The 144,179-nt window shown below is 43.3% G+C and overlaps 3 protein-coding genes across 10 annotated transcripts; 1 reads left to right on the top strand and 2 right to left on the bottom strand.

The window, feature by feature from the left end:
- Window positions 1-30,972: 30,972 nt before the first annotated feature.
- On the bottom strand, window positions 30,973-62,997 carry slc52a3-2a (solute carrier family 52 member 3-2a). 6 transcript variants are annotated; one of them, XM_072576443.1, is made up of 5 exons: window positions 49,674-49,691; window positions 46,205-46,281; window positions 43,557-44,658; window positions 38,501-38,624; window positions 30,973-31,958 (listed from the first exon to the last, which is right to left on the bottom strand). In XM_072576443.1, exons 3-5 carry the CDS (start codon window positions 44,606-44,608, stop codon window positions 31,746-31,748), a joined length of 1,389 nt encoding a protein of 462 aa, XP_072432544.1. In that variant the 5' UTR covers window positions 44,609-44,658; window positions 46,205-46,281; window positions 49,674-49,691; the 3' UTR covers window positions 30,973-31,745. The 6 variants fall into 6 exon arrangements, with proteins under 6 accessions (XP_072432544.1, XP_072432543.1, XP_072432545.1 ...); XM_072576442.1 differs by lacking the exon at window positions 49,674-49,691 and adding an exon at window positions 48,949-49,034; XM_072576444.1 differs by lacking the exons at window positions 46,205-46,281; window positions 49,674-49,691 and adding an exon at window positions 62,909-62,997.
- A 6,652-nt stretch (window positions 62,998-69,649) lies between these two features.
- slc52a2 (solute carrier family 52 member 2) lies at window positions 69,650-82,463 on the bottom strand. Of its 2 annotated transcripts, none has more exons than XM_072576435.1 (5): window positions 82,440-82,463; window positions 80,325-80,477; window positions 73,653-74,463; window positions 71,865-71,988; window positions 69,650-70,747 (listed from the first exon to the last, which is right to left on the bottom strand). In XM_072576435.1, the coding sequence occupies exons 2-5, from the start codon at window positions 80,452-80,454 to the stop codon at window positions 70,535-70,537; spliced, it is 1,278 nt and encodes a 425-aa protein (XP_072432536.1). In that variant the 5' UTR covers window positions 80,455-80,477; window positions 82,440-82,463; the 3' UTR covers window positions 69,650-70,534. The 2 variants fall into 2 exon arrangements, with proteins under 2 accessions (XP_072432536.1, XP_072432535.1); XM_072576434.1 differs by lacking the exon at window positions 82,440-82,463 and adding an exon at window positions 82,079-82,267.
- Window positions 82,464-93,777: 11,314 nt separating this feature from the next.
- On the top strand, window positions 93,778-138,076 carry fbxl6 (F-box and leucine-rich repeat protein 6). 2 transcript variants are annotated; one of them, XM_072576437.1, is made up of 10 exons: window positions 93,778-93,820; window positions 94,790-95,360; window positions 95,664-95,822; window positions 99,688-99,751; window positions 108,897-109,028; window positions 115,857-115,964; window positions 118,450-118,563; window positions 122,235-122,466; window positions 128,557-128,797; window positions 136,553-138,076. In XM_072576437.1, the coding sequence occupies exons 2-10, from the start codon at window positions 94,876-94,878 to the stop codon at window positions 136,734-136,736; spliced, it is 1,719 nt and encodes a 572-aa protein (XP_072432538.1). In that variant the 5' UTR covers window positions 93,778-93,820; window positions 94,790-94,875; the 3' UTR covers window positions 136,737-138,076. The 2 variants fall into 2 exon arrangements, with proteins under 2 accessions (XP_072432538.1, XP_072432539.1); XM_072576438.1 differs by lacking the exon at window positions 93,778-93,820 and adding an exon at window positions 94,047-94,677.
- The last annotated feature ends 6,103 nt before the right edge of the window (window positions 138,077-144,179 follow it).

Raw genomic sequence — 144,179 nt, 5'->3', positions numbered from 1 at the left:
CATTTCGTATTTCTTTAAAATAGCAATTGGAATAAATGTAGACAATTTATTCAATGCAAGGCCATCATCACGGGTCTTAGTATATAAAAACCCATCTGTGATGGATTGTGGGAGATGTAATATTTCTTTTACTGCACTTTTAATTATATTATCAAGTTTATTAAGATAGTTTAATGATACTTCCGATAAAATTAAATAGTAATAAAGTCTAGGGATAAAATACACTTTTAAGAGTTCCAATTTCTGTACAGGTTTTAAAAGAGATCCTTTAAGATTATCTATCCAAATACCTAATTGGTCTTCCCAGTTCAATTGGCTTACCCCAATCCATGGATCAATTTTTGCACCGAGGTATTTATCGGTGCTTCCAGGATCTATAAACCGTATATTTCCCTCATTAAATTTCCAATTTGCCCTATCGTTATAAATAAAGGTTTTATTTTTATAAGCAAAGTAGAATCCTTTAGTTTTTCTTACATTAACTTCCATCCCAGTATTACTACAAAACTTTTCTATCAGTTTTAAATTGTATGCCCTTCCTTCATAGGATTGGCTGATCAAAGCTATATCATTGGCAAACGCTAAGGTTGCACAATAATAACTCTCTTTATCTTAACCCAAAAATATTCCTTTTTTTTCTTTCTTCAATAGTACTTATAAGGGGTCCATAACTATATTAAAAAGAATTGGTGAAAAAGAATCACCTTGTTTAACCCCTCTTAAAATTTTAATCTTATTCGTTTTACAATTAAAACTTTCGATCCTAGTAAAGTTATTATTATATAAGCTCATAATTAATTTAATAAAAACTAGAGGGAGTTGAATTCTCTTAAGGGCATTTATTATCAATTTGTGCCCAACGGTATCAAAGGCGTTAGCCAAGTTCATGAATACCGCAGCTAAGTCGATTTTCTTTTTCTTAGCTCCACTCAACAAAATTTTAATGTTCTCTTCACAACCTGTTGCTCCTGCCATAAAACTTTTTTGCCGTTTATTTAGATTTATAACTTCACTTAACCTATTAGCTATAATTTTCGTAAAAAGCCTAAGCAAAATTGGACCTATTGTGATGGGTCTCCAATTATTAATATCCTTTAACCCAACCTCATCATTAATTTTGGGGATTGATACTGCTCTACTTATTTTTATTATATCGGGGATACTGCCTGTTTTCAACCGAATGGTATAAATTCTGGAGATTATCGTATTATCTTTATTAAATATTCTAATCACTTCTTTAAGCATCATCTGATCCAACGGCCTGCTTGACATCCTCTACCGTTATAGGGCTGGTCAGCATGTCACACATTGATCCCTCAATTTGACCTTTGTATTTGACAAAACCTCTCAAATTACTTTTATCATTAAGATTAGATAATCTATTTTTAAAATAATCCTCCAATTCCTCCTTGCTAAGCAGACATTCGCATTTAGCCGGAGCTAAATTTAGTTCTAGCTAAATATTGTCATTTATTCTTATATAAAACCTGTGTTTCTTTAAACTTTCCTTTTTTTCCTACTATATCTTCTTTTAGCATTATTTACCCTCGTCTTACATTCTTGTCTACTATCCTTCTGCTTAGTAATTAATTCCTTTTTATATTTCGATTTCTTTGACCTATTGCTCTCATCATTCGACCCTAATTTACCAATTATCATATCCATAATGCTGTCAAAATCATTTATTATACGTTTGCTTTTACTTATTTTGTCCTCCATCATCTCTACTAATTCAATTAATGATCCATCTTTAGATTCTACATTCCCATTAATATTATTATTTGCTCGATGGTTATATTCATTAGATTAGATTAGATTACTTACAGTGTGGAAACAGGCCCTTCGGCCCAACAAGTCCACACCGACCCGCCGAAGCGCAACCCACCCATACCCCTACATTTACCCCTTACCTAACACTACGGGCAATTTAGTATGGCCAATTCACCTGACCTGCACATCTTTGGACTGTGGGAGGAAACCGGAGCACCCGGAGGAAACCCACGCAGACACAGGGAGAACGTGCAAACTCCACACAGTCAGTCGCCTGAGGCGGGAATTGAACCCAGGTCGCTGGCGCTGTGAGGCAGCAGTGCTAACCACTGTGCCAATTCATCTATTACTATCTCCTCTATTGGAGTATCTAAATCTAGGTCACTATTCTCTTCACTTCTATTGTCATTAATGGGGACTACTTCCTGACTTGTGCCCGCAACTTTCCCTCTAAAATCTTATTATGTTTAACTAACAATCTTCTTTTATCGGAAATTTGTTTTGACGTCTTAGTTTTCAATTTTTCAGTGATAAGTTTATTAATATTTTTACAACCTATAAATTCCTGTTCTAATTGTTGTAACATTTTTATTTCGGAATTGGACCACTCTCCTCTTTTACCTTTCTCTACTTTTTCCAATTTACCTTTTTTCTCTTTATTTCTTTTAGCATTTCTCAAATTAGGGTGCACGTGCCTCTCGTGCTGTCCTAAACCTATAGCTGTTGTAAATCTAAGCAGGCAAATTTCGCATTGGAATGATTTACCTTCTTCCTTCTCTTTTATGTTACTATTACATTTAGGGTAGTGATGTGCAACTGAGTGGTAACTACCCTCCCAGCCACATTTACTACATTTAACTCTCACAGCTTTAATCCCTTTACACAATTTAAATGTTTTCTAAACATTCCCGTTGTATTAAAAATTTACATATAAAATTATCTAATGGATATTCTATTATTATTTCTATTTTATCTTTCTCATTAACAACCGGATGAATAATCCTACTCTCACTTTTCTCTTTATTGCTCTCTGGTTCTCCAATTTGACTAAAATCAAAGGGCCCTTTAAAGTTTGAATTAAAAATTGTCCGGCTATTAAAAGAACAAGATTCTAGAGGGGCCTTCTCTATGAATCCTTCAATTCGAACTTGATCCTGAGTCCTCTGGACTTTATTACCGGCTTCCTCGTGCCTGCCAGAGGGCAGCCGTGCCGGAGTAACTATTATGGTCTCTTCCGTTTGCATGGAAACAGATAGTCTAGTCCTTGTTTGGCCAACACATTTAGCACACGGTGTTGCCAATAACAACCGTGCAGGGCGGTTATTTTCCTGGCCTCCCACTCAACCGGAAATTTTGGAATTTGACATAATTGCCGCTGCCAAAATAGGTTTCTAGCATTGACCGAGAGGTTTCTAACATTGACGCCAACGGTCTTTTCGCATCAGAGAGCAGCGGGAGCTGGGCGTAAGTGAAGGCAGAACGCAAAGCTGGTCGGGAAGCTAAGTGATTGTTATTTGAGTGGGTGTGTTCTAGACCCCAGGTCCTACAAAGTAGGGCCTCCCTCCCTCCTCCTCTAACCTAAATTAAAAGTCCACAGACTTTCCCGAAAACGAGGGTCCAAGGAAGATTGAAGAGTGAGGCTTTAGCTCAGGAGTCATTGACAAGGAGGTTGAGTGAAGTGATTACGCCACAGTTGAAGAGGGTGAAGACATGACTGCCAAGCTGGTTCAGTGTGCTACGTGCTTGATGTGGGAGGTCAACGACTCTGGTGTGTCTGGCTCGTATAAGTGTGGAAAGTGTGTGCACGTTCAGCTACTGACAGAGCATATTGCAGCACTGATGAAAGAACTCGAGGACCTTAGGCTCATCCAAGAGAACGAGATCTTTCTGGACAAGACCTTCAGCGAGGTTATTACACCAATCGTACTAGAAGAGAGCAGAAGAGAGCAGACGATGAGGAAGGTAGAGAGGAGACAGGTGCAAGAGACCCTGGGGGAAGTACCTGTCAGGAACAAGTTGAATCCTTTGGAAACAGTAGAGACAAATGACACTCCCAGACCGCGAGGCGGCCAGGTCAGTCAATCAAAGGTTGGCGTGGAGACAGAGCGGAAGAGTCGGACATCACACAGAGCTGTGGTAATAGGGGACTCCATAGTGAGAGGAACTGACCGGGGTTTTTGTGGCAGCAGACGGGACTTAAGAATGATGTGTTGCCTTCCTGGTGCCAGGGTCAAAGACATCACAGACAGAGTGCAGGAAATCCTCAAGGATGAAGGTGAAGAGCCAGAGGTGGTGGTACATGTCGGCACAAATGATGTCGGGAAGAAGAGGAGGAACATACTACAGCGGGACTTCGGAGAGCTAGGAAGAAGGCTGAAAAGCAGGACGTCCAAGGTGGTTATCTCCGGTTTGCTTCCAGTTCCTCGGGCTGGTGAGGCCAGAAACAGGGAGATAATGGACTTGAACGTGTGGCTGGGGAACTGGTGCAGGAAGCACGGATTTAAATTTTTGGATCACTGGGGTATGTTTTGTGGTAAGCATAAATTCAACACAAGAGATGGTTTGCACCTTAATAGGTTAGGAACCAGCATTCTGGCAGGCAGGTTTGCTACTACAACACAGCTGCATTTAAACTAAGTTGCGGGGGAGAGGGGACAAACTGGATGTTTAAAAAGGAAATTGGAGGGAAAGTTAGAACAAGAGAAGTCAAGAAAGACAACTGTATCAATGAGGCAGAAAACTCAGAAAGGGATCATGCTGTAAGGTTGAGTGAAATAGGAGTTGATGGGAAGGGTGAGGGCAGTAACAAATTAAAAATACTATACATGGATGCACGAAGCATTAGACATAAGATGGATGAGTTTGAGGTTCTTTTGGAAATTGGCAAATACGATATTGTGGGGATAACTGAGACATGGCTTCAAGTGGACAGGGCCTGTGAAATGAATATTCAAGGCTACACATGCTATCATAAGGACAGACTTACGGGCAGAGGGGGTGGGGTGGCCATGTTGGTAAGGGATGATATTCAGTCCCTTGCACGGGGGGACCTAGAATCAGGGGATGTAGAGTCAGTGTGGATAGAGCTGAGAAATACTAAGGGTAAAAAGACCCTCTTGGGAGTTATCTACAGGTCCCCAAACAGTAGTCTGAATGTCGGATGTAAGTTAAATCAGGAGCTGAAATTGGCCTGTCGCAAAGATGTTACTACAGTTGTTATGGGGGATTTCAACATGCAGGTAGACTCGGAGAATAAGGATGGTATTGGACCTCAAGAAAATGACTTTGTGGAGTGCCTCAGAGATGGATTCTTAGAACAGCTGGTGCTAGAGCCGACCAGGGGGAAGGCAATTTTGGATCTGGTATTGTGCAACGAACCAGAATTGGTCAGGGACCTCGAAGTGAAGGAGCCATTGGGAAGTAGTGACCATAATACAATAAGCTTCAATCTGCAATTTGAGAGGGAGAGGGTACAATCGGAAGTGACAATATTTCTGTTGAATGTAGGGAACTATGGAGCTATGAGGGAGGAGCTGGTCAAAGTTCAATGGTGCAATACCTTAGCAGGGATGACAGTGGAGGAACAATGACAGATATTTCTGTGTATAATGCAGAAGTTGCAGGATCAGTTCATTCCAAAAAGGAAAAAAGATCCTAGGAGGAGGCATGGGTAGCTGTAGCTGACAAGAGAAGTTAAGAAACATATAAAGGTAAAAGAGAAAAAGTATAACATAGCAAAGATAAGTGGGAAAACAGAGGACTGGGAAGCTTTTAAAGAACAACAGAGGACTACTAAGAAGGAAATATGCAGAAAAAAAAATGAGGTACGAAGGTAAACTGGCCAATAATATAAAGGAGGATAATAAAAGTTTTTTTAGGTATGTGAAAGGCAAAAAATGGTTAAGACTAAAATTGGGCCCTTGAAGACAGAAACAGGGGAATATATTACAGGGAACAAAGAAATGGCAGAAGAATTGAATTGGTACTTCAGATCTGTATTCACTGGGGAAGACACAAGCAATCTCCCTGCGGTAACAGTGGCTGAAGGACCTGAACTTAAGGGAATTTATGTTTGCCAGGAATTGGTGTTGGAGAGACTGTTAGGTCTGAAGGTTGATAAGTCCCTGGGGCCTGATGGTCTACATCCCAGGGTACTGAAGGAGGTGGCTCGAGAAATCGTGGATGCGTTGGTGATTATTTTCCAGAGTTCGATATATTCGACATCAGTTCCTGGCTAATGTTGTACCACTTTTTAAGAAAGGTGGGAGAGAGAAAGCAGGAAATTATAGACCAGTTAGTGGGACCTCAGTGGTGGGAAAGATGCTGGAGTCTATTATAAAGGGTGAAATTAGAACACATCTGGATAGTAGTAACAGGATAGGTCAGAGTCAGAATGGATTTATGAAGGGGAAATCATGCTTGACTAATCTTCTGGAATTTTTTGAGGATGTAACTGAAGATGGATGAGGGAGATCCAGTAGATGTAGTGTACCTGGACTTTCAGAAAGTCCTACATAGGAGGTTAGTGAGCAAAACTAGGACACATGGTATTGGGGGCAAAGTACTAACTTGGATTGAAAGTTGGTTGGCTGATAGGAAACAAAGAGTAGTGATAAACGGCTCTATTTCGGAATGGCAGGCGGTGATCAGTGGGGTACCGCAGGGATCAGTACTGGGACCGCAGCTTTTCACAATATATGTTAATGATATAGAAGATGGTATTAGTAATAACATTAGCAAATTTGCTGATGATACTAAGCTGGGTGGCACCCTGAAATGTGATGAGGATGTTAGGAGATTACAAGGTGACCTGGACAAGTTAGGTGAGTGGTCAGATGCGTGGCAGATGCAGTTTAATGTGGATAAATGTATGGTTATCCACTTTGGTGGCAAGAACAGGAAGGCAGATTACTACCTAAATGGAATCAATTTAGGTAAAGGGGCAGTACAGAGAGATCTGGGTGTTCTTGTACACCAGTCAATGAAGGTAAGCATGCAGATACAGCAGGTAGTGAAGAAGGCTAATAGCATGCTGGCCTTTATAACAAGAGGGATTGAGTATGGAAGCAAAGAGGTTCTTCTGCAGCTGTACAGGGCCCTGGTGAGACCACACCTGGAGTACTGTGTGTAGTTCTGGTCTCCAAATTTGAGGAAAGACATTCTGGCTATTGAGGGAGTGCAGCATAGGTTCACAAGGTCAATTCCTGGAATGGCGGGATTACCTTACACTGAAAGACTGGAGCGACTGGGCTTGTATACCCTTGAGTTTAGAAGACTGAGAGGGGATCTGATTGAGACATATAAGATTATTAAAAGATTGGACACTGTGGAGGCAGGAAACATGTTTCCGCTGATGGGTGAGTGCTGAACCAGCGGACGCAGCTTAAAAATACGGGGTAGACCATTTAGGACAGAGTTGAGGAGAAACTTCTTCACCCAGAGAGTGGTGGCTGTGTGGAATGCTCTGCCCCAGAGGGCAGTGGAGGCCCAGTCTCTGGATTCATTTCAGAAAGAGTTGGATAGAGCTCTCAAGGATAGTGGAATCAAGGGTTATGGAGATAAGGCAGGAACAGGATACTGATGAAGGATGATCAGCCATGATCATATTGAATGGTGGTGCAGGCTCGAAGGGCAGAATGGCCTACTCCTGCACCTATTGTCTATTGTCTATTGTCACCAGCCATCTCGTATCTTTTCTCTGGTTGTATTAGCCGACCTGAACAGAGTAATGCTCATGCAACAGAAAGAGAACGATAAAATTGTCAGTAGCTACACAGCACTGGATAAAGCCAAAGGTAAAATCAATGATAAGTCCACGCCAATATAACCTCTTAAACAAGTTAAAACCACTCCTCTGTTACTGAGCTTCCTCTCACAGATCGTTTCCAGGGGGAACCACGTGGAGGTTCGACCAACTTTGCAACCGATAAGATATGTAGAAACAATTGCAAAGGTGACTACACAGGCACCGTTGGAAGACCAACCAACCAACCAAATGAACTGTATTCACATCCCCCCCAAGGATCTCACAAGTAGTATCCTTCTCACCAGCAGCCAAGCTACATCTTGGTGCTTGTGGAAAAGTTCTAGCACAAATGACTTTCACAATCTGTTCAGGAAACACACCCGACAGGATCCACCCTCTCCGTTCCCCACAGCGTCTCAAGAATGTAATGTGCTGATCACTTCCTGATGGACTTGTGGTCAAAGGTGTTCTCCTTTACAAATTTTTCCATGAGGGAACAGATGATATGGAATGGCCCAATTACTTGGAGCATTCCGCAGTAAGGAGGCCAGGTGGATCCTTTGTAACACTGGGGACAGGTAGAACCTCAGTATGTTTGGTGTTTGCGTACTGAAGGTCTATGCAAAGCTTGAGGCGGTAACACACAAAGGTGGCCATCAGGATGAGGGCAGCATTGGGTACCTCTTCCCCTCCTGATCCAGGGCTTTGTACACAGTGTCCCTGCAGATACAATCTATCTTTGACCTTCAGATGAAGTGGAATATAACTTGGGTGACTGCAGTGGCACAAGCTCAGGGAAAAGGCCAGATCTGTGCCACATACAGCTAACACCAAGAGTACCTCATACCTGATGATCAGGTTTTTACCCACAAGGGAGAGGGAGCGATTTGGTAATTTTCTGCCTAATCTTCACAACATGCTTCTGCCAAGTTTATTGTAAATAATTGTGGCCTTAGGAGAAGAATAAAGTGTAGGGAGAATATTGCTTGATTCATCTATATGCTAATCTTTTGTATTTCATGCACAAAAATAGCCAGATACCTTTGCGCTGCTCATCCTGGAGTCTCTCCCTTTGAATATCAGTCTGCCTTTTGTTGTTTCCAATCAAAGTTCATAACCTCACACTTTCCTCCATTAAACAATGATAACTCTCAGACTCCAGCAGCGGCTTCCTGCAGCAGCCTCCTGTAGCAGCCTATGGGCGGGGCAGAGTAACCTCTCAGCCTGGCGCAGCAGCTTCCCTGTGTAGTGTGGCAACCTCCCAGCCTGACTCAATGGCGTCCTGGCCTCCCACAGTGGCCTCCTGGTGTTGGTAAGGAAACCTCCTGTTCTGGCGCAGTGGCTTCCTCCCAAAGGGGCCTCCCAATGTGACGGGGCAACCTCATGGCCTGGTGGAGTGACTTCCCGATGTGGTGTGTTGCCAGCATGGTGTGGAGTCAGGCCTGGTGCAGATTAGAAGCTATGGGTCAGCATGGTCTGCTGTACTGAACTCTTTTCTGTATTGCTGGTCATTAATATAGATAATGAATAATTGAGATCCTAAGATTGATCCTAGTGGCACTCCACTAGTTAGTCCTTTCCAATTTGAACAATATCCAAAATCCCAACATTCTGGTTTCTGCGTATTAATCAATCCTCAATCCGTCTACATCATCTACTGGTATCCTTTTGGCAACACTGCTTTTTACAGTTGCAAAACAAGACTACTTGTATGGGAAACAGCATAAGCTGCAAGTGATAGACAGACCTAAATAATCCCAAAACCAACAGATCAGATCTAAGCTCTGTAGTCCTGCACATCCAGTCATAAATGGTGTTGGACAGTGAGATAACTCACTGGAAAAGAAGTGGTTTATGGTACAGTATAAGCAAAGATTATAGGCTTGCAACATTCCAGCAATAGTATTGAAGTCTCATGTTCCAGAACTTGCTGCACTCCTAACCAAGCTTTTCCATTGCAACAAGAACACTGACACCTACCCAGCAAAGTGGAAAATTGCCCATTATTTCCTGTTAATAAAACAAATCAACAGGACAAATCGAACCTAGCCAGTTACCACCCATTGATTTACTCTCAATTATCAGTAAAATGATGGAGGGAATCAGTACATTGCTACTTAGCAATACCCACTCAGCAATAACCTCCTCAGTGACACTCAGTTTGAATTCTTTTCCTTATTCGTTCATGGGATGTGAGCGCTGATGGCTGGGCCAAGATGTATTGCCCATCCCTAGTTGTGCTTGGTGGTGAGCTGCCTCTTGAACCACTGCAGTTCACTTGCTGGAGGGATTTCCAGGATTTTGACCCAGCAACAGTGAATAAAAGGCAACATATTTCCAAGTTAGGATGGCAAATGGCTTGGAGGGGAACTTGAAGGTAGTGGTATTCTCTGTCATTCAGCTCCTGTCTACATTACAGCCTTGGTTCTAACATGGACAAAAGAGCTTAATTCAGGAGTAAGATAAGAGGGACAGCCCTTGACATCAAGGTTATATTCGATCAAATGTGGCATCGAGGAGCCCCAATAGAAATGGAATCAATGGGTATCGGGAGCAAACTTTCCGATGGTTGGAGTTATTTCCAACACAAAATAAGATGGTTGTGGTTGTTGGATTTTAGTCATCACAGATCCAGGACATCTCTGCAGAATTGCCTCTGGATAGTGTCCTGGGCCTAACCATCTTCAGCTGCTACATCAATCATCTTCCCTCCATGTCAGAAGTGAGAATATTTGCCAATGATTGCACAGTGCTCATTCACAACTCCTCAGATACTGAAGCAGTCCATGTTAAAAATGCAGCAAGACATTGATAATATCCAGGTTTGGATACATTTCCAACAATAGACAATTTAACCATTACTCCTTTACATTCATTTGATTTGATTAATTAGCTAGGTACAGTGAAGAGTTTTGTTTTGCTTACAGTACAGACAAATCATACCATACAAAGCGCATTAGGGTAATAGAATAGAGCTAGGAATACAGCTGGAGAGAAGGTGCACAAATGACGAGGTCAGCATTGAATTTGAAATTGAAAGGTGCATTCAGAAGTCTGATAACATGGGGAAGAAGCTGTTCTTGAATCTAATGGTCCGTGTGTTTAAGTGTTTATATTTATACCTGAGGGAAAAGGTTGGAGGAGATTATATCTGGGGTGGGAAAGCTCTTTGATTATGTTGGCTGCCTTTCTGAGGCAGCGAGAATGGCATTAGTATCACTGAATGGTCCAGGACTACGTGCCGAGGGAAGCACTAAAGCTTTGGAGCAGCTACCATCAAGGAACACTGGGCAAGATCACCATCTAGGGTTTTTCTGCCAAAGTATAATAAGGGCCCATTCAGTTATAGGATCTTTTATTTGCCTCAACATATGTAAATAGTGTCTTGCATGAGTAGGGATATTATTACCAATTATGAACATTCTGCAGGGTACAGCATGGATCAGCAACTGAACTGGATTGGACTGTTCATATGAATTCTGTGGCTACAAGATCAGTTTGAGGCTAGGAGTCCTGTGATGGGTAACTCAGCTCCTGACTCCCCAAAACCTGACCACTCATGCAAGACAAGGCACAACTCAGGAATGTGAAACAATATTCTCCACTTGCCTGAATGAGTGCAGATCCAACAACACTCAACAAGGTTGACATCATTCAAGACAAAGGAGCCCACTTCATTGTCACCAAATTCACAAACACTCACCATCTTCTTAGAAATATATCACCAGTCTTCAGTATGGCTGAGGCAAATTCCTGGAGCTCCCCTCCTGATTGCATTGTAGGTTTACCTACATCAAATGGGCTGCATCAATTCAAGAAGGCAGCTCTCCACACCTTCTCAAGAGGAATTAGAGTTGGATAGTAAATGCTGGTCAATGCTGTGATACCCACATTCCATGAATTTTTTTAAAAAAACACAGGATTTTCACTAAGGACTGATCAATAAATTATCTTCACCAGAGTACCAGCTAATTAAGTAATTGTTGACACTCAGAAATTTTTATGTTTTCTTCAGCATTCCAGTCATGTATTAAGTAATTTAGTGGATGGATTTTTTAAAAAATAGAGATGCTGAAAATGTTTGAACCTGGGGCAGTACCTGAGGAACTTCTGCAGTGATGTCCTGGAGCTGAGATAGCTGACCCCCAACAATCACAATAATCTTTCTATTTGCTAGGTATGATCTAATCAATGGAGAGCATTCTTCTGATTCCCAAAAGAACTCTAACTTTGCCAGGGTTCCTGATCAAATACAGCCTTGATGTCTTGGACATTCACTCATGCCATAGTTAGAATATTCCCCTGTGACAGCTTAGGAACACAGCACCAAAGTGGTAATGTGACAGGATTAGCAAGACAGAAGCCTAGGATAAAATTTTAGGAGAACAGGCAGTGTCAGGCACTAACATCCAGCAGCTTTTGGAATTAACTTCAAAATCTGGTATTGAAAGTTAGTTTTAGTAATTTTGATTGGAGTAGCCAATATTAATTGTTGCGAAAGCCTTGATGGTTTTCTAGTGTCCTTAAGCAATGGAAATCTGCCATCCTTACCTGACGCCATGATCCACTTGGGAAAATGTGCTGATACTTGAGCCTCACTCCTGCCAGGGTCATCATAAAAACTAAATATTTAATCAAATTCATCAAAATCCCCAGTTTACCTGTTTGTTGGACTCAGGTTACGGAAAACACTGACTGGGTTTCTGTACTTAATATGGACTGCAATTTATTACAGTTAAATTAATTCTGTCTACAGGCAAACAAAAATATAAATTATTACCATATAACTCTGTTAGATGAAAGTCTAAATCCCTGCCCTCACATGCAGACAGCGACAGTCCAACAAACAAACGTTGATGCTCTGGAGTGAGGAATACAAAATCAACATTAATTAACAGCTTTAATGTAAAACATTCCAAGGAGCTTCATAGGAAGAATAGCATTCAAAATTGGTCCGAAAGCACCAAAGGGAATTATTACTAGGTGGCACGGTGGCTCAGTGGTTAGCACTGCTACCTCACTGCACCAGGGACCCAGGTACGATTCCAGCCTTGGACGACTGTCCGTGTGGAGTTTGCACATTCTCCCCATGTCTGCGTGGGTTTCCTCCGGGCGCTCCGGTTCCTCCCACAATCCAAAGATGTGCGTCTCAGGTGAATTGGCCATTCTAAATTGCCCATTCTGTTAGGTGCATTAGTCAGAGAGAAATGGGTCTGGGTGGGTTACTCTTCAGAAGGTTGGTGTGGGCTTGTTGGGCCGAAGGGCCTGTGTCCACACTCTAGGGAATCTAATTAGGTCTGATAATCAAAAACTTGGTTAAAATGGTTTTCGGGGTATCTTTAGAGAAGAAGTAGACAGGTTGAAAAGATTATATGAGGAATTCCAGAGCTTAGGATCCAGGAACTGAAGGCACAACAGCCAATGGTGGTACAACGAAAATCGGGAAAGACCCAAAATTAGAGGAATGCTGAGATCTTAAAGGATTATTGGGATGGAGGAGGTTCCAGAGTTAGGATGAGATTTGAAAGAGAAAAATGGTGGAGAACTTTGTGAGATACTGGTCCAAAGACATCTGATCCTATCATTTGAGTTTCTAGATGTTATGTCTCAAATTACTTGTTTATTACAACCCAAATTGTTATTTCTGGAATAGATCCATCCATTTCATTCTACCATTACCCTGTTCCATAGATTGAACATTGCTTCTATGAAGCATCATTTCAGCCAATTGGTTTTGAATTTAATCCTACCGCACAACTCACCTTCAAACACAACTGAGTCCTCTGGTTCTATTGTTGCATTAAAATGGTTTAGAAAAGCTTTCTCTTTCTTCTACATTATATTCCCCTTTACAAATGAAGCTAAACACTTTCCCTTATGACCCTCCTTTCAGTATTCTTTATCATCTTTTGACGGATTATATTACTTAAGTACATTTATGGATTTATTTAGATTGAATTATTCTGTGGATACTAATGGCTGCAAATCTAACACCTTATTGCAAACGTACACCGTCAGTGTGAAAACATCTTACAGAATTTCCTGCTCATTATTTGCATTAAGAACAAACAACTTGCTTGCTTGTCCCCTGTTGACTATGTGGTAGAGTGATTCCTCTGACAGAAGAGATAAGCAATGAGAGAATGGATAAAAGTAGAAAGGATGGAGCAGGAAAACAAAGAATATGGAGAGGGAGAGAGAGAGACAAAGCAATGAGTGAAGGGAGACAAAGTTCAAAAGGAGGATGGTATTGATTGCAAGAGATTGTATTTCCTTCTTACTGGATATTCCCTTAGCTCTTCCGTTTCAGGGCCAAACAGTCCAAAGTTTGAATAGATTGATCTTTTGGCAGACTAGTTAATTTTAAAATTGTCTGTCTCTCACCTTAACTGGTGTTACAGGATATAAAAGACTGTGGGACATTTACACCCTGTGCTGTCCTCTGTCACAATTAAACTGTGTTTTAATGGTCGTCTTATAACTTTTTCAGTTACAAAGGCATACTTATTTTTAATTATCTCTTTGTGATTACGTTCAGTGATCCAATGTGTTAATCTGCACCCTGTGTTACTTGTTGCACCCAAAAGGTTTCCTAACCTCACCTAAAGTTCTGAATACAAGCCAACACCCTTCGGCTTGTGACTGAGATATGATAGTCTTTCCCACATCTGGTAGAACAATGACAGACTTTGGTCATTGCCAATACGGTTTTCTATATATATCGGTTTCCAAAACTCTGCCAGAAGATGGGTGAAGCTACAGAACACAGAGTGAGTTCAAATCCAACTGAGATTAGTTAAAAGGGTATTTTCTCCCTCAGAGGATATTATAAGAGGATGAAGATACCTAGCACAAACTAGCAAATACAACAATGCAACTATGTGTAAATTATTTGGAAAGACATACAAAACCTAAGAGGAAAGCTTCTGAGTTTGGGGTTAACACGCACAATCAATACAATGTAGGAGAATAATTCTTACATAAGCAATTTATTGATTCATACACTCTTTCAACACAAGGGGTTAATTATATCTATAATGATTATGTAAAAGTTCCTTCCAATCAGTTTCAGTTGTAGATTAGATTAGATTACGTACAGTGTGGAAACAGGCCTTTCGGCCCAACAAGTCCACACCAACCCACCGAACCGCAACCCACCCAGACCCATTCCCCTACATTTTATCCCTTCACCTAACACTACGGGCAATTTAGCATGGCCAATTCACCTGACCTGCACATCTCTGGACTGTGGGAGGAAACCAGAGCACCCGAAGGAAACCCACGCAGAACACGGGGAGAATATGCAAACTCCACACAGAGGGTTGCCTGTGTATAAAGGGTGCTGAGGTGGAGGTGCTGAGAGCTTCAAGTTCCTAGGAATAAATATTACCAACAATCTATCCTGAGAGAAAGTGAGGACTGCAGATGCTGGAGAGTCAGAGTCGAAAAGTGTGGCTCTGGAACAGCACAGCAGGTCAGGCAGCATCCAAGTGGCAGGAGAGTCAACATTGCGGGCCTAACCCTTCATCAGGAATGTACCTGAAGATGGGCTTATGCCCGAAATGTCGATTCTCCTGCTCCTCGGATGCTGCCTGACTTGCTGTGCTTTTCCAGTGCCACACATTTCAACTCTCACAACCCATCTTGGCCCACTCACAATGTGCTACAGTCAAGAAAGTACACCAATGTCTCTACTTCCTCAGAAGATTAAGGAAATGCAGCATGTCTACAATGACTCTTACCAATTTTTACAGATGTACCATAGAAGGCATCCTATCTGGATGCATCACAGTTTGATATGGCAACTGCTCTGCCCAAAACTGCAAGAAATGCCAGAGTTGTGAATATAGCCCAAAACAGCCTTTTTTTCCATTGATTCCATCTATACTATCCACTGCATTAGGAAGGCAGACGATATATTCAAATACCTCTCACTCCCCGGTTATACTCTCTTCCATCCTCTTCCAATGGGCAGAAGATACAAAAGTTTGGAAATATATACTAACAGATCCAAAAACAGCTTCTTGCCCTCTGTTAACAGACCTTTAAATGGACTTGTCATATATTAGAGTTAATCTTTCTTTGCATCTCCTTTGTAGCTGTGATACTATATTCTGTGTTCTGTTCTATTACTCTGATGTACTTATGTAAGATATGATTTGTCTGCATAGCATGCACAACAATACTTTTCACTGTATATTGGTACATGTGACAATAATAAATCAAATCAAATCATCCTCTATCACCTCAGTGCATGTCCACCATGTACAAGGCAGAGGTCATGATGCTATACTTTGTACTTGCCTGGATGTGTGCAGCTCCAAATGAACTCAACGTAGCTTGCACTATCCATGCTAAAACAGATTGCTTGGTTTCCAACTCATTTATTACCTTCAATATTCACTCCTTCACTGCTGACACAGTGGCAATGTTTAAATATCTTGGATCGATGCAAGGCCCATTTCCAACTACAAGAAGTTTATTAATGAACTTTTACAATATCCTTTAAAATATCTCGACCATGTCTTGTAGTTTCTGTCACAGAATCACTGAATTATTATAATATGGAGGGAGGCCATTCTGTCCATGGTGTCTGCACCTTTGTGTCTGCTTACTTTCCTCTGAGTCAACATTCATACTTAGCCAATCACAATTTGAGCAAAGATCATTTAGTAGGCTCAAATAATCAAATAGAGATGTTGGTGACCAGAGACCTTGGAGTGCAAGTTAATAGTTCCTTAAAGTGGCGGCTCGGATAGATAGGATAGTGAAGAAAGCTTTTGGTACACTTGCCTTTATTGGTCAGTGCATTGACTATTGGAGTTGGGAAGTCATGCTGTGGCTGTACAGGACATTCTTTATGCCAGTTTTGGAATAGTGCATGCAGTTCTGGTCTCCTTACCAAAGGAAGGGTGTTGTGATACTTGAAAGGATTCAGAAAAGATTTACAAGGATGTTACCAGGACTGGAGGGTTTGAGCTACAGGGAGAGGCTGAAAAGGCTGGGGCTATTTTCCCTGAAGCTCGGAGGCTGAGGGGTGACCTTATAGAAGTTTATAAAATCATGAGGGGCACAAATAGGGTAAATAGACAAGGTCATTTCCCCAGAGAAGGGGAATCTAAAACTAGAGTGCATAGATTTAAGGACAGAGAGGAAGGATTTAAAAATGACCTAAGGGGCAACTTTTTCACGCAGAAAGTGGCCCATGTATGGAATGAGCTGCCAGAGGAAATGGTGGAGACTGGTACAATTACAACATTTAAAAGATACCTGGATGGGTATGTGAATAGGAAGAGTTTCAAGGTATATGGGCCAAGCGCTGGCAAATGGGATTAGATTTTTATAGGTTATCTGGTTGCATTGGATGAATTGGACTGAAGGATCTGTTTCCATGCTATACAGCTTTATGACTCTAAGTCTTCTGAACAAAAGCTTATGTTTCTTGGCACTTTAAAATAGTATGTCCTAAGCTGTTTCATTGCGGTGCTTTAAGACTTAATTAGTCACCAAGCCACAGAGGGTGATGTTCAGACAGATGTCCAAAACTTTGGTCAAGGAAGTAGGGTTTTAAGTAGCATTTCAAAGGAAGAAAAGAAGACAGAGAGTCAAAGAGGTTTGCAGACAACCTAAGAGGTCGAGATGAGATCGTGGGGAAGGTTGTCAAAGGATACAGTAGGATATAAATCAGTTAGAAAGTTGGGTGGAGAGATGGCAGATGAAGTTTCATCTTGACAAGTGTGAGGTGATGCATTTTTGGAGGTCATTGCAAGAGGAAAGTATGCAGTAAATGGCAGGACCCTTTGGGAGCATTGATATATAGTAGAATCTTGAGGTACAAAGCCAAACCTCCTGGAGAGTAACTATACAAGTGGATAAGATGGTAAAGAAGGTATATGGCATGCTTTCCTTCATTGATCAGGGCATTGAGTACAAAAGTTGGCAAGTCATTTTGCAGCTGTATAAAACTTTAGTTTAGTGACATTTGGAATATTGTGTGCAGTTCTGGTGATCACACTATAGGAAGGATATGGATGCTTTGGAGAGGGCGCAAAGGAGGTTCATCAGGATTTGGCCTGGATTTGAGTGTCTTCGCTCTAAGGAGAGGTTGGATAAACTTGAATTGCTTTTGCTAGAGCTTCAGAGGCTGAGGAGTGACCTGACAGAAGTATATAAAATTATGAGAGGCGCAAATAGTGTGGATCGCCCAAGTCTTTTTCCCAGGGTGGAAATGTCAAATATCAGGGGGTATAGGTTTAAGGTGTGACAGGGAAAGTTTAAAGATATGCGAGACAATTTATTTTGGAATGTGCTGACGGTGGAGGCAGAAACAGATATGATACTAATGTTTGAGACACATTTAGACAGATACACAAAGGGGCTGGGAATAGAAGGGTATGGACCATGTGCAGGCAGATGGGATTAGTTTAGAATGGCATTATGGTTGGCAGGTTCTGTTCCTGTACCGTACTGTTCTATATTCCTGCTGCTGAAGGCATGGCTACCCATAGTAGAGCATTTAAAATCCTGGATGAACAACAGATCAGAATGAGATAACACAGATAGCTGTGTGATTGCGGAGCTGGAGCAGATTGCAGCAATAGAAAAGAACTGTGCCATAGAGTGGTTTGAAACCAAAGTTGAGAATTATAAAATTAAGATGCTGCATGACTGTCAGCCAATGTAAATCAGTAAATATAAGGGAGATGAATGAAAATAACTTTGTACTGTGTTACCAGGGTTCTAAGTGATCTTGAGTCTAGCAGGGTAGATTGTGGATGGCCTGGAGTGAATTTCAATAGTTAGGTCTTGGGGTATCAAAGGCATGAATGAGGGTTTCAGTAGCAACTGAACTGAAGCACAGGTCAAGCCAAGTGTTATTCTAAAAGTGGAAATGGACAATCTTAGAGAATGCTCAGTAATTGGTCACCTAAACTTGAGATCAAATATAACACCAATATTGTGAACACTGTGATTTAGTTTCAGACAGTTGTCAAAGAGAGGGCTGGTGTCAGTAGCTAGGGAATCGAGTTTGGATCAGAGACCAAAGACAATGGCTTCAGTCTTCTAATTTTTAATTAATGTGATAAAATATCCCAAGGCACTTCAGAGGAGTGTTAGAAAGCAACATTTGACACTGCACTATATAAGATGATATTAGGGCAGTTGGCCAAATGATTGGTCAAAGGTATGGGTTTAAGAAAAAGTAGGAAAAAGAGGTAAAGTGGCTTAGGCGGGAAATTCTGGAGCTCGCACCTCAGTAATTAGTGTCATAGCCACTAGTAGTGGCAGGGCTGAAATCCTGGATGCTCAAGAGGTCAGAATTAGATGAGCAATACTGCTGAGGAATTTGGAAATGAAAATGATAATTTTAATATTGAAGTGTTGCTTTATTGTGTGTCAGTAAGCACAGAGATTATAAGTGAACAAGATTTGATATGAGTAAAGAAAAGCGCAGCGTTTAACTCACCTCAAGTTTATAGAAGGTAACGTGGGAGGCCAGCCAAGAATGATTGGAATTATCAAGTCCAGAGGCAAAATAGCATGAATGAGGGTTTTAGCAGTCAGTAATGTCTTATGGGCCATGGGCTGCTGAGTCATTGGAGTGAGACATCTGATAGTGGTTTAACCTGAGGGTGATCATAGCTCAGGCAGTGAGAAAGGTTGAGAAGGTAGGACCTCCATGGCAATCTCAGTCAGTGCAGGAATTAACCTACGCTATTGGCATCACTCTGCATCACAAATCAACAATCCAGTCAACTGAGCCTTCACTGGATCTGAAATGTTAATTCTGCTTTCTGTCCACAGATGCTCCTCCAGGGGTTCCCAGCATCACAGATTCCATCTCCAGCCAATTCCATTCATTCCACATAATATCAAGAAATGGCTGGAGGTCCTGGACACTGCAAAGGCAATGGGCCCTGATAACATTCCAGCAACAGTACTGAAGATGTGTTCTCTGGAACTTGCCGCTCCCCTAGCCAAGCTCTTCCACCACAGTCACAATACTGGTATCTACCCGACAATGTGGAAAATTGCTCAGGAATGCCCTGCACACAGAATTGAATTGAATTGAATTTATTGTCACATGTGTCGTTTGCAAAGGGACTTAGATATGATGCAGAGCTGGGCTGAGGAGTGGCAGATGGAGTTCAACCCTGCCAAGTGTGAGGTTGTCCATTTTGGAAGAACAAATAAGAATGCGGAATACAGGTTAACGGTAAGGTTCTTAGTAAGGTGGAGGAACAGAGAGATCTTGGGATCTATGTACATAGATCTTTGAAAGTTGCCACTCAGGTGGATAGAGTTTGTAAGAAGGCCTATGGAGTATTATTGTTCATTAGCAGAGGGATTGAATTCAAGAGTCGTGAAGTGATGTTGCAGCTGTACAGGACTTTGGTTAGGCCACAGTTGGAGTACTGTGTGCAGTTCTGGTCGCCTCACTTTAGGAAAGATGTGGAAGCTTTGGAGAGAGTGCAGTGAAGATTTACCAGGATGTTGCCTGGAATGGAGAATAGGTCGTACGAGGATAGGTTGAGAGTTCTCGGCCTTTTCTCGTTGGAACGGCGAAGGATGAGGGGTGACTTGATAGAGGTTTATAAGATGATCAGAGGAATAGATAGAGTAGACAGTCAGAAACTTTTTCCCCGGGTACAACAGAGTGTTACAAGGGGACATAAATTTAAGGTGAAGGGTGGAAGGTATAGGAGAGATGTCAGGGGTGGGTTCTTTACCCAGAGAGTGGTGGGGGCATGGAATGCGCTGCCCGTGGGAGTGGTAGAGTCAGAATCATTGGCGACCTTTAAGCGGCATTTGGATAGGTACATGGATGGGTGCTTAATCTAGGTTAGAAGTTCGGCACAACATTGTGGGCCGAAGGGCCTGTTCTGTGCTGTATTGTTCTATGTTCTATTCAATGTTCTATGTACTGAGGCACAGTGAAAAGCTTTGTCTTGCGAGCAATACAGGCAGATCACATACTTAAATAGCATAGAGAAGTAAATAATAGGTAAATAGCGGTAAAAATCAAAACACAGGCACTGGTGAATACTAAGAGTTTGTGAGTCCATTCAGTATTCTAACAACAGTAGGGTAGAAACTAGCTGGTGCATGTGTTCAGGCTTCTGTATCTTCTCCCCAATGGTAGAGGTTGTAGAAAAACATTGCCAGGGTGGAATGGATCTTCGAGAATACTGGCGGCCTTCCCTTGACAGCGGGTCTTGTGGATGGATTCTATAGATGGGAGGTTGGCCTTTGTGATTTTCCGGGCCAAGTTTACCACTCTCTGGAACTGTCTCCGATCTTAAATGGCAGTTGCCACACATACAGAGAACCTATAAAAGTTGGCAAGGGTATTCACCATCATGCCAAATTTTCTAAGCTGCCTGAGGAAGAAGAGACATTGTTGGGCCTTTGTAACCAGTGCATCTACATGAAGAGTCCAAGAAAGCTTGTAGTTAATGACCACTCCCAGGAGCTCTATCACTCCACTTGTTCCACCTCTGTGCCGTTAATGTGTGTGTGTGTGTGTGTGTGTGTGTGTGGGGGGGGGGGGGGGGGGGGGGGCATGAGTAACATCCCACTAAAAGTCAATAATGAGTTCCTTGCTTTTGCCAGCATTGAGAGCTAGGTTGTTCTCAGTGCACCATTTTTCCAGGTCTTCCACATCCCATCTGTCGTCTGTTCCGTCATCATCTGAGATTCAAACGACATGATGGCGTCATCAGCAAACTTGTAAATGCCATTAATCTGGTATTTGGTGACACAATCATGGGTATACAGTGAGTACAGTAGGGGGCTGAGTATGCACCCTTGGGGGGCTCCAGCGATGAGTGTTAGTGAGGATGAAAGCAGAACAAATCCAACCAGCCAATTACCGCCCAATCAGTGTACGCTCCATCATCAGTAAAGAAATGGAAGGGGTCATAAACAGCACCTGCTCAGCAATAACCTGCTCAGTGATGCCCAGTTGGGATTTTGCCAGGGTCACTTAGCTCCTGATCTCATTACAGCCTTGGTTCAAATATGGACAAAAGAGCAGAATGCCAGAGGTGAGGTGAGAATGACAGCCCTTGACATCAAGGCCACATTTGACTGAGTATGGCATCAAGGAGCTCTGGCAAAACTGGGATCAATGGGTATCAGGGGGCAAAGACTCCGCTGGTTAGAGTCATACCTGGCACAAAGGAAGATGGTTGTGGTTGTGGAAGGTCAGTCATCTCAGCTGCAGGACATCTCTGCAGGAGTCCCTCAGGGTGGTGCCCTAAGCCCAACAATCTTAGCTGCTTCATCAATGACCTTCCCTCTGTCACAAGGTCAGAAGGGGGAATGTTCACCAATGATTGCACGGTGTTCAGCACCATTCCCGACTGCTCAGATACTGAAGCAATTCATGCTCAAGTGCAACAAGATCTGGACAATATCCAGGCTTGGGCCGACATGGCAAGTAATATTTGTGCCACATAAATGCCAGACAATAACCACTGCAATAAGAGACACTCAAACCACCACCCTTGACATTCAACGATATTACCATCATTGAATCTTCCACTGTCAACATCTTTGGGGTGACTATTAACCAGAAACTCAACTGGACTCACCACATAAACACAGTGACTATAAGAGCAGGTCAGAAACTAGGGATATTGCGGCAAGTAACTCACCTCATGACACCCCAACGTCTATCCACCATCTGCAAGCACAAGTCAGGAGTGTGATGGAATACTCCCTACTTGCCTGAATGGGTGCAGCTCCACCAACACTTAAGAAGCTTGACATCATCCAGGTCAAACAACCCGCTTGATTGGCACCACATCTACAAACATTTAATCCCTCCACCACCAGCACTCAGTAGCAGCAGTGTGTACTATCAACAAGATGCACTGCAGAAATTCACCAAAGATCCTTAGACAGCACTTTCCAAACTCACAACCACATCCATCTAGAAGGACAAGGACAGCAGATACTTGGGAACACCACCACCTGCAAGTTCCCCTCCAAGCCACTCACAAAGAACATAGGCTATACAGCGGAGAACAGGCCCCTCGGCCCTCAATGTTGCCCCGACTTGTGAACTAATCTAAGCCCATAAACCTACACTATCCCATCATCATCCATATGCTTATCCAAGGACCATTTAAATGCCCCTAATGTGCTGAGTTAACTACAGTGGCAGGCAGGGCATTCCACACCCTTGCCACTCTCTGAGTAAAGAATCTGCCTCTGACATCTGTCATAAACCTATCACCCCTTAATTTGCAGCTATGTCCCCTCATACAAGCAGATGTCACCATCCTAGGAAAAAGACTTTCACTGTCCACCCTATCTAATCCTCTGATCATCTTGTATGTCTCCATTAAATCCCCTCTTAGCCTTCTTCTCTCCAATGATAACAGACCCAAGTCCCTCAGCCTTTCCTCATAAGACCTTCACTCCAGACCAGGCAACAACCTGGTAAATCTCCTCTGCACCTTTTCCAGTGCTTCCACAGCCATCCTGTAATGGGGGTGACCACAACTGCACACAATACTCCAAGTGAGGCCGCACTCGCATTTTATACAGTTGCAGCACGACATCATGGCTCCGAAACTCAATCCCTCTACCAATAAAACCTAACACACTATATGCCTTTTTTAACAGCACTATCAACCTGGGTGGCAACTTTCAGGGATCTATGTACATGGACACCAAGATCCCTCTGCACATCCACACCACCAAGAATCTTTCCATTGACCCAGTATTCTGCCTTCCTGTTATTCTTCCCAAAGTGAATCACCTCACATTTAGCTGCATTGAACTCCATTTGCCACCTTTCAGTCCAATTCTGCAGTTTTTCCAAGTCTCCCTGTAACATCTGTCTTTACGAAAGAAACAAACTTTGCAGTGAATGAAACCTTTGAAGAGCAGGTGTGCATACTGGAATGGATAGAGATAGAGGAAGCTGATGTGCTGAAATTTTGGCAAACATTAAGATTGACAAGTCACCAGGCCCAGACCAGATTTGTCCTCGGCTGCTTTGGGAAACGAGAAATGCAATAGCTTCGCCACTTGTGAAATCTTTGCATCCTCGCTCTCCATTGGAATCGTACCTGAGGACTGGAGAGAGGCAAATGTAATTCCTCTCTTCAAGAAAGGAAATAGGGAAATCCCTGGCAATTACAGACCAGTAAGTCTCACGTCTGTCGTCTGCAAGGTGTTAGAAAGGATTCTGAGGGATAGGATTTATGACTATCTGGAAGAGCATGGCTTGATTAAATGCAGTCAACACGGCTTTGTGAGGGATAGGTCATGCCTCACAAACCTTATCGAGTTGTTTGAGGATGTGACTAGAAAAGTTGATGAGGGTCGAGCTGTGGATGTGGTGTATATGGACCTCAGCAAGGCATTTGATAAGGCTCCCCATGGTAGGCTCATTCAGAAGGTCAGGAGGAATGGGATACAGGGGAACTTAGCTGTCTGGATACAGAATTGGCTGGTCGATAGAAGACAGCGAATGGTAGTAGAAGGAAAATATTCTGCCTGGAAGTCAGTGGTGAGTGGTGTTCCACAGGGCTCTGTCCTTGGGCCTCTACTGTTTGTAATTTTTATTAATGACTTGGATGAGGGAATTGAAGGATGGGTCAGCAAGTTTGCAGACGAAACAAAGGTTGGAGGTGTCATTGACAGTACAGAGGGCTGTTGTAGGCTGCAGCAGGACATTGACAGGATGCAGAGATGGGCTGAGAGGTGGCAGATGGAGTTCAACCTGGATAAATGCGAGGTGATGCATTTTGGAAGGTCAAATTTGAAAGCTGAGTATAGGATTAAGGATATGATTCTTGGCAGTGTGGAGGAACAGTGGGATCTTGGTGTGCAGGTACATAGATCCCTTAAAATGGCCACCCAAGTGGACAGGGTTGTTAAGAAAGCATATGGTGTTTTGGCTTTCATTAACAGGGGGATTGAGTTTAAGAGTCATGAAATCTTGTTGCAGCTCTATAAAACTTTGGTTAGACTGCACTTGGAATACTGCGTCCAGTTCTAGTCGCCCTATTATAGGAAAGATGTGGATGCTTTGGAGAGGGTTCAGAGGAGGTTTACCAGGATGCTGCATGGACTGGAAGGCTTATCTTGTGAAGAGAGGTTGACTGAGCTCAGACTTTTTTCATTGGAGAAAAGGAGGAGGAGAGGGTACCTAATTGAGGTATACAAGATAATGAGAGGCATAGATAGAGTCGATAGCCAGAGACTATTTCCCAGGGCAGAAATGACTAACATGAGGGGTCATAGTTTGAAGCTGATTGGAGGAGAGTATAGAGGCGATGTCAGAGGTGGGTTCTTTACACAGAGAGTTGTGAGAGCATGGAATGCGTTGCCAGCAGCAGTTGTGGAAGCAAGGTCATTGGGAACATTCAAGAGACTACTGGACATGTATATGGTCACACAAATTTGAGGGTGCATACATGAGGACCAGTGGTCGGCACAACATCGTGGGCTGAAGGGCCTGTTCTGTGCTGTACTGTTCTATGTTCTATGTAACATTCTTCCAAACTGTCCGCCACTCCACCAACTTTAGTGTCATCTGCAAACTTACTAACCCATTCACCTATGCCTGCGTCCAAATTGTTTATAGAAATGACAAAACAACAATAGTCCCAAAACAGACCCTTGTGGCACCACACTAGTAACCGGACTCCAGGCTCAATATTTTCCATCAAGCACCACTTGTTGCCTTCTGACAGAAAGCCAGTTTCTAATCCAAACTGCTAAATCACCTCCAATCCCGTGCCTCCGCATTTTCTACAATAGCCTACCATGTGGAATCTTATCAAAGGCTTTGCTGAAGTCCATGTACACCACGTCAACTGCCATACCCTCATCCACATGCTTGGTCACCTTCTCAAAAAACTCAATGAGGTTTGTGAGATAATGACCTGCTCTTGACGAAACTATATGACTATTTCCAATCAAATTGTTGCTTGCTAGATGATTGTAAATCCTATCTCTTATAATCCTTTCCAAAACTTTTCCTACAACAGACATAAGGGTCACTGGCCTATAATTACCTGGGTCATCTCTACTGCCCTTCTTGAACATGGGCACAATATTTGCAATCCTCCAGTGCTCGGATACTAAACCTGTAGACAATGGCGACTCAAAGATCATGGCCAAAGTCTCCGCCATCTCCTCCCTAGCTTCCCAGAAAATTCTCAGAAGACTCCCATCCAGCCCAGGGAACTTACCTACCTTCACACATTCTAGAATTGATAACTACTCTTCCTTACTAACCTTACTAACTTCCTTTCAAGTCTGATAGCCCTTATCTCAGTCTTCTCCTCTACAATATTCTCCTTTTCCTGAGTGAAAACAGATGAGAAATATTCGTTTAGCACCTTTCCAATCTCCACAGGCTCCATACACAACTTCCCACTTCTGTCTTTCACAGGCTCTATTCCTACCCTTGAGGAAGTTAAAATGTCAAGGGGGGAGGGTCAGTTCCATGCTTTGCTTCTCTTCCAGGGCACTTTGGGAACTTTAGAGTTAAAAATCTCACTACCAAAAAAAAACTTACTGCAACAGCAACTGAAAGCCTGTACTCTTTCAAGCCACACATGTGGAATCCCCCATTCCAAGTAAGCCGAGACAAAACCTTTGTCCTTTCCAGCAAGGACTACTAGCCTTGACCCCAACCCAGCTAGCTGCCTCCCTCTCCCATTGTCTCACTTCCCCTCCATATTAGCATAGGTGTGTAAATTCCCCCCAGCTACCTCATCTCCATATTAGCATAGGTATGTGAGTTCCTCATTTGTGGTAGGCAAAACCTTTCGGCTTTACTTCCTTTCCATTAACACATAATCATGGAAGATATGATAATCGGTTTCTATTGTCCATTCACACATTATTACAGGACATCGACATTCATCAGGTTTTGTAAAATTATAATTGCCTGCTTTAACTTATGTGATGTCAATCATCCGTGTGACTAATAAATGTTTGTTCAATTCCTATAAAATATACCGTCTCTGGGTGTAAGTAAGAGATTCGTGAAGAAAAGCTGCTACAAGTAGGCACTCGGCCACTTTAGTGATGCTTTCAATCTCTTGCTGGCTATCCGATAATAAAGCTACTGTTGTTGAACAGAAAACTTGTGTCGTCCAGATTTGTCGAAAAAAGCAGACCTCAACCTTGTCATCCTTCTATTCCTCACATACCTATAGAAAGCTTTAGGGTTCTCCTTTATTCTACTTCCTAAAGACTGCTCATGTCCCCTCCTTGCTCTTCTCAACTCTCTCTTTAAATCCTTCCTAGCTAATTTGTAACTCTCCATCGCCTCATCTGAACTATCTTGTCTCAACATTACCTAAGCCTCCCTCTTCTGCTTAACAAGAGATATAATTTCTTTAGTAAACCACAGTTCCCTTATCTTATCACTTCCTTCCTGCCTGACAGGGACCTACCTATCAAAGACACGCAGTATCTGTTCCTTAAACCAGCTCCACATTTCGATTGTCCTCATTCCCTGCATTTTGCTGCCCTATTCTATGCCTCCGAAGTCTTGCCTAATCGCATTATAATTGCCCTTCCCCCATCTATAACACATGATCTGGTACATTACCAAATACCAGATCTAGTGTGGCTTCCCCTCTTGTCGGCCCTTTGACATACTGTACCAGGAAACCCTCCTGCACACATTGGACAAAAACTGACCCATCCAACATAATAGTTGTAGCATTTTCAATCAATGTTGGGGAGGTTAAAGTCCCCCATAATGACCACCCTGTTATTTTCACTCCTGCCCAGAAACAATATACCAATCCTCTACTCCACATCTATGGACCTTTGCGGAGGCCTATAAAAAAACTCCCAGCAGTGTGACCTCTCCTCTCCTGTTTCTAACCTCAACCCATACCACCTCAGTGGATAAGTCCTTGTCAAAATTTCTTTCAGCCACCATTATACTGTCTTTGACTAACAAAGCCACATTCCCCCTCTTTTACCACCTTCCCTGATCTTAATGAAAGATCTAAACCCTGAAACCTGCAACATCCATTCCTGACCTTGCTCTATCCATGTCTTAGAAATGGCCACAACATCAAAGTCCCAGGTAACTATCCATACTGCAAGCTCACCTACCTTATTCCAGATACTCCTGGCTTGGAAATATATTGCCGTTCTTTCGCAGTCATTGGGTCAAAACTGAACTGCAGCGATTCAAGAAGGCAGCTCAGCACCACCTTCTTAAGGGCAAATAGGGACGGGTATCAATGCTGGCTAGACAGCGATGCCCAAGTCCCACAAATTAGTTTTTAAGAACTGCCAAATTTGCTACATTTTTCCAGCACTCTGCGTTTTTGTTTCTGATCTCCAGTATCCACTTTTTAAAAAAAAATTCTAGACTAATTCCTAGAATGGGAGAAAGTGAGGACTGCAGATGCTGGAAATCAGAGTCAAAAAATGTGGTGCTGGAAAAGCACAGGTCAGGCAGCATCCGAGGAGCAGGAGAGTCGATGTCTCGGGTATAAGTCCTTCATCAGGAATGGGTTTGATGAAGGGCTTTTGCTCAAAATGTCAACTCTCTTACTCCTTGGATGCTGCCTGACCTGCTTTGCTTTTCCAGCGCCATACTTCTCAACTAATTCCTAGAATGAGTCATTTGCCTTATGGGGAAAGGCTAGACAATATAGGCTTTGCATCCTCTGGAGTTTAGAATGGTCAAAGTTGACTTAATTGAAACATACAAGATCCTGAGAGGAATTGATCAGGCCGATGTGAAAAAAAAGGTCATCCAGGTAGAATCAAAATAAGAATTCTTTTTCTGTCAGAGGGTTGAGAGGCTTTGGAATTCCCTTCCTCAAAAGGCAGTGAATGTAGCACTTTTTAAGGTAGAGGTAGATACCAACGTGATGGAAGATTATCATGAATGTGCGCGGATATAGAGTTGATGCTAAAAACATTTTATTCAATAGCAGTGCAGGCTTGAAGGGTCATGCTCATTCCTTGTTTGTATGAATAGCTTCAACATCTCTTCCATTTACACAATGTTTAAGGTCAGTCCTACCAAGCGATTATCCTAGGATAGGAATGGAACCAGGAAAGAGCAGGTCCTCTTGTCCCATGTTGGAAGATAATGGAGATTTATTGGAGGAGGATGGTTTTGTTAACAATGTTAAAGGCTGCAGAGAGGCTGGGAATGACTAGAAAATGCAGTTTATCACAGTAACATCACTAAAGATTTCACACACATCTTAAAACAGCAACTTTTTTCCCAAACTATGTGGACATATGGACATGCACAGAGGAAATATAGCACGTAAAGATGCAGGGGATAAAATGTTCAAGGACTTGAGAGAGGAAAGGGAAAGTGGAGAGGAATTTCTAAGAAGGTTGGTGACCCCTTCCTTGAGGAAGAGGGGGACAATATCTTAAGAGGACGAATTGCTAAAAATACTAGACAACATTGGAATCAAGTGTGAAGATTAAGTGATCAGTACTTAATAGAAAGAAGGTAGAAAGCAGAAGGTGAGTTTAAAATGACAAAATGAGCCCAAAAATAACAAAGGTGAATGAAATAGAAACGCGAGAAAAGTTCTATTAATTTTAAGTAGTTATGGAGAAGGACAAAACTGGTCCAAGGTTTAAGTTTTAAATTGGGGCAAGGTGAAATTTGATGGAATTAGTCAGGAGTTTGCAGGGATTGATTGGAGTAGTTTGTAAGCAAAGGGACCTCCGTCAAGTGGGAGACCTTTAAAAGTGTGATAGCTAAAGTTCAAGGTCTATATGTTCCTGTGAGAGTGAAGGGCAAGGCTGGCAGGACTATGGATGACAAGAGATATTGAGGCTTTGACCAGAAAGGAGGAGGCTTGGCTCAGGTACAGGCAGCTGGGATCAAGGGAATCCCAGGAGGTATAAAAGGGATACAGGAATTTATTGAAGAAGGAACAGAGGGACCTTGGCATTCAGGTGCACGGTTCTCTGAAAATGGAGTCACAGGCAGACAGAACAGTAGAGAAGGCTTTTGGTACAATGACCTTCATCAGTCAAGGTATTGAGTAAAGAATATTTAAACTGGGAAGAGTGCATAAGAAATTACAAAGAGGTTGCCAGGACTCAAGGGATTGAGTTATAGGGAGTAGTTGGACAAGCTAGTACTTTTTCGTTTAGAGTGTAAGAGACTGAGGGGGTCTTATAAAAGTGTATGAGATCATGAGAAGCATGAAGAGGATGAATTCACTCAGTCTTTTTCCCAGGGTTGGAGAATTTTGGATTGGAGGGCATCAGTTAGAGGGGAAACAATAAAAGGGAACCTGAGGGGAAACTTTTTAACACAGAAGGTGCTACGAGCTGCCAGCAGAAGTGTTTGAGATGAGTACAGTAACAATATTTAAAAGGTGTTGGGACAAATACATGGATAGGAAAAGTTTAGAAGAATATGGGCCAAGTGCAGGGAAATGGGTTTAGTGGGGGTGGACATTTTGGTCGGTGTGGACCAGTTTGGGCCAAAGGACCTGCCTCTGTGCTGTCAGACTCGAAAAGTACTATTTTAAGACTAGGACAGGGTCTAATGGAAGGAAGAGTTGTGACAGAAACAGCTGATCAGATTATATTAACCTTAGTTGCAAAGAACTTTTCACACTTATCGTTGAAAATGAAGCTGGAGGTTTGGAGAGGAGTTTAAGATGGTTTGCAGTATGAAACCAAGCTATGGAATTTCTCCATTCCAGGATGAATCTGGAATAGAAAAGAGTTTTAGCAAATGAAGGATCTGACTGCTTTGTCATCCGAGGGTAAAACAGAATAATCTAGGGAGCCTGATCTTCATTTTCCAGTATCAAAATTAAACATTTAGGTGTCAGCTCTCCTCTGAATTATGAGATTGTGGATTCAGGTTCCAGCCCAGAGGCCTGTACCTGTGCACTAAGGCATGAAGTGCAATGTCAATGTGCTTTTTTTCTCAACTGAGATTAAACCAAGGCAGATTCTAACCTCTTAGAGGGATGTAAAAAAAATCCATGGCACTATAAATAGAGTTCAGGTGATTTCTCTCTGATGTGATGACCAATAAAGTCATAGAGTCACACAGCACAGTAACAGACCCTTTGGCCCACTGATAAAGTGTTTTAAGACATCTGATCCTCAAAAGGTGCTTGAGAATTGCAATTCCTTCTTGTTTGCCAAAGATGCTCAGAGAGAAATAATAAATTGGTAGCAATTCTCTCCCTTTGAGTTAATTTCCCATTACAGATTGAGAGGTTAAATGGTAGATGGTTGGTGCATGTGATTGCACTGTATTGGAATTCAGTGCTCTTGATCACCATTGACTGTTGCTTTTCTCCATTTGTATACTTTCATGGGTGGTCTTTCAAATGTTCTGGAATCTACAGCGTTGAATGGAAAGGAGCAAAATACTTTGTACTACCAAAGAAGGGGGAAGTTTTTTCATGAATCAAACACAAAACATCAATTCAAATTGAACCACAGTAAACATTCCAAATGCAAAGAGTGTTATTTACTCTTGACAGATACTTTATTGTGTAATATTTTGTATGCCAAGCCAGTTTGAAATAAAATCTGTCAAGTCTTTAATTAAAATAACTAAAAACTAGAACCAGAGGATGAGTCATTAAATATTTCTTAATACACTAATGGCAAGAGTTGGGATAAAGGCAACAGAAGGGAATAAATCAGAGACCAAGGTAGAGAAAAATACAGTTTATCTCATTTAAAATTATGCAGCATCATACTCTGAGCAGAATACCTTCCGTTTTTGCTCAAAGAGAATGGTCCCTCAAAGGTCCTTCCACTGATTCCATCCCTGCTTAGGCATACAATCATCCATTTAATTTTACTTCCCTTCCATAGAAACAGAAGAACTAGCATTCTACGAATTGAACAAAGCAACCAATTCAAACCTTTTTTTGATAAATTAAAATTCCCAAGAACAATGCATCACTTTGGTTGCCATCCTTTTCTGAATATATGGACATGATGGGAAGATATGATTGCATCTCTGGGGCTCTTGCTGACCTCCATTCTCACCTCTGAAATTATGACATAATACTGGGAGAAATCGCTCCAACCTCAGTAAATTCTAATGTTACCTAGGGATGGCAAATACTTGAGACAGAAGCTTTGACTGACATCTGCACCGTAATCTCCCCATGGTACGAGTAAACAGGTTGTAGGTCCTCCTTAATCTCCAGTCTGTTGCTACCTTTTTATTTTATTTTGCCCTCCAACTGTCTGTAGGTGTCAATTACAGAAAGCACTTGGTGTTGCATGGGTCACCAGATTGAAACAGGTTGTAGATGCTGACCAGGGGGAACATGGTGAGCGCCCCCAACATAGAGCCCAGTTGCACCACTGCTCCACACCAGACGAGGGCACTGTGACCTTCATCACGCAGAATGATACCAATCATCACCTTCACGTATGACAGCGTTCCAACAAATAGGATCCATGACATGACCTGATGGGGAGAGAAAAAGTGATACCAGTTGGACTTTCAGCTCAATATGATGTCAGCTGTGGCTCAGTGCAATCCCAAAGCAGAAGACTCCACATTCAAGCCCCACGCTACAGGCTCAAGCATATAATCCAGGCCAAAACTCCCAGTGTATTGATGGGGTTTTACACTTGCAAAATTGCCATTGCTCAGACCAGGGGTTAAACTGCCCTCCTAAGTGCTCTCATGATGACAAAACCTTGCAGTTCTACAGCACCTTTAACATGGTGAAACATCTCAAAGCACTGCAAAAAGAAGGTAACCTCAGAATCAGATAGAATGGTTACAGCACAGGAGGAAGCCATTCAGCCCATTGTCTCTGTGCTGGCTTTCTGAAGAAAACAAAAAAAATCAGAGCCATACCCCCACCTTCTTTACATAGCATTGCATTTTTATTTCCAGGTACCAATCTAATTCATTGAGAGCCTCAAATACCCCATTTTCAGGCAGTACCTTCAATCCAAACACTTGCTGCATATAAAAGTTTCTCCACATGTCACCGTTGTTTTTTCACACCTTAGACCTTACCCCGCCAATTCTCAAATTCTTCCATCAATTGGAAGGATCTCCCTATCTATACTGTCTAGGTTCCTCCTGATTTTGAAAACCTCTATTAAATCTGCTCCAAATCTTCTCTTCTCCTTGGAAAACAATCCCAACTTCCTCAATCTTTCTATGCAAGGTCCTCATTCCTGGAATCATTATGTGAGTCTTTCTACACTCTCTCCAATACCTTCACATCTTTACTGAAGTGTGGCATTGCAGAACTGAACATTACACTCCAGCAAAAACTTCTCTTTCATACAAACTTAACATCACTTCCTTGCTCATGCACTCCTTGCCCCTTTTTTAAAAAGCCTAGGATACTGTATGCTTAATTAACTTCTCTCTCACCTTCAGTGATTTATACTGATATACACTCAAGGCCCTCTGCTCCTGCACCCCCTGTAGAATCCCACTGGGTATTTTGTGTCATCTCTCTGCCCTTATCCCACCAAATTAATCACTTCACAAGCCTAAAGCAAAACTAACTTTGACACCAAATCATGCAAGATGATATTAGGACATGTGATTAAAGAGGTAGGTTTTAAGGAGCATGATCCAAATGAAGGCACTATGTGAAGAAGAGCAGATAAATTCTTGACATCTAAGACAATATTCATCTTCCAACACATTGATCAGTCAAATAACCTGGCTATTGTAGAAAAAAAGTTCATTGTAACTTCTAGCTGTCTGCAAATTGGTTGTGTTTCTTGTGTTTTAACCACAAAGTTAATTTTTGTATCATCCTCAAAACAGCTTAATGATGTTTATAATCAGATCTAAACCATCAATGTTTACTTAGTGAACCTAGTACTGAACCCAGCAGAAGACAATGACTCAGTCACAAAACTCATTGAACATTATCCTTTGCTCTCTGCCAATGAGCCAATTTTGGATCCACCAGCCATTTTCCCATTAATGTCACGGACCTCCACATTTCTTATCAGTCTGCCATGTGAGACCTTGTCAAAAGCCTTTCTAAAATCTATGTCGATTACAGCAAGCATCACAAAAATTGTTACCTCCTCAAAATTTTGAATCAAGACACGACCTTTGCTTAAAAAAACCTATGGCGACCTGAGTCAAATTAATCTATGGATTTCGAAATTGTACATTTCTATCTGGACTGGGTTCAACTCAAACCACCCACTTGGAAATACAAGTAACATAGAATAGCAGGGACTGGGGCTGACAGGAGTGTTGCTGGATTCTGGGTTTCAAGTACAATCTGAAGATCAAGGATACATCAAGTACTTGTGCAACTCCTCTGAATCTGATCCAAGTTGAGCTGTATAGATTGGAAATTCAGAAGAGAGATGCAAGGTGAGGAAAGTAGGAAGTTTCCTGGTGTGGCTCATATCTAGTTCCACTGCTTCTAGTTTCCTCTATTATTTTTAACACTATTGCTCACCTCTCTCCTCGGCCCCTCTCTATCATTATGCCTCCTTTCAATTTTGTCTAACCTAGGTATGCTATGCTCCACAATTCCTACCCCAATGGTATAGTATTCGATGACATTCCTACACTCTTGCTGCTGTCCCAGATACAGCCAATTTCTGGATACTGTTCCTTCTGAGACTTTTTTGGGAACTCCCAAAAGGCTTATTGAGGCACTCGCAATAGTGGCCAGACTGGATGCAACTGCAATTCCGACCCTTCTGCTGAACCTCACACCCAGCTGGTCTACTAACAGTCAATCTCACCAATGTCACCAAGTTAATCTTCCCAAACTGCTAACCTTTTGAACTCTGCTACAAACCAGTTATCACTGCCACTGTCTACATCGCAATCCAAGATCTCCATTAATTTGTGCACATGGTCTTTACATCAACATCATAGCCAGAGCAGAAACCTGTTTGAGGGATGACGATACCTTCCCACTAACTGAAGCTTTCCACCTGGCTACGAGTTCCAGCAACCAGACTAATCACAATAATAGTGGGTGTATCATCATCAAAACGTCTCTTAGATCAAGTAGTCAGGAAGGAGAGATCAAGTTAGGAGTGAGACACAGCCTGAGTGACTACAGAGAAACTCGATTATGCAAAGGACACTGGCAGGGTGTATTTCATTCAGTTAATCGAATTCAGGATAATCAAATGCCGGATAACATAGTTTAGCCAAGCATCGGGACATTGTGATCTTGCTGGATAATCTGATAATCGAATGCCGGATAATCAAAGTTCCTCTATATATACTTTGGGGATTTTGGTGACAGCGTGGGAATTTGGTGCAGAGGGATAAAGGTGGTTTCTGCTGGCTTTTACAGTTTAAGTTTAAACAGGATCAGTTAAAGCTCAGGATTGGGGGACTCAGCACAAAAGAAGGAGTGACATCACAGGAGAACAGCCATTTCATTGGTTGGTGATAGCTGCTAATCTGACTAGTATAGGTAATTTCATGTTCAGAGGTAAATAGGACAAATATTAACAGAGTAAAAGATAAAATAAAAAGACCAGTAGGAAATTTTTTTAAAATGAATTATATAAAATAGAGTTGCAGGGTAAGGCTATGTGTTGTACCTGCATGATGTGGAAGTTGGTCAACCCCATTGTGGTTCCTAGTGACCACATTTGGAGTAAGTGTAGGCCTCTTGAGGAACTCCAGCTCACAGTTGATGAGCTGGAGTTAGAGCTTCGAACATTGCAACACATCAGGGTCTGGGAGAGTTACCTGGGTGCTGTGTTTCAGGAGGCAGGCACACCCCCTAGATTGAAAATGTGTTGCTGGAAAAGCGCAGCAGGTCAGGCAGCATCCAAGGAACAGGAGAATCGACGTTTCGGGCATGAGCCCTTCTTCAGGAATGAGGAAAGTGTGTCCAGCAGGCTAAGATAAAAGGTAGGGAGGAGGGACTTGGGGGACGGGGTGTTGGAAATGCGATAGGTGGAAGGAGGTTAAGGTGAGGGTGATAGGCTGGAGTGGGGGTGGGGGCGGAGAGGTCAGGAAGAAGATTGCAGGTTAGGAAGGTGGTGCTGAGTTCGAGGGTTGGGACTGAGAAAAGGTGGGGGGGAGGGGAAATGAGGAAACTGGAGAAATCTGAGTTCATCCCTTGTAGTTAGAGGGTTCCTAGGCGGAAGATGAGGCGCTGTTCCTCCAGCCGTCGTGTTGCTATGGTCTGGCGATGGAGGAGTCCAAGGACCTGCATGTCCTTGGTGGAGTGGGAGGGGGAGTTGAAGTATTGAGCCACGGGGTGGTTGGGTTGGTTGGTTGGTTGGTCCAGGTGTCCCAGAGGTGTTCTCTGAAACGTTCTGCAAGTAGGCGGCCTGTCTCCCCAATATAGCGGAGGCTTCATCGGGTGCAGCGAATGCAGTAAATGATGTGTGTGGAGGTGCAGGTGAATTTGTGGCGGATATGGAAGGATCCCTTGGGGCCTTGGAGGGAAGTAAGGGGGGAGGTGTGGGCGCAAGTTTTGCATTTCTTGCGGTTGCAGGGGAAGGTGCCGGGAGTGGAGGTTGGGTTGGTGGGGGGTGTGGACCTGACGAGGGAGTCACGGAGGGAGTGGTCTTTTTGGAACACTGATAGGGGAGGGGAGGGAAATATATCCCTGGTGGTGTGGTCCGTTTGGAGGTGGCGGAAATGACGACGGATGATACAATGTATATGGAGGTTGGTGGGGTGTTAGGTGAGGACCAGTGGGGTTCTGTCCTGGTGGCGTTTGGAGGGGTGGGGCTCAAGGGCGGAGGAGCGGGAAGTGGAGGAGATGCGGTGGAGAGCATAATCAATCACATCTGGGGGGAAATTGCAGTCTTTGAAGAAGGAGGCCATCTTGGTTGTACGGTATTGGAACTGGTCCTCCTCGGAGCAGATGCAGCAGAGACGAAGGAATTGAGAATATGAGATGCCGTTTTTACAGGGGACAGGGTGGGAGGAGGTGTAGTCTGGGTAGCTGTGGGAGTCGGTTGGTTTATAGTAAGTGTCCGTATTGATTAGGTCGCCCGAGATAGAAATGGAAAGGTCTAGGAAGGGGAGGGAGGAGTCTGAGACGGTCCAGGTAAATTTGAGGTCGGGGTGGAAGGTGTTGGTAAAGTGGATGAACTGTTCAACCTCCTCGTGGGAGCATGAGGCAGCGCCGATACAGTCATCGATGTAGCGAAGGAAAAAGGTGGGGGTGGTGCCAGTGTAGCTATGGAAGATGGACTGTTTTACACCCCCTAGATTAACCACCTCGAATTCAGTGCTCAGGGTCAGGAGGGTGTGAGCACAAGCGAGGCAGGTAGAGGGATACCGACAGAGCGTCAGTCCTTGAATATGTCTGACAGGTTTTAGATTCTTGCTCCCTGTATGGATGACAGCAGGAGCTGTAGAGAGGATGAGGAAACTAATCATACTGTGGACCATTCAAGAGGAGAGAGAATAACGAAATGTAGCTGTAATCGGGAATGAACCATGAGCTAACTGGCAGAGGTTCAACAGATAAAAGAGTTAGTGCTTGGCTCAAAGATTGGTGTGAGAGAAATGGGTTCGGATTTATGGGACATTGGCATCAGTATTGGGAAAGGAGCGAGCTGTTCCAATGGGACAGACTCCACCTGGTGGACCAGTACCCTGGTGAATATGGGGAGAAGGCAGGAGAATGAGGTTGAGAAACATATCAGCCGTGATCAAATGGTAGAGCAGACTCAATGGGCTGAATAGCCTCATTCTGCTCCTGTATCTTATGGTCTTAAAGATCTGTCCCCAATTTCTTCTAGCACTTTTGACTCCTCTACTTCCTCTCATTAACAATAAAATATTTCTCTCCAAGACACTGTCATTCTTTTCTTCCCTCAGTTTCCACCCTGAATGACCTCCTGTGCTCGATGATTTCTTGCACAGCTGCATTCCTTTCGGTATCTAATCACGGTCAGAGTTATTCCTGCAACGGCTGCTGTTCTGACCCTTGAGCAGAAGGTGCAGGAAGAAACATGGTATGGTCATTGTCATTATTGTACCCCATTGGTGGGAACTTTGCTCAGCCAGTGTCAGAGGGTCTTGAGAGTAGGGAGAGTGGCCATATCAAAACACAAGCTTTTATCATCAAGCAGCAAACATCAAGATGAACTTAACAATAAACATCAGGAAGAGTTGAAAAGCGTGGCACTGGAAAAGCACAGCAGATCAGGCAGCATCCAAGGAGCAGAAGGATCGACGTTTCGGGCAGAAGCCCTTCATCAGAATGCCTATACCCAAAACCTCAATCCTCCTGCTCCTTGGGTGCTGCCTGACCTGCTGCGCTTTTCCAGTGCCACACTTTTCAACTCTGATCTCCAGCATCTGCAATCCTCGCTTTCTCCAAACTCAGGAAGAGGTACCAAGAAGTAGTTCAGTGACCCTTAGGTCTTGCCTACTTTAGGTCACTGAACTCAAAATGTTAATTCTATTTCTCTCTCCACAGATGCTGCCTGACCTGCTGAGCTTCTGCAACAATCCCTGTTATTATTTCAGATTTCCAGCATCTGCAATTCTTTGTTTTATTAAGGAGTCACATCACTGGATTGAGGCAATATGGAATGTTCAGAAATTATTAATTGGCATGAATGGCAACTGTAGTATTAATGGAGTTTAAATGGAGCAAAACATTCAATCAAGATGCAAAACTTCAGAGGCCCTAGAGCTGAGGAATACTATGTAGAAACTTAAAGCCAAGCACAAAATGGAGCTGAAAGGTTTTCAAATTAAGCAAGACTGGTGAAGTCTGAACAAATACAAAGACTGCCAGAGTAAATATTATGAGTCACATGGCACCATCACACCTCAGAGACTGCAAATAAGCTTTCTTGAGGAAAGCAAATGTTGGTAGTGATGTGATAAGGTAAATGTCTAGATTCCAAAGTGACTGCCCTTCTACAAAAGGAATGCCATTTGTTGTTCAGTGCTTTGGAACACCCTGTGGTGGGGGAAGGGTGCTATAGAAATGCTAAATGTGTTTTGAGGCTGATTTCAGGAGTTGCAGAACTTCAAACTTAATGTAAAACATAACTCACTATGAGGATACTGCCAGCCCGAGTCTGAACCAGCCAGGGGCATGGGCTGAGGACTGCCATAACCATGATATAGGATCCCATTGCAGTGCCTGTTAGTGTCAGAAATCCCATCAATCGCAGCGATCTGGAATGGAAAATGCAAAACAATAACATCACCCAGTGAGACAGAGATGGCATTCCAAGAGAGGCGTTGGCCTAGTGGTATTTTTAATAGGCTATTCATCCAGAAAACCTGCCATAGAGTCGTAGAAATGTACAGCACGGAAACAGACCCTTCGGTCCAACTCATCCATGCTGACCAGATATTCCAACCTAATCCCATTTGCCAGCACTTGGCCCATATCCCTCTAAACCTTTCCTATTCATTTACCCATCCAAATACCTTTTAAATGTTGCAATTATACCAGCCTCCACCACTTCCTTTGGCAGCTCATTCCATACATGGACAACTCTGTGTGAAAATATTGCCCCCAAGGTCCCTTTTATATCTTTCCCCTCTCAACCCCTCTCCCCATCTATGCCCTCTAGTTCTGGACTCCCCCACCGCAGGGAAAAGACTTTGTCTATTTATTCTATCCATGCCCCTCACGACTTTATAAACCTCTATCTATAAGGCCACCTCTCAGTCTCTGACGCTCCAGGGAAAACAGTCCCAGCCTATTCAGCCTTTCCCTATAGCTCAAATCCTCCAACCCCAGCAACATGGGGAATGTGAGGACTGCAGATGCTGGAGATCAGAGTTGAAAAGTGTGGTGCTGGAAAAGTACATCCAGTCAGGCAGTATCCAAGGAGCAGAAGAGTTAATGTTTTGAGCATAAGCTGTTCTTCAGGATTCATTTGAGTGCATGTGACAATAAAGGCTATTCTATTCATTGGTCATACCCCAGCTGGACTAAGTGCATTCAGCCCAGGCACTACGACTCAGATAGCATCTAAGATTCAACGTTTCGAACGTGAGCTCTTCAACAACATTAGTTCATGCTCAAAACATTGACTCTCCTACTCCTCAGATGCTGCCTGACCAGCTGTGCTTTTCCAGCACCACACTTTTCAACTCAAATCCTGTCAAGGCAAATGGTGAAATTTAAATCAATTTCTTTAAAATCTGGAATTAAGAATCTAATGAAACTGCTGTGGATTGTTTGAAAAACCTATATGGTTCACTAATGTCTTTTAGGGAAGGAAGCTGCTGAACTTATCTGGTCTGGCCTACATGTGACTCCAGACCCAAGGCAATATGGCTGACTCTTAAAACATCCTCTGGGCAATTACAGATGGACAATAAATGCTGGCCTAGCCAGCATCACCCACATCCTGGGAAAACTGGATGGCAGCCTATTGAATGCCAATCTGTACTGGGCCAGTTAGCTCCAAGATCCTACTCTGCCGAGGATATGCAGGTCCTGGGCCTCCTCCACCGCCGTTCCCTCACACCCGACACCTGGAGGAAGAACGCCTCATCTTCCACCTCAGAACACTTCAACCCCAGGGCATCAATGTGGACTTCACCAGTTTCCTCATTTCTCCTCCCCCCACCTTACCTCAGTTCCAACCTTCCAGCTCAGCACTGTCCTCATGACCTGTCCTACCTGCCAATCTCCCTTCCCACCTATCTGCTCTACCCTCCCCTCTGACCTATCATCTCCATCCCCACCCCCATTCACTCTTTGCTACTTTCTCCCCAGCCCCACCCCACCCCCATTTACCTCTCCACCCTGGAGGCTCCCTGCCTCTATTCCTGATGAAGGGCTTTTGCTTGAAACATTGATTTTCCTGCTCCTCAGATGCTGCCTGACTTGCTGTGCTTTTCCAGCACCACCCTGATCTAAACTCTAAGATTTATCTGTCCTTTCTGTCAGGAGCAATCTTGACATCCCACTTCCTACATTTTGGGGCTTCCAAATGTTTTGCAGAGAACAGTTTTGTCTAGAAACAACCTATTTTCACTGAATGAGTCCAAGGACTCTGGAGTCAGCTGAACTATTCTCCAGCCCACCCAATCTTTTGGCTGGAGAGAGGAAACGAAGCAGAAGGAAGTGGGGGTGTTCAGTGATACAGAGATATACAGTTATATGGTGGAATAGAGTGAGTACGCAAGCCAGCCAATTCCTGGAGTGAGTCCTGGATGGAGGCCAGCATGTGGAGGTAGTGTGGCCTCATACTCTAGGGCCAGCAAGCACAGACGAAGACTTAAGTATTTACCGTCACTTTTATTAACATTTGGGACAACTGTTCCATGCTAATCGACTTTTAAAAAAATGCTGTAATTATACTTATAAGTATCTGTACCTAAGTACCCAGTAGCTAAGATGGCACTGAAAGTTGACATTACGGACCTTTCATTCACGTGACAATAAGGGCTATTCTATTCCTTGGTAAGACCCCAGCTGGACGAACTGCATTCAGCTCAGGCACTACAACACTGGTAGTTTTGGAATGGATGCAGGGCAAATTCTTTTTAAAAAAGATATATTTGGTCATGCCTGGGTATCACTGGCTGTGTTGCACATTAGAGAGTGATAATAAGGGTTCAAGGACTAAATCAGGAGAACAGGCTGAGTGGTGATATGATGAAAGTGGTTAAAATGTTTAGGATTCAACAAAGTCAACATTGAGGAATTATTTCTTCTGATCAGGAAATCTCAAAGAAGTCAAGAACACGGAGAAGATGCCACAATCAGATCAACTCATGAGTAGAATCAAGAAGCCAAATTATTTAGCCCTGCTCTTCATCATACATTCACTTGTTCATATTGAAACGTAACAAAACAAAAAGGCACTCTGATTTGGTTCCAGATCATTTTACAGGGCCCTGGTGAGACCACACCTGGAGTACTGTGTACAGTTCTGGTCTCCAAATTTGAGGAAAGACATTCTGGCTATTGAGGGAGTGCAGCGTAGGTTCACGAGGTCAATTCCTGGAATGGCAGGATTGCCTTACACGGAAAGACTGAAGCGACTGGGCTTGTATACCCTTGAGTTTAGAAGACTGAGAGGGGATCTGATTGAAACGTATAGGATTATGAAAGGATTGGACACTCTGGCAGGAGGGAACATATTTCCGTTGATGGGGGAGTGCCGAACCAGAGGACACAACTTAAAAATACGGGGTAGACCATTTAGGACAGAGATGAGGAGAAACTACTTCACCCAGAGAGTGGTGGCTGTGTGGAATGCTCTGCCCCAGAGGGCAGTGGAGGCCCAGTTTCTGGATTCATTTAAGAAAGAATCGGATAGAGCTCTTAAAGATAGTGGAGTCAAGGGGTATGGAGATAAGGCTGGAACAGGATACTGATTGGGAATGATCAGCCATGATCATATTGAATGGCGGTGCAGGCTCGAAGGGCAGAATGGCCTACTCCTGCATCTATTGTCTATTGTCTATTTCTATACCCGACCATTGGCTAGTTTGATGTTGAACCTCTGCCCTTTTCTGAAGAGTGGTGACCCCCAGGTTAAACTACCATCAGTCATTTCCCTCTGTAATGAGAGAGCACTTCCATTTCTATGGTCTGGCAGGACTATGGTGACTTTACCTTACCTGACTAAAGCCTACTATCATATGTCTGCACATACCAGCTCCATGGATATAGGCAAACAAAGTCATATGTGATGTCAAAATGACCTGCAGTGCCAGTTTACTACCACAAGATGGAGACCATGAGCTTTGATTCTTTAGAGCATGGTTACTGCCCCCACATGGAGGAAGAATAGTATTGTCATATGGACAAAGTCAGAAGTCACGCGACACCAGGTTATAGCCCAATAGGTTTATTTGAAATCACAAGCTTTTGGAGTATAGTCCCTTTGTCAGGTGACCCACCTTAACCCTACACACCAAAAGCTATGTGAAAGAATGGTTCAGGTAAGTCCCTAAGATGAGGCAGGGGAAGGGATGGGAGGGAGGTATGATTAAGAATTTTAAAATCGGTGAAAATATTGCTTTTTTATATCAGTGGGTTTCAGGACCAGTGAATGTTCCTCAGGATTTTTCATTAACATTTTAAAAAACAGGCACTTGCAGTGCAATTAGGAGCCTGACTTAAATACAACAGTTGCCAATTATGTTGGCTAAGCTTGAGATCTTGCAGTGAAAGGCAATTCCAACAGCTGGCTCTACAAGTGAAATGCCTTTTACTGTACTCCTTGTGGGTCAGCAGGAGTGACTGGATGTGAACAGCCCATGGGTTTAAAACAAAATATTCCTCTCCTCAATTCTTGTTCTTCACCATAGAAGATGGTTCTTATAGCATACTGAATTAATAATTAATGTCTAAATGGTCAATATGATCTTTTGCTTTGACAACATGAGAAGGGTCAGTGATGGGTTTTCCAGATCATTTCTTTCTTTTGGGTCTGAAATTTCTTTTCTGGAATTTTTATGCCTGCCCCAAATGACTTCATGGGTTCATACAGGGTGGCAGCGGGGATGGGAGGTGAAGGAAGTGTTAGGGAAAGAGTGTCAGTCATCAGGTAGAAAATGCCCAGTCATAGAATGAGAGCATGGAAACAGATCCTTTGGTCCAACTCACCAATGCTGACCAGATCTCCTATAAAAATCTAGTCTCATCTGTCAGCATTTGGCCGACATCCCTGTAAGTTCTTCCAATTCATGTTATATCTACACTCCAGTGGAAAAAGTCCCAAACTATCCAAGCTTTCTTTATAACTTAAACCTTCCATGTCTGACAACATCCTAGTAAATCTCTTCTGAGTCCTCTCTAGTTTAATAATATCCTTCCTATAGCAAGCTACTCCCAGTGTCGTGGTGGTGAAACTGTATCAATGGACCACACGGGGCTTTCCTGCCCATCAGCTTTGAACATTTGCAGCCTAGATATCATGCACTAAAATGGGATTTTGGGAAATTGATCAATAAATCTGGTCCTTTGTGAGCTGACAACAGGAACAGCCACAAAATAATGCTATAAGACTCAGCGGTTGGAGTCTGCCTGATCAAGGTGTGACTCTGTACCTACAAACAGTGTTGGACTCTCAACCAGGAATTGGTGTAGCTTGTATTTCAATACAGGTGTTAACAGGAACAACAGCTTACCGGTTTGTGTAGAACATGGCAATGAAACAGGCCAGAGGATTGGCCATGGCACCAAGGGCAGCAGACAAGTGATAGGCCAAATTCCCATATGGTAGGCATGAGTAAGACTGGACTGAAGGAAGGACAGCATTGGTCAGTGCATTTACCCATCCTAGGATTAGGAAGATCAGGACCATCTCTGAGCGGGAGTACTTCCCAGTCCCAAAAATGGCTTTCACCCTGGCTTCATGTTGACTGTCTGAAGGACTGATCATGGGTCTCTGTTCTGTCACCTCTATTTTGTTCAATTCTGCCTCTCCGTTGGCAGCCTCTGTCTGTTCATATTTACCGGTTGTTCGCTGTTGACGGGACTGTGGGAGGTAGTTGAGGAGAATAAATGCCACCAAGCATAGCGCCATCACACCGCTGAGGAAAAAGAAGAAAATCTCTGGCGGGAAGTTGGCTGGCTGGTATTGAGCTACAATACTGTAATCGTTGCTGCCATCACCAGTCAAGTTTGATGACACGTTGCCAGTTGTGCTTTGGGTGGTGTTGACACAACTAACAACTCCGACACCTTGGCCTAATGCGACAAGGCCCGGGACCAGCCCACTGAGGCCCTCTCCGATGAAATAACTGGTCAGGTACTTGGGCTGCAGGCGGGTCATGAAGGGCAGGAAGGTCACTGAAGATGTACAGTCCACCACTGAGAGGAAAAACGCCAAGACCAGGAGTGCCGTGCTGTGCACCGCACCAGCCAACATGCTTGTCACTTTCCAGAAGAAAGGCAATAGAAAGGAAGCTGCAATGCCTAAGCAGACAATGGCATAGATCACAGCGGACTCATTCAGCTTTCTGGGTGAAAACCTGTGCATCAATGTGACAAACAAAGGCCCCACATTAGCAAACTGGATGATGATGGTGAGGTACGATGGGAGGTACCAGCCCTCGGGTATTTCTGGCACAATGAGAGGTAGTTCTACCCAGAGGCCGTTGATCGCTATCCAGGACCCCATTCCAAAAACAGCAGCCAATACGTGGACAATCGATGCCATGGTAATGGCTGGATTCATCAATTACTCAAAAGATCTCCAACAGTGTCCACTCAGTTGCCAAAGCTCTCCTTCAAAAACAAAAAAGAGAAACAAACAAAGTCAGTAAAACATCGAGTTGCTGAGGGGTTCCAACAGTAAACAAATTAAAATTGGACTATTTACGATTGCAAGCTCTAAGAATTTTCTGTTCTGGGTGTCCAGTAACAACAAGCATTCCCTGGGTCAGGCAGAACACAAGCAAACAGGGAGACAGGCTCCTTCCACTCTGTTATGAAAAAATGTTTTAACTCATTTTTCCCCCAATTCCACCCACCCCAGAACAACTGCCCCTGTTTTCTGAGTTTAACAATAGCTTAAAAATTGCAGGACGCTTTGTGAGGAGTTCACAGTATTACTACTCTAAAAGAAATAATTATTTGTTAAGTGAAAGAGATGTGCTGTGAGTGCTGAACCTCTACAAATTGCTGAACCATTCATACTGTTAGCTTTGACAAAAAGAAAAATATTACCATTATAGGGCTGGTAGATCACACCAAAGTTCCCAATGATAATGAGGTTTATAGTCCCTAGCACAAAACTCAACCTTCGAGATACAGAGAGGGAAAATAAACACTCCAGCTCCAGCTCTTTTCCAATTGAGTGCACACAGATTAAACCAGAAAATATGATCCATCACAGAGCCCCTACCTACCTCCCTCCCTCCAGTAGGGGGTCACTTGATAACAATCAAACCAGGATTCTTCTATTCTGTCCAAGATGCGGAGGTTGACAACAATATCATGCCTGAAATCACACCACCTCTGCAGAGGCCAGGCGTTGAAGTCATGAACTTATAACAACTGAGACAGATAGATAAGAATTGCAAAATAGGAGCCACAGTAGGATGTTGAGGTCCTCTACTCTACATTAACATGCATCACAACTGATGTTTGACTTCAACTCCACACTTTCCCATCCGATTCCCATATCCTAAGATTTCTTTGATTCTAAGGAAATCCATTTATCTCAACCTTGAGTACACTCAATGACCACGCATCCACAAGCCTCTGGAGAATCTGCAAAGATTCACAATTCTTTGAGAACATAGATTTCCCTTCATCTTCGTTTTAAATGACTAACTCCTTACTTGGAGACTGTGACCCCTAGTCTTTGACTCTCCAATCAGGGGATACAGACCCTGATGAACAATCTATGAATGTTATGGAGCTCAATGAGACCAACTCTCAGTTACAAATCTCCAGAGAATAGAAGCTTATTTAAATTCATGCTCTCATTACGGAACACCTTTCTTCCCAAGAATCAATGCAGTGAGCCCTGGCCGCACTCCTTCCTTAATGAGAAGACCTGCCATTCCCTTCCCAAGATGCATTATCTGAACAAAATGCTACATCACAGAAACATGCAAAATCTCTACTGAGATGACAAACTAGGACATGATGAAATGTGTACATTACAAGAGTTTATAATGCACATACATAGGCATGCAATAATGCACGCTCATGGGCAAATCAGTGGCACTGACACAGGCAAAGTTGCAATTAATTAATAGAATTTATAGGGATTTGGCCGACTTTTCATTCCCTCCACATTCACTTCCCCCCACAGAACACTAACCTTTGATCATTGGTCAGGTTGAAAAAAAAGTCTCTTCTTCCCTACATGAACAGTGTTGGCTGATTTTAGCTCTGTCACTTAAACAAAACAAAATTACTACAGTTTCACCAAAAACACAATTTCTACATCTCGAATAAATATATAACAATCTTTAGTTTTATTTCTTTATCACTACTTATTGTGCCAGTGCTTTCCTTTTCATTCCTATCTATTTAAATTTTAAATGCTAAAAGATTTTTCAATCTTCTCAAATACTCTATTAGTCCCTGTCAATTTTTGAAGCTTTATATTTCCATTAATCTGCCTCTCCTTTACATTTCTAATGATCAAATCATAGAATTTTATAGAAGAGATGTTTGGTTCATCAAGCTGTCTCTGAAACAGTAATTGATGAAACGCGTTGCCTCTTTCTCCCTACAGCCCTTCAAATACTCCTTTATAAATTCCCCTTTCAATTTTCTTTTACTGTCCATTCAGGCAGTGTCATCCAGACTATGACAACGCAATGTTTCAATAAAACATTCTCCTCACCTTGCTCCAGGTTCTTTAGCAAATTATTGTAAAAAAGGAGCAGGTTGTGTTACTTCTCAAACACACCAACCTCCCACCCCGTCAAGTTCAACAGCTCCCAGAGAGAAAGAATCACCCTTACCTCACCTAACTCCTTGTCGATTACAACCTTTCTCCAAGCCACAGACTCGAGTCAGATATTAAGTAGACAGAAGATGCAGCGAGAGAGAGGCATCACCACTGCACAACAGCTTATTCCCTGAACCAAGTGCCAGGGAAAGCTAGCCTCCCCTCTGCCCTCCAACTACCAAGGCCAAACCAAATGTACTTAATGTACCAGCAACAAGGGTAATCAGTTGTTTCAAGGATACGTATCTTTAGTAACACTCATAACACGCTGATACAAATATAACAAACTTTGTGATATGTTGATCAAAAAAATCCTTGAAAACTGCAGCATGTGCAGGTTCAGGAGACTGGGTGAAAGGAATATGTTCTCCACTGTCCCTGCGTCTTGTATAATCATTTATCTACGTTACCCAGGAAAGCAAAAAAGGTCATTGTTTCATACCTCGTCTGGCAGAAACACAGTGGGTGAATGAATATCTGATTTATCCTTTTCATCTGTATCAATAAACCTCATTTAGTTCTGCTGTCCTTCATGTTATGTACCTTTGTGGATTATCATTGAGTGAGGGCCCAGATCATTATTCAACTCCTCTGCTTTTCCTGCCAAAGGGCATAACCTCTCATTTTCCCATATTATATTCTAGTAAGTTTTTTCGCCCACTCACTTAACCAGTTTATAGCCTTCCACATTTGTGTCATGTTCACTACTTTCCTACCCACCTGCTTTTGTGACATCCACAAACTTGGCTATGGTACATTCACTTCCCTCATTCAAGTCAGCAACATATATTGTAAACTATTGTGGCACCAGCATTGATCCCTGGAGCAATCCACTGACAGGTTTACCATCCTGAACACAACCCTTTATTTCAACTCTGTCTTCTATTGATTACTAATCCTCTACGGTAACACATTGCCAGGACCATGACTGCATTAAGTAGTCTAACATGCGGTACCTTATCAAATGCCTCCTAGAAATTCTAACATAGTACATTTACTGGTTCCCCATTACCTATCTTGCAATGATAGATCCTCTAAGAATTCTAATAAATTTGTCAGGCTCCCCCCTCATGAAGCCATGTTGACTCTGCTACTGCATCCTTTACAATAGACTACCATTTTCCCAGTACCAGATGTTAAGATTACTACTGAACTTTGCTATATTGTATATTTATTTCTTTCAGTCCAATTCTTAACTTCCTTAGTTAACCATGGTTAACTAAGCTTAGCTCCTTCCTAGAATCCTTCTTCCTTCCTGGAAGAAGAGTGGAAACCTTTACCCTAAATCCAACCTTGTTCCTTTCTGTTCCCATAAACCTTAGCCTCAACCATCAACCCTTTGTCATTGAATATCTGTTGCCTTCCAATCTCTCAGGCACCTACTCTTTTAGACTTTATAACTCCCCATTTTCCTACTTTCGAAAACTCTATCACACCTCCAACTTTTTCCAGCTCTGATGAAAGATATTCACTTTGATTCTCTCTCCAAACCTGCCGTTTGACCTTATTTGGTTCATTAACTTCCTTACTGAATCTGGGTGATGAGTGATTCCAATTCACACCAACCCTTAACTGACCTAGAATACTCTCGATTTACCAGGGAACCAGGAGTGAGCCACATCCAAGAATGATTCCTTTTTAAAATTGTCCACCCCCATCGTTTTCCTGAGCAGTAGGAAAATCGATTAATGCATCTTTCAGTCAATACAGATGTCTCTGAATCCCCCTCCTTCCAGTATACAATCTATAATATACTCATGTTTAACAAATGTTTACATGTACAACAATTAGGAATGTAAGAACATAGGAGCAGGGGTCCATGCATCAAGCCTTCCTCATCATTCTATACAATAACAGTAATAGTACAATTATTACAGTACAATCAATAATATAATCAATCAATCAATCTCTTAAGGTCCTTTCCCACACTATCCCCATATTCCTTAATGACACTAGTATTTAGAAATCTTTCTACTATAAATATGCTCAAAGACTGAGCTTTCACAGTCCGAAGGTAGCGATTCCCAAACATACACAACACATTTTGTTACACTGCATTTTGACTAGAAACAGGACACTTTTTTTTACGATTAAGAAAACTTTACCTTGTCTTATATTAATTTATCATTTGATTGCGTTTCCAAACCGTCCTGTTTGGTTTCAATCCCTGAATCCGGGCTGAAATAACCCTGTGATATTAACCTACCCGCCTCTCCCTCCCGGTTGGTGGTTGGACAGCGGGAACGCCAGTCACTATCCAGCCCCTTTACATCTCTCCTGCTCAGAAATGACAGGCGAGCAACTTCCTTAGAACAGGAATGAACGGAACAGATACAAGGTCGTTCTTTTGTAGCAAGTCGTGTCTTCCCAAAAAGGGGGTGCAGCCACAACACTGAGGAACCAGCCCCCACTCCCTCATTTTCACTTCCTATTTCTTCTCAGTCGGGGATGTCCTCTGACACACTTCGAGCTAATTTCTTTTAGAAAACTAACACGTTCAAAACGTTAAATTATATGTTAAATTATTCTAACACGACACTACACAGACCGCGCCCGCTCCACTCTCCCTCTGGTACAACCACATTCTCTCCAGTTCAAATCAAACAAGGAATTAGATCCAGCGATGTTCACATTAAGGTTTTAGCCCAGTTTCAAGGTGATATTGTGACGGACCAGGAAGCTTTAGAAACAGCTTCACTCCGGGTCATTGTAACCATGGGGACTGTTCTTTAAACACGTTCCCCCACCCCCTACCCAGTGTGAGAGACCACACGGTCTCCACAAAATATTCAGTATAAGACATAATGGAGGCTGAAGGAAAACCACTCACAGTGCGTCAATCCCATCCACATGATATGAAGAGGAAGCGTTTGCAATGAATGAAGAATTGTCCTGCCCACTTACCCCACAAGGCAGCGGGCGATGACTCAGCATTCTGGCTGGGTTCAAGTGAAAGCAGAGACACAGCACTGTGTATTCTTTCCCGGTACACAAAGTGTTAAGGGGAGAAACAGTTTTCAATTAGGAAACAAGAGACAGGATGGCCCATATTTCGTCAACCTATTGTTTTTTAAAAAAAACCCTCAGTTCCATTGCGACATTCAAGTGTATCTGCAATGACACAAGCTCCAACTATATTTTTTTAAATTCATTCACAGGATGTGGGCATCACTGGCTGGGCCAGCGGTTATTGCCCAGAGGACAATGCAGAGTCAACCACATTGCAGTGGTTTTGGAGCCACAGAGTCCAGAGCAGGTAAGGGTAGCAGCTTCCTTCCCTAAAGGGCATTAGTGAACCAGATGGGGTTTTCCAACAATGTTTTCATGATCACCATTTGACTCTTAATTCCAGATTTTATTTTATTGCATTCAAGTTTCCCATCTGCCACAGTGTCGAACCTGGGTCCCCAGACTGCGTTTCTGGATTAATAGTCTGGCGATAGCACCACTAGGCCATCGCTTCCCCACGACTGCTTTGTCTTTAACTGAAACAAAATGGCCATATCTTGTAAAATATCAGCTTCTGGATTCTAATTTTCCCTTTAAACTGTTGTGGACACAAATCCTTGCTGGAAAAAAAACAAAAAAAAGGAACACAAGGCTCCATAAGGGGATAATAGTCACTGCATCATTTTATTGGGGTTGGATAGGGATTGCGCTTCCACTGCCACTGAACTCGAAACGTTAGCTCTAACTTTCTCTCTCTGCACATATTGCCAGACCTGCTGAGTTTCTCCAGTCTTTCTGTTTTAGTTTGTTTATCTTCGGTTACTTCTTCCTTGCAGATCTGAGGCTGTAACATAAAAACTTAGCATCATAAGTCACTTAACTCCTGTGGATCTTAACACTGACTTTCTTGAAATTTTCCTCCTCACTTCATGCCTGCCACTTTACCACAGTGTATTTTGTTTTCAGCTGTCAGGGTTACCGATGCGAGTCAGTTGTGATCTCACCACATGCTCAATCCTTCCTTTTCGAATTCCCTTTATTACCAAATAGTTCAATTATTTTTTCGGCTGAGTTGCTTGCATAACACCCTGGAAATTAATCTTGATTTCCTGGAGATTTGGCACACCCTTGGGAGGGAGGCAGCAACGAACATTTCCCGCAATGAGTGCAGAAGCCAGTCATTCTGAATCTGCCATACCAGGAAATGATTTCATAAGGTCGTGAAACTTGGAGCAAGTTAAAATAAGGACTGCAGATGCTGGAAACCAGAGTCTAGATTAGAGTGGTGCTGGAAAAGCACAGCATCCAATAAGCACGAAAATCGACGTTTCGGGCAAAAGTCTTTCAGAAGTAGGCCGTTCAGCCCAGCCGTTCAATGGGACCGTGGTTGACTTGATAATCTTCTACTTTCCTTATCTTTTCCCCATAACCCTTGATTCCCTTACAGATTAAACATCTGTCTATCTCGACCCTAAATGTACTTCACAACACAGCCTCAGCAACCCAGTGTGGTAAAGAATTCCACAGATTCACCAGCCACAGGATTAAAAGAAACTTCTTCATCTCTATTAAACAGGAACCCCCTACTCTAACATCCCACCGCCTGATCCTAGACTCTCTCAAGGGGAAACAACCTCTCTGCATCTACTCTGTCAACCCCGGAAAGAAGTTTATCTTTCAATAAGATCACATCATTCTTCTAAGCTGCATGGGGAGCATGGATAAGGTCAATAGCCAAGGTGTTTTCTCAAGGGTATGGAGTTTAAGGTGAGAGAGGAAAGATTGAAAATGGAGCAAAGGGGAAACTTATCCATGCAAGAAAGTGGTGTGTGTACATAGAACATAGAAAAATACAGCACAGTACAGGCCCTTTGGCCCTCGATGTTGCGCCAATCCAAGCCCACCTATCCTACACTAGACCACTATCCTCCATATGCCTACTCAATGCCTGTTTAAATGCCCATAAAGAGGGAGAGTCCACCACTGCTACTGGCAGGGCATTCCATGAACTCACGACTCGCTGAGTAAAGAACCTACCCCTAACATCTGTCCTATACCTGCCACCCCTTAATTTAAAGCTATGCCCCCTCGTAATAGCTGACTCCATACATGGAAAAAGGTTCTCATGGTCAACCCTATCTAAACCCCTAATCATCTTGTACACCTCTATCAAGTCACCCCTAAACCTTCTTTTCTCCAATGAAAACAGCCCCAAGTGCCTCAGCCTTTCCTCATACGATCTTCCTACCATACCAGACAACATCCTGGTAAACCTCCTCTGCACCCGTTCCAGTGCCTCCACATCCTTCCTATAATATGGCGACCAAAACTGCACACAATACTCCAGATGCGGCCGCACCAGAGTGTTATACAACTGCAACATGACCTCAGGACTCCGGAACTCAACTCCTCTACCAATAAAAGCCATTTTGCCATATGCCTTCTTCACAGCACTATTTACCTGGGTGGCAACTTTCAGAGATCTGTGTACATGGACACCAAGATCCCTCTACTCATCCACACTACCAAGTATCCGATCATTAGCCCAGTACCCCATCTTATTGTTACTCTTACCAAAGTGAATCACTTCACATTGACCTCCATTTGCCACCTTTCTGCCCAGCTCTGCAACTTATCTATATCCCGCTGTAATCTGCCACATCCTTCCTCACTGTCAACAACTCCACCGACTTTCGTATCATCCGCAAACTTGCTCACCCAACCTTCTAGCCCCTCCTCCAGGTCATTTATAAAAATGACAAACAGCAATGGTCCCAAAACAGATCCTTGCGGAACACCACTAGTAACTGCACTCCAAGATGAACCTTTACCATCAACTACTACCCTCTGTCTTCTTCCAACCAGCCAATTCCTAATCCAAACCTCCAACTCACCCTCAATGCCATACCTCCGTATTTTTTGCAGTAGCCTACCATGGGGAACCTTATCAAACTCCTTACTAAAATCCATATACACCACATCTACCGCTTTACCCTCGTCCACCTCCTTAGTCACCTTCTCAAAGAATTCGATAACTTTTGTGAGGCACGATCTGCCCTTCACAAAACCATGTTGACTATCCTTGATCACATTATTCCTATCCAGATGTTCATAAATTCTATCCGTTACAATTCTCTCTAAGACTTTGCCCACAACAGAAGTGAGACTCACCGGCCTATAGTTACTAGGGTTATCCCTACTCCCCTTCTTGAATAAGGGAACCACATTTGCTATCCTCCAGTCTTCGGGCACTATTCCTGTAGACAACGAGGACATAAAAATCAAGACTAATGGCTCTGCAATCTCCTCCCTTGCTTCCCAGAGAATCCTAGGATAAATGCCATTAGGCCCAGGGGACTTATCTATTTTCACCCTTTCCAGAATTTCCAACACCTCTTCCCTACATACCTCAAAGTCGTCCATTCTAATTGATTGTGACTCAATATTCACATCGGCAACAATGTCCTGTTCCTGAGTGAATACTGATGAAAAGTATTCATTCAGTGTCTCCCCAATCTCTTCAGCCTCCACACGCAACTTCCCACTACTATCCTTGACTGGACCTATTCCTACCCTAGTCATTCTTTTATTCCTGACATACCTATAGAAAGCCTTTGGGTTTTCCCTAATCCTACCAACGAAGGACTTTTCATGTCCCCTCCTTGCTGCTCTTAGCTCTCTCATCAGATCCTTCCTGGCTACCTTATAACTCTCAATCGCCCCAATTGAACCTTCATGCCTCAGCTTTACATAGGTTGCCCTCTTCCCTTTAACAAGGGATTCCAATTCCTTATTAAACCATGGCTCCCTCACACGACCCTTTCCTCCCTGCCTGACAGGTACATACTTATCAAGGATACTCAATAGCTGCTCCTTGAACAAGCTCCACATATCAATTGCGCCCTTCCCTTGAAGCCTACTTTTCCAAGCCACGCATCCTAAGTCATGCCTCACCGCATCATAATTTCCCTGCCCCCAGCTATAACTCTTGCCCTGCAGTGCACACTTATCCCTCTCCATCGCTTGAGTAAAAGTCACCGACTTGTGGTCACTTTCGCCAAAGTGCTCACCTACCTCCAATTCTAACACCTGGCCTGGTTCGTTACCCAGAACCAAATCCAGTATGGCCTCACCTCTTGTTGGCCTGTCTACATATTGTGTCAGGAAACCCTCCTGCACACATTGGACAAACACCGACCCATCTAACGAACTCGAGCAATAGCTTTCCCAGTCAATATCAGGAGAGTTAAAGTCCCCCATAACAACCACCCTATTACTTTCACTCTTCTCCTGAATCATCCTCGCAATCCTTTCTTCTACGTCTCCACGACTATTAGGAGGCCGGTAGAAAACTCCTAACAGGGTGATCTCACCTTTCCTATTCCTAACCTCAGCCCAAACTACCTCAGATGGTGAGTCTTCATCCATCGTCCTTTCCACCGCTGTAATACTATCTTTGACAAGCAATGCCACACCTCCCCCTCTTTTACCCCCACCCCTGACCCTACTAAAACATTTAAACCCTGGAACCTGCAACAGCCAATCGTGTCCCTGTTCTACCCATATCTCCGTAATAGCCACAACATCGAAATCCCACGCTGCAAGTTCACCTACCTTATTTCGTATACTTCTTGCATTGAAGTATACACACTTGAAGCCACTTTCCTGTTTACAGGCACCCTCCTTTGAGATTGATGCCATATTCCTAACCTCCCTACACTCCAGGTCCTGCACCCTAAAGCTACAGTCTAGGTTCCCATGCCCCTGCAGAGTTAGTTTAAACCCCAAGAGCACTAGCAAACCTCCCCCCAAGGATACTGGTGCCCCTCAGGTTCAGGTGTAGACCATCCTGTTTATAGAGGTCCCACCTTCCCCAGAAAGAACCCCAGTTATCCAGATACCAGAATCCCTCCCTCCTGCACCATCCCTGTAGCCACGCATTTAACTGTTCTCTCTCCCTATTCCTCGACTCTCTATCATGTGGCACGGGTAACAAACCAGAGACAACAACTCTGTTTGTTCTAACTCTGAGCTTCCAACGTAGCTCCCTGAAAGCCTGCCTAACATCCTCATCCCTCTTCCTACCTATGTCGTTGGTGCCAATGTGGACCACGACTTCGGCTGCTCCCCCTCCCCCTTAAGGACCCAGAAAACACGATCAGAGACGTCACATACCCTTGCACCTGGGAGGCAACATACCAAACGTGAGTCTCTCACCCCCACAAAACCGCCTATCTGTGCCCCGAACTATCGAGTCCCCAATAACTATTGCTTTGCTCTTCTCCACCCTGAGTGACGGGGATAGGCTCCGTGCCAGAGGCCTGAACCCCATTGCTTACCCCTGGTGTATGAAATGACTTGCCAGAGGAAATGATGGAGGCTGATACAATTGCAACATTTAAAATGCATCTGGATGGATACATGAATGGGAAGTATTTAACTGAAACAAAATGGCCATATCTTGTAAAATATAATGAATGGGAAGTGTTTAGAACATGTGGGCCAAATGCTGGCAAATGGGCCTATATTAATTTCCGATATCTGGTCCAGACAAATTGCACCAAAAAGTCTGTTTCTGTGCTATATATCTCTATGACTCTAATATGTATAGGACCAACCTACAGGTCTTGTCGTAAATCCCTCCATACCCAGGATCAATTTAATGAAACTCTTCTGGACTGTCTCCTTAGATAAGGCAACCAAAACTGTTCACAGTATTTCTAGTTGTGGTTTGTTTTGTGACTTGCATCGTTTTAGCAAAACCTCCCGATTGTATTTATTAATATTAATTAAGTTCCCTGAGCACTCAGTGAAGCTACTTGTCCTAATTCTCTTTGCAAAATCCTATGGAATTGTGGAAAATTTGCATACCTTCCTCATATTTGGCAGTTTACAGGTCACATGGTGGGATAATACTGCTCAGCCTGAAAGCTCAGTCATCTCAACAAGTATTGAATATATCAGCAAATTCTACAACAAAAAGGAAATAAAACCTGAACAAACGTTCCCTTGTTATTAAAGACTGCCACTGAAAGCTCACTGTAGAGCAGGATTGTAGTGTGGTGGTAATGTTCCTGGATACATCATCCACAGAATCTGGCAAATGCTCTGAGGGCGAGAGTTCAAATTCGACCATGAGGCAGTAGAATTTTAAAAATTACACATAATTCAGGATTTTACCCTACTGTGTTGGCAATCGTGAAATCATTGTCAATTGTCTCTTCTTTTTAAAAGCTTGATTCACTAATGTTCTCCTGGGAATTCTTGAACATGGAATTTCGAAGCTGCCTGGCTAATCTGTTAGTGGTTAACAAACCATAAGACATCTTGTGCTTGAGTACAAAAACCCGGAATTTATTCTGAACCTTTCCAAAGCTCTGGTTGGACCACAACTACAGAATCATGCCCAGTCCTGGCTGTCACATTTCATAAAATTCACTTGATGTGTACTGAATATAGAGCAGATTTATCAGAATGGTTCTGGGGAGAAGGAATCAGTTAGGTTGGAAAATAGAGGCAGTCATCTCCTTGTTTCAAGGCTGAAGGACTATGGTTCAGCTGCATTTAGAATACTGCGGACAGTTCTGGTCGCCACATTCCCAAAAGCATGTGGATGCTTTGGAGAGGGTGTGGAGGAGGTTCACCAGGATGTTGCCTGGTATGGAGAGAGGTTGAATAGGTTAGGATTATTTTCATTAGAAAGATGGAGGTTAAGAGGGGATCTGATTGAGGTCTACAAAATCATGAGAGGTATAGACAGGGTGGATAGCAAGAAGCTTTTTCCCAAAGCGCGGAACTCAATTACTAGGGGTCATGTGTTCAAAGTGAGGGGGGAAAGGTTTAGGGGAGATATGTGTGGAAAGTTCTTTATGCAGAGGGTCGTGGGGGCCTGGAATACGTTACCAGTAAAGACGGTAGGGGCGGGAACGATAGCGTCAATTAAGATGTATCTAGACAGATACATGAATGGGCAGGGAGCAAAGGGATACAGATCCTTAGAAAATAGGTGGCAGGTTTAGATAGAAATATGAATTGGTGAAGGATTGGAGGGCCTGTTCCTGTGCTGCAACAATCTTTGTTCTTTTTGTTCTCTTTAAGGGAAATCTGATAGATGTACAAAATGATGGGCAGTACAGGTAAGGTAGATTTAAAAAAAAGCTGTTCCCATAAGCTCATGTATATTTAGCATATTGGGCAAGAGATGAGGAGAAATGTTTTTTAAAAACACATCAAGCAGTTAAGACTTGGAATTCACCATCTACAAGGTGGAAATGGAGGTAATCAATAATTTTAAATGGAAATTAAATAATTTGACATTTTCAACGCAAGGGGCTTAACAGGGAAGGCAGATGTACTCAGGGCATGATTAGGAACATGAGACTGGGATATCATAGCAATTACAGAAATATGGCTCAGGGATGGACAGGACTGGCAGCTTAATGTTCCAGGATACAAATGCTACAGGAAGGATAGAAAGGGAGGCAAGAGAGGAGGGGGGAGTGGCGTTTTTGATAAGAGATAGCATTACAGCTGTGCTGAGGGAGGATATTCCTGGAAATACATCCAGGGACGTTATTTGGGTGGAACTGAGAAATAAGAAAGGGATAATCACCTTATTGGGATTGTATTATAGACCCCCTAATCGTCAGAGGGAAATTGAGAAACAAACTTGAAAGGAGATCTCAGTTATCTGTAAGAATTATAGGGTGATTATGGTAGGAGATTTTAACTTTCCAAACATAGACTGGGACTGCCATAGTGTTAAAGGTTTAGATGAAGAGGAATTTGTTAAGTGTGTACAAGAAAATTTTCTGATTCAGTGTGTGGATGTACCTACTAGAGAAGGTGCAAAACTTGACCTACTCTTGCGAAATAAGGCAGGGCAGGTGACTGAGGTGTCAGTGGGGGAGCACTTTGGGGCCAGCGACCATAATTCTATTAGTTTTAAAATAGTGATGGAAAAGCATAGACCAGATCTAAAAGTTGAAGTTCTAATTTGGAGAATGTTGATGGTATTAGGCAAGAACTTTCGAATGCTGATTGGGGGCAGATGTTCGCAGGTAAAGGGATGACTGGAAAATGGGAAGTCTTCAGAAATGAGATAACGAGAATCCAGAGAAAGTATATTCCTGTCAGGGTGAAAGGAAAGGTTGGTAGGAATAGGGAATGTTGGATGACTAAAGAAATTGAGGGTTTGGTTAAGAAAAAGAAGGAAGCATATGTAAGGTATAGTCAGGATAGATCGAGTGAAAACTTAGAAGAGTATAAAGGCAGTAGGAGTATACTTAAGAGGGAAATCAGGAGGGCAAATAGGGGACATGAGATAGCTTTGGTAAATAGAGTTAAGGACAATCCAAAGGGTTTTTACAAATACGTTAAGGACAAAAGGGTAACAAGGGAGAAAATAGGACCCCTCAAAGATCAGCAAGGCGGCCTTTGTGTGGAGTTACAGAAAGTGGGGGAGATACTAAACGAGTATTTTGCATCAGTATTTACTGTGGAAAAGGATATGGAAAATATAGACTGTAGGGAAATAGATAAAAACAATGACTACAGATGCTGGAAACCAGATTAGTGGTGCTGGAAGAGAAGCAGTTCAGGCAGCATCCGAGGAGCAGTAAAATTGACATTTCGGGCAAAAGCCCTTCATCAGGGTGAGAGAGATAAGCTAGAGGAGGGTGGGGGGTGGGGAGAAAGTAGCATAGAGTACAACAGGTGAGTGGGGGAGGGGATGAAGGTGATAGGTCAGGGAGGAGGGTGGAGTGGATAGGTGGAAAAGAAGATAGGCAGGTAGGACAGGTCACGGGACAGTGCTGAGCTGGAAGTTTGGAACGAGAGGGAGTTGGGGGAAGGGGAAATGAGGAAACTGTTGAAGTCCACATTGATGCCCTGGGGTTGAAGTGCTCCAAGGCGGAAGATGAGGCGTTCTTCCTCCAGGCGTCTGGTGGTGAGGGAGCAGCTGTGAAGGAGGCCCAGGATTTCTATGTCCTCGGCAGAGTGGGAGGGGGAGTTGAACTGTTGGGCCACAGGGCGGTGTAGTTGATTCCTGATGAAGGGCTTTTGCCTGAAACGTCGATTTTACTGTTCCTCGGATGCTGCCTGAACTGCTGTGCTCTTCCAGCACCACTAATCCAGAATGTAGGGAAATAGATGGTGACACCTTGCAAAATGTTCAAATTACAGAGGAAGTGCTGGATGTCTTGAAACACATAAACGTGGATAAATCCCAGAACCTGATCAGGTATACCCGAGAACTCTGTGGGAAGCTAGAGAAGTGGTTGCTGGGCCTCTTGCTGAGATATTTGTATTATCGATAGTCACAGGTGAGGCGCCGGAAGACTGGGGGTTTGCAAACGTGGTGCCACTGTTTAAGAAGGGCGGTAAAGACAAGCCAGGGAACTATAGACCAGTGAGCCTGACCTCAGTGGTGGGCAAGTTGTTGGAGGGAATCCTGAGGGACAGGATGTACATGCATTTGGAAAGGCAAGGACTGATTAGGGATAGTCAACATGGCTTTGTGTGTGGGAAGTCATGTCTCACAAACTTGATTGAGTTTTTTGAGGAAGTAACAAAGAGGATTGATGAGGGCAGGGCAGTAGATGTGATCTATATGGATTTCAGTAAGGCGTTCGACAAGGTTCCCCATGGGAGATTAATTAGCAAGGTTAGATCTCACAGAATACAGGGAGAACTAACCGTTTGGATACAGAACTGGCTCAAAGGTAGAAGACAGAGAGTGGTGGTGGAGGGTAGTTTTTCAGACTGAAGGCCTGTGACCAGTGGAGTACCACAACGATCGGTGCTGGGTCCTCTACTTTTTGTCATTTACATAAATGATTTGGATGTGAGCATAAGAGGTACAGTTAGTAAGTTTGCAGATGATACCAAAATTGGAGGTGTAGTGGACAGCGAAGAGGGTTACCTCAGATTACAACAGGCTCTTGACCAGATGGGGTAATGGGCAGAGAAGTGGCAGATTGAGTTTAATTCAGATGAATGCGAGGTGCTGCATTTTGATTAGATTAGATTAGATTACTTACAGTGTGGAAACAGGCCCTTCGGCCCAACAAGTCCACACCGCCCCGCCGAAGCGTAACCCACCCATACCCCTACATCTACATTTACCCCTTACCTAACACTGTGGGCAATTTAGCATGGCCAATTCACCTGGCCTGCACATCTTTGGACTGTGGGAGGAAACCGGAGCACCCGGAGGAAACCCACGCAGACACAGGGAGAACGTGCAAACTCCACACAGTCAGTCGTCTGAGTAAGCAAATCTTAGCAGGATGTATACACTTAATGGTAAGGTCCTAGGGAGTGTTGCTGAACAAAGAGACCTTGGAGTGCAGGTTCATAGCTCCTTGAAAGTGGAGTCGCAGGTAGATAGGATAGTGAAGGCGGCGTTTGATATGCTTTCCTTTATTGGTCAGAGTATTGAGTACAGGATTGGGAGGTCATGTTGTGGCTGAACAGGATATTGGTTAGGCCACTGTTAGAATATTGCGTGCAATTCTGGTCTCCTTCCTATCGGAAAGATGCTGTGAAACTTGAAAGAGTTCGGAAAAGATTTACCAGGATGTTGCCAGGGTTGGAGGATTTGAGCTATAGGGAGAGGCTGAACAGGCTGGGGCTGTTTTCCCTGGAGCGTCGGAGGCTGAGGGGGTGACCTTATAGAGGTTTATGAAATTATGAGGGGCATGAATAGGGTAAATAGACAAAGTCTTTTCCCTGGGGTCGGGGAGTCCAGAACTAGGAGGCATAGGTTTAGGGTGAGAGGGGAAAGATATAAAAGAGACCTGAGGGGCAACTTTTTCACACACAGGGTGGTACGTGTATGGAATGAGCTGCCAGAGGAAGTGGTGGAGACTGGTACAATTGCACCATTTAAGAGGCATTTGGATGGGAATATGAATAGGAAGGGTTTGGAGGGCTACGGGCCAGGTGCTGGCAGGTTGGACATGGATTGGATTGGGATATCTGGTCGGCATGGACAGGTTGGACTGAAGGGTCTGTTTCCATGCTGTACATCTGACTGTATAACTGACAGGCTTGTTTGAAGAGTTGGTGCTAGCATGATGGGCTGAATGGCCTCCTGCACCTTATCAATTCTGAGAGTACAGCAGTGGAAAGGATCTGACTGATTTGTTCTACTGAGACCCACAAACACTCAATGAATCAAATGACCTCCATCTGTGTCGTAATGAGTCTATTCTATGTAGAACGTTACATTGAACAAGCACCACACACTGAGTTGCAGATTGATATGTATTGTCTTGTCTACTTTGTTGCTTAATCATTTAGTCTCTCTATTAGAGATTTTTGTATTCTAAGAACATTCTTTAATGGAGAACTCAATGTAAAGAAAACACCTAACTACACTTAACAAGAAGTATCAAGCAGTATTTGACACAAGAAATCAGTGCATTCATCAAAAGATTTAAAAAAAGGAATCAGTGAAACACTGTCAGAATGCCAGAAAGCTCTGTACATTGTTAGCATTGTGATACTGAAAGCTCTGCAGCAACACGGACTGGATTCCTACTTGAGGATCTTATCCAGTCGCTGTTCATTAAGGAAACCTAAAAGCTCAAGTATTTGGAGCATAAGACAATAAGTCTTATGAACCATGTAATTAAAATTGTTTTAATCACCACTTTGAGAAGAAATGATTTGGAGATGCTGGTGTTGGACTGGGGTGTACAAAGTTTAAAATCACACAACACCAGGTTGTAGTCCAACAGGTTTAATTGGAAGCACTAGCTTTCGGAGTGCCGCTCCTTCACAAGCACCTAATGAAGGAGCAGTGCTCGAAAGCTAGTGTGCTTCCAGTTAAACCTGTTGGACTACAACCTGGTGTTGTGTGATTTTTAACTTTGAGAAGAAATGACTAGCCTGTCATTTAGGCCAGTCAAGAAAGGAACAAAAGTTTGCATCTATAATGAGTTCATTTTGAAAGATGTGGTTGTATCTGAATGGTTCATTACTGTAAGAAGGCATTTGACAGAGTCTATCAGAAAATAATGGAGTGCCTCTACAAACTAGAAATGGACATAAATTATAAAAGGACATAAAATATCCTTGATGGCATCAATGATGGAATTTTACAGTGGCCTATCAGACAGCTAGGTCATCAAAAGAGGAGGGCAGAGATATGTTATTGCCCAAACCTGTTCAACATGTTCACTAAAACCACCTTCAGAGGCGTAGAAGATCTACTAGTTGATAACATTGACAACTTTGAGATACACAGGTGATAACAGAGTGAAGAGGCAGTACAGGAAATCACAAATAAAAGGAAGGCAAGGAATGTGAATGATGCATTAAGAATGAATGTGAAGACAAATAAGCAGTGGTGATAAGCAGAGAACGGAGGTAGTTGGTTAGCTCGCTGAGTTGCTGGGTTATCATACAGGTGTTTTGTTACCGTGCTGGATAACATCATCAGTGCGAGTTCCATGAAGCACTATTGTTCTGTGCTGCTGGGTTTTTACGTAGTCTGGTCTGTTGGGTTGAACAGAGAACGAACCCTGGAAGTGAAAATTGAAGTAAACCAACAAGTCCTGGAATGAGTGGAAAGGTTCACATGCCTTGGACAGATTAAAGGGACACATGGTGGGAGGTGTGATTGTGAAATCCATTGGAGAATTGAAGCAGATAAGACCACTTTATTGGAATAAAGGTGGTGTTAACATTAAAGAAACTGCTGAATCTTGCAAAGAGTGCTGAGGTGTAACACATTGCCATCCATTTGAGATTGTCTCTGTGACATGAACAACCAAACAGAGAATGAGATGAATGTATTTGAGATACAGACATGCAAGAGAATGTTCTATAAATCCTGCAAAGTTCCACAGATGGACAGAATAAAGAAAAAGTGGTGGAAATGCTTGGAGAGAAGAAATTAGTGTGTTAATTTTTTAAAAAAGTACTATTTTGGTCACATCATTTGAGCAAATGGCAAGCAGAGATAATTATTGCAAGAAAAGATTAACAGAAAATGGAGGGAGAAGCAGAGGAGAAAATTAAGTTGAATATATTAAACTACACCTACCTGTCTAGATGGAATGTGTAAAAGTATGGGAAAGGCAGAAGTGGAGATTCATGGCCATTAACCTTTTGTGAAGATGGTGGCACCAGTGCACGAATGAACATTCCCTTCTGGTCCACCTCACTGTATACCTGTGAGCAACTTATTAAACTCAGTGAGACCCTCTGAAATTTAATGGAATTTAAGTGCGTCAGTGGAGCATGTGGGAAGAACCAAGGTTTTTATTTATACAGAGTGTGGGCGTTTTTATTTATTCACAGAATGTAACCCAAGGTTATCTTAGGAGGACAGATCTAACAGACTTGGCCTGTTTCCACAGGAGTTGAAAAGTGTACGAGGTGATTGAACAAGTGGACATGTAATGCATGTTTTCTGGGCCAACATTTATACCCCTTCCCCAAGTGCTGTTGACAAAGTGGTGCGCTGCCTTCTTGAAACACTGCAGTCCTTAGATGTAGCAACAGCCACAATGCTGCTGGGAGGCAGCTCCAGGGTTGTGACCCAGCAACACTGAAGGACTGGCAATATATTTCAAGTCAGGATGGGGCATGCGGAGGTGGTGGTGTTCCCATGTATCTGTTCTGTAGGTGGTAGTGGCTACAGGCTTGGAAGATGCTGTCTTGGGGAATTTCAGCAGTTGTAGATGGTATACAGTGCAGTCACTTTGCATTGGCAATGATAGGAGTGAACAGAAATTAAAGTGTTTAGGTGTTGTAATGCACAAATCACAAAAAGTCAGTATTTTGGCACAACACATAATTAAGATGGCTAATGGGATGCTATCCTTTGTGACGAGAAATGTTGACCGTAAAAGCAGGGGGTCTGCCTTGATATACAGGGCACTGGTGAAACCACATCTCAAATACTGAGTGTATTTTGGCCTCCTCATTTAAGGAAGGATAGAAATGTGTTGAAGGCTGTTCAGAGATTTACTGGATTGATTTCTGGAATCCTAGGGTTATCTTAGGAAGATAGGTTTAACTGACTGGGCTGGTTTCCACAGGAGTTTAAGAATGTCTGGGGTGACGACTGAATGGTCTTGACAAGTAGACATGGAGTGCAGGTTTCCTGTCGTGGATGAGTTCAGAACCAAGGGTAGACATTGGGTGATTTTGTTTCTTTGAGGGCTGTGTGATTTTGCAATGCTTTGCTTCTGAAGGTGGTGCAAGTGGAGTCATTGATTGCTTTAAGAGAGAGGTTTGTAAAATCCCAACAGTGTGGAAACAGGCCCTTTGACCCAGCAAGTCCACACTGACCCTCTGAAGAGGAGTAACCCACCCAGACCCATTGTCCTACCCTATATTTATTCACCTGATCTACACATCCCTGAACACTATGGGTAATGGACTGAGGTTTGCTCACTGAGTAAACCTACATCCAGAACCATGACTTGAGCTACAAATCTCCTCAAACTCACTCACAGATAATTTAGCATGGCCAACTCACTTAATCTGCAAACTTTTGGATTGTGAGTGGAAACCCACACAGACACAGGGAGAACATGCAAACTCCACACAGTCACCTGAGGCTGGAATCAAACCTAGCTTCCTGGCATTGTGAGGCAGCAGTGCTAACCACTGAGCCACCGTGCTGCCCTAAAAATCTCACTGAAAATGGTGAAATATATTTTCACATTCGAAGTAAATTCTCATGACCATGTTGCAACACTGTTGGCTTGGCCAACTCTCTGTAGAGCATTCATTTAATCCCAACAGTGGGGAAATAGCCCATTCAGCCCATCAAGGTAGAGAAATACCTGTTAGACAGGGGCCTCAAGCGTGTTGTGGGAATGTGGAATCATCATCCAAAATCTTATCTAATGGCCAACGTGGGCTCTTCCTTTGTATGTTCACACAAATTTAGCAGATAGGGTACCAAACAGGTAGCTTCATCCTTATTGGTTATAAGACCTTAAGAAATAGGAATGAGTAGGCTGTTCAGCCCTTGAGCTAGCTGTGCCATTCAATAGGACCATGGCTGACTCTAACATTCCTCCCATTCACATTCCTACATTTCCCTGAATTTCAGGTAAGTGGCCCCAGAGGTGGTGGACTGGCAATGGGAGACAGGAGGTCAGTTACTCACTGCTGAAGTCCAAAGCCTCTGACCTTCTCATCATCAAAGTATTGCTATTGCTAGTCCAGTCCATTTTCTCGTCTATAATCATGTCATAGATGTTGCTAGTGGAGAATTCAGTGATTGTTATGACATTGAACGTGAAGGGGAGATTTAAAAGTAAGGAGCAGAAGGTTTAGAAGAGATGCAAGGGGGGAAAAAAAACATTTTCACCCAGAAGGAATCTGGAACTCATTGCCTCTGAGGGTTGCAGAGACAGAAACCCCTGTAACAATTAAGCAGCTTTCTTAAAATGTGTATTTGATGCCAGGCATACAAGGCTATGGGCCAAGTGCTGGAAAGTGTTGTGTTTGACCAGTGTTGATGCGATGGGCCAAAGGGCCTTTTTGTGTAGGTCTTTATGATTGCTGTATTTGCGATGGTCATTGCCTGACACTTGTGTTTTGCAAATATTAAAAATCACTTATCAAGTCTGGATTTTGTCTTATTCCATCAGAAGATGAGTTGCTTAAGTGGTCGAGTAGTTATAAACGGGAACAGTGAAATTCATCATTCTGAGCATGTGATGGAAGTAAAGTTCCATCCGTAACCAACTTTTTGATCACTTGTCTTAATGTCTTTTGTTGACTGTTAAAGTTTAAAACAGCAATATGTGTCACCATGTTATAACAAGGGCTTTTTAAATGCAAATTCTTGCTAGCGTGCAAGAGATCAATCCAGGCCAGATCACACACTTATGCAAAGAAGGAATTGGAGAAAAGGTCACAAACATGTTTGAACAAGCCAAGTTTGGCTCTGAAATCCATGCTGACTGCCATTGTCTGGTGATTTGATAAGACTCTAGCTGGTTATCAAATTAGAAGTTTGTTGCTACAACATGCGAATTAGAAAGACTGATTCCAAATTCCGAGATTCTGTTTAAAAAAGGTAATGGTATAGAGTATGCAAATCAAAGCTGTGGAAATGCTAGCAGTAATTAGGCACACAGAATGAAAGAGGAACATGGACACAGTAAAAAAAACTAAAATCAGTAAGGAATTTAAAGGTTCATAGGGAAAAAGGAATCAAAGGATATTGGGGGGTTTAGGTGTGAAGGTTACAGAAATAGAGCTGGGTGCCTGTAGAGCAGAGAGATAAATGAGGTGGGGGTGGGGAGAAAGTAGCATAGAGTACAATAGGTGAATGGGGGTGGGGATGGAGGGGATAGGTCAGAGGGGAGGGTGGGGGAAGATGGCCACCTTCTTTAGAGACCACAATTTCTCTTCCCATGTGGTTAAAGATGCCCTCCAACGCATGTCGTTCACACCCCACCCCTCCAACTGTAACAAGGACAGAACACCCCCCCAGTGCTCACCTTCCACCCTACCAACTTTTGCATAAACCACATCAGCCGACAACATTTCCGCCACCTCCAAACGGACCCCACCACCAGGGATATATTTCCCTCTCCACCCATTTCTGCCTTCCGCAAAGACCGTTCCCTCCGTGACTACCTGGTCAGGTCCACGCCCCCCCCAACAACCCACCCTCCCTTCCTGGCACTCTCCCCTGCCACCGCAGGAATTGCAAAACCTGCGCCCACACCTCCTCCCTCACCTCCACCCAAGGCCCTAAAGGAGCCTTCCACATCCATCAAAGTTTTATCTGCACATCCACTAATATCATTTATTGTATCCGTTGCTCCCGATGCGGTCTCCTGTACGCTGGGGAGACTGGACGCCTCCTAGCAGAGCGCTTTAGGGAACATCTCCGGGACACCCGCACCAATCAACTCCACCGCCCTGTGGCCCAATATTTCAACTCCCCCTCCCACGCTGCAGAGGATATGCAGGTCCTGGGCCTCCTCCACCGCCGCTTCCTCACCACCAGACGCCTGGAGGAAGAGCGCCTCATCTTCCACCTCGGAACACTTCAACCCCAAGGCATCAATGTGGATTTCACCAGTTTCCCCAATTTCCCCTATCCCACCTCATCCCAGCTCCAGCTCAGCACTGTCCCCGTGACCTGTCCTACCTGCCTATCTTACTTTCCACCTATCCACTCCACCCTCCTCCCTGAACTATCACCTCCATCCCCACCCCCATTCACCTATTGTTCCCTGCTATTTTCTCCACACCCTCACCCTCCTCTCATTTATCTCTCCACTCTGCAGGCACCCTCCCTCTATTCCTGATGAAGGGCTTTTGCCCGAACCGTCGATGTTCCTGCTCCTTGGATGCTGCCTGACCTGCTGTGCTTTTCTAGCACCACTCTCATCTAGACTCTGGTTTCCAGCATCCGCAGTCCTTGTTTTACCAGGTTACAGTAATAGGCTATTTTAGATGGACTTGAAGGGCCAGATGGCTTCCTCCTGCTCCCATTGTCTGTGTTTCTACTTCCAAGTTGTACAGTTTTACAGACATAGAAGGCCAACAGGGAAGAATGTTAGGAGAGAGTTATACAGCATGGAAACAGATCCTTCTGTTCATCCAGATATCTTAAACTGTCTAATCCCATTTGCAAGCTTTTGTCCCATATCCCTCTAAACCCTTCTCATCCACATACCCATCCAGATGCTTTTCAGATCTTGTAATCATACCTACCTCAACCGCCTAATTCCATACATGCCACCAGCCGGAGGTGAAAAAAGCTGCCCCTCATGTCCATATTAAATCTTTTGTCACCTTAAACCTACATCCTCTAGTTTTGGATTCCCTGCTATTCACCCTATCCATGCTCCTTATGATTTTTATAAGCTTCTATAAAAAAGGTCACCACTCTGCTTCCAAGGCTCCAGGGAAAAGAGAGAATCCCAGCCTATTCAGCCTCTCCCTACACACAGTTCTGCTATAAATGTGGTAGTTCCATTTTCGTGCAATCCAGTGTTATGAAAATTGCATAATAGTAGCACCTTTTAAAGGGGGCTGGAGTCATGTTATAACCAATACACGAAGTTTGTGTATAGAAAGTATTCCCTCTGCAGACCTCCTCGTGGGTCTGCTCCTGGGCCTGGCCATAAACAGATCCAGGCAGCAGGCTGTGGAGTGGGACATTAGGGCTGACTGCCTGCCTGCCCCTCTTCTGCAGTTACATTAGAGCCCGAGTGTCTCCAGAGAAGGAGCACGTGGTCTCCAACACCCTTGAGCTGTTCAGGGAGAGGTAGGTGCTGCAGGGAGTGGAGTGTATTATGTCCCTGTCCAGTTCTATTTTGATTTAACTCCTGCCCTCCCTTTTACTGTTTGATCACACAGCATTGCCCTTTGATGTCAAAGGTACTGCTAGTCACTGGCCACTTGGGTATTTCTTTTCTTCCTGGTGGTGGAAACTGAATAAAGATTCATGCACCTTGTGTCTTTCATTATGTCTCATACCTGCACACACAGAACATGGGTGGAGGGGAAATAAATAAGATAAACAGGACGGGCCAAGGTTCTGTTCACTCAGCTGGATCAGTGTGGTGTGAAGGGAAGAAAAAAAAAACATCTCCAATTCAATAGTGTTTTGGTGAATTCACATCAACAAAATGCACATTAGCAGAATGACCTGTGGTTAAGCCCTCCAATCCAAACAAAATAACAATTTAATGAACTCAATGAAAAGAAATCTAACCACTTATTTATAACCCTTGAGAGATGAAGAGGGCGTGCATAATGAGTAATAGAGTGTGACTCTGTAAGATAATGATATTTTGGGTCTGTAGCTTTAAATTTGTAGAAAATGAAGATAAGCCAGGAGCTTGTGTTGTATTAACTCATTTTCTGTTCAGGTAGGCACACTACAGCCTAGAGCTCAGGGGAATTTCTCATCTTCAGAAGCTGACTGCATCGTTTGTTGTCTTTCTTACATCCTTTCTCTCCCTGCAACCCAAGTCCCACCACTGTTTACTCTCAGTAGAAGGGACTAATTCTCTCACCACCACCTCCCCCCAACCACTCATTTTATTTCTCTTTCACCACTACTGCATGGTTGTTCAGTGATTAGCACTGCTGTCTCAGTGCTACGATGCCAGGTTTGATTCCAGCTTTGGGGGACTGGCTCTGTTGAGTTTGCACATTCTCAGTGTCTGCAGGGGTTGCCTCCCACAATCCAAAGAAGTGCAGGTAAGGTAGATTGGCAGTGTGAAATTGTCCAGGGCTGTGTTGGCTAAGTGGATTAGCCATGGAAAATGCAGGGTTACAGGGGTAGGGTAGGATGATTACTAGGGGTGGGATACATTCAGAGGGTTAATCTGGACTTAAAAGGACCTGCTTCCACACCTGTAGGGATTAAATGATTTATACTAAAAAAGCCCTTTGTCTGGGCCTCTACACCATCTGTTCCCTCTATTGCCCCTCCACTTGTTAGAAGAGTTAAAAAAGTCACTAACTTCTTTCAGTTTTGAAGCATCACAGAGTTAAATGTTTCAAATCCAGTCTCTTGCTAGAGGCTGTCAGACCTGCAACCTTTGTTTGTTAAAATAAACATGAGCAATTAGACTCACATCAAAACAGAAAAGTGCTCAGATTGTTTCACTAAAGGAGGATAATAATCCTAGTCTTCAAATGTACTCAGTCTCAAAGGCAATAGAAATTAAAATACCGTGGATACTGGAAGTCTGAAAGAAGCTCAGGAGAAGGTAGAATAAGCAGTGAGAGGGACTCAGCAGATACCTTTCAGAATCAAGAACCCGGTCACTTTAGCAATCAGCTAAGAGGTACGAAGTGTTCAAACACTCAATGGACATACCAATGCCAAAAAAAAAGGGACTCCAGTTGAGAAATAAGTATATTTATTTTTAAAAATGGTCCATACTCCCCTCAGGAAGAGAAAATAAGGAACATGAAGACTAAGTTATTGTTTCTTTCCCCAATCCTATAAACCATCCCTTTATTCACCTGACAATACTAAACACATCAAGGTACTGTTACTCCCAGGTTTCTGAAGAAATTAATGGACCGTGGAGTGCATAACAGGATTTTGCAATTTGCTCTCACCAAGTTACATATGGAAAATAGAAGAGAGGATATGAAAGGTGAAGCCAGAGGCAATAGCAGCAACCCCTGCCCTGGGCAAATAAGGCCCAGCTGAGGAGCTGCTAATGTAAGCAATATCAAGGCTTCAACACTGACATTTTTATACTGCAACATTCTCTTGAGAAACCTTTGTACCAGTTTCTTCTTTGAAAGAAAAAACTCTAGCAGCATAAACAGTTGACTATTTATCAAGATAACCACTTTAAAAAAATTGCATCGAGAGGAACAAAAAAGTAGTGATAATAATCTCTAGGTTTGTATTTAAAATACTGATAGGCTCCTTTTCATGGGCAATTGAGAGAGCCAGTATTCCCTAGTCCCTGCTACCTCAATATGGAGTCAGTCTCAGGTCTTCCATCTTTAAATGGTGATTAACCTACAGGTGAATTAGAGAAAATAATTTTTTAAAAAGTGCTGAGGAAGGAGTGCTGAGAGATGAAATTTTGAACAGGTGACATAAATCCAGGCCCAATTGCAAAAAGATGGAGCACCTTCCAATAAAGGTGCTCTGATTATCCATTGTCAAGCACAATGGATTTGAGGCTCCTTTGCATAGGCAATTAGTCTTTGCTGTGATTTGGAGGCTTCCTCCGGGTTCAGTCTGATGAGATGTCCCTCTGCCAGTCACTGCCCACAGATATCCACACATGCCTGCCCTGATGTGAAGAGCTGGTAGACACTAACCAATGGGAACATGATTAAGGCACCGATCAGTGAGCCGATCTGAATGGATGCTCCACACCAGACCAGGGCCAGGTGACCTGCCTCATGGAGGATGCTGCCAATCACCACTTTCACATAGGAGAACAAGCCAGTAAAGAGCATCCATGCACTCACCTGGAGAAGAACCACAAAGATGGCAAAAATCAGGCAGTGCCACAGCCACACACCAATTAGACCAACCCACAACAAATGCCCCCAAATCTGATCCTCTTAGTACACTGACCAATATGAATCCCTCAGCTAAAATCACAAACTAGCCACTTCTCTCATTGTGCAGCTTAGCCACTACACTTCCTGGGGGTATATTTTGAAGGCATTGCACTGGCTGTAAAGCCGATTGGAATGTCAGAGGGATGACCAGTGTTATGGTTAGACTGGTATATCACAGATCAAGAATACGTTTTTTCCTTGCAGAGACACCTAGGGACGATAAAGAGTAATAAAGCTAGTAGCAAATTAAAAAAAAAAGGAGAAACTTCCAAAAATTTCTTTTTATATTTTTCATGCATATAGTCAGCATTACTGATATGGCCAGTATTTGTTCCCCATTCTCAACTGCCCTTGTGACAAAGTGGCTTGCTGGATCATTTCAGAGGGTGGTTACGATTCAACCATATTGCTCTGGGGCTGGAGTTATGTGCAGGCCAGATTGGGCAAAGATGGTAAAATGTCCTTCCCTCCAGGAAAGGAGGGTTTTGATGACAATCCAGTTAGTTACAGTCATCGTCACCATCATGGAGACCAGTTGCACATTCCAGGTTCATAAACGAAATAAAAAAACAAAACACCCAAGTGGTGGAATTTGAACCCATGCCCTAGGTCATGATCTGAACCTTTGGACTGTATATCCAGTGACATTACCACCACAGCATCATTATTCCACAATAATTAGATGCTCTGGAGGAAGCTCACTGCACTTGAGACAAATTGTTTTGCTCCATAAATACTGCCAGACTGAAGTTTCTCCTGCACTTTGTTCCAGATCTCCATAAACCAACCTTTGTTTTATTTTAATTAAATAGATGTGTTTAGTTGAGCTTTCCTCAAAGTGTCTCAATAAAATAGTATATTGTTTAGGTTAGTCAAGGAGGGATGGAGGTTGGAGAAATAGATGGAGCCCAGTTGCCTATTGTTATGCAGTAAAACAATGCCATGCATCTCCATGCTAGTGGTTTACACAATAGCCTGAATGGGATCCTAGAGCATAGTCTTTTTTCTTTGCTATACTCACCACTAAAACAACACCCATTGAGCTCCCCAGCAGCAGGGGGCATGGACTGAATGCCGCCAATGTCAAAATGTAGACTCCACACAGTAATCCTAGAAATGCCAGGACACCAAGTCTAATACTGGACCTGCACACAATTAAATAGCACAGAATAGATTAAACATGATATTCTGCTGTAGCATTGACATTAGTGATAAGGAAAAAGGGGTCACGGGAGTAAGGGTCTAAGAGATAGATGAGCAAAGGAAAAGACAAGATAAGGGAATGGTTTCGGAGCTTCAGGGGGTTAAATTTAACAATGGTAAACTGGAGAATGCTGCCAATATTTATCAGGAGGAAACAGGAATTAACTAAAGTTAAGAGGGTAGCTAAGGCAGCATATGGGATGCTTGGCTTGTGACAGAGGTTATAACTTCCCTCCTCTTATGTGGGAGCTGTACAGAAAACTCTGGCTCAGCTACTTCTGGAGTAGTATGTGCAATTCTGGTCCCCACACTATAGGAAGGATGGGATTGGATTGCACTGGAAGAGTGCAGAGGTGCTTCACTAGGGTGCTGTCTGGGATGGAGCAGTTAGCTATGAAGAGAGGCTGGATAAGCTCAGGTTGTTTTTTTTGGAACAGGAAAAGAGGAGGTGGGGGCAAGGGGAAACCTGAAAAATGTAAAAAGATTATTGGGACATGGATAGGGTGAACAAAGAGCAGCTGTTCCTGTTAGGCAAAGGGTCAATAACAAAAGGAACAATTTTAAAATAAGAGGCAGAAAGTTTATCATACAATTTTATGTACAGAATGTGGGCATTCAACCCATCATGTTTGTACTGGCTCCCAAAACAGCTACCCAGCTAGGCCCATTCTCCAGCTCTGTAGCCCTCTAAATTCATCCCTTTCAAAGTATGTATAGCTGTCTTCTGAAACCTCCTCTTATGGAATCCACTTCTACCACTCTTCCAGGTAGTGCATTCCAAATCCTAACTACTGAGTAAAGTTTCTCCTTATTTCACCCCTAACTCTTGCTGACAATCTTGAAATAATTACCCCTAGTTACTAACAAGCCAACCTAGTAGAAACAGAAAATCTTTTTTACCCTGTCAAATTATTCATGATTCTGAGCACCTCAAAAGGTCACCTCTTAATCTCCTTTACTCCAAGGAGAATAAGCCCAATCTCTAATCTTTTCTCCTCATTCCAGATTTAATTCTAGTAAATCTCCTTTCTAAAAAAGGCTCTCTCCAGGGCTTTAACATCCTTACTGAAATACAGGTGCCCAGAACTGAACTCAAACACTCCAAATATGCTTTAGAGAGGATTGGAGGAAAACATTTTCACCTAGAGGGTGCCAGGGGTCTGGAATGCACTGCCTGGGAGGGTAGTTGAAGTAGGAAATCTCAACCTTAAAAAAGTACTTGAATGAACACTTGAAATGTCATTATAACATTCAAGACTACATGTAGAGTGCTGGAAAGTGGAATTAGTTCAGGTTTAGTGTAGCTTTGCTAGTACAGTCAATGACTCAAAGCACCTCTTCCATACTGTATAATTTTGCAATGAGAATGTGGAGACTGGAAGAGAGGAGGCTGTTCTTTCCTGGTCAAATAACAGAAGTGATTGAAGAGATTTTTCAGAATCATGAATAGCTGCGATAGGGGGAATTCCATGAAACTTGATAATGGAGGTAAAAGCACTTAAGGAAAAACACCAGATCATCATAATGACAATAAAATGTAGCATGTTGTGATTTAGAAAGCAGATATAATAGTAATTTTAAAAAATAGAAAAAAAAGTGCTCTCACCTTGAGTGCACAAACATGGCAATGAAGCAGGCCAACGGATTGGAGAGATTCCCAAGCACCACTGCCAGGTGGAAGGTGGTGCTCCCATAGGGTAGGCAGGAGTACGTCTGGATTGATGGCAGCACCCCATTGGTCAGAGCATTGGAGACAGCCAGCAAGATAAGCAGGTAGGCGTTACGGGTAGTGCAGAATGGAGCTGGGGTTTTGGAGGTTGGCTCACTCTCTGTAGTCAGTTGGCACAATTCCTTGCCGTTGTGCGTCGTGTGCTGCTTGCTGTTGCTTTTTCGGGCCAGTCCAGCAAAGGACAAGAGGGAGATAGACATTAGCCCCATTAAAAGCCAGAAAAAGGTACCAGCTGTGAAGTTCTCCTCAAGGTAGTGTGGTTGAAGAGATTGGGAGCCATTGGCAGCAGAGCTGTTGCGACATTCCAGCTGACCAACACCCTGCACTAGGGCTGCCACACATGGGAAGAAAGCACTGAAGCCCTGGCCTACAAAGAAGGTCTTGATGTACTTAGATGATAGGCGGAACATGAAGGGCAGGAAAGTGACATTGGAGGTGCAGCAGACAAAGGCTAGAGCAAAGGCCAGGGTCAAGAAGGCAACACTGTGCCGCTCCCCGCCAATCAGCACAATCCGATCCCAGGTGAGCGCTAAGGCAACAGAGGAGATCACACCAAGTGCTTGGATGGAGTATATAAGACAATGTTCGTTCAGCAGGCCTGGGGAGAACCGGTGAGCAAGGGTGACCAATAGGGGGCCAACATTTGAAAAGGCAATCAGTACTGTCAAATAGGCTGGCAGATTCCATGCTAGGGAACAGAAAGAAAGAATACAAAAAGGTGAGTTATAAAGACAAACAGAGAAACAGGCCCTTCTGCCCAACACATCTATGTTAACCAACAAACCCCAAACTAAACTAATCCCATTTACCTATGCGTGGCCCATATCCTGTGCCCTATTCATCTTGATGCTTCTTAAAGTGTACGAGTATCCACCTCCACACCCTCTTAGCAAGATTTCCCACATTTCTACCATCCCGCGCAAAATATTTTTTCCTCAGATCTCAGCTAAATCACTTGGTCTTCACCTTATACTTGTGTCCTGATCTTAGATACATCTTCAAATGGGAAAGAGATTCTTATGATCTACACAGTTTATGTCTGTCAATTTTGTATACTTCAGTTTCTCCCCCCCTCAGCCTCCTCTGCTCCAGGGAAAACAAACCCAGTCTGTCCAGGCTTTCCTGGAAAGACTCTTCATCCCAGGCAATAGAGAACAGTACAGCACCCTTATTCTCATATCTCACCTACATCAAATGGGTCCATACACAGATCACCCCTTTGGTCACTTATCGGCCCCACTCTTAATCTGGTAATACTCATTCTTAATATACTTACAAAATGCCTTGGGGTTTGTCTTAATCCTCATATATATTGTGGCACCTCTTTACCTTCATAATTTCTCTGAGAGAGAAAAAAAAAAACGAACTTCTCTGTACTTTAAGGGTCTCACCTATTTTTAAATAGGCTGTATTTAATATGACATATGCTTCCTTTTGTTTGTAAAAGAAACTCTTGGCATCTAGGGTTCCCTGGACTTGCCTCTGTTGCTAATAAGAGTTCAGACCCAGCATGTTCCTCTTAGCATACTACTTTCAAAAGACTCCTGCTTTCAAAACAGCCTTACCTGCAAACAGCTGCTCCTAGTCTGTATTTGTCAGATCCTGTCTAATGATATTGAAATTGGCACTCCCCAGTTTAGAGGGTTAACTTCAGCACTATCATTATCCCTTTCCATAAGGACTTTGAAACGTATGGAGTTATACAGTCACCATTCCAAAAATGCCCACCCACTGACACTTTACCAGCTTCATTCCCGAGCACTGCTAGAGTAGGGCTATTTATATACTAGCAAAGTTCTCCTGGATGCATTAATAATTCCACCCAGTCTAATTCTTTCACACTAAAAAAGGTGCTCCCAGTTAATGTTGGCAAAGTTCAATCCCCCTCTAACTACAACCCTGCAAGATTACAGATATGGGGCAGTACAGAACAGGCCCTTTAGCCCATTGTCTTTGTCCTGATCATGATGCAACTTTCAACTAATCCCATTTGCCTGCACTTGGTCCATGTCCCTCTATGTGTCTGTCTAAATGCCTCTTAAGCATTACTATCATATCTGCTTCTACCACCTCCCTAGTAGCATATTCCAGACACTTAGCACCCTCTCCAAATAAAATTGGCCTTGCAAGTCTGCTTTATAAACGTTTCTCCTCACCATAAACCTATGCCCCCTAGTGGTGACTAGAACTGCACACATTGCTCCAAACGTGGCCTAACTACAGGGGAACCTCAATTATCTGAATATCGGATTATCCAGCAAGATCCCAAGGTCCCAGTGCTCGGCTAAACTATATTACCTGGCATTCGATTAACGGAAGGAAATACTCCTTGCCAAGTCCTTTGGATAATTGAGGTTCCTCTGTATAGTTTTATATACCAATTTTTATACTTCATGCCCTGACCAATGAAGGCAAGTATGCTGCAGGCATCCTTTAACACCTTATTCCACTAGCGTGGCCACTTTCAGGGAGCTATAGACTTATATCCAGAATCCCACTGTACATCAATGCTCCTAAGGGTCCTGCCATTAACTATATATTTTTCTCTTACATTTGACCTCCCAAAATGCATCACCTCACTTGTCCAAATTAAACTCCAAGTGACATCTCTCTGCCCAACTTTCCAGCTAAGCCATATCTTGCTGTATCCTTTCACAGCCTTCCCCACTTTCCGTAACTCCACCCATTTTCATGTTGACAGCAAACTTACGAATCAGACCGCTTCCAAATTTCACCTATTAGCAATAATTGTTAAAAAGAAACCCAAAGCACAGTCACCCCATAACCATTTTTGTTCCACAAGGAACCATTACCCTAGGATCAGTTCAGGTCTTTTTCTTTCCATTTAGATCTTGAGAGCTGGCTGCACAAGAACGCAGGCATGACAGGGAAAATGGTCTCAGTGCTGTGCAATTTAGAGATAGATGGAACTGGACTAACATCAGTAGAGGTAGTTATAGAGGCCTACAGCCCAGAGTGTACGCTAATCAAGAACTCTAATCCCATTTGCCAGCATTTGGAATATAGCCTCACATGCCTTGACATAGAAGGATTTAGATGGGCACTTGCAATGTTAGGAGGATTTCTGCCTTTACCACTCTGACAGACCGTGAGGTTCAGATTCCCACCACTCTCTGGGTGAGAATTATTTGCTCACATACCCTCAAACCTTCTGCCCCTTAAATCCATGCCCCTCACCAGGGGGAACAACAAAAAGCCTCTTCCTGTCTATGCCCCTCAATTTTATACATCTCAACCATGTCCCCTCTGCTCTAAGGGAAAACAACCACAGACTATTCAGTTTCTCTAGCTAAGGCAACATCCTGGTAAATGTCCTCTGCACCCTTTCCAATGCAATCATATCCCTAGATTACAGAAGAGTAGACGTTCTAGCTGAGACCTAACCGATATTTTACACAGGTCCATCCTAACCTCCCTGCCTCATCTAATAAAGGCAAACATCCAAATGCCTTCTTAACCACCTTATCTCCTGTCTTGCTACCTTGAGACTCATGTACATATATATCCCAGGTACCTCTGATTCTTGGTTCTTCCTAGGGTCCTCCTGTTTATCATATTTCTTTCCTTCCCAGCCCATCTATACCCTCCTGTAATCTAAAGCCATCTTCAATATTTATCATGTGAACTTACTGATCAGATACAGGAAGGGGTTAACCCAGCCAGAATAATAAACAGTATCTGGACAGTCCACTAAACAACAACGTTTTGATCTTTCCACTCTACAAACTGCACAAAAGAAAATGTCTTTATGGTCAGAGATGAGAAGCTGTGCTGATTACATAATTAAATCATTAACTCATTTAACATGGCTCCAATACAGAAGGACAAGCACATGGAGAATCTCCTCCAGTTTGATCACTTGACCAGACTGATTGCTGGGATGGCAGGAGGATGGAGGAGATTATCAGAGACTGAGCAAGTTGGTAAGGACTTTATTCACTAATTTGGAGAATGAAGGGAGGATAGCACAGAAGCGTAGGGAATTCTAAACAGGGCCACACAGGAAGAAAGTTACCAATGGGAACGGAGGGTGAGAAAGACTCCAGAACTAGGAGTCATGGTTTAAGAATGGGGTGAACTTCTATATTAAAAAAATGACAAGAGGAGAAATGTCTTCACTCCGTTTTAAACCTCTGGAATTCACTACCACAGAAAGTGGTTAAGGCCGAAACAACATTGTGTTTGGGGAGGGGAGGGAAGGTAAGGATTCACTGATCAACCATATGTTGAGTGGCAGAGCAGACTCTGCCAGTCAAATGGACCCATGCCCATGTTTTTATGTTTAAAAACAAGTTTCTATAGCACCTTTAGCTCAGGGCACCAAAAGCATTTCACAGCCAGGTGTAGGTGCTGCCACAGTAAGAAGCACTTCTGGCAATTCAGATCAACTTAGTGATAGGAGTCAGAGGGTAGTGATAAAGGCTGTTTGAGAGACTGCAGCCCATTGTGCAGTGCCGTACCACAGATGCTCGGTCCCTTATTGTTTGTGATATTCATATCATTATATTAGAATGCTGGAAAGGGGGCGGGGAAGTGATCAATGAGTTTGCTAATGACTCAAGCTTGGCCCAGTGACTGACATTGTGGAGGAAGATGTTACGTTACAGGAAGATATAACTAGATTGGTCACATCATTGGCAGATGGAATTTAACCCTGATAAATGTGAGGGGTTGCACTTAGAGAAAAAACAAGACAAGGGAGTACTCAATGAATGACAAGATATTAGGGGAGCAAGGGGAAACCTTGGGGTCCTTGTCCACAGATCACTGAAGATGGCAGGGCAGATTAGTAAAAGTGTATAATGAGGTAAAAACAATGACTGCAGATGCTGGAAAGCAAATACTGGATTAGTGGTGCTGGAAGAGCACAGCAGTTCAGGCAGCATCCAACGAGCAGCGAAATCAACGTTTCGGGCAAAAGCCCTTCATATTCCTGATGAAGGGCTTTTGCCCGAAACGTCGATTTCACTGCTCGTTGGATGCTGCCTGAACTGCTGTGCTCTTCCAGCACCACTAATCCAGTAAAGTGTATAATGAGACAATTCTGTGCCTTTAAAGTGAGTCCTGTCCTGTCTCTCTTGCACAGGGGTTTTGTCATGTGGTACAGAAAAGGGTCTCCTCCTGACAGGCAGTTTGTAAATAGCTTGGGATTCTCCCTGAGTGTGTTTGTTCAAAATAAGAACAGAGAAAAAAAAGTGGGCAGGGTCAGGTTCACACAGACCCAGAGAACTTTGGTTTTGCTTTCAGTTGGTTTCCTTGTTAGTTAGCTGCTGGAATGCATAGCAAGACTTCACAGAATCATTGGTGTGGAAGCAGGCCATTCAATCCATCAAGTCCACACCACCCCTCCAAAGAGCAGCCTGACCAGACTCCCCCCCCCCCCCCCCCACCTTGTTTCTGTCACTCCATTTCATGGCCACATCCCTGGATACTACAGACAGACAATTTGGCACTGCCAATCTACCTAACCTGCACATCATCTCTGTTGCTAGATTGAAGACAGAGACAGATTTCCTCATAAGAATCTGCATCCCTTAGAGGGCTAGACAGCAAAATGGGAAGCTCTTCAACTGCCAAGTAAATGTGGATGACTGTGCTCTTATACACACATCTACACATCCCAGGCAGAGTGTAACTCTGTTTAAAAGGGAGGTAGTGGCCTACGGTATTTCTGCTAAAGTATTAATTCAGAGAGACCCAGATAATGTTCTGAGGACCCCAGTTTGAATCTCACCGTGGCAGATGGTGAGCTTTGAATTCACTAAAATAAAGTTTGGAATGAGAGTCAAATGGGGATCATGAAATCCTTGTCAATTGTCAGAAAACCCCATCTGGTTCACTAATGCCCTTTAGGGAAGAAAACGACATCCTTACCTGGTCTGGCCTACATGTGACTCCAGACCCACAGTGGTGTGGTTGACTCTGCATTGCCCTCTGGACACTTAGGGATGGGCAATAAGTGCTGACCTGGCTAACAACACCCACATCAAGAATGAATTTTTTTTAAAAGTTGGGGATTGCATCATTGCAGAAACACTTTAATGTCACAAAGGAATGGAGCTTCCCCCCCCCCCACTCCAGGGACTGACTCAGTGGGCTGGCCACAGCCAGTGTAAAAGAAAGGAAAATGGCTGGACAGTTAATCCCAAGACCCAGATAATATTCTGGAAACCCAGGTTCATATTCCAAAGTGAAAAAAACATTGGTGGAATTCTGAAATTAAAGGGTTTAAGAACAACCACAAAGTCATTAAGGTGTGTCAGAAAAGTCACATCTGGTTCACTAACATCCCTTAGGGGAAAAAAAAACCTGCTGTCCTTAGTCTGGATTGCTTATGACTCCAGGCCTACAGCTCTCAATTGAGCTCTGGGATAAGCAATAAGTGCTGGTCGAGCCAGCGACACACACCGCACAAAAGAATAAAAACAAACTTAGGCATCCAGGAAAATCAATCCAGAAACTTCTAAATCTAAATACCCAAAACCACCAGAAGGGATGTCATGAAGAGAAGTATTTGGTCACCCTCACCTTCAGGGAGAATCTTTGTTATTACTGGAAGCTCAACCCATAAAGAGTTTACTGCAACCCAAGACCCCATTCCAAACATGGCCACCAGCAGGTGGGTGAAGAGAGTGTTTCTGAATTCTTGTGTCGGCATCGTGTGGTGACGAGCTCCGATTCCTTGAAAATCAGCAAAGAGAAGTGTCACTCAACATAACCAAGGTAGGTATTAACTTGGGAGTTGGGTTTGGTCGCAACTCCCATCATCACTATCCCATTTCCCCTTTCCCACCCACATTTGAAACAATTTAAAGTCAATTACACTTAATTAATGTACATTAAAGTGAGAACGTCACCCTCCAGTGGTGACTGGATGCACTGCACCCACTGGATGAGGAGACAAATTCAAATCACAGGAATGCTGGGGGATGCATTTCATCCTTCATGCTTGGTGCAGTGTTGGTTGTGAAGGATTGGTCTACTCCTTATATAATTTTGTACATTTCAATCAAAAGTGAGGACTACAGACGCTGGAAAATCAGTCTAGATTAGAGTGGCACCCGAAAGGCACAGCAGGTCAAGCAGCATCTGAGGAGCAGGGAAAAAAAGAAATAAGTCGATGTTTCGGGCAAAAGCCCTTCATCAGGAATGAAGGATGAAGGGCTTTTGCCCAAAACGGTGATTTTCTTGCTCCTCGGATGCTGCCTGACCTGCTGTGTTTTTCCAGCACCGCTCTAATCTAGCCCATGTCCCCTCTCATTCCCTTCTGCTCCAAGGAGGATCAACCCCAGTCTGTCCAATCTCTCTTCATAACTGAAACTCTCCAGCCTAGGCAACATCCCAGTAAACCTCCTTTGGGTCCTCACTAATGCAATCACATCCCTCCTATAATGTGGATTCTAGAACCATATGCGATATTCTCTGTGACCTAACCAATCAATTCCAGCATAACTTCTCTGCTGTTAAACTCAATGCCTCAGCTAATAAAGGCATGCGTTCCACTTACATTTTCTAGCTCAATACGAAAATTGAGATCCTCATGACTAATCACTTTCTGATATGCTCTCATTATTTTATTGTTTGTAACCACAATACCATGTTGTGAATGATAGTACTCCCACAGGAGATTTCTTGCTTTTATATCTACCCCAACTATTATTTCCACATTTTAGTTTCCTGAACTTATTCCTCTCCATTGTGCTATGATCATTACAGACAAAACAGATCCACCCTCCACTATAGCCTTTACAAATTAAAAAAAACTGGATAGTTTTTAAACCAGTAAGTCAGAGCTTTAAACAGAAGGCTATTCAGCTACGTTCTAACACTAATCTCCCATTCAGTTAAAAAAAAAGATAACAAATCCCTAATCAATATTAACATGGTTCTGTAAACCTTGCAGAACAAAAAGATCAATAGCTGGTCATCGTCCCAAACAATTCTCTCCCCACTTCAGTTACTTAGCCTGCAAACATACACTTAACATGTTCTACTGTCACTTCAGATTTCCAGTATCTACATTATTTCACTTATATTTTAAAAAAAAACATTTGACATTGTCAATTGACCTCCAATTTTAATGGCTTTGGGTGGGGGCTCCAAATTGCCACTATCTTTTACAGGAGGAAATACTTCCGAGCAGCTGAGTACGTGGTTAAGTCCCCGGTTAATAACCTTGTCAAAGAAAGTCAACAACCAATTTTTTTTAACCACTAAAGGTGCACATTTAGCAAGGAGCCAGTTATTTAGAACTAAGAAGCCAACTTTGACAGTACTTATACCTGGTATGCTGTACTTTTCGTGGTCAGTGCTGAATAACTCAATGCAACTAGTGCTTTATCCAAAATTATTTCCCCATTCAACAACTCCTCTCCGACAAAAGAAAGGGCAAACCTGAGATCATTTAAACAGACCCTATTACCCACACTCATTAACACATCTAGACTCCACAATAAGAAGTATGCGGATTGGCCTTGTTTTACTTATACCATCCAATCGAGGTGCACATTGTCTTAAAGGGGCACCCTCTTCAAGGGATGATCCAATATTTTGTCGACAAAATGCAAACTTCCAGCGAAACTTTTCAGCCTCCAAAAATAAGACAGAAACAGAAACCTGTCAATGCCCCTGGCCTTCACTCACTCGGTAACTCGGGAGATATGCGGGAATCAATCCCAAACAAAAAAAGATGACTCCTTTATAAGATGCAGAAATCCAATCGTGAAAGGCTTAGCGAATTTCACGAGGAAATGTCACATTACGAAATTTCACAAGAGGAAATGTCACATTACGAAACACATAACAGCGGCTAGCAATCTGCAGAAAAAAAGAACAGAATGAACAATGCACAGCCAGCTAGTCTGGGAATCTGCTCTGTGGCACGTACTGCAAGTGGGAACTTGGATAAATATGCTCAGGGCACCCCACTGCGCTCTCATCTGCAACATCACTTGTGATACATCATCATGGTTCAAGTCTCTTCCAGAGGCTATGATCCACGGTCTAAGTGTTACACTGTCACAGACAGAGTGTGAAGAAGCAATACTACAGGAATGCTAAAGCGGAGAAGCGGTACAGTGCGGGTGTTGTTACAATGGGGAAGACAGTACAGTGGGAGTGTTGTTATAATAGGGATGACTGTACAGTGAGAGTCTTGATTAGTGGTGCTGGAAGAGCACAGCAGTTCAGGCAGCATCCAACGAGCAGCGAAATCGACGTTTCGGGCAAAAGCCCTTCATCAGGAATCTTGTGAGAGTGTTGTTATAATGGGAAGTCAGTACAGTGGGATAAAAACAATGACTGCAGATGCTGGAAACCAGATTCTGGATTAGTGGTGCTGGAAGAGCACAGCAGTTCAGGCAGCATCCAAGTAGCTTCGAAATCGACGTTTCGGGCAAAAGGAGGAGAAAGTGAGGACTGCAGATGCTGGAGATCAGAGCTGAAAATGTGTTGCTGGAAAAGCGCAGCAGGTCAGGCAGCATCCAAGGAGCAGGAGAATCGACGTTTCGGGCAAAAGCCCTTCATCAGGAATAAAGGCAGTGAGCCGTATTGTTATAATGGGGAAGACAGTGCAGTGCGGGTGTTGTTACAATGGGGAGGACTGTACAGTGCGGGTGTGGTTATAATGGGGAAGACTGTACAGTGGGAGTGCTGTTATAATGGGGAAGATAGTACAGTGGGAGTGCTGTTATAATGGGGAAGACAGTACAGTGCGGGTGTTGTTATAATGGGGAAGACTGTACAGTGTGGGTGTTGTTATAATGGGGAAGACTAGATTGGGAGTGCTGCTATAATGGGGAAGACTGTACAGTGCAATGTTGTTATAATGGAGAAGATGAGAGTGGGAGTGTTGTTATAATGGGGAAGACAGTACAGTGGGAGTGCTGTTATAATGGGGAAGACAGTACAGTGCGGGTGTTATTACAATGGGGAAGACAGTACAGTGGGAGTGTTGTTATAATGGGGAAGACTGTTCAGTGCGAGTGTTGTTATAATGGGGAAGACTGTACAGTGGGAGTGTTGTTATAATGGGGAAGACTGTACAGTGGGAGTGCTGTTGTAATGGGGAAGATAGTACAGTGGGAGTGCTGTTATAATGGGGAAGACAGTACAATGTGGGTGTTGTTATAATGGGGAAAACTAGATTGGGAGTGTTGTTATAATGGGGAAGACAGTACAGTGCGGGTGTTATTACAATGGGGAAGACAGTACAGTGGGAGTGTTGTTATAATGGAGAAGACTGTTCAATGCGAGTGTTGTTATAATGGGGAAGACTGTACAGTGGGAGTGTTGTTATAATGGGGAAGACAGTACAGTGGGAGCGTTGTTAGAATTGGGAAGACTGTATAGTGGGAGTAGAAATGTTATAATGGGGAAGACTGTTCAGTGGGAGTATTGTTATAATGGGGAAGACTGTTCAGTGGGAGTGCTGTTATAATGGGGAAGACTGTTCAGTGGGAGTATTGTTATAATGGGGAAGACTGTACAATGGGAGTGTTGTTATAATGGGGAAGACTATGATTTTGGGGTCAAAAGAACTGCAGATGATGGAACCTAAAGTAGACAGGCAGGAGGCTGGAAGAACAGAGCAAGCCAGGCAGCATCAGGAGGTGGAGAAGACAACATTTTGGGGATAAGCCTTTTTCAGGATTGGAGGTGGGATAGGTGAAGTTGCAGATAAAGGAGGGGGGGGATTAGTTTGGCGAGAGAGGCAACATGGTGATGTTGTGATCGGTGAACATAGGCAGTTAGTTGATGGAGGATGAATCCAGTTGGTACCGGAAGGAAGGGCCGGTAGGCAGAATGGAAGGGGGGAGGCGGGTCTGAAAAGGGAGCCAGGGGATGGGTGGGAAGGTTATCTGAAAGTGGAAAACTCAATGTTGAGTCCTCTGTGCTGTAGGCTGCCCAGGCGGAAGGTGTTGTTCCTCCAATTTGCAGTCTGATTCATCCTGGCAACAGAGGAGGCTGAGGATGGACATGTCAGAGAGGGAGTGGGAAAGGGAATTGAAATGGGCGGTGCCTGGGAGGTCAGCCTGGCCCTTATGGTACTGGCTGAGATGCTCGGCAAAATGTTTCCTTACTTCATGTTTGGTCTCACCGATGTAGAGAAGACCACATCAGGAGCACCGAATGCAGTAAACTAGGTCGGAGGAGATGCAGGTGAACCTCTGGCTCACCTGGCAGGACTGCTTAGGGTCCTGGATGGAAGTGAGGGGGGTGGTGTGCTAGCAGGTTTTGCATCTTTTAGGATTGCAGGGGAAGGTGCTGGAGGGGCTTGGGGGTTAGTGGGGAGTGTGGTGTGAATACATTGGATGCAGAGGCTGGGGGGTTGGAAAGTGAGGACAAGGAGGATTCTGTCTTTATTATGTTTGGATGGGGTTTGGGGTTTAGAGCAATAGAGTGGAGAATGGAAGAGGTGAAGTGGAAAGCTGTGTGGATGATAAAGGGGGGGAAAGAATGTTGTTTAAGATAGGTGGACATCTGGGATGCTTGAAAGGAACATCTCCTTGTCAGAGCAGATGCAACAGAGACAGAGGAATTGGAAGAATGGGATGGAGTTTTTGCAGGATAAAGGCTGGGAGGAGGTGTAGTCTAGGTAGTTATGGGAGTCTGTGAGTTTATGGTAAATGACAGTCCATAAACTGTTGCCAGATTTGGAAATGGAGAGGAAAAGAAGTGGGAATTGTCCGAGATTAACTGACAAAAAAAATGCTGATGCTGGAATCCAAAGTAGGTCGATAAAAAAACCACACCACATCCAACCCTCAATTATCACATGCTCCCAGCACACCACATCCAACCCTCACCCATCACATACTCCAAGCACACCACATCCAACCCTCACTCATCACATGCTCCCAGCATACTACATCCAACCCTCACCCATCACATGCTCCCAGCGCACCACATCCAACCCTCACTCATCACATGCTCCCACCACACCACATCCAATCTTCACCCATCACATGCTCCCAGCATACTACATTCAACCCTCACCCATCACATACTCCCAGCACACCACACCCAACTCTCACCCATTACATGCTCTCGCTCTTCGCTCCCTTCCTTTAGCCTCATCGAAATCCCCCAAAACCCCACCCGTGAAACTTGCTGCATATTCACCATCCACCCAACCTCAAACTCTTTGAGGCCGATCAGTCTGTCCTGAGTAAAGAGCTTATGTTCGTGTTCCTCCACCCTCACCTCAATGAGTTCCATGCCTGCCATGATGTGGAGCTCTTCTTCTGCCGCCTCTGTCTCTGTGCCTTCTTCTCTGATAAGGACTCCCAACCACTCTCCGAGGACCCCTTCCCTGCCTTCCTTCTGCTTCCTCTTGGACAAGCCTTCCTGGCCTCTTACCCACCCTAGATCTCTTTATTGTTGACTACTGACGTGACATCAACCACCTCAATTTCTCGACAACCCCTCACCCACTCCAGCCTCACCGCCTCTGAACGAGCAACTCACCATTCTCTCCACATCAATCGCCGTTTTACTATCAAACCTGTTGACAAAGGCAGGGTGGTGGTCTGGAAGATGAACCTCTACGTTGCAGATATCAATTGCCAACTCTGACACCATGTCCTACCTTGACCTTGACCACGACCCCACCTTGGCCCACCAAGCCATCATCTCCCACACCGTCCATGACCTCATTGCCTCTGGTGATCTCCCCTTCACCACCTTGAACCTCATAAAGCCCTAGCCCGACAGTGCCCAGTTTTACCTGTCCCCAAGATCGACAAGCCCAGCTACCCCAACCATCTCCACATGCTCCTACCCCACCGAACTCATTTCTTCCTACCTCAACTCCATCCTTTCCTTCCTACCTACATCTGAGAAACAAACCATGCCCTCCTCCTCTTCGGAAACTTCCAGTCTCCGGCCCCCAGAATTTCATCTTCACTATGGACAAGCAGTTCTCATACACGTCCATACCCCACAACAATGGCCTGCGGGCCCTCCATTTTTTCCTCTTCAATAGACCCATCCAGTTCCCACCCCCACCACTACCCTCCTCTGCCTCGCTGAATTAGTCCTTGCCATCAATAATGTTCCTTCAATTCTTCCCACTTTCTCCAAATCCAGGGGATGGCAATGGGCACTCACATGGGCCTTAGCTATGCCTACTTCTTTGTCAGTTACATTGAACAGTCCCTCTTCAGTATGTACAACAGTACTATTTCCCAAATCTTCTGCCATTACATTGATGACTGCATTGGTGCTGTATCCTGCATCCAGGCTGAACTGGAGCAGTTCATTAACTTCCAACCCGCCCTCAAATTCACTTGGTCTATCTTGGACTTGTCCTTCCCCATTCTTCACCACTCCATTTCCATCTCTGGTGACAGTTTACAGACTGACATTTACTATAAACCCACAGATTCCCATAACTACCTGGAGTACACCTCCTCCCACCCTATATCCTGCAAAAACTCCATCACATTTTCCCAATTCCTTTGTCTCCGTCACATCTGTGCTAATGGGCAAGCAGCCCAGATGTCCAATTATTTTAAATAATGTTCTTTTCCCATCCCCTGTCACCCAGAAAGCCTTCCATTGCATCCTCACTCCATTGCTCTAAACCCCAAACCCACTCATACATAATAAAGCCAGGCTCCTTCTTGTCGTCACTTTCCAACGTATCATCCTCATACACTTCTGCCAACTCCAAATCCCCCTACCGCCAAGAATATCTTCCAGCTTCCAATCTGGTCTTCTCTACATTGGTGCGACCAAACATAAAGTAAGTGAATGTTTCCCCAAGCGTCTCAGCTGGGACCATAAAGGCCGGCCTGACCTTCCAGGCACCACCCATTTCAATTCCCCTTCCCACTACCTCTCCGACATGTCTATCCTTGGCCTCCTTCATTGCCTGGGTGAATCAGACTGCAAATTGAAGGAACAACACTTTACCTTCCATCTGGGCAGCCTACAGCCCGGAGGACTCAACATTGAGTTCTCCAATTTCAAATAACCTTCCCACCTATCTACCGGCTCCCTTTTCAACCCCATCTCCTCCCTCCCATTCCACCTACCAACCCTTCCTTCTAGCTACAACCGGATTCATCCCTCCAATCAACCAACCAGGTCCTACCCACCACCTGTGTTCATCTATCACTATGTCACCATTCTGCCACTCTGCCCACCCAAAACCCTTCCAAATCTCCCCCTCCATCTCCATTCTTGAAGAAGAGTTATATCCGAAACGTTGACTTCTCCACCTCCTAATGCTGCCTGGCTTGCTGTATTCTTCCAGTTTCCTGCCTGTCTATGTTATACTGGGGAGGGCAGCATTGTGGGAGTGCTGATATATCGGGGGCACTACAGTACAAGTCTGTTATATTGGGGGCAGTACAGTGGAAGTGCTGTTAAATTGGGAGGGCAGTACTGTGGGAGTGCTGTTATATTGGGGAGGGAAGTCCTGTGGGAGTGCTGTTACATTGAAGGGGAACAGTACCGTGGGAGTGCTGTTATATTGGCGAGGGCAGTATTGTGGGAGTGCTGTTATATTAAGGACGGCAGTACCTTGGGATTACTGTTATATTGGGGAAGGCAGTACTGTGGGAGTGCTGTTATATTGGGGAGGGCAGTCCTGTGGGAGAGGTGTTATATTGAAGGGGAATAATAGTGGGAGTGCTGTTATATTGGAGAGGGCAGTACTGTGGTAGTGCTGTTATATTGGGAAGGGCAGTACCATGGGAGTGCTGTTAAATTGGGGAAGGCAGTACTGTTGTAGTGGTGTTATATTGGGGAGGGCAGTACTGTGGTAGTGCTATTATATTGGGGAAGGCAGTACCGTGATAATGCTGTTATATTGAAAGGGAGCAGTACCGTGGTAGTGCTGTTATATTGGGGAGGGCAGTACTGATTTTGCTGCTCCTCGGATGCTGCCTGAACTGCTGTGCTCTTCCACGACCACTAATCCAAAATCTGGTTTCCAGCATCTTCAGTCATTGTTTTTACCTAGTAAAGTGGTAGTACTGTTATATTGAAAGGGAGCAGTACTGTGGGAGTGCTATTATATTGATGGGGAGCAGTATTGTGGGAGTGCTGTTATATTGAAGGGGAGCAGTACCGTGGGAGTGTTGTTATATTGGGGAGGGCAGTACCATGGGAATACTGTTATATTGGGGAGGGCAGTACTGTGGGACTGCTGTTATATTGGAGAGGGCAGTCCTGTGGGAGTTTATTTTTAGGGATCCTACAACTACACCACAAGAAGGCTCCCATGGGTCTGCTTTTTTTTAACCTATCTTTCAAATTAACCTTTTCACAGATGTGAGTACATAGCTCTGGAGTAGGCAGGACTTAAACCTAGGCTGCGTGGGTTTCCTCCGGGTGCTCCGGTTTCCTCCCACAGTCCAAAAGATGTGCAGGCCAGGTGAATTGGCCATGCTAAATTGCCCATAGTGTTAGGTAAGGGGTAAATGTAGATGTAGGGGTATGGGTGGGTTACGCTTCGGCGGGGCAGTGTGGACTTGTTGGGCCGAAGGGCCTGTTTCCACACTGTAAGTAATCTAATCTAATCTAATCTCTCAGTCCAGGGGTAGGATCATTACCACTGCACCACAAGAAGGTCCCCGTGGGTCTGCTTTTTTTTCCTCTCTCTATTAACTATCACCAGTAATCAACTGTGTTCGTTAGTTCAACATTGTGGGGTGCTGTTATTTGATTTTGTTATTGTCACATGAAAAGTATTGTTTTGCATACGAACTAGAAAATCATACCTTGCTGAAGTATATCAGGATAATAGAACAGAATGCAGAATATAGTGTTATAACTGCACAGAAGGTGTAGAGAAAGATCAACTCTAATATATGAGAGATCTGTTCATAAGTTTGATAACAGCAGGAAAGCAGCTGTTCTTAAATCTGTCAGTACGTGTTTTCAACTTTTGTATCTTATGCCCGATGGAAGAGGGTAAAAGGAGTGGGCAGGCTCTTTGATTATGTTGGCTGCTTTCCTGAGGCAACGGGACGTACAGATGGAGTCAATGGTGGTTGGAAGGCTGGTTTGTGTGATGGACTGGGCTGTGCTCACAACTTTCTGAAATTTCCTGTGGTCTTCAGCGGAGCAGTTGCCATTTCAAGCTGCAATGGATCTATATAGGATACCTTCTATGGTGCATCTACACAAATTGGTAAGAGTCATTCTAGAGACTGCTAAATTTCCTTAGCCTTCTGAGCATGTAGAGGCGTTGGAGTACTTTCTCAACTGTAGTGTTGTTGTGGATGGACCAAAATAGATTGTTGGTGATATTTACTCCAAGGAACTTGATGCTCTTGACTACCTCCACCTCAGCATCATTGATACAGACAGGGGCGAGTTCGCCCCACTCTTTCCTGAAATCAACGAGGTGAAAATGAGGACTACAGATGCTGGAGATTAGAGTCAAGATTAGAGTGGTGCTGGAAAAGCACAGCAGGTCAGGCAGCATCCGAGGAGCAGGAAAATTGAAACGTCGATCTTCCTGCTCCTCAGATGCTGCCAGACCTGCTGTGCTTTTCCAGCACCACTCTAATCTTGACTCTTTCCTGAAGTCAATGACCAGTTCATTTATTTTACTAACATTGAGGGAGAGATTGTTGTCTTTACACCATGCCACTAAGCTCTCTATCTAGTTTTTTTTCTCTTATTTATTTTATTTTACTTATCTCTTGGTGAAGAGCTTGGTCGCAGCTTCAGCAGTGGTGAGTGGACCCAGCAGTGTGGATTCGAGTGGGCACAGCGGTGCAGACTCGTGGCAGCAGTGTTGGAGAGAGTTTGGGTTTGCAGTGGCCTCTGAATCGATGAGGTGGTCCTTGTGCCAACTCATGGCTGCTGCGCCAGAGGTGAGTTTAGATTCCTGATGGCATCCATTGCAGATTCATGGAGTTGCTGGCAGAGGCAAGTTTGGGCCTAGTATGAGCTTTTGCATTGGCAAGGTCCAGCAAGGGTGTTGGTGGAGGTCAGATGGTGCCGAAGAGGAACAACTTTTGTTCCTGTGGTGGTGTCATAGTGAAGAGAAACTGTACTGGCCACCAGACTGATGGCCCATGGTGGAAATTTAACACGAAGGACTGTAAAGTTGGACACTTTCTTTATTTCTTCATGTTTCAGCCTTTATGTTCAATGTTTATTTTTCTGTGTTTTAAAATGGTGTCAGAGACTAGTGACACTATATTTTTACTGTATTTTGTAACAAGATACATGTGATAATAAACACATGAAAACACATGAAATCTTTCCTTCGCCTAAGAGTCATAGAGCTACACAGCACGGAAAGAGATCCTTCAGTCCACCTTGTCCATGCCAACCAGATATCCTAAATTAATCCAGTCCCATTTGCCAGCATTTGGCCCGTACCCCACTAACCCCTTCCTATTCATACACGCAATTATACCAGCCTTCACCATTTCTTCTAGCAGCTTATTCCACCCTCTGCAAGAAAAGGTTGCCCCTTAGGTCCCTATTAAATGGACGTAGGTTTGCTCGCTGAGCTGGAAGGTTCATTTCCAGACACTTTGTTACCCTACTAGGTAACATCTTCAGTGGGTCTCAGGCGAAGCAATGCTGAACATTCCTGCTTTCTATTTATATGTTTGGGTTTCTTTGGGTTGGTAATGTCATTTCCTGTGGTGTTATTTCCTGTAGATGGGGTCTAACTCGATGTGTTTGTTGATAGAGTTCCGGTAGGAGCCATGCTTCTAGGAATTCTCGTGTGTATCTTTGTTTGTCTTGTCCTAGGATGGATGTGTTGTCCCAGTCAAAGTGGTGTCCTTCCTTATCTGTATGTGAAGATACGAGTGAGAGAGGGTCATGTCTTTTTGTGGCTAGTTGATTTTCATGTATCCTGGTGGCTAGTTTTCTACCTTTTTGTCCAATGTGGTGTTTGTTACAGTGCTTGCATGGTATTTTGTAAATGACATTAGTTTTGCTCGTTGTCTGTACAGGGTCTTTCAAGTTCATTAGCTGCTGTTTCCAACCAGAACTCTATCAACAAACACATCAAGTTAGACCCCATCTTCCAATCCCTGAGAAAAGGAACCGGAAGTGACTTCACCACAGGAAATGACATTACCAACACAAAGAAACCCAAACATATAAACAGAAAGCAGGAATTATCTGCCTTGCTTCGCCTGAAACCCACTGAAGATGTTACCTAGTAGGGTAACGAAATGTCTGGAAATGAAACTTCCAGCTCAGCGAGCAAACCTACATCCAAAACCTCAACCTGAGCTACACATCTTCTCAAAATTCGCTAAGTCCCTTTTAAATCTTTCTCCTCCCATTTTAAACCTGTGTTCTCTAGTTGTGGCCTCCCCCACCAGGAGAAAAGACCTTGGGTATTCAACCCAACTATACCTCTCAAGATTTTATAAACCTTTATAAGGTCACTCTTCAGCCTTCAATGCTCCAGGAAAAATAGCATCAGTCTAGTCAGCCTCTCCCTATAGCTCAAACCCTCCAACCCTGTCAACAATCTTGTAAATCTTTCCTGAACCCTTTCAAGTTTCACAACATTCTTCCTGTAGCAAGGAGATCAGAATTGAATGCAGTATTCCAAAAGTGGCCTAACCAATGTACTGTAATTTGCAAAATGACCTCCCAACACCAGTATTCAATGCACTGACCAATAAAGACAAGCATTCCAAATACCTTCTTCACTATTCTGTCCACCTGGTACTCCACTTTTAAGGAACCATGAATCTGCAATGTAATTATACAAATTCCTCTGGCAGCTTATTTAACCCTCTGCATTAAAATGTTGCCCCTTAGTCCCTTTTAAATCCTTTCCCTCTCACCTTAAAACTATGTGCTCTACTTTTGGACTTCCCAAGTCTGGGAAAATAAGGTTAGGGTTGTTTTCCTTGCGATCAAGAAGGCCGAGGGCTGACATGATTGAGATTATACAAAATTGTGAAGGTTAGAGGTTGAGTAGACAGGTAAAAACAATGACTGCAGATGCTGGAAACCAGATTCTGGATTAGTGGTGCTGGAAGAGCACAGCAGTTCAGGCAGCATCCAAGTAGCTTCGAAATCGACGTTTCGGGCAAAAGCCCTTCATCAGGAATTGGGGCAACATGTTTCCCTTGGTAGAGAGTTCAAAAACCAGGGTGCAAAGATTCAAGCAAAATTGCAGAAGGGTTAGAGGAGAGGAAAATCTTTTTTTTAATGCAGAGGCTGATGGGCGCCTGGAATTAACTGCTTGACTTGGTGGTGGAGGCAGAGAGAACCTAAATTCTTTTTAAAAGAATCGGGGTGTCTTTGGGTCAGCATGAACAAAATGGATCGAATATCACCCCTGCTGTGCTATATCATTTCTGTGGTTCCATCCATCTTCACAGCATTGTGCAGTTTTCATTTGAATTTGACACCAACCTTAATTCCAGTAGTTATCCATGAATGATCATGGCCACCTTTGCCAGTTAGGAGACACCTGTTGGGTCGAATGGCCTGCTCTGCACTACATTGTATATAAAGTTTCCATGTCCAACATGTTTCTTTAATTGTCTACACATGAAATGCGAGTTTCCTTCTTTAATAACTTAGAACAGTCACTAGATTGATAAAGAATTGTAAGATCCTGTGGTGATTCGCAGAAATGCAAAGCGTCAAGTAAAAGAAACAAATTAAATCGTGCGATTAAATGAAATTGCTAAAGTTTTTTAAAAACTTCAAAAACTACCTGTTTATGCAAATGAGCAACTACAAAATAAACGTCAGCATTTTGCTTTGTGCCACGCATTTAACGCAAAATAAAAATAAAGTATATATTTAAGGTTTTAAAATGAAAAATTCTGCCAGTTTAAAAAAATTCAGTCGCTTCGGTCGTTGTCCCCTCCCCTTTAAATCGTTACCTTTAAGTTTACGGGAGAAGCGCGACGCAGGCGTCGACCCAGCCGCAGGCGTGTGGTGATTGACAGGAACCTTGGACCAATCGACTGCCGCGGAGAAACAGCCAATCGGCGTGAGGCGAGGGCGGGACTTGGTGACGGTGTCTTCCGGTGAGTGCGAGCGGAACAAGATGGCGGCGCTGAGTGAGTGAGGGCCGCGAGTGAGAGGAGGGGGAGAGTAGAGTGAAAGCTCCAACCACCTCTACCCCACCCCCCCCCCCCCCCCCCTCCATCGTCCTCAACTACACCCTACTCCCCTCATTAGTCCTTTCGCGTCCCCACTCTCCCCTCCCCCTCCCATCACCCTACTCCCCCCTTCCCGCCTCTCACTCTTTCCCCCTTGACCTCGCCCCCCCCCCCCCCAAACAAACTCTATAATAGGAATGTGTCAATGTCCAGCTGCTAACAAATAAAAGCACAACAGGCACAGCGAGGCTTTGCTTGCAATTTATATTATTTGGCTGCCTGTTTGTGAAATTGCATATATGTTTGCCTTTAATATTTAAAAAATAATTTTTCTTTTTCCTGAACATATTCAGTAGCTTGGCATCCGTAACCACCTGTGGTAGATGATTAATTATCCTTTGAGTGAGGAAGTTTTTCTCTGTCTTTCCTGATGAAGGGCTGATGCCCGAAACGTCGATTCTCCTGCTCCTTGGATGCTGCCTGACCTGCTGCGCTTTTCCAGCAACACATTTTCAGCTCTGATCTCCAGCATCTGCAGTCCTCACTTTCTCCTTTCTCTGTCTTTCCCATCCAGGGAAAACATCCTCCTTGCATCTAGTATGTCCAACCCTGTTAAAATTTTATATGTTTTAATCAGAGCTCCTCTGATGACTGCAGTCCCAATAGAAGCAAACCCTCCTCCCCACCAGCTGTCCCTAGTATGAGCTTCATGAACCTCCATGACTCCCTCTATGGTGAATGTATTCTCTCCTAGGAAGAGTAAAACTGCATACAGTACTCCAGCTGTGGTCTTACTAAGGCCCTGTTTAGCTGCAGTAAGACATCCTTCCATCTGAACTCCAGTCCTTGATACCGTTTTTCCTCCATCCATTTGTGATATTGTTTTGGTAATTGTGACTGTAGTGATTTTTTTTTCTCTTGTTCTAGTGACGCTGAGACATTCCTCTTTACCATTGAATAAGGTTACTTGTGCAGCTGAAGAATTTCATGAGGAGGCCTGAGGTGATACCGAGATGGAAGGCTCTTCAACTCCCCACACCTCTAGGCCTACCCCTTCCCGGAAGAGGGAAGGGAGTGTGGAAAGCCAGAGCCGGTCACGTGTCCGAGTGACTTCTAAGCCAGTGAGGAAAGTGCGGCGAACAGCAAAATGGAACACCAGGGACTATACAATCCATGATACTGACAACGACATGCTCCTGATCATTTCTAATGAAAACGGGATGCAGAAGAGGCCAAGGAAACTGGCAGGGAAGAAAAGCAGCTGCAAGTTAAACACACAGCGTAGCTCCCACAAAAACAAGGGGCTCCTGAAAAATGCAGGATTGAAGCAGGCCAGCTCCGTGGGTTTGGCAGGCCAGCATAAGCAAACTGATTCAGATTTGGAGCCTGAGAAGCCAGAAGCCCTAGACCGATGGGGTCAACAGCTTCCAATTGAAGTCTTGGTTCATATCTTCCATTATATCGTGTCATCGAATGGCGCTGTGCCATTTCTCTGTAGGTGTGTGTGATAAAGAGGATTTCTTTCTTGTTGAAATGTGACCTCCTGCAAACTGCAAAGGTGGTGAGATGGGAGTAACTGACACTGTATAAAGATTTTTGTTAAATGGTTTCCCCTTTTGTAAAGACTGTGAAGGATTCAGACTTCCAGATAGAACTGCTAGCCATGGCTAATAAGACCGGGTTATGGTTAGATCTAGTCCATATAATTTTGATATAGTTTTCCACTCAACTTAGCTCTTGCATTTCAGTCTGTGTGGTTATTTGAATTGATCTGTCCAAGCTTTCTCTTGTTTTTAAACAGGATGGCCCGAGTATGTCATCTGTGGTATGGAGCTGCTGCCAACCCCAAACTCTGGCAGAAAGTCACAATCTCCTATTGCTGGGTGGAATCTGGAAAGAAATTGGTGCCGCCAGTTCAGAGAAAAATCCAAAACACCCTCAACTGGCTGAAAGACAACCGGTTTGTATAAGTCTGATTGCTGAAGAAACCATGTTGCCAGTGGTGTGGAGAAACATAGAACATATAAAATAAGTGCAGGAATAGGGCCTCTGGCTGTTCAAGCCTGTACTAATATTCAATATGGTCATGGTTGGTTATGCAATTTCAGTATCCGCTTCCTGCTTTTCTCTCCCATACCCCACCCCTTGATCCCTTTAGCTGCAAGCACCATATCCAGTTTCCTCTTGAGTATATCTAATGAACTGGCCCCAAAGCTTCCTTTAGTAGAGAAACCCACAGGTTCACAACTCTCCAAGTGAAGAAATCCTTCCTCATCTCCGTCCTGATTGGCTTACCCCCTATTCTTAGACTGTGACCCCTAGTTCTTGACTTTCCCAACATTGGGAATATTCTTCCTGCATTTAGTCTGTTCAGTGCCATCAGGATGTTATACATTTGTATAAGATTCCCCTCCCCATCCCTCATTTTTCTAAATTCCAGCGAGTACAAGCCCAGTCAATCCAGTCTTTTCTCATTTGGCAGTCGAAATGAGGAAATGGGAGTGTAAGTAGTGGGGCCAATGTGTGGTATCTTATGGGGCCAACTGTTGGAACAGCAAACGATGAAAAAGTTACATTACATATCCCAAGGAAGAAGGAACATGTTAAGGGGAGGATGAGGGAATTGTATCTGATGAGGGCAGGCACAGACAGCATAAATGAAAAGCATGCAATGTGAATATTAATGGGAAGCCTTTTAAAAACTAGCAGAGGATAATTGAAAAAGCAAATAGCGGAGTAAAATGAAATATGATAGTAAGCTATTTATGATGAAGAAAATTACAAGAGTGTATTTAGATGTCTAACAGGTAAGAGAGGGAAGAATGGACTTTGGAGTGTTAGAAAATGAGGCTGGAGAAGTAGTAGTGGGGAACAAAGAAATAGAGGAACGGAATAAGTAGTTTGCATCAGTTTTCACAATGGAAGAACCTCAAAAGAGTCCGGGGCAGAGGTGGGTGGCAATCTGGGCAAGCTGAAAAGTCTGAAGGTGGTTAAATTGCGCAGACCAGAGATAGCTGTGGAGATTGTGGAGGCATTGTTGGTGATCTTTCAGGAATCACTGCGGTTAGGGAGGGTGCCAGAGGACTGGAAAATGCTAATGTAATAATCCTGTTTAAGAAGAAAGGGAGGCAGTAGAAAGGAAATTATAGACTCCTTAAGTTGGCCTTAGTAACTGGTAAAATTTTAGAGTCCATTATTAAGGATATAGTGTTAAAAATCGCACAACATCGGAATTTATCCCAACAGGTTTATTTGGAAGCAGTGGCTTTCGGAGTGCTGCTCTTTCATCAGGTGGTTGTGGTTACTCCATAACCATCTGATGAAGGAGCAGTGCTCCAAAAGCTACTGTTTCCAAATAAACCTGTTGGACTATAATCTGGTGTTGTGTGATTTTTAACTTTGTACAACCCAGTCCAACACCGGTATCTCCAAATCATTATTAAGGACGATATTATTAGATTACTTACAGTATGGAAACAGGTCTTTCGGCCCAACCAGTCCACACTGACTCTCTGAAGAGCAACCCACCCAGACCCATTCCCCTTCATTTATCCCTTCACCTGTTACTACGGGTAATTTAGCATGGCCAATTCACCTAACCTGCACATCTTTGGACTGTGGGAGGAAACCAGAGCACCCAGAGGAAACCCACGCAGACACGATAGAATGTGCAAACTCCAAACAAACAGTCGCCCAAGGTTGGAATTGAACCCGGGTCTCTGGCGCTGTGAGGCAGCAGTGCTAACCACTGTGCCACCATGCTGTATGGAGTACTTGGAAGTGCATGGTAAAATAGATCTGAGTCAGCGTGGCTTTGTCATGGGGAGGTCATGTTGACAAATCTGTTAGAATTCTTTGAGGAGGGAACGAGCAAGATAGACAAAGGGAAACTCATTGATGTGATCCATTACTAGGAAGGACTTTGACAAGGTGCAGCACAGGAGGCTGTTAGAAAATGAGTCCATGGTGTTAAGGACAAGTTCCTGGCACAGATAGAGGATTTGCTGACTGGCAGAAGATAGAGGAAGGGATAAGGGTTTTTTTTCAGTATGGCAGCAAGAGACTAGTGGAGTTCTGCAGGAGTTAGTGTTGGGACCACAGGTTTTTATGTCATTCTTTAATGATCTGGACGAAGGAACTGAGGCATTGTTGCTCAGTTTGACACAAAGCTAAGTGGAGGGACAAGTTCGGGTTGAGGAACCGGGGAGGCTGCAGAATGATATGAATAGGCTAGGATCCTGGGCATAGATGGAATACAATATTGGAAAATGTGTGGTGATGCACTTTGGTAGAAAGAATAAAGGTGTAGATAATTTCTAAATGGGGAAAGACCTCGGAAATTTGAAGAACAAAGGGACTTGAGATTCCTTGTTCTGGATTTTCTTCAAGTTAACATGTAGGTTCAATTGGGAGTTAGCATTCATTCCAAGAGGGCTAGAATATAAGAGTAGAGATATATGCTGAGGATGTGCAAGGCTATGGTCAGACTGCATTTGGAGTATTGTGAGCTGTTTTGGGCCCGGCTTCTAAGAAAGAATGTGCTGGCATTGGAGGGAGACCAGAGGAGGCTCATAAAAATGATCTTGGGGATGAAGGGCTTGTCATATGAGGAGCAGTTGAGGACTCTGTGCCTGTACTTGATGGAGTTCAGAAGGATGAGTAGGGATCTGGTTTAAACTTACAGAATAGTGAGAGCCCTGGATGGAGTGGCCATTGAGAAGATGTTTCCACTAGTAGGAGAGATTAGGACCTGAGGGCATAGCTCAGTAATGAAGGGACGACTGTTTAGAACTGAGATGAGGGCGAATTTCTTCAGCCAGAGGGTGATGAATCTGTGGAACTCATTGCTGAAAGGGCTGTGGAGGCCAAGTCATTGAGTGTATTTAAGACAGATAGAGAGCGTAAGGTGATCAAGGATTATGTGGAGAAAGGAGAATGGATTTGGGACACATCAGCTACGATTGAATGGTGGAGCTGACTCCATTGGCGGAATTGCCTAATTCTGTTCTAATACCTGATAGTCTTATAGTTTTACAATTAATATTGTAAAACGACCTGAGGAACTTCATGGTAGCATTACCAAACAAAACTTGACACCAAGCCACATTAAGAGATGTTGGGGCAGCTGATGGATTTTTGGTATTGAAGAACATTTTAAAGGTGGCTAGGTTTAGAAACAGTCTTCGAGTTTAAAATCCAGATAGTTAACAGTGTGGCCATTGGTGAAACGAAGGAAGTGAGGGAGAGGTAACCACAGTTGGAAGATCTCTACTGTCTTAGTGTTATGGAGTGGTGAGATAATGAGTGAAACCACAGAAGGATTTGAATTTAGGGCTCTGACTTTTGAGATTTTGTAAGATTGAGAACTACTGTATGTCAATAGCATGGGTGATGGTTCAATTCGACTTGGTTTGGGGTAGGATATGGCATCACGGTTTTGGGTGAAGTTACTTTCAAGGAACTGTGGCTCTAACCCTCTCTCCCCTTCCATGAAATCCATCTTGTCTTGTTTAAGCATTTGGACTGCACTCTCTTGTCCTGGCCCTGTTTCTTTTCTCACAGTAATTCCCCTGAACCCCTCAGGCCCCCCATTTAAGGGTTATAGCTGGTGTGAAGTGAAAAGACCTAATTATTCCCGGTAGCAAAGAAGGAACTGCTTAAATTATTTTCAAGTTGAGATTTGCATGCATTTATTCTTAGACTTCAGGGAAAGTGAATCATTTCTGTTGAGCTAAGTTGCTGGCTTTCAAAATGAAGGAGTCCGTCTCCGTGGTAAGTTGTACTGTTATAGCTGATTTTATCTACATTTCTTTTTAAACATACAGGTTTTCACAGCTTCGGGAATTTTCTCTCTGCAACTGGAATAATCTAGTGAGTTACACCATGAAGGTAAGACTGAAAATAGAGTGTCTATGTACAGCTAGTTAACAACACTCACTTCATAAGTCATGTCAAGTCATTTGTAGAAATATCCACCAATCTCGCTTATATTTGAGTGAATAATCTGTCAATAGTTCTCAATTCGCTGGGACCAATGTCGAATTTTGTTTTCTATTTAGTATTTTGTATCTTGCTTGGGTTAGTTCTGCTTTATACTTTGCATACAAAGGGAAGATAGGTTAATAGTAATCAACTTAGCTGACAAAATATATTTAAAGAAGGCAAAGACATAGACTGCTTGCTTCTAAGTGGGGGTTGTTAATCAGAGTTTAAATTAATCAGGATGCTGGTGTTGGTAGTGGTGTCGTCCCGTTTCCCTATCCCTGTATCAGTTGAAGCAAACACTTAGAGACACATACTGGATTAGTGGTGCTGGAAGAGCACAGCAGTTCAGGCAGCATCCAACGAGCAGCGAAATCGACGTTTCGGGCAAAAGCCCTTCATCAGGAATAAAGGCAGTGAGCCTGAAGCGTGGAGATATAAGCTAGAAGGAGGGTGGGAGTGGGGAGAGAGTAGCATAGAGTACAATAGGTGAGTGGGGGAGGAGATGAAGGTTAGGTCAAGGAGGAGAGGGTGGAGTGGATAGGTGGAAAAGAAGATAGGCAGGTCGGACAAGTCAAGGAGACAGTAACTGAGCTGGAAGTTTCAAACTAGGATGAGGTGGGGGAAGGGGAAATGAGGAAGCTGTTGAAGTCCACATTGATGCCCTGGGGTTGAAGTGTTCCGAGGTGGAAGATGAGGAGTTCTTCCTCCAGGCGTCTGGTGGTGAGGGAGCGGCGGTGAAGGAGGCCCAGGACCTCCATGTCCTCGGCAGAGTGGGAGGGGGAGTTGAAATGTTGGGCCACGGGGCGGTTTGGTTGATTGGTGCGGGTGTCTCGGAGATGTTCCCTAAAGCGCTCTGCTAGGAGGCGCCCAGTCTCCCCAATGTAGAGGAGACCACATTTACTTAGAGACACAGTATGGCTTTAGTTCCATTATCTTTATTCTGGGCCCTGGAGGAAGAGGGAACAATCGTCCATGTGCACAGAGACATCCGTTCACAGTCTTCTCTGGAATAGCAGTTTCTTAATGAATTATGTAGTCACTCACAGCAGCATCCAAAAAAGGCAACATCTATATTCATTGGGTGACCGTTACAATTAGCGAGCATTAACAGTAAAGATTAAGCCATCTGGCATTATACAATGGATGTTCCTAACCTTGTTAACTGACATTACATAATGGGTCCAAAAGAGAAAACGCTGGAAAATCTCAGAAGGTCTGGCAGCATCTGTAAGGAGAGAAAAGAGCTGACGTTTCGAGTCTAACTGACCCTTTGTCAAAGGGTGCTTTTCACTTTTCACTTTGTTAACCCACTACCCTTGCCTCCAGCACCTCATTGTTTACTGCACGTTCTTATCTGGCAAAGTCATGCTAGCTGAACCTTTGTTACACAACCCAAAACTGAACTCCTTCCCGACCTGCTCATACCTTATACACTTTCTCATTCCCTCCTTTTATCATTTCATGATAACCACCTAGATGGCACTACCAGCTTTTATAAGACATTGACAGCCAGTGTTTAAGCAAGTTATTGACACAGCATACAATCATTATAACAACAAAAATTACCAGTCTGTGCAGTAAATAGAATTTCTAGGATCCTCCCATGTGGAAAAAATTCACTAGTAAAGTTCTTAAATTCACAGTCCTTAATGACCACTTCATCCCTGCCAACTTGAGTGGAAACAAGCCAGCTATCCAAGATCGCCTTCAGTAAAGTCCAAACTGAAAACAAAATCCAGTCTGTCCTTCTGCACCATTCCATGGAGAAATCTGATTTCTTAGAAAAGGGCAGTTAAATACTTAACAAAACTGACAAGACTTCCATCCTCCTGGAGATGCTTCAGATGGAGGATACCAGCACATCTGAGTGCAGCAAGCTAGGTGAACCCTGAATTCTTTGCTGCTTCAGCTCCTGCTCTGCTGTTAAAGCTGATGTTAGCTTGATCAGTGAACCTTCATATCCCTTAAATGATCGAAAGACAAGGTAAAGCTCATGTAGTTTAAGGTCTATAGGAAGGCGACTGACAAAAAGCATATAGACTTCCTCTTCACTGTAGTTAGCTTCTTCACTTTTCATGCTCATGACTGGGAAGCTGATTGAATCCGGGGGATCAGGTTGTGGAGGGGTTGGTGGTGGTCCGATGGCATGTTTTACCTGTGAATGGAGAAATTCGAGAAAATATGTTAGCTGCTGAAAGTATCTTTGTATTTCCTCTCTCATTCCCTCTTACAAAGGTGATTATCAGTATGAAGACAGTCACACATTTAACTGTGACTGCCTATATTAACATTCTCAGTTATCTTGAAGTCTGTTACTCTGTTCACTATTTATGACATTATCAAGTTTTATGCAATCCATAAATATCTAAATTGTACTGTCTAAACAATTCAGTCAATGGTCCTAAAGTCAAATCCCTCAGGGGACCCCATTGAGGGTATTCAAAAACTTTCCTTTAACAAATTAATACTTGGTTAATGAGAAAGACGTCACAAAAAGTATTTCAAAAGTCTGGAACAGTAAGAAAACAACAAAAAGTTTTATGTGCTTTAACAATTGAAGAGGCAGTTTCAGTTCAGATTTAAATCTCAAATAGTTGTGGGGAACAAATGGAGAATATTTTAAAACATGTTCTCCAAATGAAACTGCCAAAATGAAACAGTTAGAATTTCAGTGGCAACTTTGGTAGAGATCAACATTCTTTGAGTTTGCAATATGAAGGGGGCCAGTTAAGTCTTAATAATAATTAGCAGAGCTGAAACAGTTTCAAGTTCTAATATTCTCTAAAACCTTAACAAAACATCAGACTCAAAATGCATTCTTCTTTTAGTGAGCACTCTGCGTTTAAAAATACAGCAGCTAAGATATTTTAATACAATACTCTCATCGGGCTAAAGCATGACCACTGATCCAACTTTTTTTTTAAACAGGTATTGTAGAATTTCAACAAAATCAGGGGTTCAAGGCACTCAGTTTGTTTTAAGGGTGAGATTCTCAATGATAACTTTGCGTCAGTGTTTACTGAGGAGAGGGACATGATGAATGTTGGGATTAGAGACAGAAGTTTGTTTTCTCTGGATCACAATGACATAAGCAGGGCAGATGTGTTGGGAAGGCTGAAGGATATTAAGGTGGACAAATCCCTAGGACCAGATGGGATCTGTCCCAGGTTGCTGGGGGAGGCGAGAGAGGAAATAGCTGAGGCCCTGACAGATAACTTTGTAGTATCCTTAAACACAGGTGAAGTGCTGGAGGATTGGAGGGTTGGTCATGTTGTTTCCCCCGTACAAGAAGAGTCATAGGGATATTCCAGTTAAGTACAGATCAGTGAGTCTGACGTCAGTGGTGAGAAAGTTCCTGGCAAAGGTACTGAGGGATAAAATGTATTTATATTTGGAAAGGAATGGGCTTATCAGTGATAGGCAACATGATTTTGTGCAGGGGAGATTGTACCTTACCAACTTAATAGAGTTGTTTGAAGAAGAGACCAAGTTGATAGATGAAGGAAGGGCTGTTGATGCCATATACACGGACTTCATTAAGGCGTTTGATAAGGTTCCCCATGGTAAACTAATGGAGAAAGTGAACTCACATGGTGTGCAGGGTGTTCTAGCTAGGTGGACAAAGAACTGGTTAAGAAACAGGAGACAGAGAGTAGGAGTTGAAGGGAGTTTCTCAAAATGGAGAAAGGTGACCAGTAGTGTTCCACAGGGATCAGTGCTGGGGCCACTGTTGTTTTGAGAAGATTTGTTGCTCAGGTTGAGGTTCTGGATGTATGTTTGCTCACTGACCTGGAAAGTTCATTTACAGACGTTTCGTCACCATACTAGGTAACATCTTCAGTGAGCCTCAGGACGAAGGGTTCCAGTTGGAATGCCATGCTTCTAGGAATTCTTGTGTGTCTCTCTGTTTGGCTTGTCCTAGAATGGATGTGTTGTCCTAGTCAAAGTGGTGTCCTTCCTTAACTGTATGTAAGGATACAAGTGAGACAGGGTCATGTCATTTTTTGGCTAGTTGGTGTTCATGTATCCTGGTAGCTAGTTTTCTGCCTGTTTGTCCAATGTAGTGTTTGTTACAGTTCTTGCACGGTGGCTAGGATTTCTGGATAGTCTTTTCTGCTAGCCTAGCCACTCTTGCCTCCATCAAAGACATCCTTGGAAATGACTGCCAGACTACTCCAACCCCTTGGCATCATGGTACCCACAAACTCACCAATACACTAAAACAGCTGCTCATGAACTTGAAAGACCCGATACAGATAACAAGCAAAACTAATGTCATTTACAAAATACCGTACAAGGACTGTAACAAATACTACATTGGACCATCAGGCAGAAAACTAGCCACTAGGATACATGAACGTCAACTAGTCAACTAACAACATGACCCACTCTCACTAGTATTCTTACGTACAGATAAGGAAGGACACCACTTTGACTAGGACAACACATCCATCCTAGGACAAGCCAAACACAGACATGCACGAGAATTACTAGAAGCATGGCATTCCAATCGGAACTCTATCAACAAACACATTGATTTGGACCCCATTTACCACCCCCTGAGAAGAAGAACAGGAAACAGTGGATTCAGATCAGCTCAGGCTTGGAAGGCTGAACGGCCTGGCCTGGCCTGTTCCTGGGCTGTAAATTTTCTTTGTTACAAGTTTGATCATTTTAAAAAGGACATAATGTTATACAATTTCAATGTAAAAACAAAATCTGCCCCATTGCATAGCCCAGAAAACATTCATTGAGATCCTAATTCAAACAAAGCAAAACAGATACTTAAAAGGATTTTCTGAACCAGGATTTTAAACCAAAATAATTAAATATCAAACACTCTAAGCATGGCACAATTTAGATTTAAACTTCTTGTTTTTGACCCAAGTATTAGTACAACCTTTAACTTCAGCATTTCTCGTTTTTTTTTGTTTTGAAGAGCCTCTAGTCAAACAACATCTTCTCATTTTAATTCGAGGGGAAACTGCGCACATTTGAGAAACCCCCCCCCCCCCCACCCAGTTCACCCGGTGATGATTCCATGAAATGACAAACGAGGAGCGAAAAAGATGGAGCAGGGGCCCCCAAAAGATCCACACCAGAGTCTTGACAAAAATGAGTCCCGTCCACAGACTCCCAATCAACCACCACAGCACAGGAAAAAGAAAACACAAGCATTGGTCCAAGATTCCCAAAGCTCCGCAAGCCCCACAGCACCTGGCGCACACACACAAAAAGATCACTGAAACCTCCTGACCTTGGTGGAAACTGGACTAAAGAATGCCACCCCACTACCAGACAAGGCCGCGAAGGAAAGAAAGACCAGCCATACCCTCATAATGAAAGAAACCTCGCAGTATAACACACGAAGCTGCAGTCCAAGCCACACTCTTACCCCCCAGAACAAAGACTTGCAGAGCTTCAAATTTTGCCACTAGGGACTTTAACCTCTTTCTCACAGGGACTCGAACTCTATGTCAGAGAACTCTAATCCCAATTAAACCCTAGGGGACTCTAACCCTAATCAAACATAATTGGCTCGAACCTCAATTAAACCAAGGGGACTTGAACCCAATGAAACACAATGGACTTGAACCCCAGGGTCAAAACCCAGGGCATTCGAACGCCAGTCAAAACCCAGGGCACTTGAATGCCAATCAAAGCCCAGGGGAGTCAAACCCCAATCAAAGCACAGAGGACTTGAACTCCCGTTTATCAGCGTCTTTACGAAACTGTTTCTCAAATGAACTGATTACCGTTCGAGGAGTCCTTAGAATAGAAAGCGATTAAACAAGGGGACAGTTTCTGACACACAGGAATATCAAGAGAGACCAAGGTTTAAAATCTTACCTTGTGGGCCTGTACGTCTTGAGATAGCGATGTTCCAGATGATCGCTGACACCGGCTGATCGTAACTATTTGTTTGGACTCCTAGCTGGCTTGCCATATTATCGTCCAGTTTCCCTATCCGCGTATCAGTCGATGCAAACACTGAGTCACAGTATGGCTTTACCTGCTTCATCTTTATTCTGGACCCTGGAGTGAGAGAGAATGATCACCCATGTGCACAGAGACACGAGTTCTTGGTCTTCTCTCAAACAGCAGATTCTTAAGGAATTATATAGTCGCTTACAGGGAGCAACATCTAAATAAGGTCCAATCTATATTGATTGGGTGACCGTTATATTCAGCAAGCATCAACAGTAAGGATTAAGCCACTTGGTATTACATAGTGGATGTTCCTAACCTTGTAAACTGGCATTACATAATGGATGCTTTTCACCTTGTCAACCTACTACCCTTGCCTCCAGCACTCATTGTTTACTGCAAGTTCTTATCTGGTCAAAGTCATGCTAGCTGAGCTGTTGTTACACAATCCAAAGCTTAACTGTTTCCCTACCTGCTCATACCTTACACTTCCTCAGTGGACCATTGATTAAGATACAATTCTACTGTTGTAGTTAAACTGCAGAAGGAGCTTTACCGTTTCATGTTACCTGAGCATACTTCATAAGGAGAGAAATGAGCTTTATCCTGCAATTTAAAAAGTGATATTGGTGATTTAAAGAGATTTTTATATCGTACAGTTTATCTGATTTGTCACCTAATGTTGAGATAGGATGAAAATTGATCGAATATTTGTGCTGGAACTGAGTCTAATTCCTGTAATATCACATATAACATCACCCCATCCTGTTTGACATAGAAGCAGTGTTCCTGGTCTTGCTGCTGTCCCAGTATTTTTACAATCTGACTGAAAGGAGAAATGTGTTGCTGAAGCTTTTTGTCTTGAACTTGTCAGGACAATTGCAAAATATCAAATTTCAAACCATCACAACAATTTATATCACAGGAGGACAGGGTACTGATCGGCTTTTATTTTGGCTTAAACAGAACAGGCTTGTTACCTTGAAGAATGCCATGGACAACTATAGCTCCCTAGATTACCTGATAATTTCAAATCTGTGTAAGACATTTGAGAAAAAATTCCTTTTATTTGCAGAGAATGAGTGTATGGATTTGAATATATGTTGCTCTCAATAAGCGTAAATGAAACGTGACTTCCAGTGATTATGTTGGTTATTAATGTAGCTGTTACAGAACTCAGTTTTTCAATGAATGTTGCTCAAATGTAGAATTACATTTAAGTGTAGAGATTTTCTTCTGAATTTTACATGCACAGCTGTCTGTTTATAGTCTGATATCTGCCTTTTACAAACTACTGAGGGAACATACTGTTTGATTCGACCAGCCAATCACTGGGCCGTACAGTGTATGTACTCCCTTTGTACTGGCACTAAAATTTGTAAACTATATTACTCGATGAAGTGATGTGCAGAATGGCTTTTTGGATTAACAGCGGCATCCTGTTGGAGGGAATTACCACTCAGACAGCAGTGACTATATTTTTCTTAATAATAATCTGGTTAATAAAGATGTCCAAGGGGAGCATTCAGTCAAAAACTAGGACATAAAGTGGTGAAATATAGCAGGCCTGAAGATTGGGGATTTTTTGGGAACCAGCAGCACATGATTAAAAAGCTAATAAAGAGGGACAGAAATCGATTATGAAAGTAAATTGGCAGGAAATAATGAAAACAAATAGCAAGAGCTTCTGCAGGTGTACAAATATAGAGTAACTAAAGTAAACATAGGCCGTCGACATTGCGCCGACTTGTGGAGCCAATCTAAAGCCTATCTAACCTGCACTATTCCATTAACATCCATATGCCTATCCAATGACTATTTAAATGCCCTTAAAGTTGTTGAATTTACTAATGTTGCAGGCAGGGCATTCCATGCCCCTTCTACTCTATGAGGAAAGAACTACCTCTGACATCTGTACTATATCTCTTACCCTGCAATTTAAATTCATGTCCCCTCATGTTAGCCATCACCATCCGAGGAAAAAGGCTCTCCTGACCACCCTATCTAACCCTCTGATCATATGTCTCAATTAAGTCACCTGCCAACTACCTTCTCTCTAATGAAAACAGCCTCAAGTCCCCAGCCTTACCTCATAAGACCATCCCTCCATAGCAGGCAACATCTGAGTAAATCTCCTCTGGACCCTTTCCAAAGTTTCCACATATTTCCTATATTGTGGTGACCAGAATCGTATGCGATACTCCAAGTGTGGCCACACCAGAGTTTTGTACAGCTGCAACATAATCTCATGGCTCTGAAACACAGTCCCTCCACCAATAAAAGCTAACACCCCATATACCTTAATAACCCTATCAACCTGGGTGGCAACTTTCAGGGATCTATGTACATTGACATAGAGATCTCTCTGCTCACCTACACTACCAAGAATCTTCCAGTAGCCAAGTACTCTTTATTCCTGTTGCTCCTTCCAAAGTGTGACTACCTTCCTGTAACTCCCCTCAATAACCCCTTCCACCTCCCAAATGATCCAAAGTTCATCCAGCTGCAGCTTACTAACATGGTTTTCGAGGAGCTGGAGTTGGATGCATTGCCTGCAGATGAAATCAGCAGGGACATTCTTGGTGACCCTTACATCCCACATTCTGCAGGAGGTACATTCAACTGCCCTAACCTCCATCTGAGGAGCAGGAGAATTGATCTTTCTGTCATAAGCTCTTCATCAGGATTCCTGTTATGGAGGTTAGATCACTGAAAATATTTAAAGATAAGATTTTTGTGGTAATGGGAGCTGGGGGATATGAGGAGTTGAAGCCTAGAGCAGATCAGCCATTATCTTTTTGAATAATGTAGCAGAATTGTGGTGTTGAATGGCCTTCTCCTGCTCCTATTTCTGATGTTATTATGTGATGCTAAGTACAGTAAAGGCTGCACTTGCAACTGTTTCTTTATCAATGGCAATTCCTTGGCCAATTGGAATCTAAATGCCAACCAATCAATCAATCAATCATCCTTGCCTTCTGTAAGATAAATTGTTGTGATGTTTTGTCCTGGTGAGTCCAAGATGAAAAGCTTTGGCAACATGTTTCTCTTTATTATTCAAGTTCTGTAATATTAAGTGACCATTTTTCAAAACAGCAATGCTGTTTTGTTTTCTTTCCAGACCATTACTGAATCCTGTCCACACTTAATATCGTTGCGGCTGACCAACTGCACTGGTGTCACATCTGATGTCTTTGAGGCATTGGCCACCCATTGCCAGAAGCTGGAAAGTTTAAACCTGCAGCATTCAGTGGTAAGTGAGCTACTTGTGAATTGTGGGCTTAAACTCCAGTTAATGTGCACAATTGCACCAGTTTAACTAAGAGTTTAGTCAGCCTATCGCATGTAGGCTAATAATAATTCATTATAACTTTCATTTTTTTAAACAAAACTTGATCTAAAAAAAATTCCTTTTCACTATGGTCAACCTTATTTCAATGACTATTTCTTGGTTTTTCACATTGGGAAAAACTTTTTTTAAAATCCTGAGTTCATGTCTATTGCTACTGATTCACTAACCCCTGTAGTTTTATCCCTTAATATAACTTCTAGGAGTTTTGCACTAATGTGAGTCTAATCAGTCTGTAGTTAACCTTTGTAATTTTAGGATTATAGATATCAATGTTTGAAATAGATGCAATAGCTCATTTAGCCCCTTGAGACCATTCAATAAATGGCTAATCTGATTGAGATTCTGGTCTTCAAATTTGTACTTCCCTCTCCATTAACCCTTGAGCTCCTGTAGATGTGAATTCTGTGTAACTTGTGCAGACCTGGAGTTTATTGAATGGTTGGAGATTTTAATTGGATAGAAGGCAAATGTTCAATTTCCAGATGGCGGATCAAGTTCTCTGAACCTTTTCTGGTCGGTTGGGTTAGCAATACTTATTAACACTCAGCCATTGCAATAATAATCATGGGCACAATCTTATTGGCTAAGAGTGTGGAAACCGCTGAGTTCACAAACTGACATATAGCTGAGGGTGGGGTACTGCTTCCTGCTAACGTCAGTGAGTAGAAATTTCACAAACTTGGCTCCTTAATAAACAGGCTGTTACTTTATGAAAGCATTTCCAGTGTTAGGAGTGAAATCATTCTATTTTGATCAGCCCATGAGAAATCTCAATCATATGGTGGCACAGTGGTTAGCACTGCTGCCTCACAGTGCCAGAGACCCGGGTTCAATTCCCGACTCAGGCAACTGACTGTATGGAGTTTGCACATTCTCCCCGTGTCTGCGTGGGTTTCCTCCCATACTCCAAAAAATGTGCAGGTTAGGTGAATTGGCCATGCTAAATTGCCCGTAGTGTTAGGTGAAAGGGTAAATGTAGGGGAATGGGTTGCACTTCGGGTCATTGTGGACTTGTTGGGCAGAAGGGCCTGTTTCCACACTGTAAGTAATCTTAAAAAAAAATGCAATTTAACTTGTTAAATGCTTGCATGATTGAGGCTGCCAATAAGCTGGTCCGAATGAGACAGCCAGATTGGTTAATGCTAATAAATCTGACTGGAGCAGGCAAATGTGGATCAACCGAAAAAGGGGTTCTAGTCAAAAGTTTGTGGTTGTGTCCATAACACTTCAGTGATAACTAGGAGACCATACACATTTGATTCTCTACAGTGTGGAAACAGGCCCTTCAGTCCAACGAGTCCACACTGTCCCTCCGAAGAGTACCTCCAAAGAGTAACCCACCCAAACCCATTCCCCTACCCTATATTTACCCCTGACTAATGCACCTAACGCCGTGGACAATTTAGCACGGCCAATTCACCTGACCTGCACATCTTTGGCTTGTGGGAGGAAACCAGAGCACCCGGAGGAAACCCACGCAGTCACGGGGAGATTGTGCAAACTCCACACAGGCAGGCGGGAATCGAACCCACGTCCCTGGTGCTGTGAGGCAGCAGTGCTAACCGCTGAGCCACAATGCCGCCCACATCTGCTAGCTTAGACCACAAGCCTTCCAGAACAAGAGGTTGTAGTTTTAGGAGAAGGGGTAGCAGAATTAAAACTGAAATGAAGGAAATTACATCTCTCAAATAATCATGAATCTGTGGAGTTCACCATAGAGTAGATTGGATGCTGGGACATTCAGTAAATTTGAAGAGATAGTCAGATTTTTGACAGTAATGTGTTGAATGTTATGGACAATGAGCAAGAAAGCAGAGCTGAGGCCAAGATGAGATCAGATATGATTGTATTAAATGGTGGACGAGGCTTGAGAGGCTGAATTGCCCACTCCTAGTCCTTGTAAGTAGGCTGTTTGACCCTTCAAACCTCCTTTCCTATTCTATGGGATCATGGCTGATGCAACATACCTCACATTCACACTCCTATGTTTTTCCCATAACCCTTGATTCTCTGATCAAGAGTCTATCAATATCAGTCTTAACTATACATAAGGACACTGCCGTCATGGTAAGGAGTTCCAAAGACACTGAACCCAAGAGAAGAAATGCCTCCTTAACTCATTTTTAAATAGACACCCCTTTATCTGAGGCTCATCCTGCATGATTTGTCACCAAAATCGACTTGTGGAAAGGTTATTGGTACTTTCCATTGACTGAGAACCAGATAAATATCAGCTATAGTAACAATGTGTGGACTTTATCAATGTAAAGACATGCTGTTTGGAATCTTACTGCTGCATTTTCATTTTAACATATTACCAATAAAGTCTTTGAGGGACCATGTTACTACATAGTTTCCATCAACTTGTATTTTACCAAACCTGGATTCAGGCAGAATTTTTATGCAAGCTGTTAAACCCTTGCTAAATGCTTTGTGAAACGGTGTTGGAAATGATAGCTGGGATTTCCCCATTTACTTATGTGAATGATAGGTCTGGCAGAGTTTGAGCACATTTTTATGGAATCCTCACCAATAGAAATGATTTGAGAGCCTTTGTTTTTCCGCATGCCTAAAGTGACCATTGTAACTTTGTGTATCACTCATAACATTTAGAGAGTCATAGAGGTGTAGCACAGAAGCGGACCTTTCGGTCCAACCCGTCCATGCCGACCAGATATCCCAACCCAATCTAGTCCCACCTGCCAGCACCCGGTCCATATCCCTCCAAACCCTTCCTATTCATATACCCATCCGGATGCCTTTTAAATGTTGCAATTGTACCAGCCTCCACCACTTCCTCTGGTAGCACATTCCATATACATACCACCCTCTGCATGTGAAAACGTTGCCCCTTAGGTGTCTCTTATATCTTTCTGATGGGATTAGTTTAGAGTGTTGTCACAGTTGGCATAGACATGGTGGGCTGTAGGGTCTGCTCCTGTACTGCATTGATCTATGTAATAGGATTTTGGTGTGCCAGTAGTCTGATTGTGTTTATGAATAATTGGAGACAAATTTTCTTACCTGTCCCCTTGTTACATTCTAAGAAAATGTTCTCTTTGTGCTCTTGCTTCAGTTTAATACTAATTTCCTTGCTTGATTTCCCCTTCTTGTGAGGATTCTTTAGACACTCATACTGTAGTTGGTCTTCCATTTAATATTCAATTTATAGGGGCTGGCACGATTGCTCAGTGGTTAGCACTGCTGCCTCACAGTGCCAAGGACCTGGGTTCGATTCCAGCCTTGGGTGACTAACTGTATGGAGTTTGCACATTCTCCCCATGTCTGCGTGTGTTTCGTCCATGAGGACCACCTACATATAGAATAGTAGGATAGGGGAATGGGTCTGATTGGGATACTCTTTGGAGAGTCAGTGTGGACTTGTTGGGCCAATTTGATACATCCAGTCTTATTGCAGTGAAAACATTATATTCTTTATTTTTAGATTTTTATTGAGACTTTTTGAGTCGAGCCTTTCCCTTTTTCCTACACTGGCATCTTTTGTTTGTTCTCTATATCTAATACCTTTTCCATTTACAGATTTTCTGGTCCACACTTCCCTTGGGGATTTCTATCTGACTATCACCCCATCTATAGCTGTTTGTAACAGACATCATAGTTACCTGCCAGAATTTGGTGCTTCTGTGAACTTTGGCACTTGATGGTCATCTACATCATTTTAGGCTTAGAAGAATGCTATTTCTGAATTCTTCAGTGATCATAATTTTTTTTGTTTTCTCAATTTTTTTCTGTAATTTCAGTGATCGAAACAACTGATTCGGTTACCTTTAGAAACCTATAAAATTCTAGGACCAGACAGGGTTAATGCAGGAAGGATCTTTCCAGCGACCGGGGTCCAAGCTAGGGATCGCAGTTTAAGAATACAGGGTAGGCCATTTAGGATTGAGATGAGGAGTCGTGAGACTGTGGAATTCTCCGTTGTAGAAAGCAGTTAAGACAACGCACTGAACACTTTCTACCTAGAAATATCTCTCAACCAGTCCTGTCCTTCCATGAGATAAATCTTTGTTTTAGCCATAATGTTATATTTTCACTTTGTAATCTGTGCCTGTAACTCTTAAATCTTATTTACTACATTCCATGCATTCTCAGTAGCCTTGTTTTAAACTTTATTACTTTCTCTTGTAATGACTGCATGTATTAGCTGACCAATCTATTTTTCCCACAGTTTTACATCTTGGTCTTCCTAAAAGACATTACCTGCTGGTTCCCACATTCTGTCTTGTTAGTCTCAACCTTTCTCAATAGCATTAGCAAAATACCCTGTGAGGATCTTAGTCCTAGTTCTGTTCAAGTGTAAACTATCTCACCTGAAGAGATCTCAACTTGCCCAGTAGTGCTGGAAAATGGAACTAGTGCAGGTAAGTTGACACAACATGATGGACTTAAAGGCAGTTCTAGTGCTATGTAACTGATCCCAAGTATCTAAAACACTCTCTCCTGCACCAAATCTCCACCCATGCATTTATCTGCATTTTCCTCTTATTTCTATACTCACTCGTACATGACAGTGGAAATAATCTGGATTAGTGGTGCTGGAAGAGCACAGCAGTTCAGGCAGCATCCAAGGAGCTCTTCCAGCACCACTAATCCAGTATTTGGTTTTCAGCATCTGCAGTTATTGTTTTTACCTAGTGGAAATAATCTGGGCTACTTCTGTCTTTTTTTTTTACTTAACTACCTAAATTCTAAATGAAGGATCCCATCCATTTTTCTACACACGCTTTTGAATCCAGTGTGGACCAGAGCTGCTGGTTGTTTTACTTTCCCTTTTTAGAGTTGCTTAATGACATCATTCACCCCAGTACCATGGAGGCAACATGCCATTATGGATTCACGGGGAAAACTGCAGACATGTTGAACTTGTATCTGCTGATGTTTAGACGATTGAAGGTGGTCTTATTTAAAGCACAGATCCTGAGAGGGCTTGACTGAGGGATTTCTGATGGCGTATCTCCCTTTGTGGTTGACACCAGACCTACAGAATAGAGTTTTAAAAAGAAAAGATGCCTCCTATTAAGGATGGAGAAGAGGGAAGCATTTTTTCTCTCAACAAAGATTGAGAGTCTGGAATTAATTTCCGTAGAGAGAAGTGAGTAGGTTCATTGAATGTTATTAAGATAATGAGAGAGGCTTTTTTGATTGACAAGGCAGTCAGAGGGTATGGGGGTAGACAGAAAAGTAGAGTTGAGACCATCAGTTGGATCAGCCATAATCTTATCTCATGCAGAGCAGGCTTGAGGGGCCAAATGACTCCGACTACTTAGAACATAGAACAATACAGTGCAGAACAGGCCCCTCGGCCCTCGATGTTGCGCCAACCTGTGAACTGTTCTCAGTTCGTCCCCCTACACTATCGCAAAATCATCCATGTTCTTATCTAAGGATTGTTTAAATCTCCCTAATGTGGCTGAGTTGACTACATTAGCAGGTAGGGCATTCCTGTATAAAGTAATTGATGTTGCTATAAATGCACCTTGTCTATTGCATTGCTCCCTTGGTTTCTTACCTGTTCAGCTTCTGGCCATCAGCCATTGTGTTGATTGTTCTTTTTGTATCATGACAGCAAATTCATAGTTCTCACTATCCTCAAAAAATCATTGTTATTCTTTCCAGCCCTGTTGCTGTAACTTCCTTGATCAGCATGTTGAGACTGTCGCTTTTTTGACTATTATTCTCATTTTTCTTTTTGTTTGGAACTAAGAATTGAAGTAAAGAATTGAACTTTGAACAGCAGCTTGGTTTAGAAGAGATCAAAGGTAGATATTTACGATGGCAAACTTGACTGGGAAGAATGCAACTTAATTACTGCTCTAAGGACATTGTAGGCAACTTGACAACGAGTGGTTACAATGCTCAAGGCTGGCACCTGGTTTGGATGTTGAATTGCTCAATCAAGGGAGGACAAGTGCTAACCAACCAATGTAGTTTGAAAAGAAAAAACAAAAAGAAAGAGTTCTGACTTGGTTTGGTAGGAGACAGTATGATGTTGGAACTTTCTAGAGACTGTCTTTCTTTTATTTTGCTCTCTCTCTAGTTTCTCTTCTGTTATCGAATTGTTGATTGTTCTGAAAAAAGAATCCAAGTCTGTAAGAAATAAGTAAATAATTCTGGAAGTCTGCTGAAACTGGCTGCATTAACCGGTGACTTCGAAATTGAAGCAAGATATACAGTTCTACTTGGCTATGAACAACCCATTACCCAAGGATTTCAGGAAGGCCTGGTATCCATTGTTTGAAACAGTTTATTGAACTGGCAAATTAAAATTCTTTTATTTTCTTTCGAATTTATCTCAACTCTGTTTGTGTCTGTCCGCTAGAGAGTGAGGGTTATGATCAAAGAGAATTAGGCTTTAGATTGTAGCTATTAATAAGATTGTCTTGTTTATCTGTGTTTAGCTAAAGTTACATTATGAATTTTCTTATTTTTGTTTAAGTTATGAACTTGCTGTGACAAGATCTTTATTCATAAGGTTTGGTTTGGATCAATTTTGAAATTTTGAGGGTCACTGACTATTTTAATTTCACTGGGTTGAGAATCCAGTGATAATGAGGCTGATTTTGTTTAGCATGCTATCCTTGCCTCTGAACACTCAGAACCCTTCAAAAAGCTGAGACTTCGTCAGGGAGACCTTTTAGAACTATGGATTCTGAAAAGCGGGAAGCTGTTTCCTTTAGTTTTGACTCCCATGTTGTTTGCTTTTTGCAGGTTGACACTGCCGCTGTTGTTAATTTTCTTGAAGCAGCAGGTTCAAATCTCAGACAGCTTTGTGTGACATACAACAGTCGCCTGCACAACATCTTCAATGCCATTGTGGTAAGGCATGCTATAGCATCAAGCCAGAATCATGGAATGGTTAACAGCAGGAAGCCTATTGTGTCTGTGCCTGCTCTTTGCAAGACAAACTCATTTAATCCCGCTGTCCCATCTTTACCATGCATCCCTGAACATTTTTTCCCCTCAGGAGCCTATTATGTTTGAATGGGAGAGAAAGCCTTTTGTTGAATGTAAAGTACGTTCTACATATTGTCCTTGTATTCCACCACCAGAGTATCAGAAAAGGTGCAATAATGTTTAGGAGGCTGAATAGACTGACAGGCTGGCCAAGGCTTGTCTGATGCACATGGTCTTCATTTGTTTAATATGTTATTGTAATAAATTAATATTTTAAGTTAAAGCTTACCTGATATTACTTTGTTATTTTGATTATTTTCATTATTTTCCTTTTGTTTTATTGCTCTCAGGTTGCAATTCACTTTTCCTGTGATTTAGTGAGGCAGTCTCTGGATCAGAAGGATATGGGTTCAGTATTGAGTGTGTGTTGTACGGGGGAGGTGTTGTCTTTTGGAGAAGTTAAACTGAAGCCTCACCTTTTCTTTCAAGTGAACATAGAAAACGTTTCCTTGAAGAGTAATGGAATTTTTAATTGGTGCCCTGGCCAATATTTATCCATCAAACAACTTCACTTAGAAAACAGACCACATTTCTGTTTGTGAGAACTTGCAATATGCAAATTGTCTGCTGAGTTTAAATATTCCAGTGATGATTACTTTTTCAAAGTAATTTTAATTACCTGTAAAGGTCTTTGGAGTTGTGATGTTTTGTAAAATATTAAATAAATGCACATTATTTCTGAATGTTCCCATTCCCAGCATGGCCCTCCATTTACATATCTCTACAGAATGTGGGGCTCACAGATGGATTGACCTCTTGAGTCTAGTTCTCTCTGGCTGTGACCTGAACCAGTCCTCATCTGTTAGCTTGTTTGAGATTCTAAACTGTCTGTCAGCACAACAGCAGGACAGAAAATGAGGGAGATCAGGAATTACTAGATATCCCTAAACATCTGAGCTTTAATAGATTTTAAACATTTGACAGCTATTATAATTATAAATGTAATTATAAATTTAGCCACTGCTATAATGTAGTAAATGTGGCAACCAATTTGTGATCTGTAGCCTCCTGCAAAAACGCAATTTGGTAATGATCAGATCAGTATCAGTAGTGTTGATTGATGGATATTTATTGGCTGGGACACATTAATTTCCCCCATCGAAATAATGCTGTGGGATCTTTCCACTTTGAAAGAGCAGTGAAGCTTTTGATTTATACTCTCATATGAAAAGAGGACCTCTAACAGTGCAGCATTCCCTCAGTACAGCACTGGGATGCTACTTTTAGTTTTTATTGTGAATTCCTGGAGTGGGATTTGTTCATGGTACCAACAGACACAGCCAATGACCAGTTAATCTTATTTCGTTAAAGCAACAGGTAGTGACCAGGGAGAATTCTGCCAAGCATTTGGAATGTTGTGAGCAGTTTTGGGGCTGGTATCTAAAGTGGTCTTATGTTAGTGTGGGACTTTGAAAGGGCTTGGCGAGGTTGCAGGGTAATAAGCAGACACTGGCAAATGATGTTGAATGCAGCAAACCATGAAGAGGTTTGTTCTGCTGGAAAAAGTGCAGAGATAAAATATAATAGGATTGCAGGGACAGAGAAACTTAGGTGTATATTTGCATAAATCATGGAAGGTAGAAGGAGAAGCAAATATACTGCCCTTGGATGTATCAATAAACACACAGAGCACAAAAGCCAAGGAAGTTATGTTCAACCTATATAAACACCAGTTCAGTCTCAGTGTATTGTATCCTCTTCTAGACACAACATTTTGAGAAAGATACACAGACGTTACAGATAAAGTGGAGAAAAGATTCATGAGAATGAAGTTCCTTTTGTCCTTTGAACCAGTAGCATAGATTGGAGAAGTTGGGACTGTTCTCCTTGGAGAAGGCTGAGAGGAGATTTCATGGAGGTGTTCAAAATCATGAGGGTGCTGGGGGTAGAGTAGATAGGGAGAAACTGTTCCCTTTATTAGAAGGATTGAGAACTGAAGACCACAGTTTGAAGATAATTGCCAAAAGAAGCAATGATGGCATGAAGAGAAACGTTTTCAGGTGGCAGGAGGTTAAGATCTGGAATGCACTGCCTGAGACTGTGGTGAGATTAAGCTACATTTGAGCCTTTCAGAAGGGAATTGGATCACGATCTGGAAAGGAAACATTTCAACACAGTGAGGTAAACATTTGAGAGTGGCACTTTGTGAAGTGCTCCATCATATGTCTTGCACAGACTAGACTGGTTGAAAGGACTCCTGTGCTGTTACCATTCTGTGTGAAAGTGATATTCTGTTCCAGTTTGTTCAGAAGAACAAGCTAACAGAGCAGCATCAGTTACAATGAAACATTTTTCAATTGGCTGCCTGCTTTATTCATTCATTTTCTCTTATGATTCTGCCCTGTAGGCAGGCTGCTGTACTGAGCTTCGACTGCTGGAGGTGAACACTGAAATCAAGCAGACCAACCCCTACTTCCAGTTCTGCATTGAAATGTTGCAGGCAGGCTGTCCCAAGCTGCAGGTATTTCAGGAGAAATTGTTTTCCTGTCTTGTCTTTTAGATAGGAAGTCCATCACCCTTTCAGTGCCCTTCCTTAGAAATACAGCATCCATTTTTGCAAACTAATGACCCGTCTCCAACTTCCCTTCATCTTCAAATCCCTCCAGGATGTTTGTATGTTGATTCCTCTCAACTGTCAGTTTCAATCCCTCCTATCAGGCTATTGCTCTGATCCCGAAATCAATTTGAAGAGTAGAATTAAAGTTAATCTTTACACAGTTCTATTTATGGAGTTGCACATTACTGCATACCCCAGCTAACCCACCAACCACAATTTTAGTCTATCTACTGAAATTGATTTGATTTATTATTGTCAAGTACTAAGGTACAGTGAAAAATTTTGTTTTGCATGCAGTACAGGCAGATCATACCAAAGTGCATAGGATGATAGCACAAAGCGAGGAATACAATGTTACGGCTGCAAAGAAATCGCACAAAGAGTGAGGTCAGCATTAAATGTGAAATTTGAGAGGTCCATTCAGAGTCTAATAACAGCGGGGAAGAAGCTGTTTTTGACTCTGTTAGTCCATGTGTTTAAGCTTTTGTATGTTCTGCCTGATGGAAAAGGTTTGAAGAGATTATGACCAGGGTGGGAGGGGTCTTTGATTATGTTGGCTGCCTTTCCGAGGGAATGAGAAGTGTAGATGGAGTTAGTGAATGGAAGGTTGGCTTGGGCAATGAATTGCGTTGCATTCACAACATTCTATAGTTACCTATGGTCCTGAGCAGAGCAGTTGCCATCCCAAGCTACAATGCATTCAGATGGAATGCTTTCCATAGTCTATACATAAAAAATAGTAAGAGTCTTTATGGACCTGTGAAATTTCCTTAGCCTCCTGAAGAACAGGCATTGTTGTGCTTTCTTGACCATCACATCAACCTGGCTGGACCAGGACAGATTGGTGGTGATCATAACTCCTAGGAATTTGATGCTCTCGACCATCTCCGCCTCGCACCATTGATGTAGATAGAGTTGTGACCCCCATATTGCTTCCTGAAGTTGATGACCAGCTTTTTTGTTTTGCTGATGTTGAGGGAGAGATTGTTCTCTTTATTCCATTCATCAAGCATTCTATCCTGTATTCTGTCTTGTCATTTTTTTGAGATCTGGTCTGCAAAGTTAGTGTTGTCAGCGAAATGGTCGATGGCGTTAGCTCAAGATTTGGCCAGACAGTCTTGAGTACACAGGGAGTACAGTAAAGGGCTGAGTTTGCAGCCTTGTGGGAATGCCACTGTTGAGGATTGTCATTGAGGAGGTGCTGTTGCCTCTTCTCACTGACTGCTGTCTGTGGGTCAGGCAGTTGAGGATCCAGTTGCAGAGGGCAGAGCAGAGACCTAGGTCTCGGATTTTGGAGATTAATTTGTTTGGAATTATTTTGTTGGAGTCGGAGCTGTACGCCATGATTAGGAGCCTAAGCAGGTCTCCTTGTTATCTGGATGTTCCAGGGATGAGTGTAGGGCTAGGGAGATGGCTAGGGACCTGTTGCAGTGGTGGGTAAATTGCAAGGGATCAAGGCAGGCTGGGAGGCTAGAGCTGATATGAGCCATGATTAACCTTTCAAAGCACTTCATCATTCTGGAGGCCAGACCACCAGGCAGTAGTCATTGAGGCACACTATGAGTTTTCTTTTGATACCGAGATGATGGTAGTGGTCTTGAAGCGGGTGAGGACTTCAAATCTGCTTAGAGGGCAAAATTTAAATCCTTAGTTCAATATACAACCTATGTACAATTGAACATAATTAGTATAGAGTTATTAGGAACTGAACCATACAGCACCAAAATTGTTACATTGGTCCTTTTTGTTTTCTTCTTCCTCTGGGAAGAAGGTTGCACACCCAAGTGTCACAGAAGGACATGAGTTAGGCCTTTTAAGACCAAAATGAGAATTTTTTTTCACCCAGAGAGTGGTGAGCCTGTGGAATTCCCTGCCACAGAAAGCAATTGAGGCCAAATATTAACTGCTTTCAGAAAGGAGTTGGATAGTTATTGGGGCTTATAGGAATCATAACTATGGGAGAAAGTGGGAACAGGATACTGAGTTGGATGATCAGCCATGATATTGAGTGGTGGAGCAGGGCTTGAAGGATTGAGTGGCCTATTTGTCCTGTTTTCAATGTTTCTATATTTCTACGTGGCCAGCAAGCTTGGGAAGTGATAACAGGACCAGTCTGTTCTGCCATTCAGTGAGATTATGGGTGACCTGTAGCCTTAATTCCATAGAGGAGAAAGTGAGGACTGCAGATGCTGGAGATCAGAGTCAAGAGTGTGGTGCTGGAACAGCACAGCAGGTCAGGCAGCATCTGAGGAGCAGGAGAGTCGACGTTTCAAGCATAAGTCTTTTATCAGGAAAGCTTAACTCCATATACCTGTCTTTGGCGCATATCCCTTAGCATCGTTACTTGTCAAACATTTATCTATCTCCGATTTAAAATCAGCAATTGATTCTGTATCAGCTGGCACTTGTGGAAAAGAGTTCCAAACATTTATTTATTTATTGTCATGTCTACTGAAGTACAGTAAAAAGCTTAGTTTATGAGCAGTACAGCAGATCACAGTAAGCAAGAATGTACAGATCAGAAAGACTTAGACAGACCCATACAGGTTACAATCTTAGCAAGGTCAGCATTATTTGAGGCTAGAGTGTCCATTCATCAGTCTTACAATGGCCTGTAAGAAGCTGTTCCTGAAACTGCCTGATAGAAAAGTTGTAGGCGATCGTTACTGGGGTGCAGTGGATCTTTGATGATATTGGTAGCCTTTCCATGGCCGCAAGCCATGTAAATGGTGTCCATGGATGGGAGGTTGGCTTCAGTGAAGGTTGGGGGGGGGGCGGGGGTGGGGAGGTTCAGTGACAGGAAATTAACCAGTCAATAATAAAGTAAAGCAGCATATAATGGAACAACAGTTTGAAGAACAGCTCCTTGCCTGCTGTTAGCAGACTTTGGAACACACCCCTCAAGCATTAATGTTGATCTTTGTTACACCTTCTCTGCAGCTGTAACACTGTTACCGTAGAATCTCTACAGTGTGGAAGCAGGCCGTTCAGCCCATCAAGTCTACACTGATTCATTTCCCCCCCCCCACACACACCATTGCTGTAACCCTGAACTTATTATGGCTAACCCACCGAACCTGCACATTCCTGGACAGTATGGGCAATTTAACATGGCCAACTCACCTGATCTGCACATCTTTGGACTGTGGGAGGAAATCAGAGTACCCGAAGGAAACCCACACAGTCACTGGGAGAATGTGCAAACTCCGCACAGAGACCTGAGACTGGAATCAGGCCCAGGTTCCTGGCGCTGTGAGGCAGCAGTGCTAACTACTGAGCTACTCTGCCACCCAGTGTACAGTGTAACAGTCATTGTGCACTCTATTCTGCTACCTGATGCAATTTGTATGGTATGATCTGTCTGTACAGCAAGCAAAACAGTGCTTTTGGTTAATTTGTTAAAACAACAAATTAACATTCATGTCAGGTCATCATTGTTAGTAATGGCCTTGCAGTAGCTGGTCTAGTTTTGCACTGTGATTTCTTATTCTTTTCCTGTACATACAGCAACAGTTTAGACCTCATCCCTTATCATTCTAGGTATTCAGAACCTAATCTAAAAAATTCTTGTGCAGGTGCTGAGACTCCTGAACTTAACCTGGTTTCCGAAGGCTTGCACTATGATTGTTTCACCAGAGGTTGGTTTCTCTGAATTGGAGGAATTGTGCTTGGCCACGTCATCATTTTCATTGGTTACTGATGAAGTTCTGGTAAAGCTACTGCACTTGTCATCGAGGCTACGGACATTAGATCTGAGAGGCTGCTATCGGATCACATCAGCGGGGTTACAACTTCTACCTTGCCAAGGTAAGGACATGTTTCTCTGAAGTCACCCTTTATGACCACTTTACCTTCATTATGAGTAGGGTCATTTGTTTTATGCTTGTTTAACATTTGAGTTGTATTGTTACAAATAAATCAATTTTCTAGTTCATTGATATCCTCAGGCACTCCCAAGTCTAGTCCAAAATATTTTATGTGCAGATAAGTCATTATTATGTCCTAGGAGAAGGTGAGGACTGCAGATGCTGGAGATCAGAGCCGAAGAGTTTGGTATTGGAAAAGCACAGCCGGTCAGGCAGCATCTGAAGAGCGGGAGAATCAATGTTTCGGGCCTAAGCCCTTCATCAGGAATGAGGCTTGTGGGCCAAGGGGGCTGAGAGATAAATGGCTGGGGGAAAGTAGCTGAGGGTGCAATAGGTACATGACATTGGGCGTGAAGCTGCTAGGTTGGAGAGGAGGGTGGAGCAGATAGGTGGGAAGGCAGATTGACAGGTAGGACAGGTCAAGAGGGTGGTGGCGAGTTAGAAGGTTGGACCTGGGTTAAGATAGAGGGAAAGGAAATGAGGAACCTGGTGAAATCCACATTGATCCTGTGTGGTTGGAGGGTCCCAAGGTGGAAAATGAGGCTTTCTTCTTCCACGTGTCGGGTGGTAATGGTTTGGCGGTGGAGGAGGCCCAGTACTTGCATGTCCTTGGCGGAGTGGGTGGGGGAGTTAGTGTCCCAGAGATGTCCTCTGAAACGTTCCGCAAGTTGGTGTCCTGTCTCTCCAATGTAGAGGAGACCACAATGGGAGCAACGGATACAAGAGATGATGTGTGGAAGTATAGATAAATCTCTGACGTATGTGCAAGGATCCTTTGGGGCCTTGGGGAGAGGTGAGGGTGGAGGCATGGGCGCAGGTTTTGCAATTCTTGTGATGGCAGGGGAAGCTGCTGGGAGTGGAGGGTGGGTTGGTGGGGGCATGGACCTAACGAGGGAGTCACGGAGGGAATGGTCTTTATGAAACGCTGATAGGGGTGGGGAGGGTAATATATTCTGGGTGGTGGGATCTGTTTGTCGGTGGTGGAAATGGCGGAGGATAATGCAATGTATCCAGAGGTTGGTGGGGTGGAATGTGAGGACAAGGGAGGGTTCTGACCTTGTTGCGGTTGGAGGGGTATGATTCAAGGGTAGAGATGTGGAAAGCGGCGGCGATATGCTGGAGGGCATCATTGACCATGTGGTAGGGGAAATGGTGGTCTTTTGAAGGAGGAGGCCATCTCGGATGTTCTGTGGTGAAATTGGTCATCCTGGGAGCAGGTGCGGTGAAGGAATTAGGAATAAGTGATAGCGTTTTCACAAGAGATGGTGGGAGGAGGTGTAGTCCAGGTCACTGTGGGAGTCGGTGGATTTGTAGTAGATGTCCAGGTAGCTGAGGGAGCTTGACCTGTCCTATCTGTCAGTCTCTACCCACCTATCCGTTCCCCCCTCCCCTCTGACCTATCATCTTCACCCATATTGCATTCTCAGCCCCTTTGGCCCATAAGCCTCATTCCTGATGAAGGGCATGTGCCCGAAACATCAATTCTCCTGCTCATCGAATGCTGCCTGAGCGGCTGTGCTTTCCACCGCCACACTCTTTGACATCATTATGTCCCGTTGTGTTCTCCCAGCCAAGTATAGTATGGGTTAGATATGAAGTAAAGTTTCCAATGCAAAGTTCTCAGGGCAAGTACAGCAGTTCCACACAATATAAAGTTTTGTCAACATTTTCTTGTCAAGCGTTCCCAGGACAAGTACAGCGCAGTTGCGATACTGAGTAAAACTCCCTGTACACTGGCCCTTCAAACAATAGAGGAGATCAAGCATGCATCAGATGCAGATGGCACTTGCTGACCATAGCTTGTTGCCCTGACATTATGGTGGTGGGCTTTTGTCTTGTGCTTCTACAGTCCAACCCATGTATGTGTTTGTGCAATTTTGGTAGAAGTTTGCTTTCTTTATTTGATTTTGGATGCGTTATCCTGTAGATAAATTTTAGAGGATCTGCAGCAATAAATGCATTGTTCTTACCACAGTGACCATATCCTTGCATTTAGACCTGAAAGAAACCATTGGTCTCCGTATCCCATGATTTTAAAAAAGACCTTGAGCACTTTGGATTTCTGGAACCTGCAATAAGATCCAAACACAACTCCTCTATTCATCATTCATGAGTAAAACAGACATGCATGGATTTATCATAGCCTGAATAGCAAATGGTCCATGTCCAAACCAAAGAAAACACATTAGACAGTAGAAATAGAGGCTAATAAGAATGAGGAACATCTTGTACCGTATTAAAGAAACTTAAGGCTTGAAGCTGACAAATCTCTGGGACTGGGATTGCCTGCATCCTACGGTTATCAAGATAGTTGTAGATTCAATGGGTTAACAAATGTGACAGGGTGATTCAAGAAAAGAGAGCGAGGAAACAGGAAATACATAGAGTCAGGAACATGCTAGGGTTTATTACTATAACATTTATAAAATTAGAGTGTGGCAGTCAGCCAGGCTTTACAAAGGAAATGGTGTTTAATAAATATATTTGCATTTTTTGAGGAAGTAATTAGTTGGATGGTTAAAGGGGAATTAGTGAAATCATACTCTTGAATTTCTGAAAAGCATTGATAAGATGCCACATGAAATATTAATACACAACGGCTTTATGGATTGGAGGGGATTTGTATAGAAAGAGAAATGGTTAATGGAAAGGAAGCAGAGAGTAGGGATAAATGGGGCATTATTAAGTTGGTAGCTTGTAACTTGGAGTGCCACAATGATCAAATTCATTGAAATTCAACGTGAGTAAATGCAAGGTCTTGCACTTTCAAAAAAAGAATCCAGGCATGGATTATTTTCTAAACAGTGAGAACATTCATAAAGCCAAAGCACAAAGGGATCTGGGAGTACTAGTCCAGGATTCTCTAAAGGTTAACTTGTAGGTTGAGTCCGTGATTAAGAAAGCGAATATAATGTTGTCATTTATCTCGAGGTTTAGAATATAAAAGCAGCGATGTGCTTCTGACACTTTATAAAGCGCTAGTTCGGCCCCATTTCGAATATTGTGCCCACTTTTGGGCCCCACACCTCAGGACAGACATATTGGTACTGGAGTGTGTCACATGGATGATCCCTGGAATGGGAGGCCTAACGCACAATGAACGGCTGAGGATCCTGGGATTGTATTCATTAGAGTTTAGAAGGTTATGGGGAGATTTAATAGAAACTTACAAGATAATGCATGGCTTAGAAAGGGTGGACGCTGGGAGGGCGGGGGAGGCGTGCGTGGGGAGAGAGAGAAAGAGGGCATGAGGTCGGTCATTTGGAGGTGGTGCTGTTCTTGGCAGCATTTCAGTGAGTCAAGTTCGTTTTTAATCATTGTACCTGTCAACAAAAGATGTGATCAGGGTTGAAGCAGCTCTTTACAGTAATGTGTCTATCGGGGTTTCTAATATAAGGGAGGTTGACCTGTCATGAGAGGCTGAGTAAGTGTGGTGTATTCTGTGTAGGTTCGAAGAATGAGAAGTGATTTTATTGAAATTGTTTTGCTGGGATTTACTGGGTAGGCAGAGAGAGCTGGAAAATGTGGAACACTGGTGCAGTCTCTGGGTAAGAGGGAGAGAAAAGACTAGCATTGATCTAGGACTTGTCATTTTTGCTGGGCAACTTGAAATGCTGTCTAGCCAATCGAACCCTGTTAAGGTGCAGTCACTGCAATAATGCAGAGTTGAGGTGTTTGCCATTTCAGATTGAAGTAAGCGGTTTTTCAGTCAGGGAGTGGTGAATCTTTGAAATGCTTTACTCGAGAGGGTTTTGTTCCATCATTCACTGTATCCACTAGGATGGAGTGGTTTCTGATGTCTGTGTATCAAGGAATCTGATGCAGGCAAGAAAAGAGATTTGAGTTCCAAGGTCAGGCCTGATCAGACTGATTGTGGAAGTGGGATCTTTGAGCCATGTGATCTGCTCCTATTAAATTCTTAACAAACTGACAAATTTGAGTCAATCTTGGCTCAATTCTTGAAGGTTGCAAGGCATAAGGCCCTTGTCCAGCCTATTGTGCAGCTGCACTGATTTTTAATGTCTAGTCTTGATTTTTAATTTGGGGAATGATGTATATTTTTAATCAAGCTTGTGCAGTTTATATTTATCAGACCCATCCCATCTACTTTCAGTGTGTAATCAAAGACAAAACTCTCCCAAGAGACTGAGCTCTGAAATTTCTCCTTGGCCTAAAAGGTCATTTGTATGAAATATACAGCTTAACTTTCATGACAGTCTTATGAAGCTGGAGAAATAGAGTTTCAATGCATTTCATTGTCTTTACCAATGGCACTCCATCACATCCTCCCGTGCTCTCTATTGACTGTTGGGAATGTTGTTGTCCACCATTTCCGGATCTCCATTCAATTCACTTGTAGATTATTGACTAAAGATATTGGGCTATTATTGCTATGTTCTGGTGGTTTTAAACAGAGGAATTGAGCAAAGGGGTGAAGCTGTCCAAAACAAAATTCTATGTTAAATCTGCAGCTGCTATAAACTGTACTCCTATCCTCCTGCCAGCCTACTCATTGGTCTGTGGCTGCACAGTTGTCAAGATCTTACCCTAGAGGAATTGTGTGTACATTTGTACGCTGCCTATGCAACGTCTGCATTTAAGTACCTCCTCTTAACTTGACAAGCACAATGGGAGGTTCTAGTGAGTGATTGTCAAACAGAATTTGATAAGGTAAAAACAATGACTGCAGATGCTGGAAACCAGATTCTGGATTAGTGGTGCTGGAAGAGCACAGCAGTTCAGGCAGCATCCAAGGAGCTTCGAAATCGACGGTTCGGGCAAACTCCCTTCATCAAAAGCCCTTTTTATTCCTGATCCAGAAACTAATCCAGAAACAGAATTTGATACCAAGTCATAAAAAGAGTTGTTAGGACAGTTGAAATAATACAGAAGGAGAGAGGGAGGAATTCACAATTTTACGGCCTGGCCATTATACAACAGTATAGAATGTGAAAATTGGGAATTGCAAGAGGCCATACAGAATTGGAGGTGTAGAGCGTAGAAATAGACCCTTCAGTCTCACTTGGAGAAAGTGAGGACTGCACATGCTGGAGATCAGAGCTGAAAATGTGTTGCTGGAAAAGCGCAGCAGGTCAGGCAGCATTCAGGGAGCAGGAGAATCGACGTTTGGGCTCATGCCCGAAACGTCGATTCTCCTGCTCCCTGGATGCTGCCTGACCTGTTGCACTTTTCCAGCAACACATTTTCAGCCATTTAGTCTCACTTGTCTATGTTGACCAGATATCCGAAATAAATCTAGTCCCATTTGTCAGGATTTGGCTCATATCCTTCTAAATCCTTCCTGATGATATACCCATCCAGATGCCTTTTAAATGTTGTAATTATACCAGCTTCCATCATCTTCTGGCAGCTTCTTCAATATAGGTTCCACCCTTTGCGTGAAAAAGTTGCCCCTTAGGTCCCTTTTAAATTTTTTCCCTCTCACCCTAAACTTAAGCCCTCTAGTTTTGGACTCACCACACCCCAGGGAAAAGATCTTGTCTATTTACCCTATCCATGCTCCTCATTATTTTATAAACCTGATGTGGATAGAGATGCTGGAGTTGGGTTGGAGTGGACAGGGTCAAAATCAAATGACCACTAGGTTATAGTCCAACAGGTTTATTTGAAATTGCAAGCTTTCAGCGCACTGCTCCTTCCTCAGGCATGGTACAGAGGAAGGAGCTGAGCTCCGAAAGCTTGCAATTTCAAATAAACCTGTTGGATTATAAGCTAGTGTCATTGCACTCCAAATGTGAGAAGTGCAGAGATATCTGGATTGTAAGGCTGAAGGTGGTTACTGACATTCAGAAGGTTGAGAGGCCATTGGGTTTTAAGGTAAGTTTTTTAAAATGGAGTTGCCAGGTTAGGAGCCGATGTAAGTTAGCAAGCACAGGAATGATGATTGCATTACTTCAGACTGTTCCTGACAGTCAACTCAATAAGCTTGCAGCCCATGCCTTCTACACATCTGTGCAAACTAAAGGACTACCTTTGTTTTCTTATGAAACTCTACTCGTTTCAATTCTAGACCTGGCACGGCTGTTCTTGGGACTTTACTGTAGTACCACCACCCTGTTGCTGGCTAAACAGGGCTCTGAGCAGATGGCATTGAAGTGGAGGCATTCTTTACAAGAACTGGATCTCACTGGGCAGTGCTACAATGAAAAAGACCTCGAGCTGGCTATGCAAATCCTAGCAGGGACTGCGGGAAACCATCTTCTGCGATCTTTAAACCTGGCTGGAACAAAGGTCACATTGGATGCCATCAGGTATTCATCATGTAGATGTGGTAATCAGTATGGTCTTTTTCTCTTAAAAATTGTAAGGAAAATTAGAATGAAAAAAATACATTAAGCAAGTTCTATGATTCTGCATCAAAATCTGAATTGGATATGTATTGAGGAAAGAAACATTTGTTGGGTTATGGGGAAAGACAATGGACTGAAATTGTTTAGGCTTATAGAATAAAACAAAGAACTGAGAATGATGGAAATCTGAAACAAAAACGGAAATTGCTGCAGCAACTCTAGTCTAGCAGCTTTTGTGGAGAGAAAGCAGAATTAATGTTTCAAGTTCAGTAACCCTTTGACGTGGCACTGTCGCTGCACTTGTAATCCAGAGCCTAGGCTAATGTTTTGTGAACATGGGTGCAAATCCCACGACAGTGGATGGTGAGATTTGAATTCAATATAAATCTGACCATGAACTGCCAATAACTGCTGACCTAGCATACAATGCCCACATCACATGAATGAATAAAAGACAAGCAACCCCTCCCCTGTTTGATAGACACCAAATAATGACATTGACATTTTTCTTGGGAATAAAGTGGCAGAAGTGAGCTCATCATCAGAAGGTGATGGCCATTACCAGAACATGTGCCCCAGGAGTGAATGTCAGCCTGAGGTATAATGAACATGGGGCTTCAGGTATTAAATTACTGACCCAGATCAGTGACTGATGGGGACAGTCTCCTGTGAATGAATTACTAGTCCTAGAGCAGGAAAATTGGATGGATAAAGCTCATCTCCATACTTGGAGGTGAGTATTTCTTTTGATCTCAGTCTTCTAGAGCTGGCTAACGGGTTGCATTAGGTGAAACTATAGCCTCCTCTGAGACCATTTGGCGTATTGTTTCCAAGCTGGTCAACAATGATCTGAATATACTCCTCCATTTTTTTATATATTGGAAAGCTCTTTTCAAAGTGGTTTCATTCTCTCAAGCTTTTTTTTTACAGCCTTTTACTCAGACAATTGTTTACTTATGGGTCAATTGAAACTTATCAGATTTAGCAATGCATTACTTTAGGACCCACAAGATGGAATATAATGTACAATTCATGTTAAAATTGTACAAGGCATTGGTTTGGCCTCATTTAGAATACTGCGTGCAGTTCTGGTCGCCACATTACCAAAAGGATGTAGACACTTTGGAGACAGTGCAGAGAAGGTTTACAGGGATGTTGCCTGGTATGGAAGGTGCTAGCTATGAAGAGACATTGAGTAGGTTAGGTTTATTTTCAGTAGAAAAAAGGAGATTGAGGGGGGACCTGATTGAAGTTTACAAAATCATGAAGTGTATAGACAGGGTGGATAGAGACCAGCTTTTTCCCAGGGCGAAGGATTCAATAACGAGAGGTCATGCTTTCAACGTGAGAGTTGGAAAGTTTAAGGGGGATACATGCGGCAAGTACTTCACACAGAGGGTTGGAACGCATTGCCAGCAGAGGTGGGAGAGGCATGGTCAATTCATTTAAGATGTGTCTGGACAAATGCATGAGTAGGTGGGGAGCAGAGAGATACAAATGCTTAGGGATTGACCGACTGGTTTAGACAGTACATTTGAATTGGCTCAGGCTTGGAGGGCCGAAGGGCCTGTTCCTGGGCTGTAAACTTTCTTTGTTCTTTGTTCGACTTGTGCTACAGATAACAGGCCTAGGCTGCACTTTGTTTGTCAGCCACTGAGCTGCTATAGAAGCATCTTCTTTAAGATGGAGGAGAGAGAGCTTTTATAATATTTAAAAAAAACTATATATATAAAAAAAATTTCTTAGATTTCATATAGTTATTAGACAGCAAGCTCAGAAGTGAGGCAGCTAATTTGTGTATAGCACCATACCGCTTAAAGTAGGAAATATTTATATGGGACAAATGTTGATGTTGAGGATGGCAGAAAAAAATTTGATGGGCAAAATCTTGCAAGATGGAATATAATGTGGCAATGTATGAAGTTATGTATTTTGGTGGGAATGATCAGTTAAATAGAGAAAATCTGCAGAAAGCTACAGAACAGGGAGATTTGGAGTCTTTGTGCATGAGTCATAGAAAGCTAGCAAATAAGCTTAGCAGGTTATAGGAAAGCTAGATGAAATGTTGGTCTTTATTTCAAAATCAAGGAAATCTTGTTAGAACTGCAAGCCTTAGACCACATCTAGAATACTATGGGCCCCTTCAGTAAGGATAAATATACTGGAGTTGGGGACAAACCAGAGAAAGTTCACTAGTTTGATCCTGGGTATGATCACTGACTCTGCATCTTAACTTTTCCACCAGTTTATCCCTATTTGCTTTTAGGTTTTATTAAATATCCTCAATTTTTTTCTTCTCCATATAGAATATCCATAGCTTCTCCAATTTATCCACATAACCAAATTTCCTAATCCCTGGATCCATTCTTGAGTCCTTTCTGAAGCCCCTCTAATGTCTTCAAATCCAGTGCCAAACATGACATGTAATCAGGAGGGGGGGAGAACAGATAGCCCAGTGATAATACCACTAGGCTATTTATTCAAGAGACCCAGTTAATGTTTTTGGAATCCACTTGGTGGAATTTGAATTCAATAAAAGTTTTGGAGTTAAGAGGCCAATGATGACGATTGTCAATTTTTGGAAAAATCCATCTGGTTTGCAAATGTACTTTAGGGAGGGAAAACTTCTGACCAGGTCTGGCCTGCATGTGACTGCAGACCCTTGGTAATGAGATTGCCTCTTAACTGCCCTCAGGGCAATTAGGGATGGGCAGTAAATCCTTGCCTGGTTAGTGATGCCAACATCCTATGTACGAATAGACCGAACCAGTGTGTTATGACACCAAGATAGCAAGCCAGACTGAATTGGACTCGCAGTCACTGGATTCACAACATGATGACATTAAGCATTTGATAACCCTCAAAATTGCTCAGTTGTTCCTAACCAGACTTTACAAATGACAGGGAGAAGGTGAGGACCGCAGATGCTGGAGAGTCTGAGTCAAAAAGTGTGGAGCTGGAAAAGCACAGCAGGTCAGGCAGTATCCGAGGAGCAGGAACGTCGATGTTTTGGGCATAAACCCTTCAGGCATTCCTAATGAAAGGCTTATGCTGAAAGCGTGAATTCTCCTTCTCCTCTGATCCTACCTGACCTGCTGTGCTTTTTCCAGCGCCACACTTCTTGACTTTTACAAATGACAGACCTTAGACACCCAAGTTTATAACTCAATACATTGTTAATTAATTTTGTAACTTTAGCAGAACACAGATGACCGACATGGTAATCAATTAATTCTACAATCTGTCTTCAGTAAGGTATTTGATAAGGTTCCCCCTGGTAGACTGATGGAGAAAATGAACTTGCTTGGGGTCCAGGGTATACTGGCTAGATGGACAGAGAACTGGCTGGGCAGAAGGGGACAGAGTAGTAGTGGAAGGGAGTTTTTCAAAATGGAGACCTATTACCTGTGGTGTTCCACAGGGATCCGCATTGGGACCACTGTTGCTTGTGACATACATAAATGATTTGGAGGAAGGTATAGTTGGGCTGATTAGCAAGTTTGCAAATGACACTAAGATTGGTGGAGTTGCCACTAGTGAATGGGATTGTCAGAGAATGCAGGAGAAAGTGAGGACTGCAGATGCTGGAGACCAGAGTTGAAAAATGCTGGAAAAACACAGCAGGCCAGGCAGCATCTGAGGAGCAGGAGAATCCACGTTTTAGGCATAAGCCCTTCAGGGATGAGGCTGGTGTGCCAATTCGGCTGAGATCAAAGGTAGGGGGGGAGGGAATTTGGGGGAGGGGTGCTGGGAATAGGATAGGTGGAAGGAGGGTGGTAGGCCGGAGAGGTCAGGAAGAAGATTGCAGGTCACGAGGGCGGTGCTGAATCCGGGGTTTGGGATTGAGATAAGGTGGGGGGAGGGGAAATGAGGAAGCTGGAGAAATCTACATTCATCCCGTGTGGTTGGAGGGTTCCTAGGCGGAAGATGAGGCGCTCTTCCTCCAGGCATCGTGTGGCCTGGGTCTGGCGATGGAGGAGGACAAGGACCTCCATGTCCTTGGTGGAGTGGGAGGGGGAGTTAAAGTGTTCAGCCATGGGGCGGTTGGGTTGGTTGGTCCGGGTGTCAGAGAATGCAGCAGAATATAGAGAGATTGGAGAGTTTGGGCAGAGAAATAGCAGATAGTGTTCAATCCGGACAAATGTGAGGTGATGCATTTTGGAAGATCCAGTTCAAGAGTGAACTATACTGTAAATGGAAAAGCCCTGGGGAAAATTGATGTACAGAGAGATCTGGGTGTTCAGGTCCGTTGTTCCCTGAAGGTGGCAATGCAGGTTGATAAGAGTGGTCAAGAAGGCATATATGGCATGCTTTCCTGCATCGGATGGGGTATTGAGTACGAGAGTTTGGCAGGTCATGTTATAGTTCTATAGGACTTTGGTTCTGCCACATTTGGAATACTGCGTACAGTTCTGGTCCCTACATTACCAAAAGGATATGCATGCTTTGGATGGGGTGCAGAGGAGGTTCACCAGGATGGTATGGTTGCCTGGTATGGAGGGTGCTAGCTATGAAGGATTATTTTCATTAGAAAGACAGCATGTGAGGGGGGAAACCTGATTGAGGTCTACAAAATCATGAGAGGTATAGACAGGGTGGATAGCAAGAAACTTTTTCCTAGAGTGGGAAAAATTATTAGGGGTCATGAGTTCAAGGTGAGAGGGGAAACGTTTAAGGGAGATATGCATGGAAAGTTCTTTACCAAGAGCGTGCTAGGTGCCTGGAACGTGTTGCTAGCAGAGGTGGTAGAGGCAGGCACGATAGTGTCATTTAAGATTTATGTAGACAGATACATGAATAGGCAGGGAGCAAAGGAATACGATAATAGACGACGGGTTCGATAGAGCATCTGGATTGGCACAGACTTGGAGGGCCGAAGGCCTGTTCCTGTGCTGGAATTTTCTTTGTTATTCTAAAGCAGTCTCCTGCCCAAAAAACCCAATAGAAAACAGTTGACCCTCTAGTTTGTCTTTCTCCTCCCTTGATGGACCATTTCAGCATGCAACCAGCTGCAGGTCCCTGAGCATAGCAACATCATGGTGCTGGTTCGTATACAGTGTTCTTGAAGCAGTGATTAACCTGCTTTGTTTTTCCATCCCAGTCCCCAAGAGCAAGCCTGGTTTTGTTCTTTTTTTTGAACTGCGTTATTGTTCAAAGTTCAGTTCTCAACTGCAACTCCGTTTCAAACCAAAACGAAAAAAAAAATTATATTCTCAACAAATGTTTTAGAGTTTTGTTATAATACCCTTGCTTTTGTTATGTGGTACTCTAAACTAGATTAATAACACTCAGCTATCCTATTTGATTCATTATCTCATTCTCAACTTGCCCTTCCCGCTTCAATAATTCATACAGATTCTCCTGCTCCTGGTTCCCCTTTAGAATGGTAGGTATATCCTGATCAACTTGTTCAGTCGTGTTTTAACACCTGTCAAACAGATGACTGTAGAACCCAGGCCTTGTGGCTTAGAGGTAGAAACACAATCATTATGCCACAAGTCCTTAAAGTATTTTACGTAAACCTGTTCAAACATGATGTGACACATTTCCATCGCAGGTTGGGCTTGATCCTTCAACCCCTGGCCTGGGGCTAGGGAAAGTATACTACCCCTGTGCCACAAGCATTACACCCTTTACTTTGTGTTCATACCAACATTGATCATTTCCCACTTCTCTGAATTAAATTTCATGACCATTTACCTGCATATAAATCCTCTAGGTGTATCACTGTCCTTCTGACTATCCTATTCACAATACTTGCACCTCAGTATGCTATGGCTTTGAGCTGTTTTGAGTCCAAATTATGATAGATGACCAACTAAACTGAATTAGCTGAAGCATAAAGAATATTGAGGTGAAAGCATAGATGCATTTAAAGGTGGATTTACTTCCGTAAACATAGCTGTGATAAAGAAACTTTCAGTACAGGTCGTTCAGCTATAAAGCATGTTTTGTCAGCGCGAATTAGCAAAAATAGAATTGATGAATTGTGGGCATTGTTTGGATAACATGAATGTTTTACTAAATGAGTATGGTGATTTTCTATTAGTCAGCTTCTACAGCGCGATTTGCTACAGCAGTTTCCCATAGTGTGATTTTTCTATAGCGCGAGGTCACAGAGGAACACAATTGTCATGTTATAGCAGACTGACCTGTACTTGAGCCTCAGTTGCTTATTAACTTTGACACGAATATCAAGAATGAAAGGAAGGGACTGAGTATATGTTCATGTTGGCTGATTCTACAGAAAATGGAAAGTAAGCTGTGAAGAGAAGCAAAAGAAAATAAACCGGGTAATTGAGTAAGAAATTAGCAGATGAAGTTATGACATGGGGAGACGTGAAATTATCCACTTTGGTTGAAGATGGAGAAGCAGCTTTTAAAAAATAAAAATAAAAAACCCAGAGATCAGTAAATATAGTTTTGCAGGGTTTGGAATTGGTCCTTGCACACGTAACATGCAGATACAGCAAACACCTTGGCATGCGTTTTCTTTCATTGGATGTGGGCATTGCTGTATCTGGTGCCAATCCTTAATTACTCTTGAACTGAGTGGCTTGCTAGATTATTTCTGAGGGCATTTAAGGATCAATCACATTCCTGTGGATCTGGAATTGCATGTGGACCAGATCAGGTAAGGACAGAAATCCACTTCCTAAGAGGCCAGTAGTGAAGCATGTCGAGTTTTATCAGTATCAACTATAGTTTCAAGGACAGCATGACTGAGAGTAGCTTTCAATTGCAGATTTAATTAATTGAATTTTAATTCCACCAGCTGCTTTGATAGGATCTGAACCTGTGATGTCAAAGTGCTGGTCTTTAAAGAGATACATGGGAGTAAGAAAATTAAATTAAGATTCGATTAGATTAGATCCCCTACAGTATGGAAACTGGCCCTTCGGTCCAACAAGTCCACACCGACCCTCTGAAGAGCAACCCACCCAGACCCGTTCCCCTACATTTACCCCTGGTTAATGCACCTAACACTACAGGCAATTTAGCATGGCCAATTCACCTAATGTGTGCATCTTTGGACTATGGGAGGAAACCCACGCTGACACGGGGAGAATGTGCAAACTTCACACAGACAGCTGCCCAAGTTGGGAATTGAACCCAGGTCCCTGGTGCTGTGAGGCAGCAGTGTTAACCACTAAGCCACCGTGTAATTGTTCAGCCATGATCTTGCTGAATGGAATAGTAGACTTAGTGACTTTGTCCTCCTGTTTAGATCTTGTATGGTGGAGTATATGCTGATAATGTTGGATGAAAAGAAATGATAGGAAGCTCACATGCAGCTGAAATGCTGGTCTGGATGGTTACATGGAATACTGGATTAGTGGTGCTGGAAGAGCACAGCAGTTCAGGCAGCATCCAACGAGCAGCGAAATCGATGTTTCGGGCAAAAGCCCTTCATCAGGAATAAACTGATGAAGGGCTTTTGCCCGAAACGTCGATTTCGCTGCTCGTTGGATGCTGCCTGAACTGCTGTGCTCTTCCAGCACCACTAATCCAGTATTTGGTTTTCAGCATCTGCAGTCATTGTTTTTACCTGGTTACATGGAATAGCCTATGTCTGTTCAATAGTATGTAACTATCCAGATGCTGAATGCTTGCACGTAGATCTTAACTCTCTCAGGAAACTTCTGATTTTCTGGCTGTTTTTCATGGTCATTGGAGTAATATTTGCCCTTTCTTTTACTTGCCTTTATCCTGCAGAATTGTGGTGAGCAACAGCCCCAATTTGAACTACCTGAACCTGACTTCCTGCCGCTGCCTCCCCCGTGGGCTTAAACGCGTCTACCGAGGCGGGGATGAGATCTCCCAATTTGTCAACAGATTGCTGGAAAGCACAGAGAACAGCAGCGCGACAGTGAGCGTGGACCACAAGGGGCAGTTGTGAAGCAAGTGGCCTGCTCTCAAATACCAGCAAAGGCCATGTTGCTAATCAATGAATGGTGTGACTGACTCACTTTCTTAAACAAAGTGCATGCGCGCGCGTGCATATAGGTTTATCTGTGTGTATGTGTATGCACACATCTGTGCCTCCAGCTCCCTCCAAAAAGTTCAAAGCACAATCAGTAAATAAAAAAATTTAAAAAAAGATCTGTACTCCAATTTGAGATCAGTTTCAAGCAGTAAAGAATGCACAGTTAGAAATCATCAAACAACAATGCCAAGTAATAGATATCCTGAAACAGAATTGTTGGACTGTACTGGAGGTATGGGTGCTTTGTTGATGTTGAGGAAAATTTGCAAGGTTAATGTGACTTTAAAAGTAACAGCCCACACAAGGAACACTGTAACTGAGCCTAGTTTGAAGTGTAGAATAAGGGTTCTTTTGCGATTGTATGTAGCAGCTACAAAATTCTGCTTCCTCTTTTCTAAACTGCTGAATGTAGACTGCCGACTGGTCTCCCATCCCTATAAGTCCATTGTACAATTTAGTATTTTTTAAACAGCTTAATAGGAACACTGTTGGGAAGGTGAACAGGTAGTGCCTTGTTTGTTTTTCTGTAGCTACCACCTTTTTGTAGCCTCATGCTTAAATCGAAGTTCTTTCCTCTTCTCAACGGTGCTAAATGGTAATTTTATTTATATACTTGTGTGGAAGAGCAACGGTCATGTTGTGAATATTTGAATCATGGTATTTTCCTGAAAATATCAAATCAAATTCAAAGTTTTTTATATAATGTTTTGGGCTGTGGTGTTTTCATTCTCAGGAAAAGTAAGGTAGCTTTCCTAAATGGTTAAGCAACCATGCAGTTTGGGTGCTAGATACATTCCTCCCAGATTACATGGTGATTAGCCTAGCCAGGAATTTTTTACACAACCAGCAACCCTTCCTCCAGGGGTGAGTTGTTTAAAGGATTTTCAAAGTCCTGCTCCAGAAACCAGTGTAAGAACCTGGGCTGGGAAAGTGCTAGACCTGGCAGTTGCACCCCATAGCACATTCTTGTGTCAAGAATTGCATGTGCTGATTGGCACGTGGTTAAGAGCCATTGAGCTGTCATCCCATCAAGTTCCTTTGTGAGCTGGAGGAGGCACGTTGGCATTGGTGGGTGATGTTCCAGTGAGAACAGGAGAGCATTCCAACTACAATGTTCAGCAGCTGAAAAACCAGTGATCGGTTTTTATGATCTTGCAATATATATTCTACAAAAATGTTTTAGACTCATCAATGTATAGATAAATGGAATATGTAAATATACATATATGTCATTAAATATTTGTAAAATCTAACTATTTAGTTATTTCAATTTTTAAATTAGAATGTGACCAAAATATTTGATCACAATATGATCATGATGGTTTTTGATTAAACAAGGAAAACGTGCCAGAGTGATTTAGTATTTTTAAAAATTCTTTAAATTCTTTTGTGGGACATGGGTGTTGCTGGCTGGGCCAGTATTTATTGCCCATCACTAATTGCCCTTCAGAAGGTGATGGTGAACTGCCTTCTTGAACTGATGCTGTCCATCTAAACAATGCCATTATGGAGGGAATTCCTGGATATTGACCCAGTGACACTGAAGCAAAATATTTCCAAGTCAGGGTGGTTAGTGACTGCAGTTAGTGATGTTCCCATGCATCAACTGCCCTTGTCCTTTTGAATGGTTGTGGGTTTGGAAAGAACTGTTGAAGAGTATTTGGCAAATCTCTGCAGTGCATCTTGTAGGTAGTACACACTGCTATGACTGAACAGCAGTGGTGGAGGGCGTGGATACTTGTGAATGTGATCCTAATCAAATGGGCTGCTATTTCCTGGATGGTGTCAAGCTTCTTGAGTGTTATTGGAGCAGCTTTCTTCCAGGCAAGTGGAAAGTCATCTATCCTACTACCTTGAGCCTTGTAGATGGTGGACAGGGTCTGAGGAGTCAGGAGGTGAGTTCCTAGCCTTTGACCAGCTCTTGTAGCTAGTGTTCATGTCGTGAGTCCAGTTGAGTTTCTGGTCAATGGTAACCTCCAGGATGTCGATTATGGGAGATTCAGTGATGATAATGCCATTGAATGTCACCAGATGGTTAGATTGTCTTTCATTGGAAATGGTCATTGCCTGGCATTTGTGTGGTACAAATGTTACTAGCTGCTTTCTGGCCCAAGCCTGGATATTACCAGATCTTAATGCATTTGGATATGGGCAGCTTCAGTATCTGAGGAGCTGTAAATGGTGTTGAACATTGCAATCATCATGAACATTCCCAATTCTGACATGATGAAGCAGCTGAAGATGGTTGTGCCTAGAGCTTGGAGCTGAGGTGGCTGACTTCTAACAACTACAACCATCCTCCTATGTGCCAAGAAGGACACCAACCGAGAGCTTGTCCTCTATTCCGATTTGTTCCTGTTTTGCTCAGGTTCTTTCATGCCACACTTGGTCGAATGCAGCCTTGATGTCAAGGGCTGTCACTCTAACCTCACCTCTGGAGTGCAGCTCTTTGTCCATATCAGAACCAAGGCAGTGAGGTCAGGAGCTGGCTGGACCTGGCAGAACCCAAATTGCCCCACTGAGGTGATTGTTGAGCAAGGGCTGCTTGATAGCACTGTTGATGACACCTTCCATTACTTTGCTGACTATTTGGAATAGACTACTGGGGGTAATTGGCTGGGTTGCATTTGTTCTGATGTTTGTGTATAGGAATTTTCCACATTGTTGGATGCCAGAATTCTAGCTGTAGTGGAACATCTTGGCTAGAGGAGCTAGTTCTGGAGCACAAGTCTTCAGTACTACCAAAATATCAGGGCCCAAAGCTTTTTGTATCTACCCCTCCAATCATTTCTTGATATCGTGGAGTGAATTGAATTGACTGATTGGAGGAGAGGGATAATTCACTTGGCACATCCGGCTGAAGATTGCTGCGAGTGCTTCAGCCTTACCTGTTGTACTGGTGTGCTGGGCTTTTCCATCATTGAGGTTGGGGAAATTTGTGGACCTGCCTCCTCCAGTGAGTTATTTAACTGTCCATGACCATTCATGATTGGAAGTGGCAGAACCTCCGAGCTTAGATCTGATTCACCAGGTCTTTCAATCACTTACTGCTTATGCTATTTGACATGCAAGTAGTCCTGGGAGCTTTACCAGGTTGACACCTCATTTGTAGTTTTGCCTGGTCCACTGAATCAGGGTTGATCCCGTGGCTTGACGGTAATTGTTGAGTGGGGGATGTGCTGGGCTATGAGATTGCAGATTGTGCTGAAGTATAATTCTGCTGCTGTTTGTTCACCGTGTCTCATGGAATCCCCATCTTGAGTTCCTACATCTGTTTGAAGCTTGTTCTGTTCATTATTGATGACTCTGCCAGACAACATGATGGAGGTTATTCTCAATATGAAGGTAGGACTTCATCCTCTCAATGACTGCAGTGGTCGCTTTTAATGATATTGTAATGGACAGATGCACCTTTGCTGTGGAGATGCTGGTTTTGGATCGGGATGGACAAAGTCACAAGTCACCAGACACCAGGTTATAGTCCAACAGGTTTATTTGAAATCACAAGCTTTCGGAGCGCTGCTCCTTCGTCAGCTGAAGTGAGTCTCTGAAAGCTTGTGATTTCAAATAAACCTGTTGGACTATAATCAGATGTATCTTCTGGCAGCTTGGTAAGGATGAGGACAAGTATGTTTTCCTCTTCTGTTGGCTTTCTCACCGCTTGCTGCAGATCCAATCCAGCAGCTATGTCCTTTAGGACCCGACCAGCTCAGTCAGTAGCACTGCTGCTGAGCTACATCTTGGTGGTGGACATTGAAGTCTCCCATGTAGAGTACATTTTGTATCTTTGCCACACTCAGTACTGCCTCTAACTGTTCAACATGGAGGAGGAGTACTGATCTGTCATTCAAGGGAGGACAGTATGTGATAATCAGCAGGAGGTTTCCCTGCTGCCGATGTTGTGACTGTGTAGGACATTGGTTAAGCCATGTTTGGAATACTGTAGGAGAAAGTGAGGACTGCACATGTTGGAGATCAGAGCTGAAAATGTGTTGCTGGAAAAGGGCCTGAAGAAGGGCTCATGCCCGAAACGTCGATTCTCCTGCTCCTTGGATGCTGCCTGACCTGTGCTTTTCCAGCAACAGATTTTCAGTTTAGAATACTGTATTCAATTCTGGTCTCCCTGCTACCCCACCACCAGAGATATATTTTCCCCCTTCACCCCTATCCGCTTTCCATAAAGACCATTCCCTCTGTGACTACCTGGTCAGGTCCACGCCCCCTAACAACCCACCTACCCCTCCTGGTACCTTCCCCTGCCACCACAGGATTGCAAAATTTGCACCCACATCTCCCCACTCACCTCCAAGACCCCAAAGGAGCCTTTCGCATCCATCAAAGTTTCACTTGCGCTTCCACACATGGATTTACTGTATCCATTATTCCTGATGCAGTCTCCTCTACATTGGGGAGACTGGACGCCTACTCACAGAGCGCTTCAGAGATCGCGCCACTCCATTGCTGAACATTTCAACTCCCCCCTCCCACTCTGCCGAGGGCATGCAGGTCCTGGGCCTCCTCCATTGCCACTCCCTCATCACCCAACGCCTGGAGGAAGAACACCTCCTCTAATGCCTCAGGACCCTCTAACTCCATGCCATCAATGTGTACTTCACCAGTTTCCTCATTTCCCCTCCTCTCTCTTCCCACCCCCCCCCCAATCTTACCCCAGTTCCATCCTTACAGCTCAGCACTATCCTCATTACCTGTCCCATCTGTCAATCTTCCTTCCTACCTATCCGCTCCACCCTCCTCTCCAACCTATCACCTTCACCCCCACCTCCGTCCACCTATTGCACTCTTTTCCCCCCCCCCCCCCAGTCCCATCTCCCTCCCATTTATCTCTCCACCTCATTCCTGATGAAGGGCTTTTGCCCGAAACATTGATTTTCCTGCTCCTCGGACCTGACAGCCTGACCTGCTGTACTTCTCCAGTATCACTCTAATCTTGACTCTGATATCCAGCATCTGCAGTACTCACTTTCGCCTCGTTGATTTTAACCTAACAGCAAATCCTCTTCCAAGGATGCCCACCTTGAAGAAGTTCTCCTCCTCTATCTACAAGGATCTCAGTGAGTCCCTCTCTCACTGCAACCCCCAGGTCATCTCCTCTGCCCTGAAGCTCTTCAACCATGTTCTGAAACAGACTCGCTACCACAGCCCCATCTCCTTCCTCAGTGCCTGCCTGTGGAACCAATGGATCCTACATGGACTCCAAACCACATTTGGAACAATGCAATTTGAATCTGAACAGGACAACCAATACAGACTACAAATTCAAAACCTCCAGCAACGGTTCTCCTTCTGGATCCTCCACTCCAGACTCGCAGCTATCGCCGCCACCTAACCTCTCTACAGTCAGCTATGCTTCAACTAAGGGCCACACTCTCTCAGAACTGCAAAGGACCCCAACTGTATTATATCTTCAGAAGAATTCATACACTCAGTACATCGCCCTGTGGCCTAACATTTCAACTCCCCCTCCCACTCTGCCGAAGACATGGAGGTCCTGGGCCTCCTTCACTGCCGCTCCCTCACCACCAGACGCCTGGAGGAAGAACGCCTCATCTTCTGCCTCGGAACACTTCAACCACAGGGCATCAATGTGGACTTCAACAGTTTCCTCATTTCCCCTTCCCCCTACCTCACCCTAGTTCCAAACTTCCAGCTTAGCACTGTCCCCATGACTTGTCCGGACTTGTCCTACCTCCCTATCTCCTTTTCCGCCTATCTCCTTTTCCACCTATCCACTCCACCCATCACCTTCATCCTCTCCCATACTCACCTATTGTCCTCTATGCTACTTTCTCCCCACCCCCACCCTCCTCTAGCTTATCTCTCCACGCTTCAAGCTCTCTGCCTTTATTCCTGATGAAGGGCTTTTGCCCGAAACGTCGATTTTACTGCTCCTCGGATGCTGCCTGAACTGCTGTGCTCTTCCAGCACCACTAATCCAGAATCTGGTTTCCAACCTCTGCAGTCATTGTTTTTACCTAAACAATATTTCTGCACCATTTTAAACATTAAAAACTGTAAGGACAACAAATTTTATATTCCCACCTCAATAGTCAAAGCTCCTCGAACATTCCAGAAGCTTCCCCTGGCCTCCGGAACTGCACGGCCACCATCAGCCACAAGGCTGCACCATCCGCCATCACCGTGGTGGTCGATGATGTCATTTCCGCCCCCGCTGACTGGTAGTTTGTAGCCACGGCTCCTCATGTCGCCTCCACGACTGCCAGTCAGACAACCAATGCCGCGATCGCCATGGGATCTGCCACCGCCGGGACCAAAGCAAGGCCCAACCGAACCCACACTTCCGTCCCGCGTCCCTGTTGCCGCTGCCACAGCCACTTCCACCCCCTCCAACATCTCACACGCCACACGTTCTGTGACTTCCACCCCCTTCATGGCCACTGCCTCAGCCATTTCCACCCCCCAACATCACCTACACCTCGGGTTTCGTCATTTCCTCCCCATTTCACTGATGCCACGAGTTCTGCCATTTCCGCTCCACAGCTGCTATCGTTGCAACCACTTTCACCCCCACTGACCCACTCACCTGCACACTGTCGATATGCACGCCCCCCCCCCCCCCCCCCCCCCCCGTTATGGGTCCCACTGTCATTACTCCTGCCCCCCCAGAACCCTGGAGTGAACATCATTTCCAAACTGATGTCATCCCCGTTTCCCCCCCCACTACCAAGGCCACCCCAGTCACCGTTTCCATCCCCACACCCAGCTCCAGCCCTATACCAGGTCCTAGCTCTCAGCCTTGCTGAGTTATCACTATCCCTCGGACTGAGGGACAAACGATCAGATTCTCAGCAAAGGCCTTACCTTCATCCCCCCCTCTGTCCACGCATCAACGAATTCAATACGCATTGTGATGTCAAACTCTTCTGCCGCCTCTGTGCCTGAGCTTTCGAACAGTACAGCCCTGGAAAAAGTCTTTCGGCCCACCAAGTCTATGCCAACCATGATACCATTCTAATTAATCCCACTTGCCTGTACATGGTTGATATCCCTCTATTTCTTGCCTGTCGAATGTCTGAGAGTATGTCTCTTAAACATCTGCTTCTAAGCTTCCCTGCATCATGTTCCAGTCACCTACTACCCTCTGAGTAAAAATAAACTTGACTTGTATATTTTCTTTAACTTTAACCCCTACCCAACCACCCACCCCCACCCCACTATTGAAATCTCCACCCTGGGAAAAAGGTTTCAACTATCTATGCCATCCTTGTCTCTCATTATTTATATATTTCTATGAGGTCCCTTCTTAGCCTCCCAAAGCACAAGCAAAAACAATCCAAATTTGTCCCACCTCTTATAGCTAATAGACTCCAATCCAGC

Source organism: Chiloscyllium punctatum, chromosome 8 (genome assembly GCF_047496795.1).
Source record: "Chiloscyllium punctatum isolate Juve2018m chromosome 8, sChiPun1.3, whole genome shotgun sequence".
NCBI classification, from domain to species: domain Eukaryota; kingdom Metazoa; phylum Chordata; class Chondrichthyes; order Orectolobiformes; family Hemiscylliidae; genus Chiloscyllium; species Chiloscyllium punctatum.
The sequence above is the reverse complement of the archived record's forward strand: the minus strand, read 5'-3'. Positions and strand labels throughout refer to the sequence as shown.

What these genes read in the sequence shown, in the direction of transcription:
- slc52a3-2a (XM_072576444.1), bottom strand. Translation starts at nt 44,608, where the DNA reads ATGAATCCAGCCATTACCATGGCATCGATTGTCCACGTATTGGCTGCT. An exon ending in GCCATGTTCTACACAAACCG is followed by an intron (nt 38,625 to 43,556) that starts GTAAGCTGTTGT and finishes TTTCCATTCCAG; the next exon opens with ATCGCTGCGATTGATGGGAT. An exon ending in GGGCTGGCAGTATCCTCATA is followed by an intron (nt 31,959 to 38,500) that starts GTGAGTTATGTT and finishes TCTCCCCATCAG; the next exon opens with GTCATGTCATGGATCCTATT.
- slc52a2 (XM_072576435.1), bottom strand. Translation starts at nt 80,454, where the DNA reads ATGCCGACACAAGAATTCAGAAACACTCTCTTCACCCACCTGCTGGTG. An exon ending in GCCATGTTTGTGCACTCAAG is followed by an intron (nt 71,989 to 73,652) that starts GTGAGAGCACTT and finishes AATTGTGTGCAG; the next exon opens with GTCCAGTATTAGACTTGGTG. An exon ending in CAATGGGTGTTGTTTTAGTG is followed by an intron (nt 70,748 to 71,864) that starts GTGAGTATAGCA and finishes GTTCTTCTCCAG; the next exon opens with GTGAGTGCATGGATGCTCTT.
- fbxl6 (XM_072576437.1), top strand. Translation starts at nt 94,876, where the DNA reads ATGGAAGGCTCTTCAACTCCCCACACCTCTAGGCCTACCCCTTCCCGG. An exon ending in AACTGGCTGAAAGACAACCG is followed by an intron (nt 95,823 to 99,687) that starts GTTTGTATAAGT and finishes TTAAACATACAG; the next exon opens with GTTTTCACAGCTTCGGGAAT. An exon ending in TAAACCTGCAGCATTCAGTG is followed by an intron (nt 109,029 to 115,856) that starts GTAAGTGAGCTA and finishes TGCTTTTTGCAG; the next exon opens with GTTGACACTGCCGCTGTTGT.